General features: G+C 40.9%; 2 protein-coding genes across 7 annotated transcripts; one reads left to right on the top strand and one right to left on the bottom strand.

Moving 5' to 3' along the window:
• Positions 1-64,490: 64,490 nt before the first annotated feature.
• On the top strand, positions 64,491-127,431 carry Pter (phosphotriesterase related). Of its 6 annotated transcripts, XM_057787787.1 has the most exons (6): positions 65,315-65,377; positions 68,299-68,500; positions 100,446-100,903; positions 102,685-102,950; positions 119,948-120,088; positions 126,616-127,430. In XM_057787787.1, the coding sequence occupies exons 3-6, from the start codon at positions 100,472-100,474 to the stop codon at positions 126,824-126,826; spliced, it is 1,050 nt and encodes a 349-aa protein (XP_057643770.1). In that variant the 5' UTR covers positions 65,315-65,377; positions 68,299-68,500; positions 100,446-100,471; the 3' UTR covers positions 126,827-127,430. The 6 variants fall into 6 exon arrangements, with proteins under 6 accessions (XP_057643774.1, XP_057643772.1, XP_057643773.1 ...); XM_057787791.1 differs by lacking the exons at positions 65,315-65,377; positions 68,299-68,500 and adding an exon at positions 64,491-64,558; XM_057787789.1 differs by lacking the exons at positions 65,315-65,377; positions 68,299-68,500 and adding an exon at positions 64,498-64,549 and having other exon boundaries at positions 126,616-127,431.
• Positions 127,432-128,855: 1,424 nt separating this feature from the next.
• C1ql3 (complement C1q like 3) lies at positions 128,856-137,279 on the bottom strand. The gene is made up of 2 exons (XM_057787792.1): positions 135,856-137,279; positions 128,856-130,152 (listed from the first exon to the last, which is right to left on the bottom strand). Exons 1-2 carry the CDS (start codon positions 136,441-136,443, stop codon positions 129,973-129,975), a joined length of 768 nt encoding a protein of 255 aa, XP_057643775.1. The 5' UTR covers positions 136,444-137,279; the 3' UTR covers positions 128,856-129,972.
• Between the last annotated feature and the right edge of the window lie 6,900 nt (positions 137,280-144,179).

Below are 144,179 nucleotides of genomic sequence, written 5' to 3'. Positions count from 1 at the left end.
TGGGATGAGAGGAAATAAGAAAGAAAACTAAAAGTGAGAATGGTTCCTAAGTCTTTTGGGTGGAAAGGTATGTCCCTGCATTTCTATACTTCCACGGAATCCCGAAGGGACTAAAAATACCAAACTGAGCCCCACCTTCTCCTTGTTGAGTGGTTTCCCCAGCAGGAGGTAGTACTGTGTCTACCTGTGCTTGATCTGAGGCATTGGAGCCCTAACAGGCTTGAGTTACATGGATGTTTGAGGCATGAAGATTGAGTAAATTGGCTCAAAGAAATCCTCAGAACTGCTGAAGAAGAGGAGAGACACCTCATCTTCTTTCTTTTTTTAATGTTTTAAGTTTTATTTTTGTTTTATGTCTTTGTCTTCATGTATGCCTGTGCTCCATGTGTGTGTGTACTGCCTTCAGAAGCCAAGAGATCCCATGGAACTGAAGTTACAGGTGGTTGTGAGCCACCATGTGGGTACTGAGACTCGAACCAGAGTCCTCTAGAAGAGCAATCAGTTCTTACCCAGTGAGCCATCTGTCTTCTTTTAAGTTGCTGCCATTTAAACAGCAGCATAGTTGCCTGGCATCATCACAATCTTGTCTCAAGAGAGCATATCAGTTTGAGTCCTAACCCCCCAAAATCCTGTAGTCTAACCCTAGACATTTCATTCGATTATTGCAACAAGGACCCATTATTGTAGTATCCTATCAGTTTAAAGTAAGCAGCTGCAGATATCCTCAACTTCAGGATGTGGCCAGAATGTTGGTATTGTGTTGCAGTTTTGGGGGGAACTGCATTTTGTTTTGTTCCCATTCCTCCGCTTTACGATTTTCCTTAGTGTCACATGTCACAAAAGCATTGGAGTCCTTTGTTGGTCTGTCTTATTAACTTTCAACCAACAAAGAGGTGAATCCATTTATTTTAAAAGGGTAAGACAGAATTAGGTAAAACTTGAAATAGAACCTTCAAGAAGGTTCTTAACAGCTGTTTCACGGGTCTCAACTACACATGATGCCTTCCATGGCCAGTGTAACTGCAGAACCAAATGTAGCAGTAAAGAAGTATACATTTGATCAGCTGTGCTACTTCCCCTGTCTCTTCCTCTTGGTGCAGAAATCTCTGACCCCAAGTCTCTGTCTTATCCTAACTTCTGCACTATATATATATTGTTTGCTAGTCTGTTGACTTCAATGTGACCAAGTACATGTTCAAATCCTCATTCTTCATCACATATTCAGGTGAATTTAAGTAACTATCAACAGCTACTTTCTCCTCTGCTAATTGAGTCATCTAATACCTGAGAGGAGTGGAGCACTCGATAGACAAAAATATTGCATCCTTTAGATCAGTGACACAGGTATAAGTGACCTCAATGGTGCTAGATTATTTAAATTACTTATTTATTTTCACACCCCCCACACACACTTTCTTTGGTCAGGATCACATGTGGTATCAAAGGCGCTCCAAACTCTGCGGCTCAGGGGATCTTCCTGCCTTGGCCTCCTGAGTAGCTGAGACAATATCCATCCAGTACTGCCATCTACTTATCTTATTATTTTAAAATATTATTCTTTGCTTTCAAAAGTGCTTCAGTCTTTAAATTTATTGTCTGACATAGCACAGCAGCTTTGCCAGAGTTACTATTTTCAGAGCACAGGGTTTTTACCCTTATTCCCTTTAGCATATCATCATCTTCATATTTAGAGGTGATTTCATGTAAGAGCACATAGCTGGGTCTCATGTTATATTATTCCTTTTGCTTTAGTACAGTTACCCATACACCTCTCACTATGTTGTTCTCAAATTGACACTAGGATTCCATGATTTACCCCACTTTGCTGTAACCAACTTTCATGTTTTTTTTTTAACCAACATATTCAAAAGTGTGTTGATTTATGACTTTGTTCTGTTACTATAAAAGAAAATTCATGTAACATGCTGTGACATTGGAACACAGGATTTGGGAAACCTGAATCAGTGTCCCTGGTCATAGTCACACATATTTAGCTATAGAATAAATAATTCCTTCACCCCTTTCCTGTGAGAGCTGTGTTTTTTGAGCTGACCTGTCTCATTTCCCCAGTCAGTTCCTCTGACTGTGGCAGACTTAATATCCTGCCTATCTGTGTTCTTATTTGGTCATTTGCCAGTTATAAAATTGACCACTGTCTGTTTGCCTTAGAAAGGTGGAGTCTTCTCTGGAACATGGTGTTTTTAGATTTCTTTGCAGCCCTGGTGCTGCTGACATTTGAAGGTCTGGGCATCTTTACACATTTGTCATGGCAGGAACAATCACTGTGATGAACTTTTTCATCATATCTAGCAGATAAAATGTTGACCAAAATCTTCTTGATTAATGTTTTCTCATTCTCTCTCAATGTCCCTCCTGTAACTGGCAAACAGAGATGTTTTACACCTCTTTCTTTCCAATTCCAAATGCCTAGAGAAACACTAGTCATGAATATTGCATTTTCTATATATTTTGAGAGTACTCAATGACCCAAATCCCTGGCTTTACAATTTTTGCCTAAACATAGATACTAGTACCCGAAGAATTTAGTTAATTCCTCCTCTACAAATAGATAAATTTATAATGCAATGATGTTGGCTGCAAAGAACTAATTTGAATATGAAAAGCCTATGCTGCGTCTATTTTTCTCAAAGAAGCCTGAGTCTCTTCTCTGCCCATGCTCTCCTTCCTAGCAGACAGAGGTTGCCAGATAATGAGACCACATTCATACACTTTAACCACCTTCGACCAGATTATACATTTCAAAACAGTAGCACCATACAATGTGATCTCATCCAGGACACTCACATCAACTGGCAGGACCAGGTTTAAATCCAATGAAAGCTCTTTTGCTGCATCACACTGCCAGTCTCAGTCCAGTCAGGTGCCACATGTGAATTCTTCAGTCTATGACAGACCACATAAATGGCTATGACCTCATAGCTGCCTTAGTTCAAGTATACTATGTGAGCATGTGACTCAAAGAGGAAAACAAATACAAATGATATATTTTATGACTGTAAAATTGAAACTGGCTATAACCAGTTCTTCTTTTGTTCCCCCCAAATCAACTTTTGTTCCTCTAAGGTATTTGGAACTTGGACTATAACTAAAGATGCTCAAGATAGAATCAAAGAGATTATGGTTCACCCTAATCCCAGTGATTATCATCTTTACAAGATGTCTGAGGCTTGCAGATATATGAAGATACAAAGGAACTGCAGCGGAATGAGGCCACTTAAAGATGGGGCCGAGGGCTGTGTAGATGGTTTTAGTGAATAAAGTACTTCCTGTGCAAACTTGAGGAACTGAGTTCAGTCTCCAGCTAAACATAAAATAGACTCTGGGTTTGTTCTTCTATCCCTGGTACCAAAGTGACAGAGGCAAAGGATGCTTGGCACCCCCTGGCCACTCAGTGCAGCCCAATTAGCAAGCTGCTTATCCTGCCAGAACAGCCAGGGAGATGGCTCTCGAAGAACAACACCAAACGGTGTACTCTGATCTTTAGATAAGTGTACACACAAGCACACATGCATGCACACAGACACACACACCATAAAATAATAAAATTTGATTAAAATTAAGCTGAAATAAAATTTGAAATGGGCTAGAGATTAGAATGATATTTCTAAAGCTAAATTACATCAAGAATAGCTGCACCTACCAGACTACCAGAGGCTGGCAGAGGCAAGGGACAGGTTCTCCTAGAAGGCACCAATTCCAATGTGTCCATTTCAAATTCCTGCTTTCCGTACTGTGACAGAAAATATTTCTGCTGTTTTAGAATACCTAGGGTTGGGGAGAGGGTAGAATTTCTATAGCAACCCTGGGAAACTAACACAATAGCTTATCCTTTCTCTTAAAAATAACCAACATGAAGGAAGCAAGGCAATTTTCTGGTTGATTTTTTTTCTTTAGCTCTCTGATATTGACGTTGATAGTGACTTGCAAGGTGGGCAAAGTAGTCCTTGTTTCTTTGCATATTTGTTTATCCCAGATAATTTTAAAGGAGAATCACTTCCAAATACAGAAAGAAAACAAATCAGTAAATAAATTGTAGAGACACCAAAGGGATAACAAAATTCTTTGCCTGGAAATCTGGGACAATAAGAAACATTTAATGATATTAAGTAGAGAACTAGCAAGATTGCCCAGTGGTTAATGCACTGATTGATTTTGTAAAGGACCTGGGTTCAATCCTTAGCATTTACATGGTGGCTTACTATCTTTTGTAATTCCAGTTACTGGGGATCTGATGCTATTATCTGGCCTTGATGGGCACTAAGCATGAATTGTATGCTAACATTTGCCCACATAAAATTCATCTTCAAGATACTAAGTAAAGGAATCTTTTTGACAAGGCTATCAGCAAAATAGTGAATGGCTGAGCTCATGAGGACAATGCTCACTTAGGCAGAAGTAACACAGGTATAAATTACTGCTAATAATAATAATGCCAGTTATTAACTCCACTGATCTTGCATCATCTAAATTATTCTTTTACATTTATTCTTTCTGTTTTATTTGGGGGAGGGGCATGCACCAGAGCCTACCGGTGAATGCCAGAGGACAACTTGAAAAAGTTGGTTCTTGCCTTTTACCAGAGATGAAACTTATACTGTCAGGCTTGGGACAAGCACCTTTATCTGCTGAGCCATCTCATCCCACCACTGCATCATCTCATTTAAAACAAACTCGAGTGGATGATATTATTACGGCAGGTGCAAACACTGAAGGACTGAGTGTTTAAGCATCTTGTCATGTGTCATACAAGCGAGTGGTACACTAAGAATTTGAATCCAAAGTCCAAGAGATCTTGAAACCTATGTTCTAATATTGTATTATGAAATACAAAGAGAAACTTCTGTTTAAGATACAGCTTGCTTTTCTTTTTGTGTATGTATGTGTGTCTGGCATTTGTGCATGTGAATGCAGAGTCCTTGGAAGCCAGAAGAGGATGTTAGATGGCCTGGAGCTGAAGTTATAGGCTGTTGTAAGACACTTGACCAAACCAGCTCTCAGTACACAACACCCCTCCCCCAATATCACTTGTAAAAGAAAACTTAGAAATCCTATTTTGGGGGGAGGCTATTGTAAATTATTTATATGATGTCTTCATGAATCTTTCCTGAATTGACATTTGACTTGATATTTGATTCTTAATTTGTCATTGTCATACAGAAATGAGAAACAGCTTATAGGGTAGATGCTTGATGCTGTCCATTCTTAAGATAATTGGAGATATGGAGACCCAAAGTGAAGATTCTTTGGAAAAATGAAATGAGTAACAAATGGATATAAACAAGCATTTGTTGCCATATCTTTTTACTAGAGAAAACATTTTTTCAAGGAAAAAAAAACTACCTTACTTCAAGACCTGAAAAGGCATGAATTTGATATTTACAAAGTTGCAAATCAGTAACTTGTAACAAATATATATACATTGTAAGAAATGGATGTCCTCCCAATTTTTATGCTTAACCTTGATTCTAAACGTCACACAGTCTCGAGTCACCTGTAGATAATCCTCAGTTGTAGAATTAGCCAGATCGTATTGGTCTGTGAGGGATTGTCTTGATTATTATTAGTGCAGGAGGGCCCCACCCACTGAGGGCAGCACTGTTAACAGGCAGATGGACCCTGGCTATATTAAAGAAAAACCAAGGTGAGTGTGAGCCTGTAAGGAGCCCGAAAGCAGAGTTCCTCCATGGTTTCTGCTTCTTTTCTGCTTGAGCTCCTGGCCTGATTTCCATCACTACGGACTGTAACCCAGAAGTGTAATCTTCTAAAGAATGTTCCCTCCTTAAGTTGGTTTGGCCAGATGTTTCATCACAGTAACTGAAAGGAAACTAGATCATCACATTTTTCATTTGACTCATTTGGCCTGACAGAAAATAGGGAGCCATAGAAAGGCTTGGTAGGGATTTAAAAAACGCTTTCCTTTTTTAGAGAGAGACCCGTCCAGGAGAGATATGTAACTTACACAGTACACTTAGAGATCCTCCCAGCCACCACGGGTCTAGAGTCCCCTGGGGCTATTCTCCAAGTGACCCGCATCAGTGACCTCCAGCACAAATCCCACTCGTTTTGTCAAATTCCTCACCTCAGTTAAAACCAAGCAACATCCAGATCTGAGCTAAAGAAACAGCAGCGTGGTGACCTCAGCATGCAAGCAATGCTGTTGCCAACATTTCTTTGTTCCAAAACGGTACCCTCCTGCATCACTTTCCACCTTTTCCTCTGAGGCAGGGTATCTTCTCGAGCCCATAATTTGCATCTCAGATAGGCTGCCACTCAGCGAACTACCGCAACCAACCCTGCTGTCTGTCTCCGTCCACCTCTACACCAGGGCTCCAGGCACTTCAGGGGTCACATCCAGCTCTCTATGCAGGTCCTGAATGCGAACTTCTATCCTCAAGACCGCAAAGCAAGCGCTGTTAACCTTTGAACCCTCTTCTCCGCCCCCAATTAAGTAATGATTTTGGTGTAAAGTTATGCTGTTCTTGTGTTCAAACAGAGGCTATAGTCTTACGTAAGATGAGTACTCAGCAAGCACTCCACAAAGACCCCTTGTGGTGTTTGTGATGGCGTCCAAAAGCAGCAATTTGAAGAACGTTATCTTGGCTTAGACCGTGTGACAGACCTCCAAAACAATCCTTCTTCCAGGAGATGCAGAATGAGAGCCACATCTGCAGAACAGTAAAATTTCCCAGCACCAAATGATTTGGGCTTTGTTGTACTTTTCACCTTCTTACCTACTCACTATTGTTGTAAAAGACACTTCTCTGTTAGTACATGCTTAATGTGTTTTATGGCCATAATTAGTTCCAGGAATTCAGTATAAAATAGAGAGTAGTCAAAATTATATGTTTAGTTATGAATCGTTATCAATTGCTAATAAAGAAATTTAATTAATATGGGTCTACTTCATTAATACGTATAAGAGAAGGGTTTGGGATTAAGGAAAGAACCATCGGAATTGGGGAGATGGCTCAGTGATTCTAGTGTTTGTCACTCAAGCAAGAAGACAAGATTTCAGATTGCCAGAGTATAAATGCCAGGTTGTCCTGGCAGCCTGCCTGAAATTCCAGCCTCAGAAGGTGGAGACAGTTATCCCTGAAGCACATTGGCTAGCCATTTCGCTGAGCTCTGAATTTCAGTGCAGGATTCTGCTTCAAAGAATAAAGCGGAAAAACAATGGAAGATTCCTATACCAACCTCAGACTTCCACCTGCACCTATGTGCCCAGACAAATGCCAACATGCCTATGCATGCATGTACACTCCACACACGTAAATACATAAGAAGAGAAAGTGTGGAGGAAAGACATTTGGGAAGGATAAGGTCCTTCTTAAGAGAGGACCTCCAATTTTGTCAAATTTCACTTAGAATATAATTATTTCCGTATTTGGCATTAAAAATACTTCAACGCTTCATGAGAGAAAACACATCTTCAGGTGAAACGGGTATTGTTGATGTCCGCATATGGACTGATGTCTAAGGGTTGGGCTTCGGCAGAACTGCTTAACTGAGGAGAATGTTTATATGACCCAAGATTTCACTCTCTTTTCTGAGGAAACTCCCTGGGATGCTCTTAGTTTTGATACTCAAACTGACCTCGGAGCACCTTCATGCCAGACAAAACTGATGGTTGGTCATAAACATGAGTCCTTTCATCCTTTGGGTACTGTGGCTTTTATTCTCAAGCCTGTCTTTTTATTGCTAAAAATGACCTCATGCAAATGTATTTGGAGACAGAAAAGGACATTTCTCTTTGTGGACCTCTACTTGAAAGCCATAAAATGTCCCAGATAGTGTCCAGCATGCTTCCAAATATGCCGCATTGGCTAGAATGCTGTATCATTTCTCTGTCTCAACCAATCACTGGAAACAGAAAGTAAATGGATGTAACCAGTTCCGTCTAATGAAGATTCAGTCACCTGAGCTGTGACACGCACCTTTCCTTAGCCCAGTACAGTAAGAAACCAACAAGGAAAAAAGACAGAGTGCTGCTGGCCTCAAGAATTTCTGTAATGGCTCTCCATCAATGATTCGTTTCTTCTGCCTACCTCCCTATTGCATATGCATGCCTTAGAGAAGGCAAGTCCTTCCTGTCCACATTTTAGGATACCCAGTAGAAAGAAGGAATGACCCTTTGCAGAATTTAAAAAGCATTCCCAGATGATTCTGAGATTTTTAATCCCTTCATGTTCTGATGAGAAAGAACTCGTGGACACATCTGGGCTGTTGTGCCTGCAGACACTGTAGCCATAACACTTGCAGAGTATCCACTCCTAATGAAAATCAGACTGCAGCTTGACAGCCCCAAGAGTTACGAGTGATGGGTTTCCTCACATTGCATCCCTCACATTTGCATAGTCAGGGGTGTGTCTACACACCACCCACCTAGCCCTGGCTAGCACTGAATGGTACCACTTACAGTGGTGCCAAAGACTGTGTGGTGTGGTGCGCAGCAGAGGTCATTTGTGTGATCTGGTGCTTATGGCGTGAGTCGCCTTAGTGTTCATATCATGGAAAGTGATGCCCTGCGAGAAGCACCAGCGGAATCGCCGATTTATCTACGAAACAGCCCTCATGGGAGGAAATGCTCTACTTTGTCCTCATAAGCCAGCAAGACTCATTTGGAATTCATTTTCAATTTTTCCCCAGATTTTCAAAAGCCAAAACATTGAATGAAAGCTTTGGTATTCTTCAGTTCCAGCATTTCAAAGATAGTCTGAAGCAGCATTTGAGCTCTAGGTTAAAAAAAAAATTAAACAAAAGTGTCAAACATTAAAGCAGGTCATTTTTCTGCCCAAACCAGTAGATAGCATTGGGAGGTTCTGGAATGACTGAAGTAACACCTTCAATATTTTCAATTGACGGAAGCACGGTGACCCCATTAGTTGCCTTTCCAGGAGATGTGTGCCGAGGAGCTTAATCTGCACTGACTCCCCCTATCCAGGGCACCCCACATACCATATTGCATCAACAGACCTGAATGCCCTCTACAGATGCAGATATTGGGTGAATATTCTTTGAGTAGGTAGGGACCGAGATGGCTGATGGTTTAAAATAATTAAAAGAGCCCTGTGTGCAAATGTCAAAATAGAAAAAAAATAATAGCGAGGAACGGGTCAAAGTGACAATACAAATGGCCAGATCGCCCTATTATCACTTGCTGTACGTCTCACAAGACAGCTGATTCCCGCTCTGTATGGGTTCCAGCATTCAGTGATTTATTGGGTAATTCAGCATTTGCCAGTATGTCTTGTGCTAATTAAATGCATCGCACTCTGTTCAGAAATGTCACAATTGATTTGTCTTCTGCAAGCACTGACTTTATTTCAATCTCTGGAAAAGATTTTATGAGCCTCAGATAACTTATCCTGGCACATTCATCTCCCAGGATAGCTTCTGCAAGTGAGGGCAGCGAGAGAAGGGCCCCTTCCTGAACGTTCACTGCAGATACCTTTCGGACATCTTCTTTATCCACTGTATGCTGTATATCTGAGGAGCGTGGAGGTTTCGTGAATTTACAAACTGCTCCATTAGCCTGTCAATGCATTTAAACACGACAGAAGTTAACTTGAAATGATATTGGCACAACTTATGGGATAATGTTAGATCAATCCCGAGAACATGCGCTTTGAAAGTATGCAGTTTATTAGGGGTGTTTATTCATTCACAAATTGATCTTGACAGGATTTAACTGTTAACTAAGTTGCATGCAAGAGGAAGTCACCTAATGCCATTGCAGGGGTACGAAGAGGAGGAAGTGAAGCAGAATGGGGGTCTGGGGCGAGTGAGACTCATATCATACGCTTACAGAATAATAATGGTGGGGGCTGACCAAGGATTTGTTGCCATTTAAACCCGACAGATTTCCCACTGCACTTTACCCTCTCTTCCCCGTGCCTCCACATGCCGGATGCTCTTCCAGGAGGAGCCACTGGGAAAGAGGAGGAAGAATTAATAGAGCCTAGTTTATAGGAATTTGGAATTCAAGCACAAATTGCCATGATTTATGAATTGATAATCTATATTACAGAAAGAACTATGCCCATATCTATCACACTGGAAAAGAGAGGTCACTGTGTCGAGGAGTGAAGAAAAAGATGGTTCAAAGCAGTGACTGCAGTCCAGGGGAAAATGCTCAGAAGGTACTTTCCTCGAAATTGGTAATGTGTTAGTGTGTGGTACTCCTTTTATCTCTTTTTTTATGTTACTGTCTGTGCTTGAGTGGGGGGTGTGCACTAAACAGGACTAATACCAATAATGTCTGTCTGATCTTCCAATCAAGCCATACTTTTCTTTCAAATTAAGTATGATGTTAGTCATAAGACCAAACTCTTCACTATTAAGTAGGTGTCTATTGCCTTTTGGTTTCTGTCCGATGTAGGGAAAGTTGATTTCACATGAGACTAATTTGGATTTCCAGAAGGACTTCAAATCATCTATCACCTGGCTACTCAAATAATGCAGCCAGGTTTTAAAAGCTATTCTCTGTTGATTTGGTCTCAAAGTATCTAAAATAAATAACCTTCATAGTAGCTGAAAGATTTTTCAACAACACTGCAGAAGAAAGTCATAACCAAAGGTCTGAGATCTCCTACATGGTAAACTTGAAAATACACTCTTCTTTTGAGTTAATAGACTAAGTTATCAGGATAAAGATCCCTTAAGGACTGTATTCACAAGTGTACAATGTCAAAGGGACAGAACGGAAGCCATAAAGCACTTTCGGAAGTATAAATTCTGACTCTTCATACTACCATTGACACTGTGTTATAGAAAACTCTATAGACAAAGTCCAAGTACTATCAAGAAAGATGGATTAGCCCAGAACTGAGTTATCCAGCTTAAAATAGCCTATTATTTTTTTGTTCTTGCAACCTAAGCATCCGACACACGTTTCCATGACTGAGCTACACCCTACACACAGGCGTATGACAGGTAATGCATTGTGCTACCCAGATCATTTTTTAAGTGACTTTCATTCCCCAGGTGCTGGAAATATTGGCAGCTTGTTCTCTAACACAGCCCAATTGCACTGAAGGCTTACTGGAACCTGGGTACCTATGCAGAGGGCATATGCAAGGTATGTTAAGTCTTCATACCTTGCAACACCAGCTTAGCCTTGGAAATTTCTGTAGGAATCACTGAGGGCTCTCCTTTAAGATAATCACATTTGTATTTCTCTATCTATCCAGTGTGGTTTCCCTCACTTCCTCACATTTATGACCCCTTACGTACCTCCTGTGACCTAATCTTCAATAGGAGCCTGTTCTCTAAGCAGTGTAATCTCTTACCATAAATATAACCATTGTAAAGCATTGCACTCATGCTCAGCACACACAGACCAGTAGATCTAGCACAGGGAAGATGTGGGAACTAGGCAAAGAGTGACATAAAAAACAGAGATGGACAAACCATAAAGGCCAAGCACATCTGTAGGCATTTGAATCTAAAAGCAGTTGTAAACACTTTGGGAACCTACCAGGCCCTATGCTCAAGCCCAACCCACTGTCAGTGGCTGTTCAAACGCCGCTTTCAACTGCCCTTTGAAATTGTTGACCTGTACACACACTCTCTGTTCTGAAACCCTTCTGATTGCCACCATCCTCGGACTCAAGGGCAATAAGCAGGAAATAGCAAACTGCCTCTGTCCCAACCTAAAAGCACAACAAAAACCCAATGCTGAAGCTGGATTTTGAGAGAAGCATTCTCTTAGTATTTAATGAATCTCTCATTTTAAAAATTCCTGTTTTAAGGGAGGCTGCAGTGGTCGTTACCCCTCTCTGGCTGTCATTATGCTGCCCAAGAATGACAAGAAGAAGAAAGATGCTGGGAAGTTGGCCAAAAGTAAAGAACCAGTGAATAAGACTGGTGGCAAGTCCAAAGAGAAGTGGTCCAAAGGCAAAGTTTGGGTCAAGTTCAACAATCTAGTCCTGTTTGATCAAGCTCCATAGGGCAAACTCTATAAGGAAGTTCCCAAATATAAGCTTATTACTCCAGTTGCCAAGATTCCCAGCTCTTTGGCCAGAGCAGCCCTATAGGAGGAGGTACGCAGTAAAGGACTTATTGAGCTGGCTTCAAAGTACAGAGCCCAAGTAATTTTCACCAGAAACAAAAAGGGCAGAGCTGCCCAGCTGCTGGTGAAGATGCGTGAACAGGTTCAATCAGCTGTACGTTTGGAAAAATAACACTTTATTAAATCAAAAAATTTCCTATTTTAAAAATGTAAGAGCTTTTCATTGCTTGGTGAATGTGAGCTTTCTGGAATGTTGCCCCAGACACTGCTACACTTTCATAGATGCTGTTTCTGACTTTTAGGATCATCGTCATCAGCTAAGAAACAGAGCATTTATGAAACCCTGTTTCAAACAACTGAGCATCTGACCAGAATATGTTCTTTTTCCTTTTGTCATTTGTGGACTGTCACTTCACTTATTACAGAGTATTATTGGTGCTCGAAAGATTTTTAATCTGATAAGGCCAGTTGTCTGATTTGGGTTTGTGATTATCATTTTGTTACTATATCATTTTATTACCTATCCCAAGGTATCAAAGATTTACAGCCATGTGTTTTCTATGAATTTAATATTTTAGCTCCTTTATTTGTCTAAACAATATCTCTTAAAAATTCAACTTCTCACATTTAAGCTTACCTAGTACAAAATGTATTTAACAATATTTATTATTATAGGCTCAGAGTCAAATAAAAACTAATATATTTTTGAACTGTTATTGATTTTTTAAACATTGACCCTGGTGACATTTTCTGACTTGAGAAAGACAAACTTTTCTAATTTACTCTACAGCTTCCCCATGCAAGACTAATCAAGATTTGACTTACGTTTCACTTAAAGTAGGAAAAACATTGCTTCCTTTATAGCTCAGTCCTGCCTCATGCTGTCTTAAATTTTCCCATGCACAGGAACACCTTGAGGCGCATCTCTATCCCCCACCTCACTGCTCTCTGAACAAGCAAATGCCATTTGTCTAGTCTTTAAACATAAACAGAAGCAGAAGATGAGCGACTTCTCATTGAAGGGCAGAAGTTTTTAGCACACGCCACGAGCTAAGCGTGTGGTTAAAGTGTTCCCACTTGTTTATTCTGCAGAATACACTGAAGACTAGAACACATTTCTACCTCCTTGGATTTAACAAGAAACAATTATAATCCATTAACTCACCTGTCCAAGGCCATACAGCTGGGCAGTAACTTGGTCAACCCATCTGATTACTTCTGATAGACAGCAAGGCTCATTATCTTTATCTCTCCCCTTCTTTGATTGCTGTGCACAGTGGTACCTCATCAACTGCCATCTCTGAAATCCATTCCTACTCAGCTCTATATATTCAAGGTGTTCTTTTTGTATTTTTTAAGTTTTACGTACAATGTTTAGACCCATTGAAACCTAATATGAACTTGACATTGATATACTTTTTAAAAAGAAGACAATGAGATACTTTCTCTGTTCTAACATTTAAGCTCACTTCATTAGAAGTTACCAAGGAGTTTAAGCAGATAGAAATTATTTTTTCACAGAGAACACATAGCATTAGTTCTTATCTCCTATGAAGATCAGGGGATGACTTGAAAGATTAATAGGATTAACTTTAAAAAGTGATGAAATTTTCATAAGGTAGAGTCTCATAAGATGTAAAACAGACTTAAATGCAGTTTAATGAAATTTTCAGTGTCATTTGAAACTGCTCTACCTGAAAAAATTCTCTGGGAAAGAAATAGGCAAAAATCTATGCAAAAAGAGCAAAAACTGAGTGAATAGTGCCGAGGTCTAGAACTATCATAACTAATTTCTTCTAGATTGATTAACTATTTGATCTTCAAAGTTAATTTCTGGACTTTGACTCAATAATGGTTTAATCTAGAGTCAGTTGTTAACCTTTATTTGACAAGTAAACAATGGCCCACAGAAGTTGTTCATTTAGAGATGACTCACTGGTGACCACTGTCCATTGCATTGTCCTGTACAAAGGAATAACTGTCTCATGATTAACTGCTTCAGGTCCAATTGGCATAGCTACCAAGCAAATGATTAATGAGTCAAGAATTTTATTTCTTGGTTACTTACAGTTTCTGCACCAAAAGAGGATGCTATGGCAACCAGAATGTAAAGAACTGATTGGAGGATGTTGCTGAATTCTGACAAAAACCCCTTTTTAGGAAGTACTAAAGCTATGGGGCAAGAATATGAAAGAGAAATTGAGTCTTGCAAAGAAAAAAGTAGCCATAAAAGGAGAGAACCGAAGAAAGTTTATAAAACCTTACAGATGTAATAGAAAATGAGGAGTTAATTCAGGATGCAGAAGTAATAGTAATTCAAAGGCTCAAAGGATTTTGAAGACACAACTGAAATTAGGTAGTTTCTCAATCACATTTTGAGCACGTGTGATGTGCTAACCAATTGTCATGAACTATCACCATCACCTTCCAGAAGTGTCTAGGAAACGTTAAGCTCACATGCCTGGTGTGTTCTGCCTGATTCTGATATTACAGGTTTTGGTTTCTGCAAATATTCCTTACTTCTACTTTCTCCCTACCACAGTATTCCCTTACACATTGAGTGCACACATTTTGTTAGGAAGACAAAGATCATCTAGAGAACAATAATCAGAAATGGTCTTCAATCTATCACTTAGTTGCTATCCAGAGAATATATCTTGGTAAATAAGCTGAGATGTTCAAATTCAAGATAGCACAGGGAAACCTGCTACAGAACTTAACTGACTTATGATAAAGAAAATTCATTCTCATATCTCGGAAGGCATACAGGAAGACACAGGAAATTAGCACACTGCTAGAGATGGGTGGAAAATGAGCAAAATAAACAGAAAGATTTGGGTTAGACCCTCACTAGTTTCACGCCACCCTTTGTATATGCTAGAGATATGTGGAACCATGGCAAAGTTTATGGGAAGATACTGGCCAATAGCAAGGGGACCTGTATATTTCCAAGGAAATAAGATTGAGTTAATTCTGAAAACCTACATTTGACCGAGAGCAGAGAGGACTTTTAGAGCATTCCAGAGTGTGATGTTTTCCTGGAATTCCTATTTTCTACACATAGAGGTCACAGAAAGGAAGATAACATTTGAATTTAGGAATTAGCATAGTTGGGCTGTGGAAGATTAGCTCAGTGAACACTGAATTCAGCATCCGAACAGAAAGAAGCAGAAAGAGAAACAAATCCAACCATATAACCGTGATATGTGGTTTATTTAACAAAATATTTTAACCTTAGTCTTACTCCCTCCTCTAATGACCTCAGGGTTAGAGACCCTGACCACTTATGCCTTAGGGTTCTCTAGAAACAGCCTTCCTTAATGGCAGAGAAATTAACCAGTTGGACAAACCTGTAGAACCACACAAACTCTCATTAATGGCTTGAGTATTTGCTCAACAGCCAACATTTAAAGACCAAAGTAGGAGCCTACAGAGCTTGAACTGAAGAAAGGCTTCCTGGTTCAGAACAGTGCTGACCAGAAAATGCCAACTAACAAAAGACTAAGGTTCCTAAGTTTCCGAAAGGACCCAAGAATGGCTGGTTTGCCTATGGCAAAATCCCAGCCAGAACTGGGAAAGGAGGAAGCATGGATATGGTTTCCAACTGGGCTGATGTCTAGTAATTGGTCTCTAAGAAGCAACAATTACTTTCCAGGTGTCTGGTAATGAAGACCTAAATGCAGGATGCACTCTAAAAATTTCCCAACTATTTGTTATCTGCAAATCCATTACTTGAAAATAGCCTATAGCTTCTGGCCCTAAAACACAGAAATTCATCTCCTTCCTGATAAATACCTAAAAAGGGAAGAAGATGGGGTGGAAGAAATATGACTAATCATCACTCAGTTCACTTGGGTGACTATTTCCCTAGACCCTTTGAGGCCTCTCCATGAGTATTAACTACACAGGCCAATTAAGCCTAGTTCGGATTGTCCACAGGGATTCTTTTCATACAAAAATGCAATTTTTTCCAAGAGTCTCAGTATTACCTAACAGCCTGCATAGAATCAGTGTGATGGTCTCTGGCTACTTCCCAGGAGACAAATTGATTACCATGGTAATAATCAGAGGCTCTCGTCCTATAGAGGGACAAGGTAAAATCCACAGACCCTTGCAAGAAGCATATTTGATTATCTCAAGAGCTGCCTCCTCAGAGTAGGCTGCTGCTGCCAATTAGGCTGTTCCCACACACGCGGTAGGGTCCGTGCCAAAGTGTGGAGAGAGACATATGGTTGGAAACTGAGCTGGGAAAACATGCCAACTTCTACTGCTGCCCAGCTGCCTCTGCTCCGGTGGCCTGGGTCAACACTGCCTGACACACATGCAGCCCCAGGAAAGGGTCCTGATGTATATTACCAGAAATACGACTGGACAGCAATAAGTCAGCTGCTCCCCTGACAATACAGTCGGAGGAAAAGCCAGGCAAGCAGGTCTTAGAAAAATGCAAGGAAAAGCAGCAAGAGTCTAAATCTCAACCTTCCTCTCATTCTGAGGTTACATTTATGATTTTTTGTGACGATTATCACTGCTAAAGAGCAAACTACATTTAATTAAATGTTTTCTGCTATAGTGACCCCAAATAGATTATTGACTTTTATTTGAAGCATCCCTCTGCAAAGAATAACTAACTAAAATAGAGATAAAGAGGAGACATGTTTAAGGAAACATGCTCCTTTTGTTTAATCGCTATAATAAAACCTAAATACATGCCACATAGGACCAAGGACTCTTTTTGCTACTGTGGTGTGAAGTCAGTGAGCTCTCGATGAATAACACTGGACCGGACACAGTGAAGGCGTGCATTCTCATTACTATCATAAGGAGTAACAAACCCTTCCCTCATGACTCTGCGTACAAAGGCCTTCGGGGCACACACACATTTCCTTTCCTTTGTCACTGAAAACTATCTAGGAGCACTTTTCTATGGATCAGCCAGGGAGCAAAATATTTTCTAATTTCTCATTGAAACTTCCTACTCTTGTAAGGTCAAAGGTTGACATACAGCCCCATAAGGCATGGGAGATGTGCACCAGCAGTCAGATTACTTCTGGGGGGGGAGGGCTCTGTGCAGTGAGCTCTGGGTAGAAAAATGGTTGCTTGCAGGACTTTAATGAGCTTGTTGAAAGCCGCTGCACTGAACCTAAACACAGAACGGCTTCACAATTAGAAGCTGGAATTGTCTGTTCTCTCGCTGCTCTGTCACGGCTTTTTGTATTGGGTGTTAATAGGTCTTTCCAGCTCTTTCTAACTAACACCTTAAATAGACTGCAGTTAAATCATTCAGCAATGCTATGCTGTGTAGGATAGATCGTACTTTATATTTCCAAAACTAAAATCCACCCCTGTCCTCCTTTGTGTTCCACTAACTTGTACTCAGTTAAGTGTAGAGTTGACAGGGTGATTTACAGATCTGTACTTTGCTTAAAACCATTGCTATTTGAAATACACAGTAACCACCTTCTTTGATGTGACAGTTGAATGAATTTAACCTAAAATCTTGATTTGTGAGTCTCAGCTTCCTCAATGCTCAAAGAAATTGAGGGGTGTGTGTGTGTGTGTGTGTGTGTATTTCACAGGTTTCTGGTGGGAATTGCATGTTTGCTGGAGGTTCTCACTCAGAACCTCAAAGGCATTGCTTCCTTCCTCTCATTCACTGAGAATCTTTTTGTCAAACCTTTGTGTTCCGTGTGCATAAATCATATTGTAAATATATATAGTGAATGTCCTATTTACTAGGTTGTTTTTAAAGTATAGAAAAAGGAGTTTTTAGGCCTTTGGACTTATGCTTTATTGAGTCCTGTAAAAGCTGAGGAAGAATGCAACCATTTTCACATCCCTGAGGAGATGTATGTCTTCCACATCAACCGAAAGCATCTGGAAGCCAAGCCAGGATACACGGCCTTTGAAGAAGCTCACGTTGCACGTGATCTCAGCTCTTGCACACTTGCTGTTTGGTCCCAAGTGTTGAGGCTTATGGGAGTCCCTGACCTTTCAGCAAGCCACAGATAGTGCACACCTGTCCTTTAGAATTTTCAAAGACCTGGTTAGAATTTCAGAAATAATGGGATGATGTATGAATCTCTTCCAAGGCTCCAAAACGAATACCTCTTTGTACTTTTTAATAAACAAATCTTAATTTGTATAAACTTTAGTTCTCATAAATACTGCATATATACTTGTTTGGTGGTTAAAAAGAAGAATAATTACTCCATAAATAGTATTATTGTCAGGAAACTAAACTAATAAAATATATGTTTAAATCTGGTTTTAACTATAGAAAATAGTACCATATAATAATGCCTATAGTCTATGCAATGTTTAAATCATCCTAAAATATGCCATACCTTGAGGAAGAAATACAAGAACCAACCTCTAGAAATTTGTGCATTTAAATTTTAATCTTAAATATGGAACCACATTTATGTGTGTTGCAAGTTAGACTATAATGAGTTAGATAGTGAGATAGACTTTTTTTAAAGGAGAGGTTCAAATGGGAGGGGAAATCTCAGGATGGTTTGAGGAGCATGTTACCAAGATGAGTATTATTTAACAGACCATGAGACACCATTAATTTAATACTCTTCTTTCTTACTTATACATTCATTTCCTTGGTTTGGGGAATGAACTAATCCTACTCATTCAATGTTTTGTGCTTTTTAACAGATTTATTTCTGAGCAATATTTTTAAAAAGCTACATCCTCAAATCACCAGTGAGACAAAATAGACTTATAAAGGCAGTTAAGGAATCTAGAAACTACCTTGCTTAGTTTGGAGGGAAAAAAGTTGTCTTTCTTCAAAACCAGTTGTCTGTAGACTAGCTCTGTGTTCCTTAGTAAGACTACGGACATGTGAGGGTTCTAAGAAGGCTTATTAAGTTAAATATAAAGATAAATAATTGAAGTTAACACTTAAGTCACTCCAAAAATATAACTGAGAATCCTGGATGGAAGTGAATTCCAGGGAAGGGTCGTTATCAAGCAGAAATTAAATGGCGATGCAGCCAATCCGATTACCAGATGAAATTTCTCTTTTGAGAGTAGAGAATAGAGCAGACAGATCTGAGATTCTTTCATTACCACAGAAGCCCTTCCATCCTTTCTTTAACTTAGCTAGCTCAGGATTCAGACGGCAAGTTAAAGCAAGAGAATAAGCAGGATGCACCTACAAGTGAGCAGAAAGCTTGAGAGGGGACTATAGACACTCAGCAAATACGTGTGAGAGACATGGGCAAACATGCAGATTCTACTGTAGACACTGGAAGCACAAGGGGTAGGAGACTCCACCCAAATCCTCATCTTCATGCTGTTTATTTCCTAGAAGGGAGTCATTATGATAGGTCCTTGTCTCCTATCAGAATAGAGCATAAAGGAAAAAAATATGGGGAGTAAAAAGAAAGCATAATTGTGCCAAGAAGGACTTTGTGGAATGAATGCAATTCAGCCTAAATGCATCCCAAGACTATTTATCAGTGAAATTTATTCCACATTAAGATTTCACTGGTTTTCTCCAAAGCTCTGCAGTCTGTTCATTCAGAGGGCAGCACCTTTCCGCCCCAGTCCCTCTTTAAGTGCCCCCAAATGACCTTCTAACTCCATCAATGTGATTGCTTTCCAGGGTCACCACTTACCAGATGTTACATCCATCAAGGCAAACAAGTACCTCTTGACATATTGATTATTTCATCTTTCTTGTCTTTTGGCCAGAACCTCCCTTCTAATTAATGTATTGCTCATTCTATCAGTGTGGACACAAGACCATACTGTCTACCCAATTACAAATTTAGCTGCCTGATTCCTGCAGCTGCCGTTTCTAGTGCCTGCTTCAGTGGTCTTGAGCCCTGGTTCTTAGGGGCTCACTTTAAGAAAAATGTGACCCCTTTGCAGAGTTGCTGTTAACTTATCTCCCGAGCTCATACTTATAGTTTTCAAAGCCAGCGTTGGTTTCACACATAAGTATCTTTGGCAGTGAATGGCTCTGCCTCCAGGGGCCTTCAGTATCAAATAACCTCTCACTTTCCCCGTGCTTTTCTGCTTAGTTTCTGCTTAGTTCTGCTCACCTCCAAGAATAGTTGCTGGGCTCTGGAGGTCAACTGTATGGGCATTTGTGTTAATAACCTCAGCAAGTCACCACGCATTGATCTCTGGTTTCCTAGAACATTCAGATTTCTCCCCCTGGAATTAGAAGCACAGCTATCTGACAGGGGACCTCTGTATAGATACGCTCTGATTTGAACCAGCTGAGGATTCTTCATCATGTTATTATAAAGGACTAAAACCTCAGTGGCTCATATAATGCAGTCTTGGTGAGAGTTGCTGCAGTCTTGCCGTCCAGTCAAACTAGAACCTCAGCCATAAATTGATACCAACGTGCATATCCTTGAAGGGGAAAATTTGTGGTTGGGGTTCTCTCTTTCATAAAGGCTTCAATTCAGTAAGTGGTTAGGATTAAATTATGCAATCACTTCATCTATTTGTTCGAAAGCCTGTCATTCCTTTGCCAAATTTGTCAATTTGTCCGTTTCACAGAGGGTCTCTGTACTATGAGGAGTACAGAAAGGAGTGAGATAATGCTGGGTAATGTAATTCAAAATACCATGAAGCCCATAAAATAGAGAGTAAGCAATAAATAATTTATATTGATCAGAATGACTGCATCTTATTACAAGTTCTACAATATGATAGCCTCTCTCAAAGCATGCTGGGGTTAGCAAAGGGATGAGAATTTCAATGCTTTACCAGAGATGTGTTGAATTCCTGGTGAAAGATCTTCCAACTTGATATGAATTTTTACTTCACTCATCCCTAGAATCTGGGGGTGCTTCTCTTACAAAATAGGGGTTGACAAATAGGTAAAAGAAATCGAACGCAATCTGGAAAGGTAGTGAAGCGCAGCAATAAGAAACACTGACGTTTCTGTTCTTGCCTTGCTCCCAACTGTCCCTAAATAAAGACAACAACTGTCCCATTTGTTCCTTTGGCTTTAATCTATTTCTTCACCATTTACTGTCCTGTGTCCGAGACCATGCAAGATCCTGGGTGAAGAACTGTGCAAGAGGCAACAGTGAGGACAAACTGTCATGTGCACCTTCAAATAACTTCTTCTCCAACGTAGCACCTACTCTGGACTAATCCTTGGAAAATTGAAGTCCAGATTTACAGAGAAAAGGTGAGTCTAAGGCCAAGCAAAACACTGTTGACAGATCATCTGTGTTCGAATCCTTCCTTTCTGTCTGTCTAAATCAAACTCAAAAACAGTGAAACGTCTTCCCATAAGCCAGGTCTCTGATTCGAAGAGCATTTTAAAGCAAAATAACCAGAGAGAAGTCTTTTTTTCTCAAATGAAAAATTATACTTTGATTTTGATCTATCTTTGGAAAAAATAGAAATACCTCTCTGAAAATATACCTGCTTGATCTCTTCTCACATGGCCTAACAAATTCAGATTCCCTTTCTTGGGCAGGAAATGGCACTAAGAAAATACTTGATGAAGCTAGGCCTGGTAGTGCACTCGGGAGGCTGAGGCAGGATGGCTATCATGAGCTTTCAGACAGTGGCTGCAGAGAAAAACCCTGTCTCATAAGAGGGGTGAGGCTGGCAAGATGACTCAGTTTTAAGGTGCTTATCACACAGATCTGAGGACTTTGGTTCAGTTCCCCAGCACCTACAAAGAAGCCAGGCACAGCAGCGCATGTCTTTAGTTCCAGTGCTGAGATGGCTGAAACAGGAAAATCACTGGGGCTTGCTGGCCAGTTGGCATAGCTGAAAAGATGAGCTGTAGATTCAAAGACCTGGGCTCAAAACACAAGGTAGCAAGCAGTGGAGGAGGACACCTGACACCAACCTCAAGTGATATGCTCAATTAAAAGCAACCGCCATTTTTGTTTTTTGTGTATAAGGGGCAGTGGCCAGCTTCAACAGTAGGTCACTCGGAAAGCCCTCTCTAGGCATGTGGCTGTGTTCCCTCTCTGGGCGAGTGCCTAGGGCTTGTTCCAAAGACGTTATTAAAGCAATCATCCTCCAGGCCATGACCGCATAACTTGGAACATTTCACTCTCTTCCTTCTGCAAGGGCCTTTAAAGAGGTGATCCAAGCGGAAGACTGAGACACAAATGTGCAGGCTCGAGCTACTAGATTCCAGCGGCTCAGCAGAGCTGCTGCCCTGACCCCTTCTTCCTGTAATAGTGGAGCATTTAGGAAGTATGTTGTGCTGTCTCTGTCAAACGTATCAATCACACCACAGTGACTTACAGCTTAGTCCCTTCTCCCCTGCACAATCTTGTTAGAAGCCATACAATGAAAATGTCTCTAAAATCCCCCCCAAAATCATCAAGCTTTTGTGCCTAGCAAGAAAAAAAAAAAGAGCAAAGAGTGTTTAATCATGTTATTATTTGGTAAGAAAATAAAATGAATAAACATTTTATCTACATTTGTAATAAAACAAATTGTTTGAAAAATGAATTTCAAAAAATCTTTTGGGCGTAATGACTTATAGATCATCACAAAACAATATCCAATCCATCTAGATGAAAAGTCAGACTGTGGCTTCTTGTTTTTGTGAATAAAGCTTTACTGGAAACAGCTTCTCTATCCATTTGACTGTGGCTGCCATTAGGATATATAATGAAGAGTTGAACAGTGGCAACGGAGACGATATGTACTGAAAGCCTGGTTAGCTTACTAACCTGGCCCTTTACTAAATAATACCCGCTCGTCTTTGGTCTAGATACTTAAACTGATGACGTTCTGTTGAAAGTGGTTGGATTAACTGTTCTGAGAGCAGAATTCAGATTTGAATGTCCACTTGTTTCTTTAGCTGTCGCTTGCCTATTCGATTAGGCAGCCTGTCGGTGTTTTAATCCATGGTCACAAAATCATATTGCCTCTCCATTTGTGTGCTTTTAATGTCTTCAGAGCTCAGATAACACAGCAGTACATAAGCTTCTTAAGCAATAACCAAGCTTCCCACTCCCTAATTCTTTTCGTGAATACGAACCAAACTGTCTTGTCAGTACAGAATGGCGGTACCTTTAGAAAATTGCCTACACATTCATGGACTGTCACTTCTACTTCCTGCTTGCCTTGTCTGAATGTATTTATGGGTATTAGAGAGAAAACAGTCACTTGGTTCTCTCTGATAGACATTAATAATTTGTACGAGGAAATAAAAATGAAGGAGAAAGGAAATCAGGAAGCAGACTTTGCTGATAGAAATGACACTTTGATGAGCATGACTTTGCAGTGCGCGAGTCTTTTGTTGGCTAGGTGGTTGTTTTGGTGTTGTGTGATGGTTCAAGGCTGGCTTAGAACATGCAGTTCTCCTGCTTGTAAGCACACCCTCCCATGTCAGCTTCTATTGTTTTCTTTTCTTTTCTTTTTTCTTTTGATTTAGTTAGCTAGGTTAAGTTGGGCTGGTTGTTTTTTGTTTTTTTTTTTTTCTTTTTTAAAAATTGTTTGGCAGTTTCACACTTTTTCTTTTTTGAGACAGGGTCTCACTGTGTAACCCTGGCTAACCTGGAACTCACTATGGAGACCAGGCTGTCCTTGAACTCACAGAGAACTGTCTGCCTCTACCTCTGCCTCTTGAGTGCTAGGATTAAAGGTGGATGCCACCCTGTCCAACTGTTTAAATACATTTACATAATGAATTTACATAATAAAATTAGTCATTTTTTATTCCATTCCCTTTCCTCAACCCCTCCCCCTGGCTCCCTCCTCACCAAGTTCTCTTCTTCCCTCACATGTTTTCCTGGAGGCAGCCCACCCACTGAGTTTGAGTAGAGTTGCTTGCCAGAGCATGGGAAGGAGGTTATTCAGCAGAGAAAGGGCAACTTATACATGTTTACACCTCTGAAGAAAGTTACACCCTTTCCCGGCAAGTGTTAATTCTGGGAACACATGATAGTAACGTCCCACTTGGGGCAGCTGTAACAGCTCCTCCAAGCCTGGGGAAACTGAGAAAGAGGGAGCAGAATGAATGTAAGAGGGTGGTGTGGGAGGTCCTTCTGTCTATGTGTTGCTTTTATTTGGTTAATGAATAAAGAAACTGCTTTGGCCTATAGCAAATCAGAACTTAGCTAGGCAGGAAAAACTAAATGGAATGCTGGAAGAAAGAAGGCAGAGTCAGGGAAAAGGCATGGAGCTGCTGCCAGAGACAGATATCCAGAAACTTTGCTGGCCATGTGGCGGTACACAGATTAATGGAGATAGGTTAGTTTAAGATATAAGAGTTAGCCAGAAATACACTTAAGCTATTGGCCAAACAGTGTTGCAAATAATATGGTTTCTGTGTGATTATTTCGGGGCTGAGCAGCTGGGAACAAACAAGTAGCCTCCAACTACAAGAGGAGGAATGAAAGATGTGTAACACAACTGGACCTAACCCAGCTGCTGCACTCATGAAGTCACCTGCCCGAGATTTGCACAAGACTGGGCCTTGTCACTATTGCAGCATGAATGTGGGGGTGGGGGTAGGAGTGTGATGGGGGGTGGGTGTCCTCATCCCAGAAGAACAGTAACTTGCATTTTTCACACCTGTTTCATAGTATACACAGAGTCAGAACTTTTAACATGTTTGAACAGAGAGCAAATATTTATTGCCCAAGTTACCTTTTAAATGGCTACTATTTGTTCCTTGATAATTTCACACTTGTATATGATGCATTTTGATCATATTCAACCCCCATTACCCTTTCTTATGCCCCCTTCTCCTTCCCAGCAAATTTAGCTCCTACTTTGTCTTTTGCCAAATCTTTTTACTTGAGACCCCTTTCACTTAAAACAAATGTAACATTGAACCTAATATTCTAAGCCTAGTGACATTTAACATGGTTTCTGATTCACAGAAACTGGAATTAGAGTATTATGTCTCTAATTTTTTCTTCTGATTTTACTCTCTAACTTGCTGTGGAAACTTATATGTATAAAATGGTTCCACCAATGTCTTCTCTATTCAACTCACAGCCCGATGTCATGATAAGATAAGGTAATGTTTGTATTTGTCAGGATGCAATCTAGTGAAAGATAATGTTACTATATAATTTCACTCTTGACATCTTTCCAAACTATGGATGATATTAAAAACATGACAGTCATGAACATCTACAGTCACACTCCATGGTTAACTCTGAAATTCTCCTTGCAAATTTCAGAGTTCAGATTTTATTTTGATGTAATAAATGAGTATAATTAACTTTTATTGTGTACATTATTTGTGAGAACGTTTTGCCACCTTAAGTATGGTCATATTTCTCAATGGTATACAAGGATTATCAAGCTGAGAAGAACTGTCATTAAAAAAAAAGCAAGATGATTTCATTTTGTGATTTGAGTTTGCTTTTATTGCTGAGATTAATAAAATGTCGCTGTTCAAAATGAAATTGTTTTCTTTCCAGTATTTTGTATTTTGCCTGGTTAAAGAAACAGCAATAACATGATTAGATGTCAGTAATTAAATATCTCTGCTGAACAGTTTCTTAATAGTATATATTTAGAACACAACAATACTCCAAACATTCAATTACATGGATACAGCTTTAATATTTAACAGCTTGTTTCTTAACTACCAACCTTCTGGTAAGCCGATGTTGACGGTGGATGAAGGAAAGCAAGCAGTTTAGTGTCAAATTAAGGGAAGTAGAATATATTATGATGGTACTTTTTATGTTTTGCTGTTCTCATATTCGCCTTAGCATAATGTTTTTATTTAATCTATCTAACTATCAATTCATCTTTCTTGTTTTTAGCAATAGAAACCTTCAATTTTCTCTAAACAAAACGGTCTACCCAAGGACCAAGACATAAATAAAATAAAAGAAGTCGTTTTGTGTAAGCATCATGAAAAACAAACAAACGTTAAAAGGCAATAGGTGTTAAGTAGGAGAAGCTAGTCCAGTGATAGTCCATGAACTCTTCACTCGAGGTTGGAGACCCTTGCTGCATGTAACGAGTGATCAAGGATGAGGCTTTGGTCTGGTAACATTGTGATGATGACCTGAGACCCCCAACTAGACATCTCTAACCTTTGAAAAACCAACAAGTGAAAAGTGTGTATAGATGAGATGCTCAATGGGGGATGAGACAATGAATGAAGGAGTTCAGAAAATCCTGAAAATCCTGCCACTTTCAGTGATGGGACTGGAATATCAACCCAGAAATAAACGCGTTCTGCCTGCACGATGTGCTGGGACTACGGTGGCTCAGAGCTTGTGAGAGTGGCTGACAAATGACTGGTCTAACGTAAGGCCCATACTGTGACAGGGAGCCCATGCTAGACACTTCTGGAGAGCCAGGAACAAGAAGTTAGAGGGCCCAGTGATCTAGGATAGACTCAAACATGATCGGTAAAATAAATAAATGAATAATAATATTTTTAAGTCAGTGGAATTATTTCTAATGATACTCCTACTATACTAAAAGATTAGCATTTAACCAGACTGTCATCAGAGAGGTTTCCTCCAGCAGCTGACAGAGCCGGTGAAGAGACGTACAGCCAAATATTAGGTGAAGCTCAGGGGAATCCTGCAAAAGAGAAAGAAGAATTGTAGGAACCAGAGCAGTTGACAACACCAGGAGAACACAGCCCACAGAATCAGCTAAGCAGGGCTCATAGGGACCTACATAGACTGAAGTGACAACCACAATGCCTACATGGGTTTGCTCTAGGTCCTCTGATATATGATGTAGTTGTTTAGGGCTTTTTGTGGGATTCTCAACAGTGCGAGTTGGGGGTGTCTCTAACTCTTTTGCCTTCTTTTGGTGCCCTTTTTCCCTACTGAATTGCCTCATCCAGCCTAGTCTCATCGCACCCTGTTTTGTGTTTATCAGTTGACATCCCTGGGAGGCCTGATTTTTTCTGAAAGGAAATGAAGGAGCAGTGAATCTGGAGGATAGAGGAGGTGGGGGTGTGCCAGGACAAGTCGGGGAGGCTGTGGTCAGGATGCATTGTATGAGAGAAGAATGTGTGTGTGTGTGTGTGTGTGTGTGTGTGTGTGTGTGTGTGTAAATAGAAAATAGAAAATTCCGACAATAGTAGCGGTATTAGTTAACTAACACTGACTTTGGAGAAAACCATAGTGTAAGACATCTTGGAAAAGAGAAATGGTGAATTTACTTGTTTATTTAAAAAAAGAATCTGTCTTTTCCTATGGGAAACTAGAATCATCTTTCCTGTCTTTTCTAGTCTCAAACAGGATTACTGGTTTGGAATTGGAGGCCCTGGATGCAGCGATAGAGCAGTGCTACAAAAGACAGTCTGGCCTTTGCCACTGAGCAGAAAGATGGAGCCTAGATCCTGAGTCCACTTTTACTGTACTGTTGTGGGTGGTAGAGTGCATGTGATGTAGAAGGTGCATGGGGGACTTTACAGTCTGAGTGTGTGTGTGTGTGTGTTTGTGTGTGTGTGTGTGTGTGTGTGTGACCAAGGTACCCACACTCCCAACCTCCAGTCACTGCAGCTTCTTTTTCCCAGAAAAATAGAGGGGTTTGGTGTTGCACTTCATAAACAGAAGTTCTGACTACTGATACAGCACACGAGACATGTTTCAAAAAACTAATAAGAGCAATAATAAAGGATGGATGCTCTGTAGGTTTGGTTTGGCTTCATTTTTAATTATACTAAAGAAAACACTGATAAATGGTCAAATCACTGGTCCTAATATTTTCATCAGGTTGCCTTTTCTGGTAATATGGTTCATATTGTTTAGCTGTAGAGAAAGGAGAGAAAAAAGGAGAGGGAAACCATATAATATGGTTCATACTGTATAGCTGTTGAGAGGAGAGAGAAAAAAGAAAATTCAGGAGTTAGAGGATATAGAAAATAAAAGTAAGTTGTTAAAATTAAAAAATACAGTCTCCAAAGAGAAAAAGCTATAACCCAAACCAAAATTTAAATGCTTGAAAACTGACAACACACAAGCAAAGCTCTCTGGTGATTTGTACTGTGGCAGTCTTAATGCCCCCAGAACATTGCATCAAAGAGTGTAGAAAACAAATGTACAATGAAAGCAAATTCACAGTCAAAAACACAATTTTTAGGTAACTATTTTGAATTGCAATTGGAGAAAATGTAATATTTGAATGATCTGATAAGAAAGACATTTGGAAACTGAAAATAGTAAATAAAATGAAAGCAGTCATTTCACATAAGAGTCATGAAAAACAAATGTTAAAAAGCAATGGGTGTTAACTAAGAGCCCAATGATTGATTTGGGAAGTCCTTTTATATATGTGTTGCTTTAATTGGTTAATGAATAAAGCTGTTTCAGCCAATGGCTTGGCACAGGAAAGCCAGGCAGGAAACTCATACAGAGATATAGAGAGAAAGTGGACAGAGTCAAGGAGATGCCATGTAGCTGTGAAAGGAGACAGATGCTGCCGGAACCTTTACCAGTAAGTCACAGCCTCATGGTGATACACAAACTAATAGAAATAGGTTAATTTAAGATGTAATTTTTAGCTAGAAATATGCCTGAGTCATTGGCTAAACAATATTGTAATTAATATAGTTTCTATGTGATTATTTTGAATCTAGGCAGCAGGGGAATGAAACCCAGCCTCCACCTACAAAATGGCACCCAACTTGCGACCATTGGCTGAAACAGCTTTAGTCATTAACCAATAAAAAGAGCACATATACAGAAGGACTTCCCACATCAGCTGATGGTGTCTGAAAATCAAATGTTTGGACCACTTGGAAGGACATGAGATAGCTTGAAAAGTACACAACAAAGCCACGCACACTTCTCTTGATGATGGGAGGAGTAAAGAATTCAGAATCAAATCAGAGGTCCATGCCTCCATTCTACAAAGGTAAGTATGAATGTACAAATACATAAAAAATATCCCTAGCTTATATATGTTTAACTTGCTTTAAAAAGATTTATACTTTGCCAAAAATTTTATTTTGATTTCAATTTTCATGACTGTTTTGTATTCATTGGCCTCTGCCTGGGAAATTCAAGACTTTTTTGCTAGCAAATTAAAGAGCTAGGCAGTTACTAGACTCCAGAGAGTGAGGACCTTCAAATATCTATGAAGGCAGAAACTATTTCTGGATCCCCATGGTAATCATGATGGGGGGTGTCTAAAGACCAATATGTTCACCAGTTACTGATTCACTTCTGTGGTGGAGAGCAATAAATCAGTCTGCTGGGTACAGCACACAATGCTGAGGCCGAGATCAAACCACCAGACTCAAAGAGGCACTGGTCATTCCTTTCCTGGGTGACTCCAAGGCAGATACCAACTGCCCAGTTTTCAGCCTCTTACTGTAAAGTGACCACAGTTTCTAATTCCTGAAAAAAAAAGTCACAGTATTTAAGCCCAGAATGAATTCGGTGCTCAATAAATATCTGAACAAAGTTAAAATGTTGCTGAAGAAGAATTAAGCAAGACTCACATGATAGCTCAGTCAATAAAGTGCTTGCCGTGCAAGTACAAGGACCCAAGTTCGATCTACACAACCCACATTTAAAAAGCCAGGTATAATTTGTGGGAAGTGGAGACAGCCAGATCCCTGGGGTTCACTCACTAGTCAGCCTAATCTATTTGAAGAGTTTCAGGACTAGGATGATTCTGGTCTTGAGGGAAAAATAAAAGTTGAACAGTCCCAGAGGAAAGACCCTCAAGATTGTTCTCTTACCTATGCAGATGCACACTTCACCCGAGAACATGCTTATACACACAGACTCCTGCACAAACACAGGAAAGGAAATCAAACGGAGAGGAGGCTGTATATGAGAAAAAGGATAAGGACTGTCTTGTTTGGATTGTTACAGATCCTGATGAAGTAAGCAAAGAAGAATGTAGAATAGGGGCTTTTCATCAAAACTGAGTGAAAGAGCAAAATAAGCTACCCCATGACTGACAGGGTGGCACTTCTTATGTTCATTACAATAGTGGCATGAGCCAGAAATGAGAGGTTCAGTTGCTTCCATTTCACCTTTGAGCTTTCAAACATCATTCACAGCTTGTGGCTTTGATTTTGATGATGATAATGATGATGATGACAATAGATGGTGATCAGAAGCAGTCAGAGTACATTCAATGAGAAAAGTTGTTCTGAGACCTAAATCTTCTTGTTATTAATTAGTGTTTGATGACTATTTGCAAATAGTTAGTATTCTGGTGATCCTGTAGCTATCCCAAAGCATCCTCCATGGAACACTGAGCTCCTTGCATGGAGGTTAAGAGAGGCCAGAGGGGAAGTGCTTAATCTTTGCAGCAGATGAAGACACTGAGGCCCCAAGTGAGATGCCACTGAAAGACTACATTGTGCAAACTTCAGTTCATCTGGCTTAAAATGAGCAATGGAGCAGAGGACTGTTCCCTTCTGCCTCTCAGCTGCATTCTCCAGCCAAGATCATTATCAATATTCCTTATCACTGAATGGCCTATCAATAACTGAAATGGAAAAAAAAATAGTTTACTTCTGACTTGTCTTTCAAGCTTTGCCCCAGAGCTGGGGATCGTGATAAAGATGAGCAGTAAACATCCTTGCTGTGGCGAGGCTACAAGAAGACAAACGCTGCTTTTTTTCCAATCTGTTAGGAGGGAAAACGAAAGCCTGTTGCAGAAGCAATGTTTCTGTGCAATCCTCTCTGATCATTTCCACCAGGGTCTGCACAGCTCAAAAGGCACGCTACTTAAAAAGAAAGAAGAGGGGGGCAGTGTTGCTGTGGATAACATGTAAAGGGAAAGGCGCAGGAGAATAAGTCAGAGAGATAGCATTAAAACCCCTTTTCACACCCGACACAGAAGAAACCTTATCATCCAAAGCAGAACAAAAATGCCTGATGAATATATGAGCTGCTAATGCTACACCAGAGCTGAGATTCCATCTTGGAGGCAAAAGGAATGATCTCATTGTGATGCTTTGAAAAGAAGCCTCCAGAGAGTGAAGAGCCACTGTCCCCACTCTAAGATGGGCCACCGTGATACCTCACTCTGAGGTGTCTTTGTTAGAAGCTCTCCTAGCATCCTAGATTTTCATGGGATTTGACAGAAACAGAAGGAATGTGTGGTGATTGCAAGGTGATTGTTGTTTTTATAAACCCCCTGCTTGAAGAAAACAAACAAACAAAAAATATAGTGGGAAGATGTTACCTCAGAAAATGGTTAGCTATTTTAAGTGGGTAGTTAGAGCCAAGTCATGATGATCAAACAATGCTGAGGGAAGATGGACTACTGAGAAGTCTGGATCTATCATTTAACTAGCTGTCAACCCATTAGAAATAAACAAACTGAAAACTGTTCAACTTTTGCAGAGTATCTTAAATGCAACTCTTTAAAAATATTTTAGTGGGGGCTGGAGACACGGCTCAGTGAGGCATTTACTACCCAAGCCCACAGTATTTTGGAAAAGGAGAACCAGCTCTACAAAATTGTTCTCTGAACTCCACCCACTAAATGGAGCACTATAGCATACGCACACACACACACACACACACACACACACTTGTTAAAAATATATAAAGATCCTTGATCCCACAAAGAAATATCAGTGCAGTGACATGGACCAACTATCTCTCACTTAGATATCTTAGCATCTCCCTTGCCCAGGGTTGCTTAACCACTAGAAACTTGATGTCACTTCTTACATATGTTACTATAAATATGTCTCTAGAATTGTCAGATGTTGCTAGGGAAAGGAATATGTAAAATCAGTTCATAACTACTGAGGCCCACTTTCCACTGAGCAGCATAATGTTTTCTATACTGATGGTCATACCATCAACTTTCAGAGTATCTCAAGACTCACTTCTCCCTAGTTAGTGGCTCTGATTATTGTGTACCCTTAGATAGCTCTTGTACATATTACTTCTGTTTTCTTAACCATATGGCTGACTATAACATGAGCCATTCTGTATCATGAGGGCCTGCTTGTTGGGGCTTCTGTCTTCCCACCAGATCCCACAGCCGTTTAGTCCCAAAGAATCACACAGAAGTCTCCATAAGATTATAAACTGATTGGCCCATTAGTTTAGGCTTCTTTTTTTTCCTTTTTTAAATATTTATTTATTTATTTACTTATTATGTATACAATATTCTGTCTGTGTGTATGCCTGCAGGCCAGAAGAGGGCACCAGACCTCATTGCAGATGTTTGTGAGCCACCATGTGGTTGCTGGGAATTGAACTCAGGACCTTTGGAAGACCAGGCAATGCTCTTAACCGCTGAGCCATCTTCCCAGCCCCTAATTCAGGCTTCTTATTAGCTCTTTTAGCTTATATTAGCCAATTATTCTTATCTATGTTAGCCACATGGCTCGGTACCTTTCTCAACAGGGTAGATTACATCCTGATTCTTCAGTGGTCTGAGCATGACTGGGAGGAATGGGCTTCCTCCTTCCCAGTATTCTCCTGTTCTCATCACCATCTCATCATCATCTATTTCTTGTCTTACTGACCTGCCTATACTTTTTGCCTGGTCAATCATCGTTTATTTAAAACATGATTGACAGAATACAGACAATTTTCCTGCACTACTTCCCCCTCTTTTTTTTTTAAACAAAGGAAACTATCCATAGTCCGTTTTTGGGAATGTGGACGTAGTATTCCAGGCTACTTCTGGCTGGTTGGGGGCACTGATAATCTTATGGGGACCTAAAGAAAATCTAGAGTTATGATCAAGTCCTGACTGGAGTATCTTGTGAGTCTTGACCATCTCAGGCAGCAGTCTTGAATCTGTTCTAGATATAGAACTCAGACATCCGGGCCATCTGTTTTTACCAGAGATTTCTTAGTTGGGCTTCCTTGATCAAACCTGATTTGTCTTAATTCAGAATGAATCCACAGCCTCTCATTTCCTGTGGAAACAAAAGCAAAATCTCTTCTCCAAAGTAACGTACCTTTTGCCTTCAATTTTGAAGTCAAAGTGTTTTCAAAACATCTATCTTGGATTAATTCAGCAACATTTATAAGCAAATATCTTTTAGCAGCTGTTGCTCCTTCCTCAGCATTCAAACAATTCAAAGAGAGCATAATAACATGTAACATCAAGATTCTCTGTGTATTTTTCATCTTTATGTGGCTTTATTTTAACCTCTATTTGGTTTATTTTTACATTTAACTTTTGAGATAGGTTCTCTATATATCTTTGTCCTGGAATAACTCCATAGACCAGGCTGTCCTTGACCTCCGAGATTTGCCTATCTCTGCCTCCCCTGTGCTGATTTAAGGTGTGTGCTATCACACCTTGAACTCACAGAGATCTGACTGTCTCTGCCTCTCAGGTATTGGGATTAAAGGTGTGTGCCACCACACCTTGAACTCACAGAGGTCTCTCTGCTTCTGCCTCCTAAGCATTGGGATTAAAGGTGTGTACCACCATACCCAACTACTCTCTTTCTTTCTTTTTTATTTTTAAGGACTTTAACCTTTTTTTCAAGCATGTATATATTTTTAACACACTGTAAAGCATTTAGAGGTTTTTTTGTCTTTGAATCTCTCTTTACTGTATATCTCTCTTTTTATGACCACATGAGTCTTTAATTTGCTAAGCAATATAGAGAGGATTAAAGTCGTGGCTTTAATAGCTTGATCCAGCTCTTTCCTTAACTTTCTGAGATTCCAGCCAGAGCCCTGTTCACTGCCACAATTCTATGGTGTTTCAAGGTCCCTGCCAGCAAACAAGCTGCAGAAGTGCACTCAGAAACAACACTCAAATGCTTCGCAGTCAGACTGCCTGCCTGAAAGAGTCAGAGTTTGCCCTGGCAGGATGGCTCAGAAAGCTGGCATTTTAAAATGGCACAGCTTTTTTTCCTGCTTCGTCTGAAAACCAAAAAGCATGCAGTCAACTTTTCATCAACACATTTTTAAAAAGCCTTTAGCTTTTCATCAACACTATTTAAGTGTTTCTTGGCAGGACATCTTAAAAGAGCTTCAAGGTTTTGCAGCTAAAGCTGAGTCAGGAAGCCTCTCTTAAATGAGAGCACTTGTTTGCCTCTAGCAAGCAGAGCAGACCCAAGAAATTGCTGCTATCAAGAAACCATGTGTATTGCTGTTATTTTGTTCTAGAATTACTTCCCGAGCTGTTTCAGGCTTTATGCAGATGTAGTTATCCACGTGGGCATCATTCTGTAACATGAAGTGCTGCTTGTTGGGGTTTCTGTCCTCTCTAGTCCCTCAGTCATTTAGTCCCAGAGAAAATCACACAGAGAGTCTAAATTAGGTTATAAACTGATTGGCCCATTAGCTCAGGCTTCTTGTTAACTCTTGTAACATATATTAACCCATTATCCTTTTCTGTGTTAGCCACATGGCTCGGCACCTTTCTCAGTGTGAGCAGATCACATCTTGCTTCTTTGGTGGTCTGAGCAGGACTGGGAGGAATGGGCTTTCTCCTTCCCAGCATTCTCCTGTTCCCATCACCCTGCCTCTACTTCCTGTCTGCTTGACCTGCCTATACTTCCTGCCTGTTCAATCAGCTTTTATTTAAAACATGATTGACAGAATACAGACAATTGTCCCACACTAGCTGACAACTCCAATACCATCCTCTGGGCTTTGGTGTCCCTCTCCAAGTCACATGTTGAAATCTAACTCCCAGGAAATGGTGTTAGGAAGTGGAGTCCTTGAGGACAATCAGGCTGTTAGTAGGGACCCTACATGAATGAGTTTGGTACCTTAAAGGAAATACCCCCCCCCAAAAAAAAACCCCACCTCTTCTGACAGGTGAGGTAAGAGGGTACTATCCCAAAGGAGAAAATGGGCGATCATCAGACTCCAGGTCTGCTGTTATCTTGATCCTGGTCTCCCTGGTTTCCAGAGTAGTAGGACAGGCGTTTCTATTGTGTACAGCGGTAGTTCATTAGAGATACAACACAAACTAAGACATCCAGCTAGCTGATGACACTGTCTAGAGAGAATGGCCTAGTGGAAAATAGACAGCATTCATTGCAGAGCTGGCTGCCAGGCATTCTGATTTGACCTTTAGAATTCAAAAGACATGGAATTTTTAGTCATTATTTTTCTTTTAGCCTAGGCTTCTTATACAAATACAGTAGTTTTTAAATCTTTCTCTCTCATTCCTGTGTGTATTTGTGTGCACTGGTGTGTGCAGGTACTCACAGAGGACAGAGAAGGTGTTATATCTTCTGAAATGGGAGGTACAGGTGATTGTATACCCAGCCTTGAATGCTGGGAATCAAATTCAGGTCCTCTAGGTCCATATCTCTCACTTCATTCTTCCTCAATATTTTAACTCTACAAAATGTTCTAGATATAATAATCATAACTACCCTATGGCAATATTAATGATTACTTGAGGTCAAGAGATACTAATCTCATGAGGAATTGGAGCATATTGGTTACAGTTCAAAGTTAACATAGAGGTCTGTTTTGAGAATATTTGAAGAACCAAGATGAGAATCAAAATCATCTCTGTTGAGAAGTAAGGAGTTGTCAGGAAAGATAAAGCAGAGCACAAGTGGACTCAGACTACCTGGGCATCTGCAGGTAGCCTAAAGACCTCAGCGAGGGTTGGAGAAATGGCTCTGTGGTTAAGAGAATATATGGCTCTTACGTAGGACCTGAATTTGGATCCCAGGTTGAGTAGTTCATAACTGCTTTCAAGTCCATGTCCAAGAAACCTGCTGCTCTCTTCCAGTATCCATGAGTACTTGTACACACACACAAACACACACACACATATTTCAAAATTCAATTTAAATAGTACAATGGCCTCATCCAGAAAATAAGTCATGGATGTACAAGGATCGAAATAAAAATGGCTGGGATTGAAAGTGAACTCTCATGAGACCCAAATAGATGTAAATTAATCAAGCAACGATAATCCTTCTTTGTTTCATTGTATTTCCCTGGCCAACTCTTTTTACTCCATTGATTTCTTGCTAAATTTTAATTGTGTATCGTCTTGTAAAAGAACTGTCCATTTTCATTAGATTTTATTTGTTCATTGTTTCATGGATTGGCTTGCTATTTCAGAATCAAAACATACTATTGATGAAATTTGACCTTTCCATTGCACTCGTTATTGTAACACATGAAAAGGAAAAGGTGCTTGGAAAATCTCTTCACTGCATGGAGAGCCTGTATCACTAAGGGAGAGGAAGTGTTAAAACCTCAACTAGTTTTAATAATTAGATTTCCCAAAATATGCATCGCGTCACTAATTTAATTTACAGAGTGCAATTCTTTATGTCTACAATAGCACACTTAAAGTAAGAAGGTAAAAGTTGATAAGTACCCTAGATAGTGTGCTCTTTTAACACAGTATAAGTATAAAATCTGTTATTTAACTGGGACTGTGGTAGTAGGTGCCTTTACTGTAACAATGGTCATGAAAAATACGATTGTAGGGCATCAAAACTGTAAAGGGGTAGCTGACAACTGCATTTTTCTCTCTCAGGCCTTCCTAATAGTCCTGTACAAGCACTATTAGGCCAAGCTTCCGTGAGGAGTGTTGGAAAAATTAGAGCAGACAGCCATCTCTTTAAGGTACTTGGTACAATTTAGTTTGACTTAATAGGATCTTTCTCTGGGAGTCGGCCTGGTCACAGAAACAGTTTCACCACACTTCAGGATGCGTTAGTGTGAGAAATGTTGGCTGCCTGGGATCGTGTTGGCTGCCTGGGATCGTGTTGGCTGCTGAGCTGCCCGATTTGCTTTGACACCAGGCAGGGCTCCTACCTGGCAGTATCGTGCTCCTCTACTCGTGAGGGCCCCCTTGCTTTTGTTGGTTTCAGCAAATGGGCATCTGAAGGCGACTTCCTCCTCTGTTGGTGCATCTCTGGTTAGTACTCTGCACAGCTCTGCCTCGCTCCTCTCCTCTGCATCTCTGTGTGTCTCCCACTGCACAGCTCTCCCCTGCTCCTCTCCTCTGCATCTCTGTGTGTCTCCCACGACATCCATTTTTAGGTGTCACGTATTTTAGCATCTAGTGCCACTCTATTTCCAAACACCTTCAAAAGAGACCTTGTCTCTATAAAAATATGGCAAATGGCTCAACTTACTTTTCATCTCAATAGACAAGAAATCCCATGCCTTCTGTTTTCAAAGGCCATCATTGCTTTAAATATTCAGAATTATAAAGACTTCATCCACTGTCTATTCTGTTTTTGAAAAAAAAAGATTAAGGTGCATATATACATTGTAAATTGCTCCATGACAACAAGATATAAGTGGGGGGATATGGCTTTCTTTTGAATTTTCCATGGTAAGTGGTCATGAGCTTCTTTGATTCTTGTATTTTAAATGCATTTCTTTAACACTCAGAAGACACACACCAAAGTTTAGAGTGCACTTCTCAAACCCAAGCAAATGATATCTACTTTAGTGTTGCCTTTTTAACTATTAATGTTAAGTATTGAATTTTAGAGAGGTAAGTTTCTTTTTCTGTGTGTTAGCATGAGACATGATAATCATTTATTTACAAAATCTTAGGCATAGAGAAGTTACATGTGTAATGAGGGAACTTGATCACACAGGCAGAAGCGATATGATCCCCAGGTTGTCACTCATGGAAGAGTTTCGATGAAGAAGAAAGTGACTGTATGCTTGTGTATGAGTAAACATGGTACCATTGTTGATGGTGAAACCCCATAGACGTAGAAAAAGATTTGCAAGTTCTGAAATCCCTAAGATTATTGCTGTTTTGTTGACTTCCTCACATTCCTGAACATTTTGTCTCCCATGGCATCCCCGACTGCCAGGCTTCAGTAAAAGAATTCTTTTTTTTTTTTTTTACATGAACCAGTCAGTCACCTTTTATTGGACACTAACTCTTAGGACATGAAGATCCAGCCAGAGTTGAGTTCTTCATGGATGGGCGCAGGAGAGGCGCTTATGCTCGGGTGTGCAGTCCCCTCATAGTGACCCTTCTTCAGTGGTACTTGCGTCGCCGCTCATGTTTGAGTTCCTTGTAAGAAATGCAGTAGCTGAAAACCACATAGGCTGCCAGCACCATGTTCATCCCTGAGATGCTGCCTTTCCATACATTGATGTACTTGTTGTAATACCGGTTATAACCTCTCTGAAAGGCTCCCACAATGCCACTGGGGGTGAAATTCCACATCAATATCCAGCTTGGCAGTTCTCCAACTTTTATAAAACCTTCAAACTACCCAGCTACTGGCAGGAGACTGCTAGTTTTAACATTGTAGGCAGGAAATCCAGACTCAACTTTATGTTTGTTTTGTTTTGTTTTGTTTTGTTTTGTTTTGTTTTGTTTTGTTTTTGTTTTTGTTTTATTTTCCAGACAGGGTTTCTCTGTGTAGCTTTTGGTTCCTGTCCTGGAACTCGCTCTGTATCCCAGGCTGGCCTTGAACTCACAGAGATCCACCGGCCTCTGTCTTCCTAGTGCTAGGATTAAAGGTGTGAGATACCACCACCCAGCTCAACTTTTATACCATCTGGAGATGTTTTGAGAAAGCTTTTGCAAAGCAGTTTGTGGATAACAATTTGCTTATTTTTTTTTTCGGTGCTAAAGATTAAAGTCAAGACCATACAAACATTAAACAGGTGCTCTGCCTCTGAGCTACATGCCAGCCCTGGAACTTTTGAAATAAAGCCGTGTTATGAAGCCCAGAATGGCAGGCCTTGGGATTTGCTATCTAGCCCACCCTGGCCTCACATCTGCATCCTCCTGTCTCATTCTCTTAAGTGCCAGGATTGCAGTCACTCACCACCATGCCACAACCTAGAAAAATGACATTTTTTACTTGAACAGTTACATTTATGATCAATAAAAGAGGGAATAAGCCCTAGTTTCTAATATTGTAAATAAAAAGAACTCATGTCATTTGAACACAGGAACTAATAATAGTTCTTGAAAGTGGAGAGGTGAAAATCTGGTCCTAACGTCCACAACCCATGTTTATGCAGTTCTGCCTTTCTCCAGGAAAGGTGCCCATGATGCATTTACTTTACCTTGTGCTGTTCATGTTTTTTGTTTTGTACAGGAAGAACTGCTAAAGTCAGAATTTCTCTTCCTGTTTCTCATGCAGTATCTATTAAAGACGGAATGAGGGTCTGGGGAGATGGCTGGGTCAGTAGGGGCTTGCGATGCAAGCACAAAGACCTGAGCTTAGAGTTCCAGAAACCTCGTAAGACTCTGGGCATACAACACGTGCCTGCAACCCAAGTGCTAGGGGGGGTAGGCTAAATGGATCCCTTAAGCTAATTGGCCAGCTAGCCTAGCTGAACTGGTCAGCTTTGGATGCAGTGAGAGACCCTGCCTCAAAACTAAAGGTGATGAGGATTCAACCTATAACCTCAGTATTTGGAAGCAGGAGGATCTGGATGTCAAGGCCAACTTTAGCTACATAAATAGCTTGAGACCAGCCTGGGCTATGTCAGACTTTGTCTCAAAAAACAAACAACAATAAAATAAAGGACCCGATGCTAACATCTCTTCTCCACATACCCGCTTGGACATGTGTACCCACCAACATAAAATATATGCATGCACACATAAACTGAAGGAAAGTGAAAAATTGCTTATAATATGTATAAGGTATAATAAATTACAAGAAGATTGGGAACCTTGTGTCCATGGAAAGTATTTGGGGTACTGCTGATGTTAATTTTTGATATATATGATAACATGACATCACTTGCCTCTGCATGATGGCACACCTATCCTCCACAGAAGAAATCAATGCCCTGAAGTTTGGTCTGTTATTTGATTTTTTTTGTAGTCTGGCATATATGTTGGATGTTTTCAGTCTCTATAAATGGAACCATTATCTGAATTCTTCGGCAACGTGATTTGCTTCACACAATACTTTTCCTGTTTCCTGACTGCATCCACTATGATTTATGTTGTAGTTTTTTTCACTGTTATGTAGTATTTTTACCGTTCTAAACATTTAGTGTGTGTGTGTGTGTGTGTGTGTGTGTGTGTGTGTGTGTGTGTGATGAGTTGTTCTCACCTTGTACTTTTACATAGACTGTAGATTTCAAACTCAGGTCATTGGGCCTCACAGCCAGTGCTTTAAGCACCGAGGCATCTTTCTAGCCTGTATTGTTACATTTCTATTTTCAGGGAAAAAAAAACATTTCAATTGGAAGCAGCCATATATATAAAGAAAAAGCACATGAGTTGGAGGGATCGAGGAGTGAGCAGTTCATCTGAGAGGAGTTAGGGGAGCAGTGGAAGATGAATATGATCCAAAAACATTGTATGCATGTATAAAATTCTCAAAATAGTAAAATTGTGTATTTTGTTTTAAAAGACAAATTGAGAACATGTGAGAGATTGGCTGTGTCTTCATTGTTGTTTTAGAAAGTCCCTAACTTTTTTTGTTTTCACTCTAGCTTCTGACTTGTTTTTATGCTTCCATTAGAAAACACCTGTTGATTATCAGTATTGAAAAAAAAATTAAAGATAGCTTTGCTCACTGGTTTTCCACATGTGTGCTAAAGAATTCCCTGGTCCCTGAAAAGACTCAAAGAAGGTTCCAGATCAAATAAACTTTGGAGCATCTCCAAGCCCCCGTTCTACAGGGCCTCAAAGCAAAGAAGAGCTCACACTCTGCCAGCCACTGGCCCCTTCTTTATTTTTTGGAAGTAACAGAGAAGCAGTGTCTAAACTTCCTTCAAAGCCACTTCAGGTCCCAAGTCTTAGAGAAAACAACAACATGGAAATCTTCACTGCATGATGCGTTTTTGTGTTCGAAGTTAGTTACTTCATTCTATCATTGTTGTGGATTTCCAACGTGTTCTTTCTCCTTTCTCTGAAAGAAACTAGTGGTAAAAGCTAGTTAAAGAAAGAAAAGGTAGTATTGCATAAAAATCTCTAAGACATCCAGACTTGGAAAGCAGACATTCTGGGAGACTGACTTAGAAAGGTTCTGAAGGAGTCAGCATCAGCACTTCCAACAACTACAGGACAGAGGGGAACCAGTCATTCAGCCACATTCTTGGAGGACACATACAAAGAAAATAAAGTGATCTTGTACATTATCATAAGACACTGATGTGCAAGAATGTTCTTATGTTTTTTAAAAAACGAATCCAATACCCAAGTGTTTTTGTACATGCCTGTGATCTGGGGACTTATAAGACTGAGGAAGGAATATTGAGAGCTTGGGAACAGCCTGGTCTACATAGTGAATTCAGTCACCTTGAATTATATAACAAGACTCTGTCTCAATAAAGAAAGAAAGAGGGGGGAAGTGATGGCTACAGTGAGAGAGAGAGTAGGGGAGATAAAGTGTACAAGAACAAGAAAGAAGGTGTTAGAGAGAGAAGAGAGAGAAAGAAAGAGAGAGAGAGAAGGGGAAAGGAAAATAAAAGAATTTTGAAAAAAAAGGATGGGAGATATGGCTCGGTAGTTAAGAGCACTTACGGTTCTTCTAGAGGACCCAGATTTGGTTCCTAGAGTCCATACTTGGTTGCTCACAATCACCTGTGTTCCAGCTCCAGGGAGATCCAACCCCTCTGTCCTCCATAAATATCTACATTTCTGTGCTCATAACCCCCCCCACACACACACACACAGTCACACACACACAGCCACACACAAATGCTCATATTTAGTAATAAAACAAAAAATTAATAAAGAGCAAGAAAATTTTATTCAAAACAAGAAAATGATATGACCAACAAATATACTGAGGTTAGAAAATAGCCAAACATTACAAAATGCTAAATCTGCTTTCAGTGATAACAAACTCAAGTCTTCTGATAAAAGTGTTAAAAGAAAATTATTCAGTACAAAAATACAAACCAATAATTCACATAGCCAGTTCTATTTTTAGAAATGTAGGTGACTACAGGAGAATTTGACATCTTGCTTTGGTTTGCTTTTAACTTACCAGCATCTCAACCTTTTCTTGTATTTGGACAATATTCAGCCAGTGGAAATTGGTGCAAATCCAAGTCTACCTTTTACTACTGTAGTTCAAAATACCAAATACTTAACCTCATAGCCTTCCTTGCAGCTAGGAATTGGTCATATGCATCTGTGAGTACCTACAATCTTGATTAGAATTGGAAGGAGCAACAACATCTAACTTCCAGAAACAATATTGTACGAGTGGAACAACACATACAAAAATGCAAAAACAATGAATTCAGAACACACAGTTTTCCTTACTTTTCATGTGTAGTTGTAGCAAATACCACATGAAGCCATAGGCAAAACCAAGCATCCAAAGAGATGCTCAGCATTGACGAGGAGAGTAATTTCTCTATGGAAGAATACATTGATAGATAATATCTAGCTTGGGTCCATAAACTAATTCTTCTCTTTTATTTATCCAGTTGCTGCTAAAATTCTTTCTGTGCTTAGAAGTACTATCCATTTCTAGGGTTGGCAAGGATGTTTCCCACAGATAATCAAAGCATTAGCTCTTGTTACCTTCTCCTTTCAAAAACACTGAGCAGCAAGAGAGAAGGAGAGGTGTTTTTCTGGGGTCTAAATGTGTTCGTCTCTGAAACAGATGCTTATGGTCATAAGTATGATATACATGATCAGATATCACACTATGCCAGCACTGGGTACCAGATACCCAATATCAAACACGTCCCAATGTATATGCATGTGGATCCCTCTAAAGAGCAGGACCCAGCACTTTGGCCTAGATATAGAGGCATCAAGGATAGAAAGGTAGCTTGTCCTAGAAGCAGTCATGTCAGTGATTCCTGCTCCAAACTTGTGCTGAGATCCTGCCACTGTGTGGTCTTCCTTCTGTTTCCCTATCATCTTCTTTCTCCCATTCTTCCAAATAGACCAACCTACTTGATGCTTATTTATGTGAACTGATGCTTTGCTGCTTAGCTTCGACAAATTCCTTGGCCATCCTTGCACAACACAGGTGCTACAGACATTGCTAATTTGCTAAATCGGAAAGCTTAATGACAGACTTGTGTAGGCTAAAGCTTAGATCAGCTAGGAAGCTCCTTTCTTTCTCTACTTGGTAAATAGCTTTGGATAAATAATTTTTTTCCTGAGAAATTTCAATGTTTCTGTAAAAACCCTCCATCCCATGGCTGTTTCTGTCCCACTTTGCAATCCATCAAAAGTTTATTTCTAGGATCACGAATTATAGGCTCAATGTCCTTTATTTATGTCTAGAAACCAAATATGAGTGAGTACATCCCATGTTCCTCTTTTTGTGTCTGGCTTACCTCACTCAGGATAGTGTTTTCTATTTCTGACATTTGCATGCAAAATCCAAGAAGTCATTGTTTTTTACTGCTGAGTAGTACTCTAATATGTATATATTCCATACTTTTTTCATCCATTCTTCCATTGAAGGGCATCTAGGTTGGGGATGTTCATTCGGGAACTCACCAAGGCCAGCTGGACTGGGTCTAAAAAAGCATGGGATAATACCAGTTCAAAGTTCTGCTGAACAGCCTTGGTAATTTTTAACAATAAGCTTTTGGTCAGGGAGAAGACTCTTTTTATTACCATCCTTACTAATGAATACCTTTGTGTAATGCATCAGCTTTTTTCTCAGTTTTTGTGGTTTTCATGTGAAGTACCCCTTAAAGGTTCATGTGTTTGAACAACTGGCCCCTGGTTCATAAGTGGCACATGGTGGAAAAGACAAGCTAGCTTGCTGTAGCTTCTGTTACAAAAGCCACTAGATCTTTTCAAGGGGTTCCTCGTGGCCTAACCACATCCCATAGACACAAATATTAAATCATAAAAATTCACAAATACCTTTGTGCAAGCTTATATGTGATGGGGGGAGAGCAAATATCACAGAATAAGTGTGAGTCCATGATTGTGCAAGAACACTTGAGTATGGATTTTATTTTTTAAATCAAAATAAATGACTTTAAAGAACACAAACTTGAAGCGATGGGGTTTTCCTTTTGGCTCAATGGAACACTGAATGACACGTGGGTGTGTAGAGGATGGGCAGAGTACAGTTGGGTGAATGAGCTCAAGAGCAGCACTGTTCAGTCAGTTATAAGAAATCTCTCAGTGGGGCTGGACTGACGACTTAGCAGTTAAAATAGCTAAGACTACCAGCTGCTTTTCTGGCCGACCTGGTTAAAATCCCAGGAGCCCCATGGTGGCTCACAACATCTGTAACTATAGTTGCAGGGTCTCACAGACAAACATGTAGGCAAACCATCCATTTACATAAAATAATTTAATTTTTTAATAAATCTTATATTAAGGGGAGAGTATATAATAGGGATTCCCAAGATGGTGCATGAGACAAAGACCAAGATGGAGGTAAAAAGCATGAAAGGCAGGAGGCAGTGAAGGCAAATTTTGTTCACAGAGACCCTTTGCCTGTGAACAGCCTAGCCAGGAAAGAAAAATTTCAATACTTATTATTTCTGTGAGCCATTAAATCCCTCACTTATTCATGGAGAGTTACATAAACTCTCCATGAATATTTTTTTCTCAAGTCCAATGTAAGTGGGCATAATTTCAAGGAATAAAACAGTAGAGGTGTTCAAGAAAACAGTCAGTGCCTGTCACAAACGCTCCCTGACTCTCCAAATGTGCTTGTGTGTATGTGTTTCATGTGCATACATATGCAGCAGATGTGCACCTTCTTGCATGCCCATGTGGAAGTCAGAACAGGGATGTTCAGTATCATCCATTAATGTTGATATGGGATTCCCCTCTGTATGCTGTGATTATCATTAATGAATTAAAAAAAAAAAACTGCTTTGGACCTATAGCAGGGCAGAACTTAGCTAGGCAGAAAAAACTAAACTGAATGCTGAGAGGAAGAAGGTTGGAGTCAGAGAGAAGCCGTGTCACCTGCTGGAGACAGATGCTGGGGACTTTACCTGGTAAGCTGCAGCCACGTTGCGATACACAGATTAATGGAGAGGGTTTAAGTTAATATGTAAGAGTTAGCTAAGCAGGATGGTGGTGGCGCACGCCTTTAATCCCAGCACTCGGGAGGCAGAGGCAGGCAGATCTCTGGGAGTTCGAAGCCAGCCTGGTCTACAAGAGCTAGTTCCAGGACAGGCTCCAAAGCTACAGAGAAACCCTGTCTCAAAAAAAAAAAAAAAAAAAGTTAGATAATAAGAAGCTAGAGCTAGTAGACCAAGCAGTGATTTAATTACTACAGTTTCTGTGTGATTATAACCAACAAGCAGCCTGCCTATTACAAAGTCCGCATTTATGACCTTGAGGCAGGGTCTCTCTGTGGACCGCAAGCTTGCTATTTTGGCTACTATTTTGGCTATGCTTCTAACCAGCTGCTGCAGCTGACTGTCTCCATCTGTCCTCATGCTGGGGTGACAGGTACACATAGCCAGGCCCAATTTTTAAGTGGATGCTTAAGTGCTTGAACTCAGGCCCTCATGTTGCAGAGAATATACTCTTATATGCAGAGCTCTCTCCGCAGGCTCCATATCAAACAGTATTGTTTCCCTTTTCACCAGAAAACAGATTCATTTTTCGGGTTTGTAAAACCATTGCTTGAAAGCACACACTTTTAGATTCTCTGTCTGGAGTTTATTCTTTTAATGGGAGTTGAAGAGTTTTCCTCTGAGGAGCACCCTCAGCGGTCCCCACCATGGAGCATTGATTTGCTCTGCTAAGTAAAGCTTCAGTGAAGACTGACGGCATATGTACAAATACCACTGTCTTTTTAAAATGCAGTGTGTTTCAGTGAACACACGACTTCTTTAACGCAAATCATGATGTATCTTTTTCGAGCAGACACTGAACAACCGCCAGGGGTTCCAGGGGTTCACTGGATGCTAAGAACACTTCCAGCATCCCCTCTCGCTAGAATGGGAGCAGCAGCAGTCCACTCGGGAGGGTAGAGCACCCTAATCTGACAAAGACCCCTGTGACATTGCAGCCTGTATATTTCTGACTGAGGGGCCAATGGGTCCTGTTCTAACCAGATTTGTGTTTTGTTTTCCTTCTGCCCAGCCACAGCCATGTTTTCCTCACATGCCCTAACACTCACATTCAATGAAATATTTTCACAAGGAGTTTCCACTACCTGTCAAAAGGCTCAGTCTGCCCCTTACAGGATGCGCTAAAATATTTGCACCTCATCAAGTGTTAATTAACACGGCAGCTCGCAGCAACTTCTTCTTTTAATTCACTGAAGCTACTGGTGTTTGGGCTAAGGTTAAAAGCATAAGCTGACATAGCTGTCCTTCTTTTGCACTTACTCCATGTTCTCTGGATGCTGACAGAAATATTTTTTTATGCTGATAAGTCAGGCTGTCTTGTTATCAGAAAGAGGAAAGGAGGTAAGTAAAAAAGTCAGGGAAATGAACATTTCCAAGAGTCTACCCTTGCCAAAAGGAAACAACAACCCTATTTCTGAGGGTCTTATTGTAAGATCTTGAAGTTTCCCGGGTGTTCAGAAAGTAGAAAGTAGGGTCTTTATTACTCTAACCAATGATGCGAGAGGAAGAAGATTGCCCTTCCTAATAAGCCCCTGATTCATCTCAACTGTTGTCTTTTCAACCAAAACCCTCTTTGTCTTTCTGTCTACCCCCCACTGTTGAGGAAGGCATCTTTAGATGAGTCTTTCTGAGGACCCTGAATCTGAACAAGAGTCTCTCAGTGTAGGTGTTACCCCCGGATCAGGCATGGACAATGAACAAACACCTAAGGTCATGCTGCAGTTCTACACCGAGTCTCTGCTCAAGCAAGGCAAGAGACTTTTATCCATCCTGCTGGGCACGTAGGGGACTGCCGTAGCAACTCTTTCATGAACACACGGCTGCTTCAACACAAATCACAGTGTATCTTGTTGGAGCAGACATGGAACAGCCGCCAGCATGTCTACTCTGAAGCTCTGAGTTTAGAACACACAAGCAGAGGCCGAGAAAGATGTGTCAAATTTAGCTGCAAAACGAGAGAGAGACATTGCTTTCAGACCCTGGATGTCAAAGCCTTCCTCCCTGCAAAGTAGTAAGAGGAGTCATTTAACACTGTTGTCTTTCTTTATTTAGTTTGGAGAAGGAAAGACAAAGGCAGCATTCCCTTACTTCATCCTTTTATCTATTTCATTCCCATTTCACGCTCTGACAAAGTCACCAATCTTATCATGAAATGTGATTGGCTCCAGCAGGTCTCCAGTACCCATGACTGATGTCAACACATTTCCTTGGGAGAACTCAAGTCCTGTTCGGATGGAGGACCTGATGCCAACTGACTTCCTGCATTCCTCAGAAATAACAGAGGCACTAAAGGCCACGTGACAAAGTTATCTCAGCCTTAGTTTTCATGTATATGGAAAATACTATTAGCTAGTGTGTGTGTGTGTGTGTGTGTGTGTGTGTGTGTGTCTGTGTGTATACAATACAGGGCTAGAGGAGGGTGACCTGTGTCCTGCCCCATGACCCTCTTACTTGCTTCCCTGAGACAGGATCTCTCACTGAACCTGGAGCTAGGCCGGTGTGATGTTTGGAAGTTGTTTTCTTTCTCTTTTTTCTTTGTTGTCAACTTGACACAAGATAGAGATAAGAAGAAGGAAACTCAACTGAGAAAATGCCCAAATCAAATTGGCCACTGGGGCATTGTATTGATAGATGATTAATGTAAAAGGGCCCATACCTCTTTGGATGGTTCCATCCCTAGGCAGCAGGCCCTGGGGTGTAGAAGAAAGTAAACTGAATGAGCCAAGAGGAGCAAACCATTAAGCAGTGTTCTTCCTGTAGCCTCTTTTTCAGTTTCTGCTTCCAGATTCCTGCCTTGAATTCAGCCCCCAATTTCCCTTCAGTGATGGACTCCAGGCTGCAAGACAGAAAAAACCCTTTCCTCCCCAAGCTGATTTCAGTCATGGTTTTTATTACAGCAGTAGAAAACAGACTATGAAAGATAGCAATTAGCACGCCCCTGTTCCCCTGTCTCTGTCCCCTGCACAGGGCTAAGCTTACAGATCATGTCTGGTGGTCACACCTGAGAATTTCAACAACTCAGGTCCTACGCTCGGCTCGCAGGCCAGGTCAGTTACCCACCAGATTGTCTTCTTAGCCCCATTAACAGATTTTAAAAGGAAATTAAATAAGGGGGGAGCAGGGAATGAGAACAGAGTAAGGCAGGTTGCGGACAATAAATTTGGCAGAAGCTTCATGTTTCAATTTAATACTGGGATTTGTAACCTATTTACTGGGCATTTGATATATCATTCTTTCTCATTTCAGAAACAAGATTTCCAATATTCATACATGATTGACTGTTAAAGCATTTACTTATTTATATATCTTATATTAAAAAAACAGAATTTTATGAAAATTTCCAAACCATTCTCACAAATTACTATCTAAATATCACAATAGTAATATAAAAAGCTGTTTAAAGACTCTTAAGAAAACAATGTTAAAATCTCCCAGTTTCTCCAGCATTCTGGTTACCGTGGCAGTCAGACATCTAAGCTCACTCCTGCACACACATCCTGATTATGAAGTGCCTCCTGGCTCACCCAGCTTCTCCAAGGTCAAAACCTTTCCCTGAGACTCCAGGCTCTTTGAGCTAAAAGCCCTGTAGAGTTTGCTTGTTTCTCAGCAGCTGGTGATTTTTTTCTTTTTCATCTCAGAGACGTCCTTTGCCTACTGACATGAGGAGAGGCCCAGACACTAGAGTTTTCTTTTGCCCTCTTCTTAAAATCTTCTCCTGGCTCTGAAAGTGACCAAATCTGGAACAATCAAGGAAAGTGTTAGCATGCCTTCACAACACCCTTGTTATCAAAGCCTCCAGATTTTTCTCTACACTAGTGGAGAGGAAGAAGAATCCTTGGGATTCTGAATGTCTTGGCCCCTTGACCTCGCACTTCTTAAATGTGAGTCAACCTCACTCACTGACAGATCCCCCCCCCATCCTTTGCCTCCCTCCTTCCTCTACACATCTGCCACTCAACACTGTGTTTCAGGAGCCTGACCTCACTGTCTCCAGGTTAACTCAGCTCTTATCTTTCGTCTCGTCCTCCCTACCAGATATTCAACCGCTTGTCTAAACACTAACACATTTTTCCTGAACTCTCTGCTGGGCATTGGGCTGAGCACATTATTAGAGTTGCTGACTAGTTCTCGTGGTTTTAATTCTGGCTTCAGCAAATCCCAGATTTGAACCTCAATTTAATTACAAGATTTTAAGCAAAAACTTTTCACATCTCTGAGAATCTGTAAAATACAGGTCTTAAAAGTATTTATTCTACACCCACAAGGCTATGGCTATTAGAATAGGGAGTGATATACCATCAATAAATGATAATTATTTTTGTTACTATTATTGTCATAATGCAGATTCCACTGCCCTGAAACCATATTGGCCACCATAGTACAGCAATGTTAAAGAGGAGAGGGAAAAATACATTTAGCAGTCAGGTAGTCACCTGATAAAAATTGCATCATTCTTACAAACTTCAGAAGTTTTCAGACAAAAAATTAAATCCATTTAGTTAACAAACATATTTATAAATAATGAGACACAATTCAAGATCATGATATTTAAAATACATATTTTGAAATTTTATGTGTGTAATGTTTGTCTGTGTGAATGTATGTACACCAGAAGCATGTATTGCCCTCGGAGACCAGAGAAGGGAGTCGAGAACCCTAGAGCTTGAGTTGGAAGCTTTCTTATGCATGCTGGGCACAGAACCCAGGTCTTCTACAAGAATGGTGCGTGCTCAATGGCTGACCTATCTCTGCCAGTAGAGATAAGTTAGGGAAAGTGTTCTAATTCACTTGCTTACGGGTTATCTGCAAACAGCTGTTTGGGGGCGAGTATTTTTTTGCTGAAACAAGACAGTATATCACCACCATAACTTTTTGAAGTGCACGTTCAGTGGCAGTAAGAGCATTTACGCTGCTGAGCAGCTATCACCCGCGCCCATCTCTCTGGGTTTCTCATCGTCCAAACTGAAACTCTATGCCCAAAGTATTTCTGCCTCTCTCATTCCTTTTATCCTATCACCTGGCAGCCACCATCCTTCCTTCTGTCCCTATGACTTTAGCTATTCCAAGAAAATCATACATGTAATATCTGTCCTTGTGTGTCTAGCTTACTTCAGCTTGAACAATATTTTCACAGCTCAAGGTTTAATCTAAGTGTAAATAACATTCCACTCTGTGTATATAGCAGTTTGCTATCCACTATATATACATAACATTAGCTATCTGCTGTGTGCAAATAGCAGTTAGCTACCTACTGTATATAAATAATGATTTGTTACCCACTGTGTGCACATAGCAGTTAGCTATCCACTGTGTGCACATAGCAGTTAGTTATCCACTGTGTATACATAACAGCTATCCACTGTGTGTACACAGCAGTTAGCTATCCACTGTGTGTACACAGCAGTTAGCTATCCACTGTGTGTACATAGCAGTTAGCTATCCACTGTTTTCACATAGCGGTTAGCTATCCACTGTGTGCACACAGCGGTTAGCTATCCACTGTGTATACATAACAGATAACCATTGTGTGTACACAGCAGTTTGCTAGCCACCGTGTAACATAACAGTTTGCTATCTACAGTGTGTACATAACACTTTGTTATTCACTGTGTACATAGCAGTTTGTTGTTCACTGTGTGTACTTAGCAGTTTGCTATCTACTGTGTCAACAGGCCCAATCTCATCTGACCTCGGAAGGTAAGCAAGGTCAGGCCTGGTTACTACTTGCATGGGAGGCCAAAATATCTTTTAAGACAAACTGATCACTGATCCCTAAGAAAAATTGTATAATTACCTGTATATTTTGCTCAGTAAAAGTTTCACTCAACTGTAAGTTTATATGTTTTCAATTTAATTTTTAATAGTCAAAATAATTTTAATTTATTTTCATTACTAAGATTATTATTATTTGAAGTGATGGTGATTGAACTCAGGGCCCTGCACACACAGCCTTACTTCATTATTAGAAAGGAAGATTAAAATATGTTGAACCGTTACTTTGGGAGGGGAGTTATAGAATGGATAGGAATTTAACTAAAAAATGACACACTGAGATTTGAGGGTCTGGTTCTTTTATGAAATGATCTCTAGTATGCGTCCTAGAAATGATAGACATAGTGCACCACACTATGATCAGATTAGAACTAAGAACGTCCCAAGACCCCTGGAAATGCTGGCATCCAATTAACAATTAAGCCCGCAGTAACGTCATGTTACTGCAGGCTCTGGTGTTGCTGGTTGTGCTTCGCATTGTTACCAACCTGATGCTTTTCTGGATTACTCTGGGTTTCATCCTCTAGATGGTTTCTATAAACTGCATGTGTGCATAATTAAAACAGCTAACTGGGACTGTGGAAAATCTGCACATTTTTTTGCCTTTTAACCCAAACAGCAAGGGGCTATGAAGGTCTGGGTTTGATTTCATTCTCTCTCTGCCAATTTAGCATGTCTGAGTACAGGTACAGCTGAAATTCAAAGACCCTGTGAGGACGAAAAACAGACTCTGTGGAACTCAGAGTGGGTTTGAACTAAATCCTTATCTGGACGGTTGATTTAGAAACCTTTGGTTTCTTAATAATGTGATTTTCAAGTTCAGCTTTTCGCCATTGGCATTGTTACCCCAAGATTCAAATATATCACCAAACTAACTTTCCCCAGAAAGACTTACCAGTGAGGTAGAGCAGAAGCCTGATGCTAGAATAGCATTTCTGTCTGTTAAATATCACAGCACTTCCTTTTCAGTCATGCTTTCGTTTTGTTATATACAGAGCTAATAGATCAGCAAGAAAGTTATTTTTTGTTTTATAATTTGAGATTTTAAAAAAGATTTAGGGCATCTTCTGTGGCATAGTGCCTTCTACACATGACAGGGAAGTTGTACCCACTAAATATTAACAATATGGCTGCCTAAACAAGATCCAAAACAGATACTACCAACTCACATGTCAAAGTAGATGGGGGGAACTGTAAGCAGAGGCAGTTTTTCTTTTGTCCTGACCACTGGTCTCAAATAATCACACAAAAGCTTATATTAATTACAGAATGTTTGGCCTATAACTCAGGCTTAGTATTAACTAGCTCTTATAGCTTAAGTTAACCCATTCTGTTCATCTGCATTTTGTCACCTGACTTTGTGGCTTTATCTGTTCTCTAGCGCATCTTGTTCCTCTAACATCTGCCTTGCATCTTCTGACTCTGCCTTTTTCTTCTCTGTATTTTTAGTTTGGTTTTCATCAAAGGCACTGATGAGTGAATCTTGGATAGACGAGGTGGGAGGGCTTCTGTCCCAGGATACCTCTTGTTAATGCTAGGCCTTTACAATGTTTGCCGCTGGCATTTTTTTTTTTTATTCTTTTTTACTTAAAATTTCCAACTGCTCCCCGTTTCCCATTTCCCTCCCCCTCCTCCCACATATTGCCCCCTCCCCCCGCTCCCCTCCCCCTATCCCCACTCCACTTCTCCTCCCCCTAGTCCACTCCCCCTCCCTCTCAATACTGAAGAGCAGTCCAAATTCCCTGCTCTACATGAAGACCAAGGTCCTCCCACTTCTATCTAGGTCCAGGAAGGTGAGCATCCAAACAGGCTACGCTCCCACAAAGCCAGTTCATGTATTAGGATCGAAACCTAGTGCCATTGTCCTTGGCTTCTCATCAGCCTTCATTGTCCGCCTTGTTCAGAGAGTCCAGTTTCAACCCATGCTTATTCAGTCCCAGTCCAGCTGGCCTTGGAGAGCTCCCAATAGATCAGTTCCACTGTCACAGTGGGTGGGTGCACCCCTCGTGGTCCTGATTTCCTTGCTCATGTTCTCCCTCCTTCTGCTCCTCATTTGGACCTTAAGAGCTCAGACGGTTGATCCAAATTGGGTCTCTGTCTCTCTCTCGATCCATCGCCAGATGAAAGTTCCTGTGCCATTCTCCTTGGCCTCTCGTCAGCTCTCATTGTCCACCACATTAAGAGAGTCCGGTTTTATCCCATGTTTTCCATTATGATCAAGTAGGCTTCATACCAGAGATGCAGGGCTGGTTTAACATACGCAAGTCTATCAATGTAATCCATCATATAAATAAACTGAAAGAAAAAAACCATATGATCGTTTCATTAGACGCTGAAAAAGCATTTGACAAAATTCAACATCCCTTTATGATAAAAGTCTTGGAGAGATTAGGGATACAAGGGTCATACCTAAATTTAATTAAAGCTATATACAGCAAGCCGACAGCTAATATCAAATTAAATGGAGAGAAACTTAAAGCCATCCCACTAAAATCAGGAACACGCCAAGGCTGTCCACTCTCTCCATACCTCTTCAATATAGTTCTTGAAGCTTTAGCAATAGCAATAAGACAACATAAGGGGATAAAGGGGATTCAAATTGGAAAGGAAGAAGTTAAACTTGCATTATTTGCCGCTGGCATTTTTCTCTGTTATCTGGCATGAAGTGAATGGGCATGTGGAGATCCTCAACGCCTTCAATGTGGTGTGATTATCTCATGGAAATATCCCGTTCCACTGAGCATTTTTTCCTGTGGATTATTATGAAGATTATTTCCTCCTAAGTTATACTGTTTAAATGGTGCAATGATTTTCTACAATAATAGTGTTCGTTTAAATAGGATTTTGATGATTGAGGGTCTTTAATAAATATACTAAGGGATTATGATAGAGGTTAGTTTAGTGGAAAAAACAATATAGGTAAAAGCAAGATATATTGTTGCCTCCACCCCTGATAAAGCAGGGGCCGCAGAAGATAGAAAATAAGAACAAGGAAATGACACAAAGCTAGTTTCTGTGAAGGAGCTGATTAGACTGTGGCTTTGGTTAATGATTAAGAAAAAATAATTGTGTCCCAGACGCTAAATTAGCTCACGTTCATTTATTTAATTATTTATTTATTGGTTATTCGAGACAGGGTTTCTTTGTGTTGCTTTGGAGGCCGTCCTGGAACTAGCTCTTGTAGGCCAGGTTAGCCTCGAACTCACAGAGATCCACCTGCTTCTGCTTCCGAAGTGCTGGGATTAAAGGCGTGCGCCACCACTACTCAGTGCTCAAGTTCTATTCATCTTAATGTTGAAAGGTATGTTCACAGGATTCAGTATGCACTGCAGCTAAAACAAAGCTTTAAATAATGACTTAAGGTTAGGTTAAGATGTCTTTGTTAGTAACTATTGTGTCAGAGTCCCAAGACCCCCAAGAAGACCACCACAGAGCCACACTTCCTAATGCAAAAGCAAGATTTTGTTTATTAACTTCAGGCTAGCACCGGTCCTCTGCCTCACAGTCTGACACAGCAGATGGAGGGAGAAGGACCCCATCTACTTTTGTAAAGGGTTTATAAAGACAAAACCCACAAAACAGTCACAACGTTATAGTTTCAAAGTACAAAATTACTTATCCTTTATCATAATTAGCTAAAGGTTCATAAAGCTTAGCTGTTGTTCTCTGATAGGCTGTTATAGTTTAGGTGGGTTTCTCTCCCCCCAGCGACTGTCCCTGGTCGTGTACTCAGGACATCTGTTGACCCCTTGCAGACATAGGGTCTGCCTGGAGACTTATCTGATTGGTCCATAATTGCTCAATCGGCAGGGGAAGTTAGATGGTCAACACTCTGTGTATAACTATGGGTCGGGGGATGGGCTGTAGTCAGAACTTTGTGTAACCTAGGCTTTCAATTAGCTAATACCACCCCCCCTCCCCCAAAGCGAGGGTCCATGGCCTTCAGCTTACCCTGGGGGTTAGGATGCAGTTTCAAAGTTCCAAAAGGACTCAGCACAGACATGGAATCCTTCCTGGCCTTTCTGGCCTTTCAGTAACTTTGAGGTTTAAAAAAAAAAAAATCTTGGAAAACAATTTGAAGGCATGCTTTTAATAGGTGAGCAAGGACTTGTTGAGGTCAGAGAGCAGGAACAATGGTAGTTTGGCTATTGCTGACCGAGGCCTCTTTCTTGTCAGTGGGTTGGTGATCAAGGGTAATGGTTAATTCCTTGAACCTATTTCTGCCCTAAGCTTCCTGATAAAAAAAAAAAAAAACCTGTTTATGAGTGGGTATGTACCCTGAGGAATTAACATGGAGCTGACACTTTTTCATATATAAATTCTTTTAAGATTTCTTATAAGATTACCTTTTAAGATTGGTAAAAGAGGGGCTGGAGAGATGGTTCAGCAGTTAAGAGCATTGCCTGCTCTTCCAAAGGTCCTGAGTTCAATTCCCAGCAACCACATGGTGGCTCACAACCATCTGTAATGAGGTCTGGTGCCCTCTTCTGGCCTGCAGGCATACACATAGAAAGAATATTGTATACATAATAAATAAATAAATAAATAAATAAATAAATAAATGATTGGTAAAAGATTAAAATGATTGGTCCTTTCTTTGTAACCACAAATGCAGCCTGTCTGTAAAATAACTGGCTGAGAAAAACACCTTGCTTGCTTACACTTTGTTAATCTGTAACAAGTTGCTTGGGTGTGAAAGCATGTGGGTTCTTGTAATATGTAAAATGTTTAATCATGTAAGGGATATGGAAAACAGGTTGATTTTTCACTTGTATTCATTGTAATAATTCACTTAAAAAGTAGATTGGAACTACATTGTAACTTTTTTTTGTTATTTTGTCCTTTGTTTTTCAAGACAGGGTTTCTCTGGAGCCTGTCCTGGCCCTCACTCTGTAGATTAAGCTGGCTTCCAACTCACAGAGATCCACCTGCCTCTCAAGTGCTAGGATTAAAGGTGTGTGCCACCACCACTCAGCCCCCACTGTAATTTTCATACTACTTGAAATATTTTACTGACTTATGTAAGGTGTAAGGGGGAAAATGGAAAGAAACATCAAGAGAGATAAAAGGAAAACACCAGGCAGGAAAAACAAACAGAAAGGGAACAGAGTAGAACAAGAAACAAATAATAGGCGTGAGTCTGGGACTCCGAAAATGTAGACTGGAGCCAGAGACCTCTGCAGGACCAAGCCCAACCCAGGGACCTCCGTGGGAGTGGGCCCTGACCAGGGACACCCACAGAAACAAGTCTGAGCCAGCAACCTAGGCTGGAGCAGGCCACAGACAAAGAATTCCACAGGAGCAGTACAAGGGAGCAACCATCGAGGGAGTAGGCAGGAACCAGAGAACTTTGAGGATCCAGGTGCAGAGGTCTTTTGGACCTCCGAAAGAGTAGGCCTGAGCCAGGACCTCTGTGATCTGGGTGCGAATCTAGGACCTTCAAGGGAGTAGACCAGAGACAGAGACCTTCACGGACCAGGCCCAACCCAGGGACCTCCACAGGAGTGGGCCCAGACCAGGGACATCTACAAAAACAGGTCTGAGCCAACAACCTAAGCTGAAGCAGGCCTGAGACAGCAAAACCTACAGGTACAAGGGAGCAACCACTGAGAGAGTGGGTCAGAACCATAAACCTCTGCAGGTCCAGGAACAAGTCTGGGACCTTTGAGAGAGTAGGTAGGAATCAGAGACCTCTGCTGGTCTGGCAGTGAATCTGGAACCCTCAAGGGAGTAGATCTGAGCCAGGACCTCTGCCATAGCAGGCCCAAGGCAGCAGCCTCAATAGAAAGAGCCCTAAACATGCAATCTCCATGGGAATAGGCCCAAATGACTCCTGGTATTGCAGAGCAAATCCCAGGAGCACCAAGCAACCTCCAGGAACACAAAATGACCAATGGGGTGACTGGAATAGTGGCCCTGACTGCACCACGAGGAGCAACCATCTGAGCCTTGGATCCACTGGCACCTGGTAGATCGATCACCAGAGTCACAAGCAACCTCCAATTATACCAGTCAGAGGAAAAGATGGGTAGACAAGATAAGAACACATGCAACACCACAAATAGCAACACAACACCACTAAAATCTAGTGGCCCTACAACAAGACTTGAACAACCAAATATAGGTCAAGCAGAAGAAAATGACCTAAAAAATAACTGTAGGAGGGTGTTTGAGGCCCTTAAAGAGGAAATGAAAACTTCCCTCAAAGAATTGGAGAAAAAGACAAACAAAAAATTGGAAGACAACAACAAATCCCTTAAAGAAAATTTTTAAAAAAATCAATCAAATGTATGAAAGAAACTATTCAAGACACAAAAACTGAAATAGAGACAATAAAGAAGATACAAGTCAAGGGAGTTATAGAAACAGAAATCATGAGAAAATAATCAGGAACCACAAATACAAGCATAAACACCAGAATACAAGAGATGGAAGAGAAAATTTCAAGTGCTGAAGATACAACAGAGGAAATAGACTCATTGGTCAAAGAAAACATCAAATCTAACAAAAGCTTAACACACAAAATATGACCACAAAAAGACCAAACCTAGGAATAGTAGGTATAGAAGAAGGAGTTCAACTCAAAAGCACAGAAAATATATTTAACAAATATATAGAGAGGAAAACTTTGCCAACCTAAAGAAAGATATGCCTATGAAGATACTAGAAGCTTATAGAACATCAAATAAACTGGATAAAAAACAGTCCCCTCAACACATAATAATCAAAACAATAAACATATGGAATAAATAAAAAAATATTAAGAGCTGCAAAGGAAAAAGGCCAAGTAACATATAAAAGGTGTACCTATCATAATTACACCTGATTTCTCCATGGAGACAAAGAAAGAAAAATATCTCCTGTTATCTTAGTTTTTGTTGGTGGTGATATTATTTTATGTGTTTTTTTCCATTCTTTGGGATTTGCTGCTGTGAGATCTTCTATTGTCTTTGTTTTTGTGGATGTAGCCAACTTCCTTGGGTTGGAGTTTTCCTTCTATTACTTTGTGTAGGGCTGGGTTTGTGGCTAGGTATTGGTTAAATCTGGTTCTGTCATGGAATATCTTGTTTTGTCTGTCTATGATGATTGAAAATTTTGTTGGCTATAGTAGTCTGGGCTGGCATCTATGATCCCTTAATGTCTGCATAACTCTTGACCAGGACCTTTTGGCTTTCATTGTAAAAGAATATATACCTTCTTCTCAGCACGTCATGGAACCTTTTCAAAAACTGACCACATACTAAGTAACAAAACAAACTTCAAAAGATGCAAAAATTAGGAATAACCACATGTATCTTATCAGAACACTATACCTTAAAACTAGAATTCAACAAAATGCTAATTCCAAAAATTAGCGTTCAAACATAAACACATGAAAATTAAACAATGCTCACCTGAAGCATCAATGGGTCAAGGTAGAAGTAAAGGAAGAAATAAAAGACTGTCTAAAATTCAATGAAAATGACCAAATTTATGGGACACAATGAAAGTAGTGTTAAGAGGCAAGTTCACAGCACTAAATGTCTACATAAAGAATCTAAAAAAATCCCACACTAGTGAATTAACAGAATATTTTAAAACTTTAGAACAAAAAGAAGCAAACTTACTCGGGAGAACTAGACAACAAGAAATAATCAAATTGAGCGCTAAAATCAGCAAAATAGAAACAAACAAAGCAATACAAAGAATCAATGAGATATAGAGTTGGTTCTTTGAGAAAATCAACAAAACAGACAAGTCATTATCCAAACTAACCAAAAGCAGAGAGAAAATATCCAAATCAACAAAATCAGAAATGAAAAGGGGGACATAACAACAGACACGGAGGAAATCCAGAGAATTATCAGGTCATATTTCGAAAACCTGTACTTCACAAAATTGGAAAATTTAAAGGAAATGGTAACTTTCTGAATAAATATCACTTACCAAAATTACATTAAGACCAGGTAAGCAAATTAAATAGACCCGTAACTGCTAAAGAAATAGAAACAATCATCAAAAGTCTCCCAACAACAACAACAAAAAAGTCCAGGACCAGATGGTTTCAGCTCAGAATTCTACAAATTTTCAAAGAAGAACTAAGACCAATACTCCTCAAATTGTTCCACACAATAGAAACAGAAGGAACATTGCCAAACTCTTTTTATGAGACTACAATTTCCCTGATACCCAAACCACATAAAGACATTACTAAGAGCTGCAGAGAAGAAGATATATTCTTTCCTATTTGGGTGGAGTGTTCTATAGATGTCTGTTAAGTCCATTTGCTTCATTACCTCCAATAATTCTCTTAATTCTCTATTAGGTTTCTGTCTGATTTGGAAAGCAGTGTGGCGGTTTCTCAGGAAATTCAGGGTCAACCTACCCCTGGACCCAGCAATACCACTCTTGGGAATATACCCAAGAGATGCCCTATCATATAACAAAAGTATATGCTCAACTATGTTCATAGCAGCATTATTTGTAATAGCCAGAACCTGGAAACAACCTAGATGCCCTTCAATGGAAGAATGGATGAAGAAAGTATGGAATATATACATATTAGAATACTACTCAGCAGTAAAAAACAATGACTTCTTGAATTTTGCATGCAAATGGACGGAAATAGAAAACACTATCCTGAGTGAGGTAAGTCAGACCCAAAAAGAGGAACATGGGATGTACTCACTCATAATTGGTTTTTAGCCATAAATAAAGGACATTGAGCCTATAATTCGTGATCCTAGAGAAGCTAAATAAGAAGGTGAACCCAAAGAAAAACATATAGTCATCCTCCTGGAGATTAACCTTCATCAGGCGATGAAAGGAGACAGAGGCAGAGACCCACATTGGAACACCAGGCTGAAATGCCAAGGTCCAAATGAGGAGCAGAAGGAGAGAGAGCACGAGCAAGGAACTCAGGACTGCGAGGGGTGCACCCACACACTGAGACAATGGGGATGTTCTATCGGGAACTCACCAAGGCCAGCTGGACTGGGTCTGAAAAAGCGTGGGATAAAACCGGACTTGCTGAACATAGTGGACAATGAGGGCTGCTGTGAAGTCAAGAACAATGGCACTGGGTTTTGATCCTACTGCACGTACTGGCTTTGTGGGAGCCTAGGCAGTTTGGATGCTCACCTTACTAGGCCTGGAAGGAAGTGGGAGGTCCTTGGACTTCCCACGGGGCAGGGAACCCTGACTGCTCTTTGGGCTGATGAGGGAGGGGGACTTGATTGGGGGAGGTGGAGGGAAATGGGAGGCAGTGGTGGGGAGGAGGCAGAAATCTTTAATAAATAAATAAAAAAAGACATTACTAAGAAATAAGACCAACCTCACTCATGAACATTGATGCAAAAATACTAAATAAAATACTGGCAAATCGAATACAAGAACACATAAGAAAAATTGTCCACCATGATCAAGTTGGCTTCATCCCAGAGATGTAGGGATGTCTCAACATATGAAAATTTGTCAATGTAATCCACCATATAAACACGCCAAAAAATAAAAACCACATGATCATCTCATTAGATGCTGAAAAAACCTTTGACGAAAACACCAACATCCCATTATGATAATGGTCTTGGAGAGAGCAGGAATACAAGGAACATAGCTAAACATAATAAAGGCAATATACAGCAAGCCAACAGACAACATCAAACTAAATGGACAGAAACTCACAGTGATCCCACTGAAATCAGGAGCAAGACAAGATTATCCATTTTCTCTTTATCTATTCAATATAGTTCTTGAGGTCCTAGCTAGAGCAATAAGACAACAAAAGGAGATCAAGGGAATACAAATCAGAAAAGAAGAAGGTAATCTCTCACTATTTGCTGATGATATGATAGTTTACGTAAGTGATTCCAAAAATTCTACCAAGCAATGTCTACAACTCATAAACATTTTCAGTAATGTAACAGGATACAAGATTAGCTCAAAAAATCAGTAGTCCTATTTACATAGATATTAAATGGGTTGAGAAAAATTCAGAGAAACATCACCCTCCACAATAGCCACAAATAGCATGAAATATTTGATCAGAGTAACTCTAACCAAACAAGTGGAAGACCTGTATGACAAGAATTTTAAATCTTTGAAGAAAGAAAGTGAAGAGGACACCAGAAAATGGAAAGATTTCCCATTCTCTTGGGTAGGTAGAATTAACATAGTAAAACTGGCAATCTTACCAAAAGCAATCTACAGATTTAATGCAATGCTCAGCAAAATTCTTCACAGACCTCAAAAGAACAATACTCAACTTCATATGGAAAAACATAAAACCCAGGATAGCCAAAACAATCCTATACAATAAAGGAACTTCTGGAGGCATCATAGTTGCTGACTTCAAGCTCTACTACAGAGCTACAGTACTGAAAACAGCCTGGTTTTGGCATAAAAACAGACCGGAGCACCAATGGAACTGTACTGAAGTCCCAGATATCAACCCACAAACCTACAAACACCTAATTTTTGACAAAGTAACAAAAAATATAAAATGGAGAAAAGAAAGCATAGTCAACCAATGGTTCTGGCATAACTTGATATCAACATGTAGAAGAATGAAAATAGATCTGTCACCAGACGTAGAACTCAAGTCCAAATGGATCAAAGACCTCAACACAAAGCCAGCCACACTGAACCTCATAGAAGAGAAAGTGGGAAGCACACTTGAACCCATTGGCACAGGAGAGCACCTCCTAACTGTAACCCCCGTAGCACAGAGACCAAGAGTAACAATAAATGGGACCTCCTGAAACTGTAAAGCAAAGGACACAGTCAACAAGACAAAATGGCAGCTTACAGAATGGGAAAAGATCTTCACTAACCCCACATCAGACAGAAGTCTGATCTCCAAAATATTCAAAGAACTCAAGACATTGGTCATCAAAAGAACAAATAATCCAATAAAAAAATGGAGTACAGACCTAAACAGAGAACTCTCAACAGAGGAATCTAAAATGGCTGAAAGATAGTTAAGGAAATGCTCAGCATCTTTAACTATCAGAGAAATGCAAATCAAAAAAACTCTGAGATTCCATCTTACACCTGGAAGAATGGCCAAGATCAAAAACACGGATGACAACTTATGCTGGAGAGGTTGTGGGGTAAAGGGAACACTCCTACATTGCTGGAGGGAGTGAAAACTGGTACAGCCCCCATGGATGTCAGAAAACTGGTGATTTCTCAGAAAATTAGGAAACAACCTTATTCAAGACCCAGTAATACCACTTTTGGGTATATATCCAAAGGATGCTCAATCGTACCACAAGGATATGTGCTCAACTATGTTCATAGCTGCATTGTTTGTCATAGCCAGAGCATGGAAACAAATGCCCTCAGCTATGGATGAGGAAAATGTGGTACATTTACACAATGGAGTACCACACAGCAGAAAAAATGGCATTTTGAAATTTGCAGGCAAATGGATGGATCTAGAAAACTTCGTACTGAGTGAGGTAACCCAGACTCAGAAAGACAAATATCATATGTACTCACTCATAAGTGGCTTTTAGACATAAATCAAAGAAAATCAGCCTGCAATTCAGAATCCCAGAGAACTTAGACAACAATTAGGACCCTAAGAGAGACATACATGAATCTAATCAACATGGAAAGTAGAAAAAGACAAGATCTCTGAGTAAACTGGGAGCATGGAGGATATGGGAGAGGGTGGAAGGGGAGGGGAGAGGAAGAGAGGGGAGCAAAATGTAGCACTCAATAAAAACAATTAAAAAATAGAATAATAGAATGAAGAACTAAACTTTGGCCCTCAGTAAAGTCCTCCTGTGTCTGTTTGTCTGTCCAGTAGTTCACCTGCTCTGCATCTCTTCAGTTTCTCTGACCTGCTAAAGGCTTGCCATTCCTCAGCACCCGAGGTGAGTTCCTGACATGTTGAAGGTGTGTATGTGTGTTGTTTCCCCCGTTTTCACCAGCACCAGAGAATTAAGTTTAACTCCCTCAGATAGAAAAGTCAAACTCCATGGCTCTGCAACTTCTCCCTGAGCTGCCAGAGGCTGCAGCAGTGATAGGCACGGGAGAAGTTGTAGGGAAGGACAAGAAAGGGGAAGTAATACAAATACAATACTTACATATGAAACTGCAATAAATAAAAATCAATATTTCACCGCTGTTGGATCCATGTGTATGTCCATGCGTGGGTCTGTGAAAGTGAGTACAGGTGCCTGTGGAAGCCAGAGAAAGGTCTTGGATCCTCGGAAACTGAAGTTACGTGGTGTTGTGAGTTGTCCAACATGAGTGTTAGAAACTGAACTGGGGTCCTCTGCAAGAACGATAGGTGAACCGTCTCTGCAGCCCCTACTTTATGTATTTTTAAAATCTAATGGTATTTGTTATTTAGCTAGCATTAGTATACAAACCACTTCTAATATACAGCAGGTTAACAATATACATCTTGACACAAACATGCTAAGAGTGTGTCCCTATTGTCCATGGTCTCACTTTGCTGGGGGGATGTTTTAAAGTAAGTAAATATTTTACATATTAAGTGGAAATCTCTTTGTTGTTGTTTCCTTCAATGATAAATAAAGTACATGGTCATCTTTCTTTAAAACTCTTTTTATGGAGGGAAAGGCACAGAAGTAGGAGTCTGCCTATGAGCTCCAACATGAATAGTGCTCTATGGTTTATGTGGGCAGCGGAAAATTTAGTAACTTCCATAGAGAAAAAAAAAGCCAGTTTTTAACATGAACCTCTTGCATAATTTCATCTCTGGCAGCATGGACTGATAAAACACATAACATTAAAAAATAATGGGCTTTTAGGCTTCTCTTTAACAACCATGGTCAGGTACATATTTGGCTTCACAATTACAGGGCAGGCAATGAAAGTGGCAGCCAGCACTGAAATCACTCCAGAAGGCTCCCTGGGTCCATCTATTCATTCCAGCGGCTCAGTGTGAGCTCAGCTCATTCCAGCAATGGCCAGCCCTCCCAGTACTCACAGGAGGGCACCCTGCACTTCCTTACCTCCACATTTATTTTTGTCTCTCTTATTTTGAGGCCCTCTGTTTTCTCTCATCCCTCCTTCTAGAATTTCCCCAGCCACATTGTTATCAATGTCCGTCCCTCACTATCCCTTCCTCAAGGGCTTCTCTTACTGGAACGCTGCTTTTAAAAGTGAATGGGAATGGAAGCAAAAGAGACTGTGTAACCTCTTCTTCCGTGCCTTCTGACTTGAGTAAGTTTATTTCCTGCCTTCCAATCAGGGGGTCCCTATGAAGAGGTGATACTGTGATTGATATCAGTTGATATCAACTAAACTAGATTTTACTCTTGGCCTTGAACTTGAAGACAGCAAGCAAGTCCAGGATAAAAATAAATAAATAAATAAATAAATAAATAAATAAATAAATAAATAAATAAATTTTTAAAAAAAAGCAAAAACAAAGAAAAACAACAAAACCAGAGCTCTATGTTAAGCAGGGGGATACAAAATGCAACATGACACCAAATTGGAAATGCTCAGGCTCTCTTAAGTAGTTTTGGAGGACACAAAGATGAACTCAAGAAGTTCATCTTCCAGGCTGTTTTATGAAGAACTGAGACCCGGGCAAAGTTCTGCTGCTTTCTCTCTCCCCTTGGGTGGGTGGGCTCCTAGCCCAGCCTTCCAGAGCAGCTCCTTAGCGGTAAACCTGCCCTCCAGCCGGGGGAGCCCAACCTAGACCTAAATTCCTGCTTGGTAAAGCAGGAACCTAATGGGCGTGTTCTCAGGGCAGGCAAGAGCTCACTGATAGTGGCTTTGGGAGGCAGTGGGGCGTGACTTAGGGTCAATGGGCGGGGAAAAGACTCGCGGAAAGGGAGAAGTAGGAGGGAGGGGGAAAATTAAGGGGGAGGGGAAAGCCGACCTAGCTCAAGTTCCCAGGGGAGCAGGAGAGGCACGGCAGAAGAAAGGAAACTTCGGAACTGGTGCAGGAGCTGTGGGCCGGGTAAAAAAGGTGGGGACCGAGGCCTGGAAGTCGGGTCTCGCCTTGAAAGGAGACACGTGGAGCCCCGGGCAGGAAAGCTGCTCTGTGGCTCCGCCACTTTTCTCTGAAGGTCTCCTGAGAGGTTTCAAAGACTAGGGGGCCTGACTTCAGGCGCCGACCTTGGGGAGATGGCCTGGACTTAGAAGGCGCTAATCTCCCCAAGTTTCAAGTCTACCAAAGTCTTATTTGAAAGCTCGCGACTCTCGGCGGGTCCTGTGCTTTGCTTGCTCTTTTCGAGTTGACTGCTGTGCTCTAGGGACCTGCTGGGGCAGCTGTGCCGGAAAGGGAGGGGGAAATGGAAGCTGGAGGCCCCCGTTCCTTGCTGGGGTTTCTTTAACGAGCTTTGGCATCCGAACCCTCAGCCTGGAGCCTTTACCTTCTTGTACATATATTCCAGCACTTAAGTGCGTCTCCTTAAATCTCTTAGCGACATTTATGCAACCCTGATATTGAGTGGTGGTTATAATGATGCTTTGGGTATAGTGATACCTGCCAGGGAGAACATCTTCAAATCTCTACCGACATAGAAGAAATTGAGAAGTGCTTAATACCTGGCCTTAAGGTTCATTTATTCATTGCTACAGAAAAGGAACCTTTGAAAGAAGAGGTCCGGGACTAGACACTCATTTGGTTCATTCCTTTACAGTTTACATAGAGAGAAAGGATATCCAGCTCCCTTCAAAGAAAAGAAAAAGAAACAAGGAAGAAAGAGAAATCAGAAAAGGAAGAAAACCACAGTGCACACTGAAAAGAAATATTTCTTACAATTTCTGACTGTTGATGGGTCAGGTAACGATTTTCAAAAAGCTAATTTGAATTCCAGATTCACCAAGTGTGTCTTTATGAAATTATGTTTTCATTTGTGGAGGCTGGATGTTGCTTTAGAGTTATCAAAATTACAAAAGCATATATAGTTTTGGAATAAAAGAGCAAATGGATTTTTTATTTCTATTCCAGGATTCTGAATCCTAGGGATGTTCAAGTGCTTGTTTTTTGACATTTAGTGAAAGTTAGCTACTAGGGGTGGTACCTGAATTCTATACATTGATCCATCGCACAGCCTTGCCAGTTAGCTTCTTGAGTATGGATGAGCAAGACTTGGCAAAGAATGTTCGAGCCGTGCTGCTAGAAGGTGTTAGGAGGGGGGTCTGTTTTTCCGAATCCAAAGTCTATGCTCTCCCTTAGACTCTTTCCACCTTGTATATTATAGTCTTGTCCCACCTCCAACAGAGACTTAGGTCATGATCTGGAAGACAGCATAAGAATCAATTCCGGTGGCCTGGTCTGGTGGTATACATCTGCACAAGCTACTCACAAGGCTAAGGCAGGAGGATTTCAAGTCCCAAGCCAGCTTGGGCTACAGAGTAAGGACCTGTGTTAAAAATAGAAAAATTAGCCGGGCAGTGGTGGCTTTAATCCCAGCACTCGGGAGGCAGAGGCAGGCGGATCTCTGTGAGTTCAAGATCAGCCTGGTCTACAGAGCTAGTTCCAGGACAGGCCCAAAGCCACAGAGAAACCCTGTCTCGAAAAACCAAAAAAAAAAAAAAAAAAAGGGACTGGGACTTAAGCTCAGTGACACAGTGCTTGCCTGGCATGCACAAGGCCTTTTGTCCAACCCTCAACAATAAAAAATAAAAATCTCATTTCAAAGAGAGAGAAAGTGGGTTGGAAGAACTTGGGCCTAGAATGAGTCTGTCTCCGGCTCTCTAGTCACTGAGCTTTTAGAAGTTACTTAGGTTTCCTAGGCGCATCGAGGTCATTGATCTCTGAGTCTTGACTCAACCTAACAATCCATGGATTTATGAAAATTAGACACTGCTTTTAGTTAATGATATTTTGGTCACATCTGGCGTTGAAATTACAAGGTGGTCAGGAAGGGTTACTTTATTCAATCAATAAATATGTACTCTGCGCTTGAGTGCTCTCGGGAACTGTAATGAGAGCAAGACAAATAAAGACACCCGATTCTTAAGATTATGTTCTGTTTGGGAGTGAAGGAGCCAGCCAGCAAATTAATCTACAGATACAACTTATAAGTGGGTGAGGGAGCTGGGATAGATACTGGTGGAGAGGGTGCAGGCTGGATTTGGTGATGGAGATGGCTCACCAGTTTAAATCATGATATAGAAAGATAAGAAGGACCTAAAGATATTCCTTTTGCTGGCACTTTGTAGGGCAGCGGAGACATGAAAGAACTTGATGCATTCTTGGGACTTCTGGAAGGTTTCAGTGCCCAGTTCAAGATAAAGTTGGATATCTGGTTGGGAGAGGTTATGTTGGGATGTGTGCCATATGGAAAAGACTGTTACTTTCAGTACAGGAAACAGGATTAACACAAAGGCGGGTGTGATGAATCCCAATCACAAGCTGAGAACAGGGCTGGTGACATCAGTGGCAGTGGAGGCAGAGAAAGGAAGTCACATAATCAGCACATCTTTCCGATGTGTACCATTTGACTTAGTATTCGTACTCTCTTCCCCCCATTGCTAACTCCCATATAGCCCACTGTATTTATAACTTTGTTATTTATTCCCTCATATAAGAATGTCTTTTACTTGAGGACAAATGTGTCAGAGAGACAGGATCTCCGTATGTAGCCACTGATGGTTTGGTACTTTGCTATGTATCCCAAGCTAGCCTCAAGCTTGAGTCTCCTTCCTGGAGAGCTGGAATTTCAGGTATGTGCCACCACAGGGAGCCAAGGCACTGGGTCTTATGCCTGTTGCCTCTGCCGCTGTTTCCCCCAGGGCTGATGCTCTGCTGTATGTGAATTAGGCTCTTCAGGATTTGCTGAAGGGCTGGGCTTTTTGAGTACCTCAGAACTGGATTCCATTGACCTTGCTGTTGAATGTGGGTGTGACAGAAAAGGGGAGAATCAAAGGTGAGTCTCAGTTTGCTAGCTTAAAAACTGAGAAGTCGGGCTAGGAATTACTGAAAAAAAAAAAAAAGCAGGAACAATTGGAGAAAAGATAGAAGAGAAGTTCTATGTGGGTTCTAAGTTCTAATATGTGGGTTTCATCTTTTCTTGTCGCTTTGTCCAAATACCTGACAAGAAGCAATTTAAAGGAGAATGCTTTTAGCGGGTGGGTGGGGGCTCACAGTTTGTGGGTGCAGTCGATCATGACAGCGAAGGCATGGCGGTAGGAGCATGAGGTAACTGGTTATGTTGTGGTCACTGTGAGGAAGTAGGAAGATGAATGCTGGTGTCAGCTGGCTCTCCCCTTTCTTCCTTTTACCCACATAGTCCAGGATCATAGCCCATGAGATGCTGCTGCCCACACTTGGGGCAGGCTTTCCCATCAGTTACTCTCCTGTGGAGACACCACCCCAGAGCAAGATTAAGATGTTCATTTCACTGTGGCTACAATAAGACACCATGGCAAGAATAGCTGGGGTTCTTTTGGTTCAGAGTTTAGGATATTTTCTATCCTGGTGAGGCAGTCGTGGCAGCTGGAGCCTGAGGCAGCCGGTTGCCCCGCAAGTACAGTCAGGAAGCAGACAATGATGTCGGTGCTCAACCAGCGTCCTTCTTATGTAGCCAGCATCCCAGTCAAGGGAGTGGTAACACTTGTAAGGTGAGTCATCCCACCTCAGTTTACCTAATCCAAATAATCCCCTACAGGCATGGCAGACAACTAATTGGATCAAGAAAATTCCTTCTAGGTGTTCCAGAAGCCTTGCCTTCTAACCAAGTCTCCATTCTTGTCAAGATGACAATCACACAAACCATCACATGGTGTGGATCTATGAAGTGACCTAGGAATACACTTTGGTTGCCTTTATTTCGGAGACTGGAGAATTTGTTGGCGCATCCTCACTTGGGCTGCCTTACAGACTCTAGGAGGTCTGAGTACTATGTGTCCGGGAATTTCCATGTCCTGTTCACCAGCTAACCTGAGAGCCGCGTGGAAGGTACTGTACAGGGCTTTTATAATTTTTTTTAATAATATCCATTTCACTGTTGGGGGGATGACAGGCACACTGTATCCCACAGTGCCCCAGTCAGCTTCACGATTTTAAACAAAGATAAAAAGAATAGCAGTTAAGTCGACGATTTTCAACCTGAGGGTCGCAACCCCTTTGGGTCACAGGGGTCATCTAAGACCATCAGAAAACACAGATATTTACATTATGATTCATAACAGTAGCAAAATTATAGTTTTGAAGTAGCAGTGAAAGTGATTTAGGGTTGGGGTCACCACAACATAATAAAGCCTGTTAAAGCATTATCACAGCATTAACAAGGTTGAGAACCACTCTTTCAGATGCTTCATTACAGTCTGCAAGCACAGCCAGGGTCGAAGTAAAAATACATGCAGACTCAATACCCAGAAAGGGTGGCAATCAAGACTCCAATTTTTATTTGGAAAAAAAGGATGTGTGCGTATGTGCGCACATGCGTGCACGCATGCGTGTGTGCGTGTGTGTGTGTGTGTGTGTGCGCGCGCGCGCTTGTGTATTGCATGCTGCCAACTTTTCCAATATGGAGAAATGATCATGGATGAGTTGTGAAAGACATTCCTTCCCAAATGTAGTTATCAGTGAATGCATTTCCAGACTTGATTTGTCACCAAAGGACGTTTGAAATGAATCATGCTTATTTACCATTGACTAATATTTTTTTCATATGGCTTAAAGGGCATTTAAAATACAATTTCCTGACTATCTTACTTGGCTATCAGAGAATCAGATTTGGGCTTTGCTCACTGAATCCTGTAGGCATCATGCTCTCTTTGATGGTGACTTAAACAGAAGGGAAGCAAGGAACATTTTGCTTTGGGCAGAGCCAGGATAAGTTCTGAGGGGCGTCAGCTATAAATCCAGCCTCCCTAGAGGTTAACAATCAACGGTCTCCCCTCCTTGTACTCAAACGAGTAAAATGATGATGATAAATCGCTTGGACATGACTGCCCCGAGCACTGGTATGATGAATTATGTTGTTCAGGGCATGACCAAAGATTCTCGATTGTCAGTCAGTGATACTCAGTATTGACAATATTCATAAATAGCCTTCTGCCAATTTTGATCTCTGCTTTGCATATTAAATTCACTGTCGACAGGCCGTGACTCTTGGCTCTTAGGCAACTCTGTTCTGCTGAGTTCATGTAGATAGTCAGCCTTTTGTTTCTTCTGCTCCCTCCTCATTAAGATGGTGTGAGGTGTGCTCAGTTATACACAGTAAACACTGTCTTACTTTTCAGAAACTGCTATAATAATTATTATTAGTCTTTTTCACTAAATCCACAGTAATAACAGCTTATCTTACACTGGCTTAATTGGGTAATTATTCGGTGTTTGAAAAGCATTTTGAACAGAATATTGGTAAATATTATTGTTAATTTAATGCTCTTTTGTGTAATTAAAAGCCCATGCCTCCACAAAGTCTTCAGTATTATTGAAAAGGCTTCTATCCTGTTATTGGTTACTATTACGCAAACTATACATGTATTGATCTTTAAAATATTCTAAACATTTTCATTAACTCTTAAACCTATCTCTTGTTTTCCCCGTCACACTGCTACATGTCCTCTCCGCTACATGGCTCCCATATCTGAAAAGTTAAAGGCTGTCAGTCTTGGTCTCTAAAATCCTACAAGTCCCCACCCCAATTCAGGGATAGTTCACATACTGTTTCTGCATACTCTGGGTGACATCTGCTGAATTTTTCAATTAGCTCCCTGGTTTACTTGGTCTAAGGCTATGCCCTCAACTGTCACCTGATGTCATCAAAATCTGTCCCATTGTGTTCTGTTGAACTGCACATGCCTGGCCTGTCTTTCCTATGGTTGTCGTTGCATTTATAGAACCCTGAGACTAAGGGGCATTTCTGGGGCTTAGTTTAGATGGCCTCCGTTACTGGGTTGCATTTGTTTGTTTGGCCTACTGTAACAAAATACCACAAACTGGGTGACTTAAAAACCAGAAATGAATTCTCTCACAGCCAAGAGATTTAAAGTTCAAGACGGAAGTGTCAGCTACCCAGGCTGTCTCTTCCTGAGGCTCCTCCCTTTGGCTAGCAGCTGGCCATCTTCTTCCTGTTTCTGTCCTTTACCCCCCCTTTGTGTGTCCTTGCCCTAACCTCCTCTTCTTACAAAACCACCCAGTCCTGTGTGTTAGTGCTACCTTAGAAACCTCATTTTAACAACGTTCCTCTGTAAGACCCTTTCAAGAAGCGTTTCTCTTCTGATGTGCTGTTAGGAATCTAAAAGCATGGGTAGTGGGCACAGGATAATTCCAGTGTACTATGATAATAGTCTCTCAAAATGATCACTTTTCTAGTAATTTTCTTTATCAAATATGAGCTGCTAAGTCATGGATACAAGTCCCCAAAGTCTGCTTTATTCAAGAATTTCTCTTGAACATTAAAGGAACTTTGTGCCTGTGACTTAACGTTGAAATAATTAAATTAAAAATGAAGTGACATCATTCAGTGAATGAGGCAGGATTTATGAAACAACCAAAATATGCATAGTCAACTTTATACCTTACTATCCAAACTGCAACCATTCAAATATCCTAGTGATTTGCAGCATTTTTATCCAAGAATAGTCTCTAAATCAAAAATATACTTTTGTCTGTATAGTAAATTCTAGACCAGGTTGGGCTGAAACTAAACAAATAAATAGAAAAGAAAAAGAGGTAAGAAGAAATGAATGATATATACAGCCTATAATGATGCAAAATTTGATGCTTAAGAGCCTGAAGGAGATGAAGTTTGCTTGCACATGTTCAATTATTTTTATGTACGAAGAATTGTTTTAGTTGTATGATTGTCAGTTTTTGTTTTGAGCTTGATTGAATTTGGGGTCACCTAGTAGGCTTGCATATAAGCTTTTCTCTGAGGGAATTTCCTAAAAAAGTTTAAATGAGGAGGGCTCACCCTGAACGTGGGCAGCACCATCTCATGGGCTGGGGTTCTGGACTGAATAAAAAGAGGAAAAGGAGTAAGTGAACTGAACGCCAGCATTCATCTCTTTCTGCTTCCTGATTGTATACCACGTGACCAGCCATGTCTCACTTCCCCTGGTATGCCGGCTCCACTGCCGTGAACTGTACCCTCAAACCATGGCCCTGAACAGCTTCTTCCTCTTTTATATTGTTTCTGGGTAGGCCGCAGCAATGAAGAATGTAACGAATACAAACTACTAGTTGATCCACTGCACAAGTATTACTGAAACCTTATGCGAGACTTCTATGAGAATGGCTTTCCTTGCTAAATGTGTTTGCTTATTTTCTGTCGTATGATATGTGGCTTTCCTTGCTAAATGTGTTTGCTTATTTTCTGTTGTATGATATGTCTATTATTTCCACAACTCAGCGCTTTTCTACTAGTTTTCTGGACTCTTGGGACACAGTTTCTTGAATTAAGTCTTTTATTTGGGAGCCTGTTAATTTACCAATACACTAACCATTGAACATCCTGCCCAATGCTGTGTCTGAAAACTGTCCTCTGCTGTCGCAGGAGCAGTCTTAGAGGTTGACAGTAGGCAAGAGTGTTCTTCAGAGGTGTAATTTTCTGAAGCCCAGTCTCCTTCTGCCCTTGGCAGTGCCTGTCTAGTTCTCCCATGTGTAGGACGGGAAACCCCACTGGACTTCACTAATCTCACAGCTCTGGGGCCCAGTGTAGGTTTCCATTGATTTCTGTGCTGCCTTGAACTTGACTCAACAGCACTCAACCAAGCGAATTTTTCAAGGGTGGTGCTCTTTCTCCTCTAATGGAAATATCTTGTAGCGACTTAGTTCCTCAGTAGTACAGCATCTTCTACCTCAAACAGTGACATCACTGAGACTTTGCCGTGTTATTGATGTGGTGGCCATGAGGCACAAAGGGAAGGCTCTTATGTTCGGTGTAGCAATGGCCGTCTTAGTAACCCTTTATTTCTTCTCTGCAGGATCTTTCCACTTTTTGTTTATAAATGTTTTGGGGTAGACAGAGGGAAATATTTCAAGGTTACTGTTCCAGATATAGAACACTCTTCTTGAAGGGTCTATGCAGTTCTGTTAGTTTATAATTTTCATTGTTAGATGTGTGCCAAATATACGAGCATCCTCAATTTTGTTGCAGTACAGATCTTTGTGAGTCTATGCTTCCACTCATTCTCTCTGTAGTATGCTCAAAGATATATGGAATTTTGCAGTGTATTATTGAAAAATACCATACAGTGTAGTGAATGGCATTGTAAAGTACGTGTATGTGTATGTATAAGATTGTTTTCATTTTATTACATTTTTGTTTGTAACATCTAACCAAAATAAGTTTGTATTATTTATTGTTTTTAATGAAATAGCTACACAGCAATTTTTGTTTGATTTTTCTGTTTGATTTTGTTTTTAGTGCTAGGGATCAAGTTCAGGGCTATGGCTACAATTGTGCTAAACTCCCACCCTCAGACATTATGGGAGAATTCTTAAATGTTGTTTCTTCCAGAGAATAATGCACAAAACATTGGAGTTTTAGTCTATAAATATTACAAAGCTTACAGAGTGGCTTAGTGTGTCTGACAATAATGCCTGCATCCATATTCTTAAACTATATATCATATATGTGTCTTTAAACAAACATTGTTTAAAATAATGTCCACAATTATAGGATCAATAAACAGGTCTGAGAGTTGAAATTGGATAATAGCTTTCTCTGCCTAGCTAGGAGTCAAGATTATATTTCTGATGAATTAGGGGCAAGGCTGGTAGTTACTTCTCTAACAAGCTTGAAAATGAAACCTATAAGATGTTGTAGACAGTTGGCAATCCGTTCCATTCTCGCAAACAATGTAAGTTTTACCCATCCCAGTGAAACTTGTCTCACTGTCCCATCATCTTCAAGAGTATTTGCTATTCTTATATGCTGTTTTTCAGACAACCCACTATTTAACTTAAGCTTTACCTTAATATATATGAACTTGAAACACAATGGTCTTTATTATATTTTTCCTAGAACAGAATAAAGTAAGTACTTGATTAAAACATTTTAAAATGTCCATGTACCACCTGAGGTTAATTTGAACAAGTAATGAGAAATATGTCAACACTTTTAAAACCTTAACAAAACCAAAGTGGATTATTGGCTTTTGAAAACTGTACATCAGTGTCCACTAAATAATAAAGTGTATATTGGTTGTTTGGTTGACACCAACTCTTCAGAATAGTTTCTGTGTTTCTACTATAGTGATTGGAAATTTCTGTTCATTTATCTGTATACACACATACTCATGTATGTAGGCAGATCCTAGGTCACTCTCACAGTTACTTGACAAATAATAGTGTTGAGCTGCTTCAATGGAACATTTATTTGAGGGCTGTGGAAGCCATCATGAGTACTGTGCTTTATTTTACTCTTTTGAGCAGTAGTAAGGATAACAAATACTTAACATTCTGGAACTTCCGGGTTATAAAGTCATTTGATTTCATTCATCTGTCAGTACTAGTCTATGGTTTACAGTAACTCAAAATTACATACTGTAAAAAAGAGAATTTACTGCCATTCATATTCCTAGTGTCCGTAATCTGCATATTCCTTGTAGAGAAGCTTTACAGTTTCTTCTACATACATACCTATTTTTTCTGTCTGTGTCTGTGCCCACCCCCCCCCCCCCCCGTCTTTCTCTCTCCAGGGTTTCAATGACTGACCTGGAACTCTGTGTAAATCAGGCTGATGTTAAATTCGCAGAGATCTGCCTGCTTGTCTACCTCCTGAGTGCTAAGATTAAAGGTGTGGTTCACCACACCTGGTAATATTCCTATTCCAATTCTCTTAATGTCTAAATATTAAAGTTGCAGAAAAGCTATAGGAGGCACATACAAAATTCCTCTTCAGATACCACCTTAGAACTTGGATCTGGAAGATACAAGGGAATCACCTTGTTAAACTTTTTCATTTTGTTAATGAGAAAACTGAGGTCCATAGACTGAGGTCCAGAGACAAGGACCTCATTTAGCATAGTAACTTTCTTTATAATGATTATGGAGTTGTTAAAGTTCCAGATTTCATTCTTCTTGGGTGAAATCGTGTTGTATTCAGAAGACCATTATTTTCCCAATCTGTGTCCGTTTTCTCATATCTATTGGTAGTGCTAGTTGGCTTTATGTCAGCTTGACACAAGTTAGTTACCGGACAGGAGCCTCAACTGAGATATCTCCATTGGGCTGTAGGCAGGCTTATAGCGCATTCTCTTAGTTGGTGATTGCTGTTGTACTGACCTGCCCATTGTGGGTGGTGCCACCCCCGGTGGTTCTGGTCTTTATAAGAAAGCAACCTGAGCAAGTCAGTAAGCAGCACCCTTCCATGGCCTCTGCATCAGCTCCAGCCTTTAAGTTCCTGCCCTGACTTGAGTTCCTGTCTTGACTTCCTCTGATGATGAACAAGCCAAATAAATTCTTTTCTCTTCATCTGACTTTGAGCAGGATGTTTCATCACAGGGATTGAAACCCTGACTAAGATATTGACTAAGTATATTAAATTGACAGTAACTTTTGCTAACATTCAAGATATTTCATCACTATCATTTAATATATCTTATATACCATAACTTATTAAATTAGGAAATTAATCTAATAAATCAGGAATTATTTCCATTCTAAATGGCAAGATATATTATACATAATAAATGTGATTTCTGTTCTTCCATTGACTATTTATGGATTTAAACATCCTAAATTATTGATTTAAGAAAATTGCATGTATTTATTTGTTATGTGTGTATGTGTATGTTTGTGGGTATGAACATTGCATGGCATGCATGTGGATATCAGAGAATAGCTTCCCATGGTCAGTTCTGCCCCACTATGTGGATTCTAGGGGTCAGAGTCAGGCCCTCAGGTTTTGGGGTAAGCACCTTTACTCATTGAGCCATCTTATGAGTCCCCCCGAATTACTGATTCTTTTAACTTGCTATCATATCTAGTAATAGAGCAAATGCTAAAAACTGATAACCAAGTGTAATAAAAGCACATTTTTATACCAGTACATTATGAAAAATGCATGAGATGAATTTACTGGAAAGAATTAGCCAGGAAATGAGATTAAATTTCACAGGATGCCTATACAAGAACCCAAAGCAGAATAGAGTGGCAAGGGCTGTAAAGACTACCTATGAAGTTAAAAATAGCTTCAAAGGAAGGACAGTTAATTCTGTTTATGTAATCGGTTTATATTGCTCTGCAGCTTGTTGGTAAAAGTAACTTTGAGTACTTAGAGAATATATCTTTATCCTTACTGTGTTCCAATTTAAAAAGTGTTACTGCTTTTTTTTTTGTTGTTTTTGGAAACTGGAGTCTTAGAGTGATTCTGGAGTCTTCTGGGTGCACACAATCGCAGAAAGGGAAATTAGCCACCACCATCCCTCAGAATGCTACAATCACTGTCCCTCAGGTCCCTCAGAAGGCTGCAATGTGCCATGACCAAGAAGACAAGCAGTGCCAGTTGGTAACTATTCTACTGTTAATGTCAGCAGAGACTACATATCTCAAATCTGTTCCCTGTGCTTTCAGACCCACAGTGGCTCTGAAACCCGCACATTCTTTCCAGTCAAGTTAATTTATTCATCCATCCATAAACATTTATAGAATGCCTGCTTTGGGCCAGGCATGGCGCTAAGTGCCGCTGTGACGTCGTTCCCACTTCAACATCGAGCAGGGAAAATTCCTCATGAGTTATGAGAATCTGTTTGCAATTCTCCTGTGGGGTCCCCCGAGAATACTGGGAGATTAGAGGCCCCTCCAATGAACACAATATCCTGCCAGTCCCTGCCATGTGTGCCATTTGTCATTGACACGATGATAGTCATTTTACACTGTGGTTTCAACTCAGGAAACCAAGGAAACTACAGGGGGATAGGCAGCATTTTTCTCTATTGGACTCTCTTCCTCCTGGTGCTTGATCTGAAGCAGCATGAGGAAAGCTGTGCCCTTTCTTCATTGAGCAATCAATCCAGAACAATGCAGCTTTCATTCTCTGTGTGGAAAATACTAAAGGAGCATAAAGATAAAATTAAAAAAATAAAAGTTTATTTGGCTTGTGACACTGGTAACTACAGAGCCCAAACAGCATGGATGCAGAGTCTGGAGAGGGCTATGTTACTGTGTGTGTGTGTGTGTGTGTGTGTGTGTGTGTGTGTGTGTGTGTGTAATATAAAAGCGAAGAGTTAGGGGAAGATTAGCTTGCTTGCTTGATTTATTGATTGATTGACTTAATGTGGAGGTGTGTGCCTGGGAGTGTTTTTATGTGCACTGCATGTATGCAGAAGCCTGTGGAGGTCAAAAGGAGGCATTAGATACTCTTGCAGTAGGAGTTACTGTCAGTTGTGAGCTTCCGTGTCGGTGCTGAGACCCAAACCTGGGCCCCCTCTAAGAATAGTAAGTGCTTTTCACTATTGGGCCATCTCTCCAGCCCCTTTTAAATAATCCACTTTCACAGACACTAACCTACTTCTGGGAGATGCAATTCGTCCCATAAGATCAGCCAGCATTAGTCCCCTCTCAGGATGGTCGTGACTGGTCACCTCCAACAAGGCCCCTACTTGTAAAGGTTTTAAGCCCATTTCCATATTTTTAAATGAGGGACTATGCTCCAACATGAGTCTTCAACCTATGGCACTGCTTCTAGTCTGTGCTTAGGTGCTACTGGGGCCATGTATTCTGCTAGAGTTCTCTTCTTTTCCCAGAATTAGTGAATACAAAGAAACCATCCCGATGCTTATTACACTCATTCCATTTCTGCCAAAATGATCATGTTTACTCTATTCAGCTCCTTTCCTAGTTATTAGATATTCCTTCTAGTTGGGGATGTACCTTAGTGATGGAGCAGTTGCCTAGCATGCAGAAGGCCTTGGGCTTCATCCTCAACGCTAAACAACAATCAGTTCTTCAGTAGTACCCAGCCTCTAGGTATTGCCAATCTCTTCAGAGTACATTAATTTTCATGAAATCATTCAATGCACACCCAGTCAGATAGGAACCATGTCTATTTTCACTTTTACTGCCAGAAAGGCGCTGACCCAGTGTGTCACTATTGTTTGAATCCTCACGAACAAACCCCAACCCTAACATCTTAGGAAAGGATGAATATTGAGTCAAGGTCTGTCTGGTGACCTATTGCAGAAAGCCCTGACCTTTGGAGGAGGTGAACTCCATATTGCTGAGCATCACTCTTCCCTTTTGAAGCTCGTATACCACAACGACTTGGCTCCATCACAATTAATCTTGTGTGGCAATGCAGTGACAATGAGATGATTTCTCTAGAGAATCTATGCTAATACTATTAAAATGCTCTTACAATGTCAGAATGATTGCGGCAGAGCATGAGGGGACTGCGCTTATGTGATTATGATATTATAGTGATGGGCGATTACCATAGGAAACTACTAATTCAACCCTGCAGGGACTTGCATTATGAAGCCATTATAACATGAGATTATAATGACACAATAACTTGGATGCATATTCGTGATGTGAAAACTAAAAGCTAATTGGAATGCAAGTACTATTTCCATTAAATTGTAATTAAACACTGACAGCAATGCTTGTTTAAATTTGAGATGGAGACATGCAATTCAGAAAGGAAAACTGTAGGCTTTAAGAAAGAATGCATGTTGAGTATAAGCTTAAAAATGGTTAGAAGCCCATTTCAACCCTGCCTTTTAGTGCTAACTGCATGGAGTGCCCCCCTCCACCCTGAGAGCATCTCCAAGAAGTGGGATCAAGAATCCAATCTAAAGTACTGGCTCCGGTTCCCATGCTGTCACTACCACCAACTCACGTTCCCAACTCTCTTGTTTCATTTCTTTTGCGAACGTCATACTTTACTTTGCCAAGTAGAAAAGACTGAAGCAAATTATTTCTCACATAAAAATTGCATACGTGCATATATTCATGTGTATAGGAAATCAAAAGAAATCGTGTTTGCTTATACTTTTTTTTCCTATTTTTAAGTTCTGTGGATTGAACCCAGAATCTCAGGCATACTAGGTAGAATACCCCTAACCCCAAAATGATCCATATTTGAAAAAGATAAGAACAAAGGGGGAAAAAAGGAGTTTCTAAGAAATTGCTTTTACAGGAAAATCCCATCCCCAGAGATGACCCCCACCCACCCTGATGCTGGAGATGGAACTAGGGAGTTTTGCATGTTAGACATGCATTTTATTACAGACCTTCCCTCATAGCCCTATTTTCTATACTCACCTTTGCTCAAAATTTGTATTTACAACACTTTTCTAATTATTGATACTCCCTACTCTTTCCCTTTGCAGAATCAATTTCTTATCCAAGACAATCTAGTTGGTAAATTTTTGTTTGTCTTTTTTTTTAAAGGTCAGCTCAGGCTAGACAATCTCGCATGTCACCTAGGAAGTCATATTTTACTGTTAGTAAATGATGCTTGACAGCGCTTCTGCTCTCCTACAGGAGACGTGCAGGTGGATTCTTCGGGGTGTATCAGTGACAACAGAGGCACTTACTTAACACTGCCTCCTGCTTAGGAACTGTGGCTCCTGTGAGGAGGCGCTCACTTCTAAATTCGGTCTCAATCCAATCCATAATTGTTACGTGGCTTAGGTAAACACAAAACAGGATTATGGAAAAGTAGGAACATTTAGGAGCCACAGAGCCTCTTAGATATGCAGCCGTGTTAGCTTGCTCGGGTGTTACAGGGACACGGAGTTGCTCCTCTCTGCTCATTCCTAATTATGACTCCAAGTGGTTATTGCTTCTTGGTTTAAATATAGTCGAGATGGGTTTTTGTTATTAAGCATCTGGTTTGCATTTAGCTATGCTGTATGCTTTAGGGTTATTTTTATTATTGCTTCTTGCAACAACCAAATTAAGTAGGTGAATCTAAATTACTAAAGTCCTTGTTTTTGTAATTAGGAAAAGGGATACACTTCCATATTAAAGAAGACCATGGGAATTCATTGTGATATTCATATGGCTTAATAAAGCAATCATGAGGTTGAGAAGTTAAGAGACTCAGTTCTGGTTTAGAATCCTGGACCTTTGAAATAGAGAGGATTCAGTTTTCACATCTGTAAAACAAAGACATGGAATTGAAGGACCCTCATGGTTCCTTTCAGCTTAAAAGCTCTTGGGCATATAGTATTTAACATTAACTGAAACTTCAACATCTTCATTGTAAACACAACTTTTTAAATATTTAATAAAAATATCCAATATTGTAGTTGCTTTAAAATCATTGATCTAAATTCAAAACCATACTTTGCTTGGATGGCATTTCAGCATCTGACATGTTTTGGCAGTAGATTTGTGATTTGACTTAAAATGACTTTTTATTCAAGAAACTGAGTAAAATTCTTAAAGTTACAGACATAAATCAAATCTCAAAAAAGAGATTAAAATTATAGTCCTTGGGTATTATGGCAATTTTGATAAACTGTATTTTAATCTGTAATTAAAGGAACTTTCTGCTTAATAATTGTTTAAAAATGAAGCTAAATAATTATGTCCAGTAATATTAATAAATGAATACATGATTTACAGGAACTTAGGAGGCAGTAATAGAAATGCACAAGATAGAATAATTTGCCCAATAAACCTTTCTCTTAAAGGTGTGTATGCGCGTGTGCACATGCAGGGAGACCAGAAAGGGGTGTTGGATCCCCTGAGCTGGAGTGAGGTACAGGTGGTTGTGAGTCTCCAGGCTCAGATGCTGGGTTTTTTAGGATCAGGATGCATTCTGCTGGGCCATCTGTAATCCCTGGAAAACCCTAACTCTGGTTTCTCCTCCCTCAGCTTCTCCAAGATCCTTCCCACCTCCCCACCTACCCAGCTCCATTTCCTTTCTTTCTCGCTTTCTTGATAAAACAAACACTTGTAGTACATCAAATGCTCGTCTTTCTTCCAAATTCGTTCCTGTATCAGGTGCCGTGTTCTCTTAGGATAAGCAGATTCTGCCACCTAATTTCTTTCCTGTACAATTGGTAGCATCCTTCTGGAAGCAGATCTTCTCTAAGCTTGTGGTTCCACAAATTCCCAGCCAGGTTTTGGGTTTTGTGTTCTCATTGTTGTGGTAACTTAGTACACACAGTCAGTCTTTAGGATGCTGCATCCATTTCATGTCAAAATGGTGCCATAAAGTTTCATTGCTTGTATCTCTGGTTTTTTTTAAAAGACCCTGGTGGTGAAAAAAAATATTGTCACAAAACAATAACGTTTTTTTTTTTCTTTTTGACTGAGGGCTTTATTTCCCTGGAAGCCACAATTTTCTCCTGGGACATTAGGGGGAGCTGGATTGAGTGAATGCTCTCAGTCTGATGAAACAGTAGCGGTTCTTAAGTTTCTTTATGAGAAATTAGTTGATTTATACAAGATTGTATATGACAGTGTGCATAAGTTTGTTCTTCATAGACTGAATTAGAGTCTATACCAGTATAGCAAGGGAAGAAGTAAAAGGAAGGACTTGTTCCATTTTCTAGTCTGCAATAATCCATTTTCCTGTTATTATAGCAAAACAACTGAAACTGGGTGATTTGTAAAAGAAATAAGTCTACATAGCTTGTAGTTTTAGAGGTTCAGGAGCATGACAACATACCCAATTAGTTTGGGCATGAATGCCCGTGATGGTCACATCATTTGGGTGACATGACATCATTCTAACAGGGAAAGATCTGTAGTCAGAGAGAAAGCCGGAGAGACTAGGAAGGGGCCAGACTTACTTGGTGACATAACCATCATATACAGATTAACCTGGATCCCAAGAGAACTCCTCACTTGGCCCCAAGGGCAGAATCCACAATAAGCCAATTCTTTTCACTAGATTCCATCTCTTAAGCTCTACACTCCTTACATTTCCATAGTAAGGACCAGGCTCCCAATCCTAGGGGTGTACATTTAAGCCACAACCAAACAATGCCGTAGGTTTTTCGATATCTAGTCTTATAATCAGCAACGTATCAACAACATAATCAATCCTACTCCTAACATAGCCCCTAACGACTAGAGAGAACCCATTCATCTCTCTGGAGCCGAAGTTAACAAGAGATAGAGGGAAGATAAGAACTACTCTAGACAGGGGAGTCACACAAGCTGCTTGTGCTGGTTAGTCCTGGTTGACAACTTGACTGGATTAAGTATTGCATAGGTGATTGGTGGAACACACTGCTGGAGATGTCTGTGAGGGACTTCCTGGAGACAGTACGTCTTACGTGCCTTGGCACAGTGAGCGGATTAATTCCTTGTAGGATTCATAATGTAATGGTGCTAAAGGGTGGTGGGAAAATGTAGGAAGTGAAACTGAGTGAGAAGTAACTTGAAGTTACAGTTTGCCCTGCCTCCTCCAGCGCCCCCCAGCACCATCAGTGCAGTATGGTGAAGAGTCACTCTCTGCCATGTACTTCTGCCGCCTTGATGATCTACCCAAGCATACAGGACCAAGAAACCATGAAGGAAGTTTTCTGAAATCAGGAGTCAAAATGAATCTCCACTCCTGTATATTCTTTTCCGTCTGGTATTTTGTTATAGGGAAAAGGGGTATTTAAGACCCTTCCCATAAGCAGTTACATGTCATGTACCACAACATGTTGGGATTCATGTCTTCTATTTCCTTTCCAAGAGCAAAATGATGTATATTTTCTTTGGCACACATTTTAGGTCTTTTTCTTTTTTTAATAAATGTTGGTCGACTCTGAAAAGACAAACCTCAGAGGTCATGGGTGTGATACTATTTTTGAAGGTCTCCCAGGGGATGCTTCCAGAGGCCACAGCAGTGTGTTCTGCCTTCAGTGAAAATGAACTGTAGTTCCTCACCCTTGTCTGAACAGGAGCTCCGTCCCCTCATTGCTGAAATGGGAGCAATAATCAGTGGATTTCATCTCAGAGCACATCCTGCGGTCTAGTCTTCCACTGCTGGGTCCTTTTCGATGACTCACCTCCGTCCCTTGCCTGCTTGTCCTGGACATTAAGAGACTTAATTAAAGTGTGCAGAGTGTCTTAAGGTCTTCAGGGAAAGACCTGAAATTATTATTATTATAAATAACTATTTTGATGCTCAGTGATCTCTTGAAGGTAATGAAACTAGCTCTATAGAAAACTGGAGCTATAACCCAGGGTTTTATGAAAATACATTCATTTGGACAGTGCTATATAAATGACTGGGTTTTAAGAATTCAGAGTTGGATTGCTGGGGTCTTTTTGGTCTTTCTAAGTGATTTAACTTTTGTCATCACTAAGTGATATGTTTCAGAGATCAGCTAAGTATTCAAGTAATGCTGGTTTGAGTCAGCTTGCAAGACTTAGCAGTTTGTTCTCATATGGTAATCTTTTTAACACTTTTCCCTACTACAGGAAAAAGAAGAGAGTGCTTGTCCAAGTTGGAATCTACCCTGAAATGTCTCTTGAGGTACAAAGACAGATCCTTTCGTTTCTTTTCCTAACTCTTCACTCTTGAGTTCCTCTCTCCAGGGTTTGGTCCATGCCCTGCACTGCCCGTTCAGTTATCACTCTAATGCAGGGCTCATTTTGGGCCATGCCTATGTGTCATTGTGCTTCATAATGATCTAGTCATGCAGTCCATGCATGAGGCCTTCCAGGATGCTTGCAAGTCCTAATATGCCTTTTCTTGCCCATGTCAGGTTCCTTCTCCTACTCCAGGAATCCTTCTTGGTATTTTTCATGTTGGCGATTGCTGCCCAGGCATGCCCAACAGGATGTCTGCCTTGCACCTCTTTCCTGGTGTCGCCATTATCCATGATCTCATGAATATCTTGTCAATATGGAAAACCAACTGACCTCTCATTGGTGTTCACCATGTGCTAACACTGTGTCATGGGTGCTGTGGCTTCCTAGTTTGTCACCTTTTCATCTTCATTTTCCTTAATATCGTCCACTGAACATGGCAGATCCTTGGCAAACATCAACTACATTGAGTTGAAATGTATTCAGGTAAAAATTGTGTGGCCCTGAAAATCTTGGCTTCCTCATGTTGTCTTCCTGTATCTTCTGAACTTAGATGTCAAGGTGTCTGATATAAATTATAGCACAGTTTCCTGTCTTAAGACTAGTAATGATGGGTTCCAGGGCTACATGGCAGCACAATACTAAGGAGAGCATATGCCTAAAATGCATTCCATAGCAATGGAACTGAAGGATGGAAAACACAAGACTAAATATTAGTTCTCTGGTTATTGAGTGCCTGTTAGCTGTCAATCACAGTAATAGCTCAGCATTGGCATCTACATCTCTGAGAGCAGAAATCAACTCTTGTAGTTAATAGTAAAACTAGTTTCTCCCCTTCTTCAAGCGTGCTATGTTGGTTGTCCCACAACTGTCCAGTTAAAAAGTAGCCAGGCTACCAGATCGAGAGGACAAGGGCTAGAAGAAGGCTGACACCATCTCTAATGTGCCCTGCTCTGTCTCTTGGACCTTTTTCTGTATAACTACCCTGCTGTTGTTTTGTTTTGTTTGTCTTTGTATTTTTTTTTTCCTTTTTACACTAAATAGGCTCAGCCTAACTGTCTAAAACCATGTAGCTGTCACTGGTTGCTTATTAAACTCTAAATTAGCTAAGCAGAGTAGCAAATCTCAAGCCTTTTTAATCTCAACTTCAAATTAAAGGATGTGGGAAGAATTTATAGGAAGTATCTTTTAATACACAGTTGTGCAATTGAAGCTGTGCTTCAAGGAAGACTTTAAAAATTAAACTGCCTTTAAAAAGATACTACCGTGGATGGTCTAGACTCAATATGTTGAAAAACATGAATTGAGGGGCATTTGAGAGATGGCTCAGTCAGTAAAGTGCTTGCCGTGCAAACACGAGGTCCCAAGTTCACACCCAAGCACCCACATAAAAAAGTCAGGCAGTAGCATAGACATGTAGTCACAGTATTGGAGATGTGGGGACAGACAGATCCCCAAGGCATACTTGCCAGCCATTCTTGCCTAATCAGTGAGCCTCAGCTTCAGTGAGAGACCCAGTCTCAAAGACGAAGGTAAAACATAATGGAGGAAGACCAGCAGCATCAGCCACTGCCGCCAAATGCACGTGTGCGCATACCCACCCCCGTGTGCGCATACCCACCCCCGTGTGCGCATACCCACCCCCGTGTGCGCATACCCACCCCCGTGTGCGCATACCCACCCCCGTGTGCGCATACCCACTCCCGTGTGCGCATACCCACCCCCGTGTACGCATACCCACCCCCGTGTACGCATACCCACCCCCGTCCACATCCACACAAGAAACATAAGCCTGAGTCACTGCTTCATTTTTCTCTCGGTAAAATCATCACGGTGGCCAGGCCTCGCCGCTGTGACTTTACTTGGTGTTCGTGCTTTTCTGGTTTACAGTTGGCTTTCACCAACTTAGTTGGGAGTCGGGATGAAGTCACTTGCTGTTATTTTTAAGTGTACAAAAGTCATGTATCCCCATATAGTATTGTGTGGGGCACAGAAGAAGAAGCTAGAAAGTTGTGTTCACTGTCTTCCAAGCCTGGAGTGTGGAGATACAGGCAAATTGAAGAAACAAACCTGGTTTTCAAATCTGTCACCCAGAAACTGGTGGAAAACATTTTCCTTGCTTTTAAATATTTTTTGACATTATGATTCAGGAAAATAATGTAATTCTCAACAAAGAGAATCTATTACCTGAGATTTATCTATTGTTCGAGTTATATTAAATACTCATTAAAAAGTGTGATGTTTTATTAACAGCTTTTAACATCTGAGGACTATATATTTATGTTGGAGTTTTTATTTATTTATTTGGTGCTTTTGTTTTGTTTTGTCTTCTTTATTTTGAGATAGGGTATATTTGGTGCAGGTATAGCTCAGGCTGGCCTAGAGCTGATGATGTTGCCAAGCTGGTTTCAAACTCCAGACCTTGTCTCACCTAACTGTTAGGATTAAAAACCATCACAGTCAGCTTACAACACCTTTTTTCTGATCCTAAGTCTATATCTATTCATATTTTTTTTATTTGGGCTTTAATAAAATTTTTTTCCTTATGTTTCCTTAATGTAAGCCATTTCTAGACTACAGCTTGGTTATAGCAAAATCATCTTGATACCAATTGCTCCTGTGTGCAGGCACTGAAGAGAGATGAGGACAGATAAGATATAGATATGAATGCAGAGGTCAACATACAATAGAAAAATAAAACAGAAGTACATTGTTGAGATGTTATCCTAGTACCTAAAACCAGCACACTACCCAGATTGCTTGAACAATGTGAAGAAATATCAGAGAAGCTTTTGATTAGAAACAACGCCCAACCCCTGTTGTAAAGGTCAGGCAGGCTAACCAGGAAGGATGACAGATATGAATGAGCTGAGTTTACAAATTGATTTGAAAGAGGGAGACAAACACTTAAAACATCGAACCAGGTGAGAATTTGTGAAGTCCAAAGGCAAGCAGGTAGCTTAGGGAGTTTAGGGTTGGTGACCAGAGCATAGATATGGGCTGCAGGTGGGGAAACTATCAAACTCTAGATTAGGATTTATTTGGGGGCCTGGAGAGATGGATCAGTGGTTAAGAGCACTTGCTGTTCTTTCATGGGACCAGAGTTTAACTCCCAGCACCCATATTAAGCAACACAGCTGTCTCTAACTTTAGTTTAGGGGATCTGATGTCCTTTTCTGACTTCTGTAAACAACTGCACACACACACACACATACACACAAACACGCACACACACACAGTAAAGAAAGTCTATTTTAAGAGACTTGTTTTTAAAGTTAGCAGGACTCAGGCAGAGAATGGTATGTGTTTGCATTCCAGAAAGCTTGACGAGATGGGCCGCAAAGATGGGAAAGCCATCAAAGGCTCTCACCTTAGTCCATGCCTAATGTGACGTGATGCTGGCTCCCACTGGGATAGATTTCCTACAGCAAGATTAGGAGGAAAGGATGAATTAAAACCAGTTACCTATGCATTCATAGGCGTGGTATCAGAGAGGATGTAGACATGTAAACTGTATGGGGGCTAACTCTGAATACCGTGTAAGTACCAAGGGCTGCATTTGACACAGAATGATCATTTGGTAAGGCTGCTACGGTGTTCATCATAGGCTAACCTCTGGTTAACTATGAGCAAACTTTCTGTGAACTACTCTTCAGAATTAATACCGCCATTCTTCAAAATGGGCCCTAATTCATCTGGCCAGCCCTGGAGCAAATTTCTTCAATTTCTTTGGCCTCACTTTCCTCTTGTCACAGCAACCCGGAAGCATTAGCAATAGTTAACTAAAGAGAAGTAATGGGCTTGTAAGGGCGCTTGACTCTTGGAAGGAACTCTGTAAACATGGCAGAGAAAATGGAGAGGAGTCACTGCTGTTGTCTCTTGGCATCTGCGTGAGGATAGAAGCCTCTCTTGCATTTCATCAAATCTCCCGTTCTCTGTCTGCTTAGTACATAGTGGGTGATAAATATATCTTTATCAACTCTCCAACAACTGTTCCTTTATCATTCTTTTTGTTTTTCTGCTCATCTATCAAGGGTGCCTCATCCTTAGGCAAGGTGCTCTCTGTGGTCCTTGTCTTGACTTGAGATTTTTCTTGCTTGGTTTCTCTTTTTCATTTACACTTGATCTTTTCTAATAATTTTGTTCGAAAATATCTCCTTAACAGCCCCCCCATTTCTACTGTTAGGTCCACACAGGAGTGTATTCAAGTAGAATCATGGCTCCTGATTGAGTTGATTGTGATATAAGAAAAAAATAATATGGAAATTAAAAAATAGCTTCAGAAAAGTGATGGTGGTCTATATTAGAGTCAGAAATTGATTAAAATGTGTGATAAACAAGTTAAAACTATTTTTTATCATCTGTCCTTTAGAAGAAAAAGAAAGAATTCTCACAGCCTTGGATATTTTCCAAATTTGTGATTAGGCTCCAGAATTTGCACCCTGAGTCTCAGACTTTCATGTCAAGCTGATTCCAAGGTCAGTCTACTGACCTTGGAATACTCAGTGAAACCACTTGAGTTTAATCAGACTGACCCACAGCCACTGGAAAGGTCTGGATTCGGTGTGAAATATTGCATAAGAGACAATACAGAACATCAGGCAAGAATGGCTCTTGGGATCATTTATCACTGTCGGCCTTTGGTTTATGTTGGCGGTTAAACTGTTTGATTTTTACATGTGATTTTAGTATAGGTGTTGATCTTTTCCCGTTTTATTTTCTTTTACTGATTATAAATATAAAAAATAAACATAAAAAGCTAGGGAAAATTTTGTTGTTTTGAGAAAAATATGAACTATCTTTGTTTATTCTACGAGCCTACAGTCAACACAGTATTTCAGTATGTCTAGTTTTAAGTTCTCATGCAGATGCATACACTGGGCATGCATTTATCATACTTAGTACCATTTGTTTTGCCCTTTCATATTACAGTACGATCATCTTTCTAAGTGAGTAAGTATTCTTTGAAAATGTGGACTGAGGAGATGTCTCAGTGATGACATTGCTAACTGTACAAGCATGAGGCTCAGAGTTCAGATCCCAAGTCCTATGTAAATGCTGGGTAGACATGGTAGACCACTTTTTAATTCTGGTCTCAGAAAAAAAAAGAGATGGAGCAAGTTAGTGAGACTAGCTATGTCTGTGACCTCTGGATTTGACTGGGAGACCTTGTTTTAGAAAATAAGGTAGAAGAGTAATAGAGAATGACTATTGACTTTGAGCCTACACATGTACATGCACATACATTACACGAGTGTGCACTCACACACTTGTGCCTACACATGTACATGTACATGCACATACATTACACGAGTGTGCACTCACACACTTGTGCCTACACATGTACATGCACATACATTACACGAATGTGCACTCACATACTTGTGCCTACACATATGCATACCCATGCACATACCACACCAAACACACATACACACACACACACACAGAAAATACTGTTTGAAAATTTTTTCACTGATTATACAAAATTCCATAGTATATATCACCATTCTCTTCTAAGGTATTTTTGTTGCTTTTAAAAAATACATTTATTTAATGTGTATGTGTGCCTGACTATGTGTCTAATGTTCACTCAGTGCCTAGAGAGGAAAGAAGAGGCTTAGAAGTTACAAGCAGTTGTGAGTCTCCCTAGGCTGGAGCTGGGAACAGAGCAGGGTCTTCTGCAAGAATCCCCAGTGCACTTAACCACTACTTCATTTCCTCTGCTCTCAAGACCTTGGTGCTGTTCTAGATAATGACAGAATGAAATCATTGTATGACAATGTTTTGCATGTGCCTAGACATCTCCTTAAAACAGATTCCTAACATCAGAGTAACACATTTCGGACCGTGATTTAGCTAATATTGCCTAAGTGCTTTTCTTTGAATCTGAGGAGCTTTCACTTCTGAGGCATTCAGAAAGAGGGACTGTGGCATTCCTGCCTTCATTGTGGTGGTGTTTATCATCATAAACTACTCAATGAAATGGCAGATTTGTTGTGACTGTCACCCAAGGGGACGTTTCTGAAGGAACCCTGCAGCGTCAGCACTTCTGCCAACTCGTAAGGACTAAGTTACCATTTCCAATATACTGCTTTTTTCTGATGAGTGGAGCGAGATTCTACCCATGGAAACTACTGGCAGTCATTTGGTGCTGCTGATGATGATAAAAGTTAGGATCTTATAATGACAGACTTTTAAACAACTTTGTACATTACACAGTACGTTTTATTTCTTTGTGTGTGCATACATGTATCACAGCGCACAAGTGGAGTTCAGAGGACAATGTTTAGAAATCTGATATCTCCTACCTCACGAGCCCCAGAGATCAGCTGGGGGACATGAAGTTTGGCAGCAAGTGGCTTTCTTTGCTGAGCCTCCTCAGTGATCTGTATCTTTATTCTTTAGAAATGTTCACAGCAAACTGAAATGGCCTAGCCTTTCCTCCTGTCATGTTTGGAGTCTTAACTGGTGGCGACAATCCCAAATAAATGTCCTTATCTATCAATGGAACATTGGGACAGCTATTTGAAATAAAGAGGGGGGATTTACATAGTGTCGTACCCCTCCTTGAAAGTTGTTTGTAATATAGCATGTCTCTTAAAAACTACAACAATGTTTTTATATGTTCATACTATTCAAAATTGTCCAGTCAGTGCAACCCCTTTCAAAATAGACATGGACCTTAAAAAAGGTGTCTCTAAAAAAAGACCAATTACCAAAACAGTCCTGAACAAAAAGAGCAAAGCAGGAGGCATTACACTGCTTGGTTTCATACAGTACAAAACCACAGTAATTACAGTGGCATGTACTCGCATACAGCAGACAAACAGACCACTGTGAGAGCCTGCCTGGAAGCCCACGCGTCCACAGCCAGCTGCTCTTCCTCAAGGCTGCTGAGAGTGTGTACTGGGGAAAAGAAAGTCTTCTGTAAATGGTGCTGTGAGAACCAGATGCCCCTGTAGAGGAGTCAGAGTGGATCCCTCTCTCCCCTCATTCAAAGAGCACCCGGAAATGTAAGGCCTGAAATTAGGAAATACAGGGAAATTCTTCAGGATACTGAAATAGGAGGACATTTTTTTTTATTACATTCCAAAAGCACAGAACAAACGCAAACATTTACAAGTGGGTTGACATCATTTTCATAGCAAAGGAAACTTATCAGCATAAGAAAGAGAAAGTTTATTTAAAAGGAGAACGTATTTGAAAGCTGTGTGTCTGATAGGGGTTGATACCCAGAATGTATAAGGAACTGAACATGGGAAAGATTTGATTGAAAGTGTGTGCTAGAACTCAACTGGAATTTCTCAAAACGTGATGTGCAAGTTGCTAATAGATACATGAAAAAATGTCTCCTAATTACTAATCCTCGGGGAAATACAAGTGAATTATAATAAAGTACTACCTCTCTCCAATGAGAATACCTATTATCAAAAAGACCGAACAAGAGCTGGCAAGGATGGGGAGGAAAGGGGGCTCTTGTTTACTGTTGGTGAAATAGAAATTAGTCAACCATGATGGAAAACACACGAGTAAACCCAAGACTAGAATGAACATTCATCTTACCATTGGGCACATATTCAATGAAAGTTAAGTCAAGATGTCAGAGCCATCTCAGTACCCCATCTTTCTGGCAGCACTATTTGTAATAAGTGAGATACAGAAACAACCTAAGTGATCAATGGATGAAGGAAAGTCCTAAGTACCCAGATGTATGTGGACATTCAGTGAAACTCACACACGCAAGCCCAGAAGAATCAGAGGACTAGCCAGGCATTGAAAGGAGCCAATCCCTGTCCTTTGTGTCAACAGAGGTGGAGCCATTATGTTAAAGCCAAGAGCAAGGACAAACGCCACTAGATCTCACTTGTATATAGGATATAAAGGAATAGATCTCGTGGAAGTTGAGATTAGAAGGGTGGTCACCATAGACTGGGGAGACTAGAGGGAAGGAAACACACTGATATTGAAGTCTAGGCTACAGTGAGATGAGGTCCAGAAGCTGTGGGTGCCATTGCATAACAGTGTGATTGAGACAGCAGAATCTAATGTGTGTTTCAAGAGCTTGAAAAAAAGGATCTTGACATTTTCACCATAAAGAAATTAGAAAGTGTTACTGATTTAGATACTAAGCTGATTTAGATAGTATGCAATGGACAGATCTCTCAAACTCTTAGATGGCACTGCATTGATGTCTGTATTTTATGGTTTTTAATTTTAAAAATATTTTATGTATTTGAGTGTTTTGCCTGCATGGATGTATGTGTGGCACATGTGTACCTGGTGCCCAAGAAGGTCAGATGATGGCACCAAATCTCCTGGAAGTAGAGTTACAGATGGTCATGAGCCACCATACAGGTGCTAAGAACTAAAGCCCAGGCTCTCTGCAAGAATAAAGTATTCTTAATTGCTGAAATATGTTTGCAGTCCCCCATTTCTATTTTTAATGTAATTTGCAATATTTAAAATTGATATAACACAAGCAAAACTGTACAAAGCTAACCTTTTCTATCAATGGGATGGCATAAGAATTGAATAACAAAAATACTTATCAGAAAAGATATCCCACCCCTTTTCCACATCCAGCATTCAACTAATCTTCTTTATTAGTAGGAAAAATTTATAAATATGACTTAATTTGAATAACATTTTTATTCTTCTGATTTGAAATATTTTCCAACTCTTTCGTTGATATGTCTTGGTTTTTGCAACAAGCTTTTGCTGTGCAACCCAGGTTGCCCTCAGTCTCGTCAGAGCTGGAATTCTTGATATGTAGCTTGATTAAACCTTTTTAAAATTTACTTATTCAGCATTGCCCTCCACATATGTTATCTCTTGCAGAATGGCATGCTCCCTGTCTCCATCCGTGTGGTGTACAGGAACAAAGTATCACAGACTTTCTGTATTATACGACAGAAATGCAGTCTCACATGCGACCTCATAGTACTAGAAGCCTAAAGTATAAAACAGTCCTTGCGGATTTTTATCTTCTTTGTGGATCATAAAAGGCCTATCATCTTGTTCTGTCTCTACATGGTAACGGGGGCAATGAAGCTCGGAAATCAACTGGTCTCGTTACAGAGGACTCTGCTTCCATGATCACAATTTCCTACCGCCACCACTAGTGATGAGGATTCCATTTTACAATTGGGCCTGGGGAAAGATGCAAGGTTCGGTCCACAGTGATACTTTAAACCAGAGGCTTCAAACAATAGCCGCTTTATTATCTCCCACAACTCTCTAGGTGTACCGTGCCCTACTGAGTCATGTGGAGCTGAGCTTGCAGTCCTTTGGGATCTCTGTGGAACAAAAACATTGAAGGTGGCCATGCAGCTTCCTGGTACCTCCACAGGGCTGAGTTCACAGGGACTGCATGGCTGGGAGCCTCCTCTTGCCACATGCTCTCAGGACCGCTCCTTCACATGCAAGCATAGTCGCCTTATGCTGGAGCTCGGGTCCCCAAAGCCCAAAGGGAGTGGCTGCTTCGGAAGATTTTATCTCAGATTGCCATCCCATTGGTCCATCACTTGGCTATATTGTTTTGGTTGCAGTGGGTGGCAGGTGAGCTCTGGTTCAGGGGGCCTGGGGACCACACAGGAGTGGTGACGTCGGGAGGCATGCTCACTGTAGGCCATCTGTGAAGACTAACACACTGTATTACGTCCATTCATTTTAATCGGCGTTTCTAGTCACAGTTCCCGGTGGCTAACGAGGACCTCCCGCGGCTTTAATCGCTTTGGTGGGCATTTCCAAAAACCTAATGAGCTCCGATGTCAATCGCAGTAGTCAATCTACTTTTAACAATCCCGGGTCTCAAGTGCAGGAATTCATTTATAAGCAAATTAGAGCCTCGTTTTGATTCATAAACTTCAACCCCCTATTGTTAGTTTTTTAAAAAGAACAAGTTCAGGTCCATTTGGCTGTGGGTACTAAGCAAATATTTGGGAAATAATTCAAAGTTCGTAATAATTCCAAACATTTAGACGGTGCTTTATAATTTGGATAGTGCTTTGGGGTATTCTCTTCCTTGTCTTTACCTTTTGATCTTTGTGGTAGTTCAGGGGAATGGTGGAGTTTTCAAGTGAGGAAAATAGCTCATCAGAAGCTGTTAAGTTTTCTTCAGAGAAGAAACGTGTGAGCCGAACCCCATTCTCCTGGTGTTCTCTTAAATGTTGAAGGGCCTGAACCTGAACCTGAAAACCATCTTCCTACACTGTGTGTGTGTTGGGGGGGGGGGGTGTATAAATACATATATTTTAAGGTAGTACCCTTAATGAATAAACTTTGAAACTTGGACTGCATTGGTAATTCATCTTTCCAACCCCTCATTTCACAGTTAGGAAATCAGATTCAGATTGGTTACGCCACTTACCTAAAGTGATACCATTATTTAGTGGAACAGCCGAGAACAGCAGACTCTGAAACCTGCTGTTCTTCCAGCTTCATTTGCGCCCTTCAAGGACAGATTTCTCAGTAAAATTCTGGGAAGATGCTGGGCATGATGGATAATTTCTATAATCCTAGCACTCAGGATACTGAGACAGGAAGATACCCATGAGTTCAGGAGCAGTCTAGGCTTCATAATGAGTTTTAGGCAAGTCTGGGGTACTAAAATTCTGTCTTGGAAAACAAAAGAAAGAAGAACAAAAAAAAAAAGAAGAAGAAGAAGGAAGGAAGGAAGAAGAGAGAGAGATTAACACATTTCAGATACTAATTTGTGGTTTCCAGGAATTAAATATAAACACTTTAGTTCTCTATTGACTGAATACAGGTCAAAACTGGCTTTAATATTTGTTCAGATTATTTCAACTTCTGGGTAACAACCTCTTGCTGCAAAAGGCACCTCTATATATAAAAATCTGAGGGCTAAATTTAATGCAGAGATTTTTTTCTTTCCTTCTTGTGTGTGTGTGTGTATGTGTGCGTGCGCACGTGCACAGGTACGCACACACACTTGAGAAGCACAGCAAGGGCATTATGGCCTTCTGTGTGCAGCTCCCAGTATGAAATATGCTCTGTGATGTAAATAAAGTATAACTGGCCTGTCTGGTGACTGGTGCATGGTTTGCTTTCAGGACTCCAGTTAATATTGAAATCAAAGCATTTCCCCGGTATCCTCCCAGCATCCATGGTGGGGCCTGCTTCTGAAGGAAGGCCGTAAGTTGAGACTGCTAGGCAGTATGGACCGTTCCATCTCCCCAGACTCTAGGATGTCACTGGTGCACATTACATTTTGTTTTGAATTAAGTAAAGACACGACTTTTTCCCCGCTTCCTCCTCTCCTCTTCTATTGCCCTCCCCGCCCCACTTCTCCCCTTTTCATGTTGTCTTCTTCATAATAAGGGCATGGCTTTAGTTGTTTCACTAAGCAGCGAGCTAACAAAAACAAGGCAGTTACCACAGTCTGTGATAGGAAGAGTTGGCCCAGTGGCCTACTTTGATGAACCTAGGGTCATTTAGGCCCCAAGCCACATCCTCAGCCATGCACCCTGATATGCTTCCAGCTTTCATAATATTTCTACATTGTCTGTCAACTCTTTAAGTCTAAAGGTTGCCAAAAGATGAGCTCGTGAGTGAAGTCGTTTTTGCCCGGTTATTACATATACGCTGTCCTTTCGTCCCGGAACCATTTTGTTTCATGTAGGCTGAAGAATGTACTGATTTCCATTTACATCCTTGTATATCTGATAGCATCTCTTTCCCTTCCCCGCCCCCCACCTCCCATACTGAACGTGATACCCAGGCCCCATTCTTCTGCATGTTAAGCAAGGGCTCTACCATTGAGTTACCTCTCTAGCCCTTTTTGATTGTTAGTTTGAGACAGAGTCTCACTAAACAAGCTGGCCTCGAACTCACGCTGCAGTCCAGACAGGCCTTGAACTTAGGATCCTCTTGCCTCAGCCTCCTGAGTAACTGAGATAGCAGGCTCGTGTCGCCATGCCCTGCTCTATCTCTCCTTATTTGAGCATCACTACATGGGCTAGAGAAAAGGCAAGGGTTATGTGCAAGATGGAGTCCTGGGGTCGCCATTATACAACAGCCAGATCCGCACTGTTTGGGAGAGGCTGTGTCACAGATCTGAACCTTTAAATGGTGGAAGTATTCAAACAAGCTTTAAAAAATATTATATAGCTGTTAAAATATTTTTATCACAAATCAAATGTCAGCTTTAAGTGCAGTGTTTATAGAGTACTGCTGTACTGTGATGTAACACATAAAAAATAGAAGTGTTGATATATTTGGGCCATTTATTTGCAGGGTATTTTTTTAGTCCTAGCAAGTCCGGTTAGAAAGTCCCATCTGCTCTTCTGCTTTTTTGCCATCTTAACTGGTGTCACTTCAGACCAAGCCACCGTCTGATTTTTTTTTTCTTTCGGCATTATAGCAATACGTACAGGTCTCTTCAGGGACATGGCCTTGGTTCCATCTCTTCTACCTCATCAGTAAGGGTTTATTCATGGAGAAAAATGAGGAAAATGCAGCAAAGGGGTTTATAAAAGACACTAGACCTTTCACTGTTGTGAGGGAGCTCAGGACAGGAAGTTTTAAATCATCTCAGTAAAAAAGTCAGTTTGCCAGTTTGACCATTATATCTCAATTGAAGTACTAGTGGCTTCAGTGAGCTCTAGGGCTGGCACACCAGTGTAGAAACAGAGCAAGGTATGATGCCTACAGCATGCAGAGGATGTATATTTAAGAGTTCCCTCTTGTCTGTACGAAGTTTCCAGACTTCTGGATGTCCTTTCTCCTCTGAAATGTGAGATTACCAGTGCTCATGACTTTTCACACCAATGTGGCAAACTAAGGCATAAATCACCCAAAAGGGCAAAGGAGAGCATTAGTTGTGACTCATTGTTTCAGAGAGCTCAATCCACATAGCCCCTGGAATCTTGATTTGGCTCCAAGGTAGTGCTGACCATCATGGCTGAGGGAAAAGTGTGCCAGAGGAGGCTGTTCGTCTTATTGTGGCCGGGAAGCACACAGGTCCAGTTATGGGAAGGGGACAGGATAAGCTATGGCCTTGAAGAACACATAGACAGTAACCTGCTTCTTCCATGTCGGCCCCACCTCTACCAACTCCCCAAATGCCGTCATTTGTGAATCCTTCAGGGCTTAATCTGTTCACTGGGTCAGAACCCTTATGATCTAATTGGTTCTGAAACTTCCTCACAGACACACCCAGGTGTGTGACTTGCCAATATCCTCGGTGCATTGAAGTCCTATTAGAGTCATTGACCATTACTGTAACTGAAAATGATATTCAACTTAGGTAAACAGAATATGCTTAATCATAGTGGCCAGATCAAAATAACGGTCAAAATTCCAGTGAAACTGAATGGAAACCAAAGTTATGTCCAGACTTCTTCCTCCCCATCAGATCTTTGGTCATGAAGTAAATTTTTATATATCTTATAAAAGGTAGTGCATACATATATTTCTAAGTAATTAAATTCCATGTACTGTCTCTGGTTTCAGCTGTGGTATGACAGTTTTGTTCCATTCTCTTACTCTCTTCTTGTTTTTATTTTTTTTGCTCAATGTTCTCTTTTTATTCAAAGCCCAGCGAGACTAGATGGGTTGACAGACATGGTGGCTCACACCTGTATTTCCAGGACGTAGGCATCTGAGGCAGGAAGACCACCATGAGTTCAGGCTTGTGTAAGCTACAGGGTGAGACCTGGTCTCAGAAAACAAAAACAAAGTTTTAGAATGGTTAGAAGGGTTCTGTATTAGTTACTTGTCGTGTTGCTCAGACCAAGGACATGTTGAAAGCGATCTGAGGAAGGAAGGACTTATTGGGGTTAGAGTGATTCCATTCATCAAGGCAGAAGCACCTGGGCTGTGTCGGGCCAGACTGCATCCCCAGCAAAGGAGATAAAGATGAATGGTGGTGTCCAGCTAGCTGTCCTCTGTCCCATGAGGTAGCTCAGGTAGTGTCCAGCTAGCTTTCCTCTGTCCCATGTGCTAGCCCAGCCCATGACATGTGACTGCTCACATCTGGGCTTGGGCTTCTCACCTCAGCTAACCTAATCTAGGTAATGCTTTAGCTGCATGCCTGGACCTCGACCCTTCCATGATTCCAGATCCTGTCAAGGTGGAGAGCAGTATGAACTCTCATAGGCCATTGGTTCATTTTTGTAGACTATCCTTTCACACATATTAAGATCTCACAGGTGATGTGGAACAAAGCTTTTGTCAAATGCGTTTATAGATGCAGCTGTCCGTTTGCAGTGCAGGTGTGTGTGATACTGAACTTCTGTGGGAAGCTCTGGAAAATGCTGGAAGCCTCCTTTGGTGTGGACAGTCATTCCCCTCTGCACAGATGGGCACTGCCACTACCAGCTTTATCTGCCATTCCAGCTTCTACGAGTGCTGAGTGCTCATCCTTATGGTGAAAGACCCTGAGAGCCCTCTGCCTGTGTGCTGGGAGTGACTTCCAGACAGAACACAGGCGAAAAGGGGCTCCTTAGCCACGCTGGAACCACGAATTCCTAGTCTGTGCCTTGCTCCATTCAAAGCCTCATTTCTGCTTAAAGCACTGCTGCCTCCTTTTTGTTCCTTAATCTTTTCTTATCCTCGGCGAGTGCGTTCCATTGTATGTGATCACAGAAGAAGCAGCCAGCTCTGTTTGAGAGCATTAGAGGAGTTTCCCAGAGGGGATGACATTTCTTAAGTCATTTTTTTTTTTTAACAAAGACTCACAGCTTGTAAACTTGAAGCATACCAAGTTGCTCTTTTGAAGACGCATCAATTAAGCATGGAATTTGGTCCTTTTCTAGTAGACATGGTAGTGTTTTATCAGTTTAGCCTTATTTCTGCCCCTTCTGTGGCACTCCCAAACTATCTGTAATGCTGCCAGCCAGAAGGAAGGACCCAGAAAATGAACCCATATGGAGGACTGAATGTATTATTAATGGTGCTGTGATCTCATCAACCAGAGGAGTAACTACGTACTGTTTATTTTTAGTAGCAAAGAATAAGGCTTTGAACAGTAAGTTCCAGTCTATAGTCAAACCACCTTCCATGCACCTCTCTCCGGAACAGTGAGATCACCAATGAAAAACACGGCCTGTGTGGAGACCGGCCATCGAATGGTGAATCTCTGAGCAGATACCATGTGTTCCTCGTGGCCTCCATGTGTGCAATCTAATGTCGGAAGCATGGCTTGTACACGAACACCGTCAGACAAAACTCATCAGTCACATTGGTCACAACCCTCAAGTTCCCTGTGAAAAGTATACATTGATCACTTATGACTGTCAGCAAATTTTCCCAAATGTTTAAGTTCATCTGCCATGTTGCAAGGTCACTGAAATGCCTAGATAAAAACTGACCCATTATTTGTAAACCTTTTCCTTTGACCTCTGACTTTGTTTTCAAAGTCTGCACTGTACCCATTATATTTTTAAAGTTTTCTTCTTTTATTAAAAATACATTTTTTTCATATCATAAAATATCTTCTGATTATGGTTTCCCTCCCCCAACTGCTCCCACCCAGCTCTGCCCCCACATCCAGATCCATACCCTTTCTTCTGCAGAAAGACATTATCTAGTCAAAGTGCAAAATAACTCGACTCTTTGCTGACCACAGACTGTGTGGCCCTTGTACTGGTGTTTCGTGTGGAGTATCCTATCGCATCTCCTGTCGCATCTGACTTGATTCCTGTGCAATGTGGAGTCTCTGATATACTTATGAGAAGCAAGACTCCCAGATAATCATAGAATGGATCTAGAAGATGCTTCAGTGGATAAAGTCCTTTTCTTATAGACATGAAGACCCGAGTTCAATCTCCAGAGCCCACATAAAGTATCCGGGTGTGTTAGTAGGCCTTAGTGATCCCATAGTCAGGCTTTGTCATAGGAGGATAGCTGGAGCTTACTATCTAGGAAGAGGCTCTGTCTCTATAAACAGGCTCAAACTTGTGTACTACCTCCACACATACAGAGAAGGTTTCCAAAGATATGGCGGGCGGGGGGGGTGCGGGGGGGCTAATTTAAGAATGTCTGTTGTAGGAACACTTTGAAAGCTTTAAAAGCTACTCTGTTCTCAGTTCCCAGCCTGTTTCTTCCAGTCCAGTGAGCATGGCTGGCCCATCCTCAGATTGGAGCTCCTGCCCTCAGCTGTGGGGTCACTGTTCACCAAGTTCAGTGCCATCTTCCTCTTCATCCGGTCCCTTCCGTTAGGGATCTACACAGAACACAGAAGTGCTGGAATTGGAGTTCTTGCTGTCACTGAGAGCAGCTTGGGCCAATACTTAATCTGTGTCCGAAAGGAAAGTATATCAGGGACAAAGTTGTCTTTGCTCTTTTAGAGATGGCAGCTGATTTCTGTTTCCATTGTGTTCTAGCTTCATGCCTGTTGCTGTGACAAATACCTCGGCACACAGCAGCTTAGGGGGGCAATGGCTTCCTTTAGCTCTGGTTCCAGGTGACAGGCCATCACTGCAGAGAAGTCACAGGAGTGGGCGCTGAGACCGTTGTCACATTACACCTGGTCAAGCGCAGAGAGAAATGAACACATACACATTTGTTGCTTGCCCGCCTCAATTTCTCCTCTCTGTTATGGATCAGGATTCCCCTGCCTGGGGAATGAATGTTGCCACTCATGATGGTCTGGCTCTTCCTATGTCAATGGACGTAATTAAGAAAATTCCCTACAGACAAACACACAGACTAAGCCAGTGTAGACAGTTCCTCCCTGAGACTCTCTTTCCAAGTGATTCTAGGTTGGGTCAAGCTGACATTTAGCTTCTAACCATCACAGATAACCTTGAAGTCACTTTCGTTATAACAATGACGTTTTGCTTTTAAGTATGTTGAAGGGTTACTTTCTATGTGCAGTAGACAATAAACTCTTGAAAGTGAAATGGTTTGTTTCTTCTTAATTTTGATATTTAAAAAAGGCAGTTATGTATTTCTTCCTCCTCCACTTATTTTGGGGTCATCCCCAATGAAGTCATGCGGGTTAGGGATTTGATGTCATGCTTCTGGCGCAGGGCAGGTCGTCAACAGTAGTCCATCCAGTACAGTAACAAATGGGTAGCACCATGAGTAGAAGCCCCTGTATATTTCTTCTGGGTTAAAAGTGATGACATAATATTAATATTAATATATGGCTCACTTTAATGGAGGTTATCAATTATGAAGGAGAATGGTTTTTGTTGATGTATCCAAGAAGCATAACTATAACTGGAACCAAAAATAGTAAAATATAAATATGAACTGGATATCAAGAAATTTCTCCAGTAAATAAAGTTGGAATTGCTCTATCAGAGGAGACCTGGTGGAAGCACTGGGGATGTCTAATCCAGGCACTCCCCCTGGGGGCAGATGATAAATGAGGTCTTATCTCTACTGTCATTGATTCTCCAGACTGTCACATTCACAACCCTGCCCTCACAGATTGCATGTTTGTGTTAAATGTTCTAATTCAGTTTTCCTATTTCCTTTTTAGAGCAAATCTTTGTGACACTGTCAGGAATGTCTTCCTTAAGTGGGAAAGTGCAAACCGTGTTGGGCCTGGTAGAACCAAGCAAACTGGGCCGCACCTTGACCCATGGGCATTTAACAATGACCTTCGACAATTTTTACTGCCCGCCTCCTCCGTGCCATGAAGCTACCTCCAAGGAGCCTATCATGCTGAAAAATTTATTTTGGATTCAGAATAATCCTTATTCTCATCAAGAGAACCTCCAGCTGAATCAGGAGACAGACGCCATCAAGGAAGAACTGCTGTATTTCAAGGCTAAGGGAGGAGGAGCCTTGGTGGAAAATACAACCACTGGGCTCTGCAGGGATGTGCAGACACTGAAGTGGCTAGCCGAGCAAACTGGAGTCCACATCATAGCAGGCGCTGGGTTCTACGTTGATGCAACTCACTCTGCAGCAACCAGGGCCATGTCAGTGGAGCAGGTAAACAGTACTACTTGGGATGTTTGTGTGTAAATTCAGGACAGTCTGAATCCTGGAAATGCCATTGGCTCAGAAGGAACTGGATATGTGACTACAGTTAGCTCAGAAAGACAGCTCCCGACTATGACCCAAATTAGTGAGATTCTGTGTCTTTCAAGTGTTGAGGAAGGGGCTCTCGACACACTGGTCATTGGCAGCTTTGATGAGTTAATGCTTGGTGTGTACAAATTCTATCAGTGGTTCCCCTCAGTCTGCTTGTAAACCTCGTTTTTCCAACATGAGCTTCAGTCATGCAGCTTTGGCGTTTTCCTCAGGTTTTATAATAACCAGCAATGAAAATTCACAGTAGGGTGAGACTTGGCAGGCATAGACTTGGTACGTTTGCAAATACGGCTTCTTCTCTTATTACAAGCCGGGGGGGGGGGGGAGAAGGTCTGTTCTCTTGTTTATAATATTAAGTAAGAATGGGCAGAATAGAAAAAAGCTAAGCTTGCACGGCTCTGTTGTACATGTGTGTATTCTCTTGTTAAACACGTGTCAGTTTACATGTGTTTACATACAGTATATATCCCTGTATATTTTCCATAGCCTGTACAGAATGTCAGGTAGACTCTTGGTGAAACATCTATTGATATTTAAAATGGTTTAATTCAAATTTTCATGTGCATTATGTTCCAATAAGCTTTTAAATGTCTACATTTATGTTAGTTGAAGACTAAGCTAATGACAATGATTATATACTTGTCAAGCCATGCTAAAATGCTACTGGACATAGGAACCAAGTAATGTACATATTGTGGGAATAAAGGAGAGTATTAAAGAACTTAATAGAGTTGACAGATTCAATGGCATCCATAACTGCTGTATCCAGATTAAAATAAGGACCCCTCTTCTCAGTCTGAACAGTCTTTCTCCTCTTGTCCCTACAGAGTATTTAAGCTATGAGTTTCTCAATAGTCTCAGTAAGATACTTAGAATAACTAGTTGAATTTGCAAATTAGTAAAAAATGTGTGATTTGTTACCCAATCTTAACTAAAAGAATGTTGGTGTGTGTGTGTGTATGTGTGTGTGTGTGTTTGTGTGTATGTGTGAGAGAGAGAGAGAGACACAGAGAGAGACAGAGAGAGAAACAGAGAGACAGAGACAGAGAGAGGAGAAAAAAGAAGGAAGGAAGGAAGGAAGGAAGGAAGGAAGGAAGGAAGGAAGGAAGGAAGGAAGAAAAAGAGAAAAGAAAAAAAGGAAGGAAGGAAGGAAGGAAGGAAGGAAGGAAGGAAGAAAGAAAGAAAGAAAGAAAGAAAGAAAGAAAGAAAGAAAGAAAGAAAGAAAGAAAGAAAGAAAGAAAGAAAGAGAGGTTAATATATGTGCGAATACATGTCAGGGAACATATGTGTGGAAGTTTGAGGACAACCTCAGATGTCATCCTTATGAAAACTGTACTTCTCCTTTGAGATTGGGTTTCTCATTGACCTGGAGCTAATTGGTGATATTAGGCTAGACCAGCTGGCCAGTGAGCCTTTGGGATCTATCCATCTCTGTCTCACCAGTGCTGGGGTCACAAGAATGCACCACCTCACCCAGCCTTCATATGTGAGTGGGGGTGGAACACAGATCTTCATGATTGTGAGACACACTCTTTACTGACTGAGCCATCCTCTCTGCTCCCTGACTCTGAATACAGTTTTGAAAGAATACATTTCTAAATAAATACCTCTGTATAGTATGAGTTTGTTTGGATGTATTTCACAGTCTATAAAATAGGCTCATTCTCATTCTTCCTTAGCTTACAGATGTCCTTGTCAATGAAATTCTCCACGGAGCTGATGGAACCAGTATCAAGTGTGGAGTTATTGGGGAAATTGGCTGCTCCTGGCCTTTGACGGACAGCGAGAGAAAGGTACTTCAGGCTACAGCTCATGCCCAGGCTCAGCTGGGCTGTCCAGTCATCATCCACCCAGGAAGGAACCCAGGCTCACCTTTTCAGATCATTCATATATTGCAAGAAGCAGGTGCAGACATCTCTAAAACAGTTATGTCCCACCTTGACAGGTAAGTGGGGTACTTCACAAATCACTGTAAACCACTGTACAACTGAGGGGTTATTAGAGAAATCACTGGTGATGCGATAAATGAAATACTAATAAGGAGATGCAGTGGCTACCTGGAAGCTTTTTTTTTCCAGTTCTGAGTATTGAGCATAGGGCCTCACACATACAACTGTGACACAGGCTAGCACTGAATCATACCCACAGTCCCTGGAAGGCGGTGTTTAAGAAATCTTGTAATGAGCATACACTAAAACGTGCAGCAGTGTGCATATCCCTCTTGCGTGCCACCTTCTGTCTGAGACGTTTTGTAGAGGGACTTCCTTGGTCTTTCATAGCTTGTCAGAACAGGTCACTACTGACTGCGCCATTTCTTTCTCTTATGATACGATATTGTGCACGTGCCAATTCGACGTGTTCAGTATTTGCCAAGATCTGGGGTGATAAATGCCTCTATAAATACAAATAAAGAGAAAACAAATGGTTTTGCCCTAAAAGGAAAACCTAAAATATTTCTGCCACCTGTCTTTTTCTTTGCAACACCTGAATTTTGGAAACTGAAATTATTAAGATAATGTCAAATATGGTGTTTCTAATTTTGGCATACTAGAATTTATGGCTGCTGTAACAATTATAACACAGCAACCAACCCAACATGGTGGGCTTTGGTTCATGGTTCTGAAGAAGGGGTCTGAAACCAGTGTCACAAAGACTGTGGTGCTCAGAGGCTGCAGGAAGAACCCTCACTTGCTTATTCCATTGTCTGGCAGACCTTGCTGTTCCTCAGCTTGTGGCTGGAAACCTAGTTTCTGCTTCTGCCTTTCCAAGGCCTTGGGTTTATGTCTGTTTTCTCTTCAATCTCTAAGGACATTTGATATTGAATTTAGGACCCACTTGTAATAATAGCATGAACTCAAGTTAAGATCCTTAATTATAATCTACAAATCCTTTTTTTTTTTCTGAAATAAGGTCACGTTCAGAGATTCCTAGGGTTAAAACACAGACATGTTTTCAGAATGTGCTACTCAACCTACTACATGTCTTATGAGAGGCTTGATTTTATAAACAGATGCTTGGCCACTGTTAATACACAAACATGTAACCAATGCTAATCCTAACCCTTTAGATTAGCCATATTGAAATTAGCATTAGATTGACAAGATTTATAATATAATTCTTCCTCTTTTTAAATTATTATATTTCTTCTTTGAAAAATGTCATACATGTCTACAGCCAATCTTGATCACACCCATCCATCACTCCCCCTCCAACACCCACTCCCAAGGACATTATTTTTAATTCCTCCAGTAAATGTCTGTGTTATAATGTTTAGCTTTTGTTTGTCTAAAAAAATGCCTTATTCTGTTTTCGTGTGTGTGTTTGTGTGTTATGGATAATATGATAGAATCAATCATTTCCAACACTCTATTTGCAAGTTACTTTCCTAAGCCCTCAGAGACCATCCATTTTCAACCATCGTCCACTTTTATTGACAACCAGCTGAAACAAGGTGTTCTTCCTTTAAAATACTTTGTATTTAATTTGTTTTTTCCTTGCTTATTTGCTGAAATCTTTTACAGCCGTTGTTTTTATTATTCTGCATTTTTTCTATGACCTGACTCATTGTGGGTTTTGCTTGTTTGTTTGATTTGACTTTGGGTTTTTTTGTTTTTGTTTTTGAGACCAGGTTTCTCTGTGTAGCTCTAGCTGCCCTAGAATTGTCCAGGCTGTCCTCATGCTCAGAAATTCACCTGCCTCTGCCTCCCAAGTGCAAGGGTTTAGAGTGTGCACCACCACTGCCCTGCTTCACTGTGTCTTTTCTTATTGTGTACTTAAAAGTCACTGATATTCCTAGTATAAAGATGTATCTTCCATTACTTCTGAGAAACTCCACACATTGTCTATCCAAATATTGCTTATTGTTCATAGCGTAAGTTCCAACCCAGTTCCAGCAGGGCATTCACACCTGTCCTTCTTATCCCTGACTCTCTCTCATTGTTCCTCCACTTCTCTCTCTGAGCCGTAATTTCTTCAGTTTTATCTATTCACTGTGGTCTTCCCAGGAGAATTCATCACCCTTTGTATATTTTCCTTATAATATTAACAAAGTTTCTTATTAAATTCCACTTCATTACCTTTCAAATCTGTGTGGTTAAATTTAAGAACTTTTATTTCCTTCAACACATTTTCAGTTTCTTCTTGTTGCAAAATAATGATGAGCTTCAAGCCAGGTATGGTGGTGTGTGCCTTCAGTCTTAGCAGAGGTGGGTGTATCTCTGTGTTCATGGCCTGCCTGGTCTACATAAAAAGTTGCAGGCCAGCCAAGGCTATGCAGTGAGATACTGTCTCAGAAAAAATTAATTCTGCAATATCTCTTTCATAATTGATAAACACAGTTTATTGTCTTTTTTATTGGTGTAGTTTGCTATTGACCCACTGTAGAAGGGTCCTGGATATGAAGTGCTTTTGTGTGTCCTAAAGTAAAATGTTTTACTGTGAGCATATCCCACACTCCTGGAAAATTAATATGACAGCTAAATTATCTTTCTTCTTCTTTAAGTGCTTTATTTATTTACTTATTTTTGAGGCAGAGTCTTAATGTGTAGCTAGGTTGACCTAAATCCAGACCCTCCCACCTTGATCTTACATCATTAGGCTGCAGGTATGTATCTCCATTCTTTGTTCTTCCTTTTTGGTTTTGCTGAGGTTTTTTTCTTGCTTTTGTTGTTGTTTGTTTGTTTGTTTTGATTGTTTTTGGCAGGGAGTTAGGTGTCATTGTCAACTTAATTCAACTTTAAATTAAATTTAAAGATGTTTCCTTTTATTTATTACGATAAAATACATGGAACATAAAATGTATCATCTTAAATATTTGAAGCATTCTGTTCAGTGGTGTTCAGGACACTTTCTCCCCCATTCTGCTTTCCCTCCCTATGAATCTGAACTCCAAATACTTCCAATGGATGGAAACACACACAGCTTTTTATGATTGTGTGCATTTCTGACAGGAGAACCTGTCACACATCACACAGCCACGATGACTTCTCACCCTTCCAACCATTGTGGCTATAGATCCTCAGGAACTCTCTCCCATCTTTCCCACTCGTCTGCTGAGATGAAGACAAGAACGAATTCCTGAGAACTCTGTGCACAAGGTTTCTCCCAACTCCCTAGTCCTGGCAGGGAGGGATCTTATTGCTGATGGTGGGGCAGCTTTCCCTGCAGCTCCAGACTGATCTTGCTGCCAGTTCAGTCCCGAACCGTGGCTCCCCTAGTTTCCCAAGTCTGCCATACAGAGCTTACACTGCTCAACCTTACTGCCCATTTTCTCACCTCCTTGTTGCTTCTGCCCCTGAAAAGTTCCTAGCTCTGCTGCAGCCCCAACCAGGCATTTAAAAACATGAGGCTGCTTTTTTTTCTGTTAAGTTTTTTTCAGTGTTTTACATGGACTCTGTTGGAAAGGTTTCTGTGAACGTTTAGTCTGCCACACTGCTTGAAACTAGATCAAGATTCTCCTTAAAGCAGGATCTTACCATCCTTCTTCATTCACAGTTAGACATTAAGTTAGAAAAATTATGCTTGGCACATATAGAAAATAAGTTTTCATTGTAAATTGCAAAATAAACCTGAACTAGCACAATATTTCCTGGTTCATAAAAATCAAGCAATATAAAGAACTACTAGTATTTATTTCCTAGTAGTTGGACTATGTTTTTTACTAGCATATAACATATATATAATATTATATATTATCTATAATATATATAATGATAAAGATGTATGAACTGATTCCATTGGCTACAAGTTCATTACTTCCCTCTTGGATGGCTCATGACTGAACGGAATTGTTGACCTGACACCACACAAGCCCCAGCAACCGGCACATTCTGAGGCAGTTGCTAGAGCAGTCACCTACTCTGCACCCATGGTATGGATCATCTGAGATTCTAGTGCAAGACAAAGAAATACATGGGAATATTTCTATGGGGAAGCAACCAGGGAAAATGGCTTTTGAAAACAAACCAAATAAAGTAACAGAAAAAAAGTCAGGAGGCAGATGTAGGAAGTGGTGGCTATTTGAAGTGACTGCTCACAGCAGACCAGTGGCCAAGCTGGAGTTTGCTAGGTCAGCGTCCACAGGCTGCCTGAGCTCTGCTGGGCAGTACGTACAATCTGATCTATGCTGGAGGAGCAGGGAATTCAGTTCTTTTTAATGGGGACAGCTCACAAAAGAACCGGACACAATGTGGAAGACATAAAAAAGGGGAGCATTTCCTAAAACACAGCCTTTAAAGCTTCCCAAAGCAAACATAACGCCATTTCATTCTCCCATTGTGTTTCTGGGCATAGTACAGAGAAGGTTCTAAAGCTGTGCTCTGTTAAGTTTGGGAAGGGGTAGCTTGGGGTGGCCGCTTTGTCTTTTACCTCACTTAGGAACACAGAGCTTTGGGACTGAGCAGGGTGATCTTCAGCCTTGACTACATACAAAATTACTTTAGGTTTTCCCTTCAAATGTAGATTTCATTTGGAAGAGCACAAACATAAAATATTTTAGTGTGCTCGCCAAACTATGGAAGCAGTGAAATATTCTTGAAGCGTTATGAAATCTGCATGAGGATTTACCCAAGACAGGCAGCCAGAGAAGCGTGCGCGCGCACACACACACACAGACACACACACGCACACACACCACTGCAACAATAAGAACTCTTCTCATGGTTATCCAAAGGGGGAAATTGAAATGCTGAAAAGAAAGAGTTAATAGATGACCATCTCCTTGAAGACCTCCAAACCACACTGTTACCATGTGACCATTGGTTACCAGCTTAAGGTCATTAAACAGGCAACAACTTGATAAAATAAATCGGCCATATTCCAAGCTCTTTCCTAACCATCTGTTTCCCTAAGGCACACGAGTCTGTGGAAGAGCAGTTTGACTGCTATGAATTTAACCCTTAGGGACATCAAAGGAGGCTGTCCTTGACAGTGGCTACCCAAAGTCAACATCTATTAGATAATAGCAGTATCCCTGTGTTCTTGTTTGGGATTTTAATGGGGGAATTCTTTGCACCATTAAACATTTAATAATAATTTGACCACCTGCAGAAACTCTAGCCACACTTCCAGGTAGAGCCTATCAGCAGCACCACCGTGGGGCACTTCTAATATGGGCTGTGTGTGCTTTCAAGAATGCCTCCCACAGTTCTTTTTTCAAGCCTGTTCAAACAGGATTGGCTGTCAATGCCCTATTAGAGTAGTTGTAACCATGAATATACAACAGAATTATTTCTTTACCAGAGAGCGCTCAATGGGGAAAAAAATAAAAAAACATCGTCCAAATAACAAATACTTGGGAACTATTTGCCAATTCAAATGTTGAGCTTCCTGGAGGGCAATAGACAGGTGCTATGCCTAAATCTTTTCTCATCTTGGATATCTATTTAACAAGCCGGAGAGTTTTGATGGACGTCCAGGGTCTGATTAAGGGCTGGATAATTAAGTGTAGGAAAATAGCACATCACTCTCCTGGAAAACTGCTCCCTGGGGGAGGGAAAGGAATTTGACCCAAGGGTATCTAAAAGACCAGAAGGAAAAACTCAGGAGTGCTCCAAAAACATTTTGTTCTCTTTGCCTTTGATCACACATGCCAAATTGGCCGAACTCTTGGAAGGATACAAATCTGACACCTTTTTCCCATGCTGCTAATTAAATGAAAGGAGTGGAATATCACTTCATTCATCCAACAAATATTTGAGTGACTAATTACCATATGTATGTATCAAACATTGGGCTGCAATTCTGTCAAAGTGATTATTGAATTACAATTATGGTGACTTTTCACCTTAAGATTTTCTTTGAAAAGTCACAAAAAGAAATAATTCTGCAGGATCCTTGGAGCTGTACACTTTTAATTCCTGCAAATTCTAATGAATTCATTTGAAATCATTCAGAACCAGTTCCAAACAAATAGGAACTGAACAAAACATCTTTGTATTGCTAAATAGTACAGTAGCATTCTTGAAGAAGAATGACTGGAGCGCTGTACACCTACGGCGGTGTGCAGTGTCCTGAGGCCTGTAAATACAGCTCCATTTCTTAACAGTTTATAGTTAGGAGGAGGCATGGACATGCATTGCAGACATGACATACAAAATGCATCCAGACGAATGAGGGTGCATTGCGTAGCATGTGCAGACCATGCATTTAATATACAGGAAAAACAATGTCAGTCTGTTTGGCTGAGATCCAACCAGAGTGAGAAATTAAAGAAATTGGTTCAGGCAACAAAGGAGGAGCAAGTGAGAACTTTTAATAGAAAATATTTATGAATAACGCTTTCTTTCCTACAATGACTAATACTCACTGGCATGGCCTCTTTTCATTAGGACAGACAATTCACTGTGTAGTGTGTGTGTACATCACATACATGATAACCTAGGTACTTTTTTAACATGGCATCTTTGTTGCTTTTTTGTACATGTGGACTCTGGTAATGTATTTCATATAAAATATACATTTTAATAGAGTCCTTACTGATGCAAACCTTGAATATATTTTGAGTTAAAGTTATGTGATGACATTGGCTACAGTGATTCTTTCATTCATCAGCACAGATGGAAAGTAGAGAGAGGAGATGAAGTTGGGCTCCCTGGTTTCATGTTTCGTTTGCTTGCTGTGACGTTCAAAAGTTTTTTTAAGTCTCCAAATTTGTTTGTTCAAAGGGGTTAAAGAAAAACATTTGTGTATGTGTGCATGCCGTGTGCACATGGAGGCCTAAGGAAGACATCAGGTACTCCTTGAGACAGGGTCTTTCATTCAGCATGACACGGGCCAGTAAATCTTAGCAAGTCTCTTGGCTCTAGTTCCCACAGCACTAGAGATAGAGATGTGTTGCCACACCTTGCTTTTACATTGGTTCTGGGGATTTGAACTCGGGCCCTCTTGCTCACACAGCAAGTACTCTTTCTCACTGAACCAGCTCCCCAGCAAAGAGACATGTTTTTAGTCCTTATAGTGCCATGTAACTGTCCTTCTATTATTGCTGACCCTGGGTTTCCCTGCAAGATGGAGCCTAATTAGAAGACAGACACAGAGATGGAAAGAAGAAAGAAATCCAGCCAAGCCTCACACAAACTGAAAGACAACTTAACTTCTATGTACCAATCCTGTCCAATAAAATGAAATTATGCTATAATGGTATTTGATATTTTCATATACCCCAAATTGCTGTTTGTGGAACTGCTGGTATCACGGCAAAAGGCTGCCCTGGTCATATGTTCTTCTCGGCCCATTCTACCCACCCAAACCTTGCACTATTAATTTTTTTCCTGAAGCAATTTGTCATAACTCTGACACCATTCACATGAAAGGTGACATTTTAACAAATAGGATTGTCGTGTCTGTGAGATTTATCTTCGCTGTCCTCAACACTGTCATCCCCTGAACTGTGGACTGGCGAACATGAAAAGTGCAGCCTCTTTTGTGCTGTGTGGCAGCTGGAGAGTTCATGGCAAAAAGCCCTTCCTGGGGTGTATAAACTGTGAAGTGCCTTCCTGCAGTGTATAAACTGTGAAGTGCCTTTTCAAATAAAGGTTTAATTACACTTTGCAATTTGGAGCCACCTTCTGGTTTTAGTCTAATTTAAACAAGTGTTTTTCTTCCTTGTGCCCTCTGTTCCTTTTACTGAAACCTTAAGTCATAATATTTAAAGTGGGACTCAGATCTACCTATGATGTCATCAAACAGGGACTTGCCCAGCCAGAACTGAGAAGTGTGGAAAATGTTTATCAAAATGTAGAAAATGGCAGTTGAAATTATGTTCTTCTTAGCTTTTATTCCCAGTTAATCACTAACATTGAAATACTGGCCCATAAAAAGATGTCAAAAAGAATCTTACAAAATATGTACATTGATATTTAAACACCTCAAATACAATCATGAGAAATATATTATTCTAATAACGTGCCATTCTAAATGATAAGCTTGAAGGAAACTCAAATTCTTGGTAAACATTTAATTGAAATATAAAATTGTCTTAAGATCTGTTGGCAATATTTACTCCTCATATTTTTGACATTTACTTTTAATTAATTAAAATTCATTAACTATTATCTTCCATCCCCATGGTTACAAAAGTAGAATACAGACCACATGTGAGGCCCTCGGTTCAATACCCAGAACCTTGTCCGAAATTAGCGTTTTTTTCAATCTTTTTATTGAGTTAAGGCTGCCGTGAGCAGTGTAAAGCATACATAAGGAGAGTATTTGGTAATTATTTCCATTTCTTGAGACAGGGCTCATGCTGTAACACACCTGAGCTACCCTGAAATCAACAGTGTATCCCAGAGTAGCCTTGACACCCTGAACCTCTTGCCGTAGCCTTCAGGGTTCTGGAATTATAGACATGAGCCACCAGGCCTGACTTCAGTATTAGTTTAGTAGATTATTATCATTGGATTATAATGAGTTATATATTTTGTAAAATGTCATCCAAGTTGTTCAACATATATTTTGGGTTATTAAATGAAGAATTCTAGTTGAGTTTAGTAATTTAAAGTAGTTATTGAAATTTTTGTTGTATAATTAGACATTCCACGTACTCTATTTGTGCTAATATTTCTTGACTTTGAAGTGAAAAATTCAAGGGATCAGGGGAATAAATAAGTTACTTTTTTGGTATTTAGTTTTATAGTGGGCATTTATCAAAATTCAGTTTTTACTAAGGCAGCTGCATGTATGAATGCTTATCTTTGCACATATGCACCAACTTTTAAAATTTCACGTGATCAAGAATATACGACTTCATGGGAAACGCAGTCCGTACTTCCTCCTGTGCTGGTTCAGTGAGCGAGCGAAGCAGAGCTCTCTCTCTGCAGTTCCCAGCCTCTAGCCTCGGTAGTCCATAGATATAAATGCCCAATGACTTATGAACAACAGAAAGGGAGAATACTGGACCAGGTACTGGAAGACCAGACTTGCCTATGCTTCCTTTGCAGGATCCATGCTTTGGTTTCCAACTTCAGTAATGACATTTCGTGTGCTGTAATTATATATTCAGTGCATGGTGTGCTTCAGAACCTGCTCCTCCCATGTTCCCCCGAGTTCATCCCCCATCCCTGTCACTGTACTGACGGGCCCCCATGGTTCACCCCAGCTGCTTGCTGCTCTCCTTATTCTCGCCGGTGGCGGTGCTATTCGCACCAAGGCTTTCTCTCTTTGAAGTCCAGCCATGCTACCATGTACCCGCCTCACAGAGATCTGCAAACACAGCTTTTCCTATCCACTCTACTCTTATTGCCTGAATCCAGTCCTTCACTTGTCACCTGAATGAACTACTATGAGTCTCCCAAAAAGGACTCGATTCCTTGGCCTTCCTGCAGAATCTGGTCTCTAGAATCAACTAGATGCATCTTCCCAAATACATCCCTGACTACATTCCTCCCTCTGACCTCAAACCCTTCAGTTAGTACCCTCTGCTTAGACACAAAATCTGAATACTTAGGTTCAAATACTTTGGTGCCCACTTCACGCTCTACCCGATCTCCCATAATTCTCGAGAAACTGTTTCAGGTGTCCTGTGCCTCCAGGCTCTTATACAAATGTGACAGTCTACTATAATATTTTATTCTATTCCTTGTGTCTGTTTGGAAGAGTATTCCATCAGTATGCAACTCACCAAAGTTTTTCCTGAACCAGTCAAGATGCCTTTTGCCTTTTTCTATTTGCTAGCCTCATTCTTAGAAGTACTGTTATCATGATACTTGGTAATTCTGTTTAGGTGTCTCTTTTCCTTAGTAGATACTAATTTTTCTGAAGGACAGGACTATGTGCTATTTGTCTTTTGTTTTCCAGCTCATGGGTTATACTAATAGAAGGCCAGCAATATTTTACTAATTAGAGAGGTGAGTGGATGCTTTATTGGACATGTGGATAGATGGATGGATGGGTGGGTGGGTGGGTGGGTGGGTGCTGGATGGATGGATGGATGGATGGATGGATGGATGGGTGGGTGGGTGGGTGCTGGATGGATGGATGGATGGATGGATGGATGGATGGGTGGGTGGGTGGGTGGATGGATGGATGGATGGATGGATGGATAGATATATGAACGGGTGAGTGAGTAGATGAATGGATGGATGTTTTCTCTCATATACTTCATCTTTGATAAGCTATTGCCTTACATCCAAGAGCAATAAGCTCCTTTCTTAACTCTCAATAGGTGTTCCTCCGGATTGAGTACCTCTTATGCAACACCTGAATCCCACCTAGCTTTGTGTAAATGAGATACTTCAAGACTCAAGCGAATCCCTTAATTCACTGTTCTTTCATGATATCTTCTACTTATTTGCACTACAAAAACTCTGGAACATTTAATTGTAATTATTGCTTTAAAAACATCTGTCTTCTTCCACAGACTTTGCTACTATGGAGGACTAAAGGTTTTTATTCATATTTGCATTCCCAACATAAAGGATAACAAAATACAGGTGACAGTAAATGTCTGCTAAGTTAATTCACAGGGCATAACTAGACCATGAAATGACAGTGTGCTTGGGAGTTCTGTGACCCGGGAGCCTCCAGACAAAGAGCAGGTGCTGCTGCCTTCTTTGTGGCACCCACGAACCACAACCTTTCCTCTGACTCTTAGCTCTTCTACACAAAGGCCCCAAACCTTGTCCAAACTGTCATTTTATGCAAGCATCCCTACCCCCATTCAGGGTACGTTTTGACATTAAACTAAATCCCTCATGACATGACAAAAACTAGAATACAGAGGTAACAGGAAGAATAACAAAATCAGTGTTCACATGCATGTTCATGCCAGCCTTGAAACACTAGGTAAACTGTAAGTCTGTTCTGAAAATGAAGACTGATCACTCCAGATGCCTCCTCCTAGGAGGATGACAACACATTCTTTATTTAATATATATTTTCATTAAGTTAATGTGTGTTCCTTCTATAGATATATTATTTTGTAACTTATAGTATCAATCTACTAGCTGAAGAGCAAAAGTTTAAAGTATGCAGCATATGAAATTATATCATAGGACTGACAAGAACAAATACTTAGGTCTGATTTTTATGCTGGGATTCCTGAAATACTTCATAAATGGCAAAGAAGTCATTTCTTTCATCAAAAGATCCTGACTACTGAATTTAAGAACTCTTTTAACAATTTTTATTTTACACATACAGAAATATATGTGTGTGCATATGCAGGTATATATGTTTATAGACATGTGCATATCATGATCTATGTGAGTAGGTTAGAGGATACTTTGTGGGAGCCACTCATTTCTACAATGTGGGTCCTTGGTATGGAACTCAGGTTGTCAGACTTGGTGACAAGTGCCTCTACCCAGGAAGCAACCTAGGAACACCAGAAGCTCTTTTATATGTCATAAATAAAACCTTTATCTTAAAATCTATGGATTCTTAAAGTAGATAAGAATAGAGTTCTTCATGGATATAAAATATGGAAGGCAGAGGACTCTGAGGTTAGCACCTCCACTTCTATAAGGTGTCCTCTGAAGTCACTGATGGCTGGAAGATTTGAAATCTCACCTGACAGACTTCAAGTGTAGCCCATTTTTTTCCATATTGACATCTGAGAACAACCCTTCTCTGAGTGAAAGCAAAATCATCCGTGTAAACAAAGCCGCAACAGTCTGACTCCAGTGTCTAGAAATCATCCAGATGAGTTTCAGTTTCACATAGGTAAGTGACCCTGTGAAAGTTTAAGGAGCTGTGGGTGGGTGAGTCTTTTAGATGTCAATGTCAGGAAGCCTGTTTCTCCACAGAGTAAGAGTCAATGACATTGAACAGAGCTTCTCTGGTGAGCAGGTATTCTCAGCATGGATGAGGCTGGTAGAAGTGGGTGCCTCCTGAGCACAGACCAGTCTGTGTTTCATGACAACGCCACTGGGAGCTGGGTGTTTATCTCTTCTGAGATTTACCTTTTCCATCTGTAAAATGGACATATGTGTATTTTAGTATATCATATTTAGTATATATGTATTACTAAATACCAAGTGTTCTCCCAAAGGGCTCATGTGTTGAAGTCTCGATCACCAGCTGTTGAAGCCATTGGAAAGTAATAGAGTCTTCAGGGGAACAACTTCATCCATAGTCTATTGATGAGTTTACAGCTGAATGGACTGGCCGAAAGTGGTACCTGGTTAGAAGAAATAGTTTGGTGGGTTTATCTTGTTCCTAGACCCATTATCACTCTCATTCTGCTTCATTCTATTATGATAGTCAGACTAGAACAACAATGTGGAATGAATGAACTTATAAAGAATTTGTTCCAGCCAGTTGTAGTGACGAAAATCTTTAATCCCAGCACTGAGGAGGGAGAGGCAGGCAAATCTCTGTGCATTCAAGGTCAGACTGGTCTGTCTAGTGAGTTCCAGAACAGCCAGAACTATGTAGTGAGACACTGTCTCAAAAATAAAATAAATGAGAGGAAGAGGAGGAGGAGGAGGAAGAGGAGAGAGGGGGGAAGAGAGGAATGAGGGAGGGAGATGGAGGGAGAGGTATAGGAAGTAAAGAAGGAAGGAAGGAAGGAAGGGAGGGAGGGAGGGAGGGAGGGAGGGAGGGAGGGAGGAAGGAAGGAAGGAAGGAAGGAAGGAAGGAAGGAAGGAAGGAAGGAAGGAAGGAAGGAAGGAAGAGAGCTTGGGTCATAGTTGTGGAGGTGGTGGAGTCTGAGACCTGGAAGATATATTACCTTGAAACCCTTCTGTTAGAAATTCTGAATGCTATAGTGAGATCATCTAGCAAGACAAATATCTTCAACTCATGGCGAAGCTGAGAAAGAAAGGAAGAAGGGACTGACATCCAAACACACTCCTCTCAAAGGCTTCATCCAGTTCCTGGAAGACCTTCTGCTGTGTTCTACTTCTCTAGGGTTTTACTTGTTAATAGTGCCACAAGCTGGGGGCTCAGGCTCTAATGCATAAGGCTTTGATGAGCATGCCTTCAAACCAAACCGTAGCATAGTTGATATGAATGGAGGTAAAGAAGGCTGTGGGGGCAGCTGATATAGTCAACAAGTCATCTCATCTGACCTGGCGAAAGAAGATGTCCGTGTGCCCCTTAGCGTTTAGGAGGAGCATAGGGCAATGTGAGGCCCATGTGAAGAATGAAAGCAATCGTCATGACTAAGGCTGTTCCTTCTCCTCCCTCGATCACATTATTCATTTTGTCTAAAATAACTGGAAAGTCTTAATATTACCTATTATACTTATCATATTAATTATACACCTACTTAGGAATTAAAACACTCTACAAGCTAATCTTATCTTTTCCTTCTGGAGTTTTCCCTTCCTTACCCACATACTCCCACTTGGTCCCCATTTTTTCACACATAGTTTCAGGATAGTGCGGGAGGAGAATCAGGTGCCGAGCTTTAAAATGACATATACTATGCCTGTATCAAGTCCATATAATTTTTCCATTGAGCGAAGAGAGGGTAACGGGACAAGTTGTGTGGTGTGATGATGATTAAAATAATGGCTTCCAACTTCTAAATGAGTTTAGCACATTACATTGATATCACTTCTCTAGTTCATCAATGAAGTCAAGAACCGATGGAATTGTGGGAAACATCTAATGAGATAATAAAACAGCACAACGGCCGAAGTACACGTGTGGGTTTGCATGTGCATGCATGTGGAGGCCAGAAGTCAGTCCTAGGTGCTGGTCCTCAGGGGCTGCTCGCCTTGCTTTTTGAAACTGGTCTCTCACTAGGACTTGGGACTTGCCAGTTAGACGAGGCTGCCTGGATGGCCAGCTCCAGGTATCTGCCTCCATCCACTTCCTCAGCACTGAGATTACCAGCTTCTGCCACAGTGCATGGTTTTTGATGTGATGTCAGGCATCAGACCCAGGTTCTCATGTTTGCGCAACAGACACTTCACCAGCTTGAGCTGCCCTCACCCAGCCCCTAGTTTTTCTTGCAGTTGAAACTAAGACTAAATATTTTCCTGTGGCTTTGATCCCTACTGTGTTTTCTGTTGTTGCCTAACGTGTATGCCTTAATACATTATTTAAAATGGAGAAAACTTACTTTGGGGGCATTGGGCCAAAAGAAGAAAAAGAATCTAATCTGATCAGTCAGTGTCTCCAGCCTCCCTGGCTTCCTTGTCTAGTTGCTTGCCTGTACTGGGTAATCAGACCAACATTGGAGCACTGGACTGAAGTCTCACGATCCAAAGGAGGAGCAGAAGGAGAGTGAGCACGAGCAAGGAACTCAGGACGGCGAGGGGTGCACCCACACACTGAGGCAAAGGGGATGTTCTATCGGGAACTCACCAAGGCCAGCTGGCCGGGGACTGAAAAAGCATGGGACAAAACCGGTCTCGCTGAACATAATGGACAATGAGGACTACTGAGAACTGAAGAACAATGGCAATGGGTTCTTGATCCTATTGCACGTAATGGCTTTGTGGGAGCCCAGGTAGTTTGGATGCTCACCTTAATAGACCTGGATGGAGGTGGGTGGTCCTTGGACCTCCCACAGGGCAGAGAAACCTGCTTGCTCTTTGGGCTGAGGAGGAAGGAAGACTTGATTGGGGGAGGGGGGGGAATGGGAGGTGGTGGCGGGGAAGAGGCAGAAATCTTTAATAATTAAATTAATTTATTAATAAAAAAATCAGCAAGAAAAAAAAAATTCAAAATTGACTCAAAAGAGAAAATACTAATCTTAATCTCTTCTCCCTCCTGTTATTTTAATTGTGTATATTTTGTTTCTAAACATGGTTCTTTGGGAAAAACAGAATATGTTTACTACAGAAAAACACATCCTTTTAGCTCCGTAAGTTTGGAAGCAGAAATCTGTCTCCTTGGTGAGAAGGTAGAGAAGGAGTGGTTTTAATAGACCTTAGCACAGTGGTGATTCGGGTTTTAAAGTATGAAAGAAAGCCTCCTTAGCCTCCCCCTAAAACAGTACCCTGAGCTCTAAGTTGGGTTAAACTGGTGAAAGAGAAAGGAGCCAGCCGTACCATGATCGCTCAGAATGGCCCAGAAGCATGGGAAGCAGGCACCCCTTACCTTCACAGCACATGGGAGCCTAATTAGTCCTCCACTATTTAGGGGAAAAGCTTTGAAAATACTTCTGAATGCTTAGTAGCAGAATCACAGACATGTAATCATGCGCTAATCCTTGGCTCCTGAAGTTGCCACAGTGGTACAGCATCAGTGCGTGTAAGAACCTCCAAGGTAAGAATGAGCTGTCATTTCTATTTCTTCTCCAGGCTAATTTCAGGCCCCAAGCAATCACTTCCTTTCTAGTCCTTCATGCCATGTCTAACAGAGTTCCTCTCCCTGGATTATTTTCCACACTGTATTCTAGCAGGGTCTATTTATTCTTTCCTGCTTCTCCATGTGACTGAATGTCTACAGAGTTATTCAGGGGTAATATAATTTATTCCTTTTTAGTGGTTATAGTCTAAATTTCTTTAGATATCTTTTGCTCTGTCCTCTGTTGCCCTGTTTGTATTATCTTAATTTTTCCTATCCATTCATTTACATGGCTGTATCCTAAAACAAAAAGACGTTTTTAATATGCCTATTAATCTGACAAGATATTGATAAATATTAAATTTTATTTTAAGAATACATACATATATGTATATTAGTGGTATATTGCATGTTCATATGAGTATGTAAGTGTAAGCTCATACATGGACATGTGCCTCTGATGCCAGAGGTTGGTGTTAAGTGTCATACATGTTCACGAGTATGGGCACATATGTGTATAAGCTCATGTATGGACATGCGCCTCTGGATGCCAGAGGTTGATGTTGAGTGTCATCTTCAGTCACTCTTCACCTTATTTTTTGAGTCATGTGTTTTGTTTTGTTTTTGTTTTGTTTTTCCATTGGAACTGGGCCTCATCAATTCAGGCAGGCTGGCCACTGAGATCCTGGAGTCTACTAATCAACTACCCCTCATCCCCACCCCCGTTCCACTGCATCTGCACTCAGGCTTTTCTGTTGCTGGGGATCTGAACCCAGGTTCCCATGCTTCTGCTTTAAGCACTTCACAGATGGAGTCATCTCCCCAGCCCCAAATGTATTACTTTTATGGATATTTCCCCTTTCAAAACTGTTGCAATGAAACTCACTTCACGTAGGCTTTGGAGTTAATTTCGGAGTCATTTCTCAAGAAAATCACCCTACTGCCGCCATGCAGCGAGCGCTTCCTGTTTCAGCCAGGCTGGCATTAAGAACCTAACTGGTCAGGTGAGACCAGGTACCAAATACATTTAATAGCTTTCATAGCTCATGGCAGTCCTACAGGATGAAAATACAGACTAGTAAAGATTTTTAGAAGGATATGGAATGTAGGGATATAGCCCCACCCATTGGGGGCGTGTTCGCCTCAGGCTAATGTTTACGGATAAATCTGCCGGGCGTGATCCCAGCAGCCCCTTTTTTGCTCTGCTTTTCCTGTTCTCCGTGGGAACCTGCGGTCCTGTAAGTCTATTTCCTTATTAAAGCTGTATATATTTTTATAATCTGTCTGCATTCATTTACGCCGCCACAATGGAACATATCCTAAAAACCATTCTGAAGGAGAGTTATAAAATTCTGCTTGACTAATAGCAGAAAAATCAATGTAAGGACTAATTCATAAAGACTGTAGAAACGTAACTTCATTTTCTAGGTATGTTTAATTGAACTTGAACATAATAAAGGTCATGTTTTTTATGACATTTATTTTATGTATGTATGTGGGCATGATCATCCATGAGGTACAGAGTTCAGAGGGCTCCTTGTGAGAATCAGTTCTTTCGTTACACCATGAGCATCCTAGGAATTGAACTTGGGTCATCAGTCTTGGCAGCTAGTGCTTACGATATCTACTCTGTCATCTTTTCAGTCCCTAAAGTATAATTTATATGGATATATATATATATATATATATATCCACAGAATACATGTAGAGAATATGTTTTTAATAACAGCAATAGCAATATGTCTGTTTTACTGTCTCTAGGTCTATATTTAATAAGAAGGAGCTACTGGAGTTTGCTGAACTTGGCTGCTACTTGGAATATGATCTCTTTGGTACGGAGCTCCTTAATTACCAATTGAGCCCAGATATTGATATGCCTGATGATAACAAAAGAATTAAAAGGTAAATATGCTGGAGTCTCTCATCACATTCTCTTCTTCCAGTCCTTTGGGCTTGTCATATCTGGGTGAGTATTAGCAAAGATGTGGAAAATAGTAAGCAGGCTGAAGCAGCATTGGCAGAGAAAAATAGATCTGAGCTGTTCCAGGGAGAAAATCTCTATGTATTATTTTAAGAGGAAAATGAGTCATAGTAAGTAGGCTAAAGCTATCAGTGCAGATGGGCAGCTGACAAGGGACAGGCAATGCCCTACCTTTGCCATGACAAGGAGAGAATGAAAGCCATTTCCCCTCTTACCCGTAGTGGAACCAATTCTTCCTTCCTCAGGTTGAGCTCCCTCAAGCCAAGATTTTCTTCAACTCTCAGTTTAAATGCTTTATTTGATGTGTCCACTAAGGTGGGGATTACAACTTAAATGGTAAAATGCCACATGTCAACACCATACATCACACCATCCCAACTTTGTCTAATGTATGATAAAGTAAACCATGACAGCATTCATTCTTTGATGGAGTTGAAGATGGCTACGTTGTTTGGTCTTGGTCACAGAGTGGCATGAAGATTGAAGATTAAATGAGCCAAGATAGGGAGTCAGAGAGGAGAAATAAGTCTGAGATTGACAAAAAAGACTTTACTTTAGGAGCATCTTAGTATTGTTATCCCTAAAATAATAACTAATATCAGAGTGTGAAGCTCAGAGCTGGGATCTGGACTGAGATATAAAAGTAGGCATAATCAATTGTTCAAATCTTGGGAACATGTAAGATCATGGAGAGAAGAAAGAGGACAGTGACCTGTGGGCACAGGTACTGAATAGATAGAATCAGTAACAGCATCTTAGGGACAGGTAGGAAGACATGTTTTCAAGCTGATACCATCAGGGGAAATGTAATGGATCTCAGAGAGAAAACAGGCTTAAGCCAAAAGCTTGGACACCTACAATAGGCAGCATATATCAAGAAGGATCAAAGCTGAAGGATAACAACTGGATTGCAAATTAGGAGACTCTGATGGTCAGGAAGTGTGGTCTCAGTAGAAGGCTTGAGAAATGAGTAGGTGCTAAGGAAGCAGATAGGGAACATGAAGCTATTCTTTGCAAAACTGCAGTAGTAGAGAGAAACAGGAAGCTGGACCAATGCTGGAAGACAACAGGTGCCCATGGAAACATTTTCCAAAGCTGAACAGTTTATGAAGCTAAGATCAGAAGTTGGGAGGGACAGAGACAGAAAGAATATGTCCAAGAAAGAATGATAATTCTAAGAGATTAATACACACTTTACATATAATACAGCACACAGAGTTTTTCTATGAACATCTGGTAGTGCTTATGGAAATATTCAGTGAATGTTCACACAAAAATGTCTGGGAAGATAAGAAATGTAGAGTCAGGTGCTTAAGGAGGCAAATAGGTGGAATTTGGGGAGTGAGATGAATATTATTTGAGAGAGTATTTCTCCTCTGACTTGGAAAAACAGGACACAAACAATAATGTTGATGAGATAAGTATCTTAGCAAGAATATCCAGAACTGAAGCCAAATACTTTTTGGTATATGAGGGTCTTCTTTCTATGTGTTGCTTTCATTGGTCAAATAAAGAAACTGCCTTGGCTTTTTGAAAGGGCAGAATTTAGATAGGTGGAATAGATCAAACAAAATGCTGGGAGAAAGAAAGCAGAGTCAGGCAAATGCCATGGCTCTCCTCTCCAAAACGGATGCTGGTTAGACTCATGCCAGTAAGCCACAGTCAAGTGGCAATAAACATTAATGAAGATGGGTTAATCTAATATGTGAGAGTTAGCCAATAAGGGGCTGGAGATAATGGGCCAAGCAGAGTTTAAATAAATACAATTTGTGTTGTTGTTTCGGGGTATAAGCTAGCCGGGCGGCAAGCCGCCTGACGCTCCTTTTACTACAACCTTTGTGCTCTCCAGTCTTGGTGGGAGGCAGGCATGATTTTCTCCTGAGAAAGAGGGGGGAGATTAAAGGCAAGGTCCTCTGGGGCACAGGGAAGAGTAAGAATGGGTGCTGGGTTGCATGCATGTTCTGAGACCCATTCGACCCTGGAAATCATGGCGCATGACTGTGTGTTGGCACAAGTGCTCATGGTTTGCTGATTGCTTTCCCAAAGGAGGTTTTTAATATTAATAATAGTGTTAGTGGAGCACTGTGGGTAGAAGCATTAAATGTGCTCACATAAAGAAATCTAGGACGGGATCTTTTTTTTTTTCTGAAGGCTGCAGTTGGTAGCAAAGGAAGGGTTGAAAAATGAGGGGCAGGGAGTCAAAGCTGTAGGTAAGACATGAAGAAATGTGTACATATTTAGAAATAACATAACAGAAAAGTTAAGCTATTGACTTTAAAGAAGTGGGTGAGTACATGCCGTAGGGCAGGTGAGTGGAGACAGTACAAAGAGGCTGAGTGGCCAGCATGGGAAGCTGAAGATTAAAATTTCAGAGAGAGAGAGGTCCTGCAATAACAAGGACCAAAGTTTGGGTTTTGAGTAGAAACCTGCTGGAATGGGAATGAACAAAACTAGAAGTGAGAAATAATGCCCATAAACTGAGACATATCAGCAGTTGAACATGTACACAGTGGGGCTGAAGAGAGTATCTCAAGGCCATGTTCATTCCAAACAAGCTGAAGATTGTTCCCTCAGGAGAGCGACCTTTATGTCTACATAAAGTGGTCCTAGACTACTGTATATTGGCATTTGTCTACAGTGATCCCAGTAACCGTAAAATATGCTTCCATTTTAATATCATTAGGTAGAGACAGCTAGCTGATGTGCTTTACATACTTGTGTACAGTGAAGACTATTCCATGTGAGTCAAGTACTTTCTGCAACCGCATCAGCGAAACTGTTGTTTCCATTTTTATACTCAATTAGTTCTTTGGCAAACAAATTCATGGCCTCTTTTTGTTCCTTTTTTGTATGCCTGTGTCTCATGCATGCGTCTTTGAGGCACAGGATGCCCGTAAACATATATGCATGAGTATGTGGCAGTCAGAGGTTAATGGCAAGTGTCTTCCTCATGGCTCTCTGCCCTATGAACTGAAACAGGTCTCTTGCTGATCCCAAAGTCTGCTGATTCAGCTAGTCTAGCTAGCCAGCATGCTCCAGAAATCTCCTGACTCCACAAGCCACGGCTGTCATTACAAGTAGGCTACCATATCGCATATTTTCTTATGTGATCTTCATTCTTATGCAGCATTATCTCAAGACAAGACAAACTTGGGGCTAGCAAGATGACTCAGCAATTAACATTACTTCTGTCTCGTGGGGCTAGAGTTTGGTTTCCAGCACCCATTTCAGGGACTTACAACCACCTGTAACTATAGTTGCAGGGAATCTGATGCCCTTTTTAGCCTCCACAGGCACCTGCATGCATATGGTATGCTTCACACACACACACACATACACACACAAATTCTTTTTCAAATAGATCTTCAATAACTCATGATGAATGTCAACATATTTTAAATTCAGTTTGGAATGAGAGGTTTCCACTCTTCACTTTGGAATGAGAGATTTCCACTCTGGATCTGACTTTTCTTTCTAAAGCTCTTCAGCCAATGGGGTGTGTCTTTGCATCACTGTGCCTTCTGCGAGGTTCCCAGGCCTTCTGGAACAAGAAGGGAGGGGTGATAAGGGGGATATGATAATGACTCACCTCCCAAGTAATCCTTCTTAACTATATTGGACTATTAATTCAAGAACAAAAAATTTAATTTTGGTTATCTCTTATTGTGCCAGTGTAAGCATTCTTTATGTATTAAACACTCAATAATGTGTATATGTGTGCATGTAAAAATATCTGTATATGCTATATGTATGCTTGTGTATTTCTTGCTTATTTGTTCTTAAATTAATACTGTGCATCTGTTCAGTCTACCCAGCTAGTGATGGTAACTGAGTGACCTTTGGGGTTGTGTGCATCCCTAACCCCCACTGTCCCCATGGGCTGAGCACTTGCTTTGCATCACTCAGGGACAGTCTTTTCCCAGCCGGGGAATCTGGAGCTCCCCAAGTACAGGAATGTCGGCACGCGCTTCTGCCTACCTCTGGTTCTCAGAACCAGAAATTCTGTGTCTAACACCTGTTTTCAATCTTATGCTCCATTTCTCAAATCTTATTATATCTCTGCCTTTTCACACTTTGTAGTCTCTCTCTAATATTTGTTTGCAAAACATGGACTCATTTGTATTGCTATAATTGCTTTGATTTTTTTTTTGTCTTCTCATCTGTAGTGGTTCCTCCCTTCTGGCAGCTTCTTTGTAATGCCTGTTCTTCTGCACGGTGCCGAACCATCAGAGTTGAGCTCTCAGGGTAGGCATGTCCAGGCGCATTCCGCTCCTGATCGGCATGATTGTGTTTCTGGAACCAGAACGTGATTGTGCCCATGAGATAACACAGCTCTGGAGCATTGACTACATTGTGCTTTCTACGCGTTTCCTCCGCCCCGCCCTCGAAAATGAATTTATTCATAGTTTAACCAAAATAGAGAGAGAAGGTCTCCAAGTTTCTCTTCTCCTTTTCTGGGGTGGTGTTACACTTTTGTATGGCTCTCATTTTTAATTACATGCATTTAATCTATCTATTATTCTCTCTTATAACTTTCTAGTTTAAGAGCCTTGTGTTTTAAGGTGGGATATAGGTATGTTATAGAAATTTTTTGTTGTATGTTGTCATAGTAATGACACATCAAAATTCTCAGAGAAGCAACGACTCTACCGCTGAAGCACAGCCTCAGCTTGAGGAGGAATGACGAAGTCTGAAATAGGTCAGGCAAGCAACCCTGACGTGGCCTGAGGCCGGGGAATCCTGAAGTCTCACTCCAACTCCCCCAACTTCAGTCTGTGGGTGGGATTCTATTACAGACCTGTGTGTCTCTACCCCATCCTTATAGGCAGTGCTGGGGACTGAGCCCAGAGCCTGTGATGCATTAGGCCCAAGCTCGCTACACTTGCAACAGGAGATATAGTTCTCAGATAATAAGGAAATATGTACAACCCTGAGAACTGCTCAGAAAAATCAATCAGGCAACAAGTGCACCCGAAAAGATCCCCTTACTGCGGCGTTCCATTCTGATCAGTGTCATCCTGGGCTCCACATTGCACGTGTATTCTATCAAACTTCTCCCTTTGTATGATAAATGGTCATACAAATGATCTTAGCGAATCCCCCTGAACTACAGTTTCTTTCCAAAAGTACCTGCAGATTGGGACTTCAGGACCAATTTTAGCAAGCCAAATAGCGTTAGTGGCCTAAATGAGATTACGGTGCTGCTGTAAGACAGACATGGCATCCATGTGTGCCTGCTGAATGCTGGTTTCTTCCCTGAGTATCCAGACCGGCTCTTACCTATGGTGCTTACATTCCTTTGACCTTCAGATAGGTCTAGTATTCAATTGTGACTTATTCTAAAGGTTCTCCGAGGGCAGGCTTTTGTGCCATGAATTTTTGTGTGTAGTGCCCCTTGAGTACCAGAGTAGTTATTAAACAGGACTCATGCCTGAGAAAACCAAGAAATGATCCTATCTATCTATCAAAACAAGAGTTTTCAGCCAAGCCCCAGAGGAAGAGCGTGATCCATCCACCTACATCCATTTGATAGGCGATCCTCACAAGACTGTACAGAATCCCAGAGAAAAGCCATCGTTCACAAGTTGCACCTCTGACATCAAAGGCCCACGGCGGTCAGGGACAGATACTGCCCATAGTGCAGACACGTACAGATGGTGGCTGTCAGGAGGTGGCTCATCTTGCAGATTATAGCTCTTAACTAGGCAAAGAGGATTACTTTTTTTATATTATTATTTATTTTTTACAGTCAGGGAGCTGCCTTTTAGTCAACCGACTATGGATTTAAAGGAGCAGCTTGTTGACAAGGAAGATAGACTAAAAAACTTTAGGTCAGTTTCCACTAACGCTCAGAGGCTACCACTAAGTCAGAGTTCCTGTGTTCAGAGGACCAGATGGCTCGAATACAGAGGATTTCGCCAGCCCGTCTTCATTGACTGCATAACCACATGGCACGGGCCTTGCACTTGACAATCAGCTGATCTTACTCGCAGGATTTTATTCACATGAAGAATCTTTTTGTTTCTCTATTTTAATTGCAAACGCCCACTGGCTTTAAAAGGGGAGAAAGAGAATGGTATTTCAGACTTGAGACTAAGACAAGCATTTGAGGGAGGAGAGCTGAATATAAAATTATTCAATGAACTGCTATTGTGGCCATTCATTCAAACGGCCTGACCACTGTAAGCTCTCTTCAGTGCAGCATTGCCAGACACTGTCAGAAATCTCATTGGGTAGAAATGGCTGTGTGCTCAGAATAAGGATCTCATTCATGTTGGCGTGAAGTAACACCTGCATCTTCGCCACGCAGTGTTCATTTAGAAATCTCCTGGTCCATATGCGCCAGCGAAAGGCAGAATCTTTACGAGCACAGTGTGTTCCGGAGTGAAAGGTTAGCGTCTAAAATGTGAGCCTGGTGGCCTGTCACGAGTTAACGTGTTTTTCCTAGGGTCCGCTTCCTGGTGGATGAGGGCTATGGAGATCGGATTCTCATGGCACATGACATACACACGAAGCACCGACTGATGAAGTACGGAGGTCATGGCTACTCACATATTCTCACCAACATTGTTCCTAAGATGCTCCTTAGAGGAGTAGCTGAGAGGGCCGTCGATAAGATCCTCATAGAAAACCCTAGGCGATGGCTAACTTTTAAATAGGATGGCTGTTTCTGAACAGAGACCTCCGGGATAAGATTTGCAGAGGATATTCGGTGATTTCAAATCTACTCTGAGATGTTAATCCAAGCTCCACGGGACCAGTGACTGATCACTTCCCTCCTATGAGAAACTGGATACGTATCACAGGGAAAGCTCTGGTGGGGGCTCCTGGGCTCAAGCGAGTCCTAGTGCTTTACCTTAATAAAACAAATACAAAAGAATATGTTCCCAAACATCTGTATCTCCCGAGAGTCATTTTGGATGTCTTTTCCCCTGACTCTCATCTACACCACTTGAGGAAAATTAAAGTGTTTCTAGTTAAGTTGCTTCCTTCTGGAGCAATCTAATGTTTCTTGTAATATTGATGATCCTACTAATTATCCTGCTGTTATTTAATTAATGCTTAATGAATAATATGGCATTTTAAAATCACTTTTGCAACAAGGGAAGTTAAATTCTGAGGCTCTTTTTCCCAAAGGAGATGGCAATAAAATTACCAGTTTACAACAATAAAAATATTTTTGAAAAGTTAACTGTGTTTTCCACCCATCTACCTAGGTAAACGCATAATAAATCAGTTTTGCTGACTCTGGCTGTCCAGTCTCCATTTTTGCTGTTAGTTGTGTTGTTTTGCAAAGTCTGTCTGAGGATACATAACCACAACGAGTTATAAAAATGAAATCATAAAAATAAAAATATATTACATAATATAGTTTAATGAATCATTACAGTAATAATAACAAAGGCCACGATTTAATTAATTCATAAGGTATAATGCAAAGAAAAAGAGAAATGCTTGCCTTAGATATAGTCCCTTTATTTCATTTACCTTTTATTTCTTTTTCCTCAGGCCTAAACAGAGAAAATAATGCTTATTTATCTAAGAAAAGGTCAGGTCTATTGGAAATGACAGTCTGTTTCTAAATACTCCTCTTTAGAAGAGATCCAGCCATGAAGTTCTTTGCAAAGAAAGCCTTTCAAAATGTTAGTTAAAATGCTTAATTGATGTACACTGTTGTGTGTAAGTTATCCCTTGAATCCTCGCTATGTGATTTGATACCTAAAACAAATCTAATCCCTTGCCGCCAATCCATCTTTGATAAATACATGCTGTTAAACAGAAATTAAAACTGTGGCAAGTCATTTGTGAGTTACCATACATATTAGAAGGGCCAAATCGAATTAGTCACTACTCTCGATGAGTGATCTAAGTGGTTTGTTTTAATCATATAAATCATGACAGTTACTCAGACCAAGGCATTTAAACACAGCAAACACCGCCTTTAGATGGGAACACCATGCATAACTCTTGGAAAGTTGAGATTTGCTAAACTAAAGCTATTTCAGTTGATCATAGTTGGCCAAGTGCTCTGTGTATTAGAACAAAAAGTGCTGAAGTGAAATGAGTAAGGGGAGCAGCCCAATTCCTTTAAAGGGAAAAATGCAAATGTCCTTCACCAGGAAAGCAAGCAGATTTTCAAATCTCTGGTTTTGAAATTTACTTGTCAAAGAGTGTTTAAAGGCAATGAAAAGGGAAACAGATTTTCCATGTTATGAGGGAAAGTTGTGGCTAGGAGGAAGGATTCTCATGCATTTTGATCTTTTCCTTAGATTAAAAGCTAGCGCTTGGCAGTGTGTTTTAACTAGAGAGAATGGGTTTGCTCTACACCGTCATTTTCAGTCCTCCAGAAAGAAAGGAACTGACCACTCACATGTGTGTGTTTCATAAACATCGTGAAGGAGCTCTGCTTGCTTCCTGAAGTCCCAGAGAAGGCCATTAAAATATCGATTGCACATGGAATCCAGTAATCATGGGATCAACTAACTCACACATGTGTCATGGGGGGGCATTTGAATCTACTGAGATTTCATTTTCTGGATAACTCTTAAAGAGAACTCACTTTTATTATTTTGCTACTCTATATATTTGTATCATCTAAAATATAATTCGATCTAAAATAAGTCAAATAATTTGTGCATGGTTCTGTGTGTATACATATATACTTTTTAAATTAGCTTTTTGAGCTGTACAGTCCACTGTAGCTAGTGGACTGAAGCAATGTATATATAATATTTCATCTAACATATATGTATATAAATAAGTGTGTGACAGATATTTATATAAAATATATACACTTTGTTGTCATGTTGGTTCTTTGTGAAACTGTTAATTTTGAAATAACCTCAGGCCACAGATTTTTCGGTAACTGTTTGAGGCCTTACGTACTGTCCCCTTGATGACGCGTGCAGCAGCTCAAATCAAACCTTTATGCCTTAGGTTACGAACAATCCTTTGTTCCAGAGAAGGCAAAAGCCTCTATCTGACTTCATACCAAAGAATAAATTTCTGTGACTGTTCAAGTGAGTCTAAATGTATTCTATTGACAAAATGGACACGTGGAATTTTCTAAGTACCATACATAACTACACATTTTCACACTTAGAGGGTAATCCTATGATACAATTTCAATCTCTATTTTCTTAAGACTATCATCAGAAAAGAGAAAAAAGAAAATTCACATGAAAAGAAAAACTGTGAAAATGATCACAGGCTTGGGAATTCCCACAAATCCAGAAAATTCCAGGTTAAGGCTTGAAGTTGAATCATTCCCAGGTCTAACTCTAAAGTTAACGAGAGTACAAGGCAAACAATATCTTTGGGGACAAGCAGCATTACTTCAATTAGACCTTCTCCTGCAGGGTAAAATGACTCCTCCCCACACTACAAATAGACTCCAGGTATCTTAATAAGCAGGTAAACTCACAAGAACCAAAGCTGACACATGGATAAAAGCAGCGAGATCACAGTACACCAAAGTATTATAGATATCGAAGAAATAATTCAGTGTCTTAGATTTTTCTATAAAAATTTGTGGTCTATATAGGACTTCATTCACACGGACACTAACAATAAGGAATATTTGCTTTGGCGGTAGTGGATCACACATCTGCTTATCTTGCCTTAAATACTTTTTTACATAATGTGTGTGAGTGATACAGATGTGAGTCAGGTAGCATTTGATCTCCCCACATTTATACAACCGAGATGCCCTGCAGTCGGCATCCCCCGGGATCCTTGATTCACTGACATTAGCCATACGAATCCAGCGTCCAAACTCAGAACAGCAAGCTCAGTTTCTGCATTATCAGTCAGCATAAATAATAAATCCAGAAAATGTGCTGTATTTGTTGTTGTTTCCTCCATGGGCTTTCCCACCATCTAATTTGATATAGACTTCATCTCCTGGTTCCAGGTGAAGGACCACACTGTTACTGGCATAGTCGTAATTCTGATCAGCATCTTGGGCAATTGCACTAGCACGCACCTATGTGAAACAGACAAGAATTAGAGTTTGTAAAAGAGAATCCTCAAGTTGTCCCTTTTGCATAACAGCCTACTTGCTACCATAGTGTAGAATGTAGAATAGTGATGCTGCCTTTGGTCCCACAGCTTTAGAAAGAATTTCTGTAACAACTATGTTATGTATCAACTCTGTTACTAGAGAAGAGAAAATGTTGCTTTAATAAAGGACATTGCAGCAATCTTTCCTATCTTTGTAAATAAAGCATACCAATCCAATTTTCTCTTCAATTACTGTTTTTTCTAATTCCTTGAATCTCCACTTTCAGTCATTTTTTGAAATGGAAATGGCAGTATTGTTTTGCATTTTAATTTAAGCCAAGTAACAAGATTCCAACCAGCTGTGTACTTCAATGGCTCATCACAATTATTAGAAAACTGATATTTCAAGTGGCAAAAGACCTAGGGAAATACCACTCTGTTGCTATATAGATGGGGCAGGGGAGATTTTTTGTTTAGAGCTTTGGAAATCTGATACAAGCAAAACCTCCTTTAACCATGCTTCTTAAGAAGCAGCTTGCTCATTTAAACGTCTTTGTTCATATATCCCACATTTCCAAACTTCCTTTTATTTTTTATGTTTTTTGACATTTAATTACATATTCCTTTAAATCAACAATATAATCTCATGAGATCCAAAAGTTTTAGAAAGAATTAAATTTGTGACCCACGATTGCTCAGTCCTCTAGGATTTCTGTATGTATTGTTGCCTAGCTTTTCCTAACTGTGTGACTGTAAATGCGTCTGGCTCTGAGAATGGGAGCTGACTATAATCTGCTTATGTTCTGCCTTTAGTCTCATTAGAGAATTGATCAACATTTGCAAACAGTCAAATTGCCCATCCTATTGTGTCAAACAGACATTCTGTCACACTCAGTCCTTCGGCTTCCTGTACACATATTTTGATTCCACCATGGGGGAAAAAATCTTTCAAAAGGCAGGCTTGTGTGTGATTTATTTCAGTAACACGTCTTCTACTCTGTGGCTTGTTTCAGTTCTGCTATAATGGTATTTCCCTGAATAACATAGCAAGTGATTTAGTGGTTTTTGTAAACCTGCACTATGTAATAATGTATGACTTGGGGTATAATATGCTAGGTTTTATCACTTGGCAAAATGAGAGAAATGAGACATAAGTCAAGAATTTCCATACATGTCTTTCAAAATCTAACTGATGGGTTTTCAAATTAAATTTTCATGGGACGATATGTTCTCACATCAATGCTGAAATGCCATAAGAGGAGAAGGCTCTTGGACACCACTGAACTTGGAAAGTAATTTGAGCAGTACTCTAATTTTTTTCTTTCTGAGTATCATATAGCAAAAGGAGAGAAGGGCTTAAAGGATTTAGAATTACTTATCACTGTGCTAACTGGCATTAATATAATGAAACCAATATGTTGTGTGATTATACTAAAAAGCCTTGATTCGAATGTGTGCACCACTAGTGAGGTGATCCATTTTAACCATTACATAATAATGCATTTGGAGTTCATAATATTTTATAGGAATTAATCTTCAGTTTGTAGAAGCTGAAGGCTTTAGTTCATTTATTTCATCTAGTTATTAAATCCCAGTGAACAAAAACTATACAATGAGAATATCATCATTATGGCTTGACTTTTAGAACATGACTGTGAAAAATTAAAATACAAACTATAAATTATCTGTATTAGCAATATGTTAATTAATCATCAAACTATTATACTTTTCAGCTATTATAATGAGAATATGGTTTGTTCAGCATTTTGAATATTTAGTATATGTTCTATGAATGTTATCATTGTTTTCTACATGAAACTTTTAGGAACCAGGACTCATTGAATTCTTTAATTTAGAGGCTGTAATCTTTTAAAAACATACAATACAGTTTTTATCATATAGAATATAGCCACAAAACCAAGTAGTGTTACCATTTTTAATTCAGTAGGTAAAACCACAGAATCCTATTAATGCATTAGTGTGATTCCACAGACAAGAAGGTTATCCTTAGCACATTTTATTTCCTTTGTTTGAAAAGGCCAGTATTGTGGCTTTATAATAAAGAGCAATTCCCTAAGAATTTAACCTATGCAGCGCTAAAGGACTTTTTCAATTAAATACCCACCATCTGCCAGTGTCCATGATGTCAGGAAGCCTGCCCACCCGTCACACTCTCAGAGTATAATGGGACTTGAAATTTCAAGCTCTGATATGTATCCCACTGACTTCATCAATTCTTCCTTGAAGCCATCAGACTATTGAGGGAGGTAATGTGTTCACCCTGAAGGCTATTTTCAGATTCTGAAATGTGCACCTATTTCAGCATTTTACCAGGGAGTATCCTTTTCTCAGTCCGGTATATCTACTTCTTCCTAAATTCTCTTTAATATCTTTTTCTTAGTATGTTAACTGTATCATTTCTACTTTTTCTTTAGTATGTGTTTCTCTGCTTCTCAAGAGAGAACAAATTTGGTGTGCCACATCATCACTCTTTCTGACAAATGAGTATAGAACCACACAATATTCACTCTTTCCGATGTAATTCACGTCCAATGTTACCATAACTAATAAATTCTTGTGAGTGAAAGGCTTATCTCTAATTATTTTATATGAGTAATCTTCTGCCAATTTAGTTTTTATTATGGTGGCTTACGATAATGACACGATAGTAACTATACTCAGAAACTATTTTTTCCAGGTCTTTAACTACAAGTATGCAAGCATTAAGAATTCTTCCTGTATCTATATAAAGCTATTTAAGCTCCATTTTTTTTTTTTACCTTTAATAGGCAATGTGATGGCCTCTGAACAATTGATACCATTAAGTGTAAGCTAATGGTTTCATGGGGAATATGAAACCTATGGTCCTTTATAGGGAGTGATAGGCTTGTGAGAATCTAATAGGCTGTATAGTTTTAGCATTGTCTTATTCTGGAGGGATTATCATTATACAAAATATTTACAGTAACATTTGCTAATTTAATTAATTGCAACTGATGTTCTGGTGATTTCATTTTCATTGCACTCCCGTGGAACCATAAACTAAAGGTTAAGTGGTACATCAGGTTAATGTACTGACCTTTGATGTTTCCATCTGTGACCCTACATTCAGCACAAAGCATAAATAAGACGGCCCTCGTATGGCTATGATCCAGACACTGCCCCCTCCTACAGTGAAAAACCGCATTCTTCCCGGGGTGCTGCCTCTCTGTGCTTCTCACAACCCACTCAATCCACAGAACACCTCTCTGACATGGAGCTCTAAGTTTCTGTTTTTATCAAAACAAATTAGGTCAGCTCAGAGGGGGGAACTGTCGTTGTAAGAAAAAAAAACCATACAGACTATTATTGAAAATCAAGAATAAAATATTTATTTAAAATTAATAAAAAGGAGATTTTACAAGATTTCCCACTTGGTCCTGGCTGCAGCCCAGACTTTACAAAGCAGTTTTATTCTAAAGACAAAACTCCTTAGCTGTAATATTGCAATAACGGCCCACACTGACCTAAGAATGATGCTGTTTGCCACTAGTCATATGCTTTTCTGAAGTACCTGGTACCCACTTTTGGAAGTAGCAGCAACTGGACAAGCAGCCAGTGAAGGGCATTAGAGGTGCTCAACCTCCTTGCTTCCCCATCCCAAGAGAATCTGTATGCTCAGGGGGGCCACAGAGGGCAGCTCATGCCCCAGTGGTTTAGAGAACAAAACATGCGCATGTTTTCACTTGAGAATCCGTATACAGACTGCTATCCTTTGCTTCATGGATGTATGCCAGACTCTACCCTCCAAGCACCAGGGCCTCAACTAACTCCACTGTGCTTCTTCCTAGGACTTCCTGCCTTTGCAATCTCCAGATATTTTAAAAATTACCATTTCTATATTTGTTGACAAAACAGGGATTTTAGTACATTTCAATGGGTGACTCTAAAAACATCTCCCCAATCTAGTAGTGTTTTATGGACCCAACTTTTAAGTCAGACAGAGTCAATTTATAAATTAAAAAAGGGGGGCCCTATGGTTACCTGCTGGAGGGTGAGGAGGGTTAGCATTCGCAAGCTGTTTGGCCAGCCAGATACAACACTTCTATTTTGGTATAGTGATCTTTGTAACCACATACCTGCAACTACCGAGCTCACTGTTCCAGGAACAATTTTTATTTATCTTAGTGTTATTTTCATGCATAATAACGGTAACGAACAACCCTGTCAGTGCCTCCTGGTGGCCATGTTTCTTTTTTGTTGTTGTTCCTAGTATCTTGGGGGTTCTTTAAGGGGTTTACAGGAAAGAGGAAGCAAGGGACCTTTAAAAAGTGTATCGTACATTTAGGAATTCATCTTTTACTTTTGAAAATTTCTGGCACTAAATTGGGTCTTGAGAGGGGATAAAATGAACAAACAAACAAAACAAAGCGGTCCTCAAGGTGCTCAGGAAAAGACTGGAATTTAGCTAAAATCCGGGTTTCCGGGGGACTGAAGACCTGCAGCACACCAGTTCTTGTTAAGTTAAAATTACTGCCTGAAATGAGGCATCTTGAGGGCTATGGCGGGTCTTTCTTCATCTCAGTCGGGAAGCAAAGTTTAGGGCTCAGGAACTACGTTCACACAGCAGGCTTACAAGTGCCAAGGCCTCACCCTGGTGTCAGCGACTTGGACTGCAGAAAACCCGATTACACTTTTAGATGGAAATGTATTTTCCTCCTGTGGCTAAAAGATCAAGAATGCTTCGGTTTTGCACTGACTTGCCATTGACTCTAGCAAAGGCAGAGTATCCTTGGTCAGCACTGCAGACCAGTCGCCTCTGTGGCACCACCCACTAGCTCTGAAGAGCAGCTCCGGGTTGGGGCTTATCTGATGCTATTTGACAGCCAAGGCAAGGCGGCTGCGACCAAGAAGGTTAGGGTTAGAAAGCGTCTACCAGAGTATCCCGGGGGCTCCAGGGTAGTGAAAACGTTGCGCCCCACCACCTTCCCAACCACCTCCCTGTGTATTTTCCTACTCCAAACAGTGGAGTGGGGTTTTCGTGTCTGGGTGCGAGCTGCTGTACTTCTACCGCGTAAATCCAACTTTTCCTTTTCTCAGCAGTCGTTCCTTTGGAAACTAACTGGAGTGTAAAGTGACTCTGAGTTTCACTACCTAAGACCTCCGGAGGACCAAACCTTTGTGCGCGCGCTGCAAAGTGCTGTCTGAGCCCCGGAGTGCTGTCTCAGACTCACTCTAAGGGGTCTTTCCTTTCTCCCTGGGGTCCAGGTCTATCTCCCCTGGCTCTGGAGCCCAGACACGCCCATTTCGGGTTCCGAAAGCCTTCTATATTCTCAGGGAAAGCTGTAAACGACTCTAAGCCGCTAAGGATTTCACCGGCCAGGAATTTTGCCCAGCTCCAGGACTCCCCTTTTACACAAGCTGTCCCAGAGACAAGTTCCCAGTTTCTCACCCTTCGAGGGTCTTGCTCACAATTTCGCGCACTGAGCACGGATCTGACACCCTAGAACCACCCTCCTCGGGTTCCTTCGCGTACGACCCCCACCTCTCCACCTTGTCACAGAGTCCCCCTCGCCCTCGCTCCCGGGAACCGGGTTGCCGCGCCCTTCCTCAGCGGCCTCCCACCCCCATTTCCGGGGTCTCCTCCCTCTTGCTCGCACCTTTCCGCACTCGCTCCCCGCCCTCCCCACTGCCTGCTCGCGCTCACCTGGTTGTTTTTGCAGAGATCAGCCCACATGCTGGTGCCGTCCCCTCCGCGCATCAGGACGTGGTAGGTGAAGAAGTAGATACCCGGGATAGAGCAGGTGAATTTGCCCGTAGTGGGATCATAGTGGTTTCCGAGGTTGGTGACCACGTCGTCGAACTTGAGCACCTCGTAGCCTTCGTGTTGCCTTTTGAGGCCAGCGTAGAAGGCGATCTTGGGCACCGTGCTGTAGGTGGCCGCGCTGATAGCCCCAGCTGCGTTCAGACCGGGCGCTCCAGGCGGGCCCGGCAGGCCTTGGCGGCCAGGTTCGCCCTTCTCGCCCGGGGGACCCACAGGGCCCGGTGGTCCGGGCTCTCCGGGGGGCCCACGGGGGCCTGCCTTCCCCGGCCTACCGGCCTCGCCTTTGGGACCCTGGATGAAGGTGGGGAGGGACTGCATGAGGCCGCGGTCCGGAGTGGCGGCGGTGCTGGGAGCCTTGGTGCCCCCGTAGGGGTCGCAGACCATGCGGCAGGTGCCCAGCATCTCGTAGTGCGCCGACGTGCCGGCCGAGCTCACCAGCACCGGGATGAGGATGACCAGCAGAAGCACCATCACCACCCCCAGCGCCCCGGCGGCGATTAGGCGCCTCCTGCTGCCCACGAGCCGGCTCAGCGCGGGCCGATCCTCTTGCCTGCTTTTGGACAAAATTTTGAAGGTTGGGCGGGGACCTCCTCAGAGCCGAAAACAATCCCCCTTCGAACCCCAACTCCCCTGGGCGGGCGCGCGCCGGTCGCTCTTCTCCGGCTCTTGCTCCCCCCGCTGAGGCTGCGGCTGGGGAGGGAGCTGGGGCGCCAAGTGACTTGATCTGAAGTCCCGAGCCGGGGGTGAGGGCTGGGGGAGGGGTGCTCAGGGCGCCCTCTCGCCTCCAGCCAGCCCCTTCGCACCTGTAGCTGCGGCGGGTGCCGGCACGGCCACCCTACCCGGAGGGCAGAGCCAGCCGCTGCCTCCTGAGCTCGCCCCGGGCGTCTCACACTTTTATGGTGCTGTTGCCGGTGATCGACTTTTCCTTTTTTGCAGACTGCGCCAGTTCTCACCAACTTTCCGTCTGAAGTTGCCTTTTTTTTTTCCTGGACCTTGTTTCTTTTCTTTCTCTGGCTGGGTTTGTCCCTTGCCTCTTTTCTTTCTTTCTTTTTTTCTTCCTCTTTTGCAGCCACCACAACTCTAATAGAAGCGCAACCCCAAAGCCCCTAGTGGACTGAGGGAGCTCAGGTCGGGCGCCCCCCGAGATGTGCGGAGCGGTGCGGGTGTGCTCGATCAGCGGCTCAGAGAAGCTCAGGGTTGGAGATAGGAGCTAGCCAGCAGCAGCGAGAGCCGAACGAGAGAGGCTGAACGCAGAATTCTGCCTGGGTACCACCTGCCAGGAGAAGAGGAGGCTGACAAACGCGCGCCGGAGCAATTTATAGGAACCCAAGGCACAGAGGAAGGGGAGCCGCTTTGGCATCTCTCTGCAGCATCTGCTCTGCTCATCCCACTCACACAGAGTTTGGCATTACTCTGACAATGTGGGATTTTTTTTTTTTCGGCCTCTCTCTTTTTTCCCCCCTCTCTGCAAGGGATGAACAGTGAAATCCTGAATACCCCCTCATCTAACTCAGGCGATGTCAGCGCCCTAGCTGGACATACTAAGGGAGTGAGACAGCTGTGCAACAGCTCTCGGGACTCAAGGGTCACACCTAAATCTATTTCCCAAGAGCCAGCAGCCCTTGTTGGAGATGGAAGTGAAGGTTGAAAGGCTGGAGGTTTGGTGACAATATTTCTCTCCTGGCTCATCCACAATCAGTGGTTCAGGTGTTTTTCAAATGCCACTTTTAACATAAGGAGGGCCCTTGCCAATTTTTCCAGACAGTAGATGTGCGGTTTTTTTTTTTTTTTAAGCTTAGCATTTGCTTCCACAGCCTCCTAAATGAAATAAGATGTTACCCCGAGAACAGTAAAGTATGTATTTAAAAACCAAGGGACATTTCTTGATTTAAATGAACATGTCCACCGCCCAAAAGGAGGAGGGCTGCTTGTTCCTATGCGTGGCACACAATGGTGCCAAACAATGAGCGTTTTGACTTACGGGCTTCCAATCGCAGCTGCCCTTCATACCATCATTGAACTTGAAGTTGCATTTGCCTAAAGATGTAATATGCAGGAGTAATAATCACTTTCCATATGCCTTCAAAGGTCTTACAATAAAGCAAATGGCGTTGACAAAAGCGCCAGGTTTCAGAGGACACAGAGAGAGTTCTGTAGGTGCAATAGGCATTCCCCGGATGTGAATTGGGGGAGGGGAAGTAGAAAATTATGACAAAGAAAAGCCACCACGCCTAACAGTGAAAGCGCTGGATGAAGAAACCATCTAAATTTAGAATATCAATAGAAGACCCCCAGAGTGGGTATTAGGAGGGTTATACAACCAACAAATACATTTGACACATAAGAATGGTTTTAAATAAATAAGTAGAATTGATTCCTAAATCATACTTCTGCATTCAGGAGCAATAGATGTCAATCAAACATGGGTGACATTTGCTTGTCAATATGGAATGATGGCTGGGAAGACAGTTACTTATTACAACAGGGTGAGAATCTGAAATGAGAAACAGGCACAAATAACAATATAACAAGTAATAAATCCTGGGTGTCTATCAGCAAATGGTGGTCTCGCACGTAGATCCCCCAGCACAGCATCTCCTTCAAGATTCTGCAGGCTCTCCTCATGCTCCCCTTCCCAACAGTTAATTCCCTTCTTCTCTGATTCAAAACAAAGTGAGGTCAAGGGAGCAGACAGATAGAAACGGATTCATTGATTCCTTGGAGAGGAATGTCAGCAGCTCCTTGAGGGTTTCTTGGGAGAGTCAACACTAAAGAACTGGGCTTTCTTTCCGATGGTAGGGCTGCCTCATGCTCTCTCACCACCAACTAGGCTGCCAATAGGGCTCTACCTGCTGGTAATGAGAAATGGTCTTTCAACTCTCATTTCAGGATAATGGGTTTTATAAATGTGCATCAATACCTTTGGCATATATATTCTGTAAGTTTTCGTCCATGTGAGCTTCCTGATTTCTATATTTTTTTAAGTAGCAAACAAAGAAACCAATCACTCCAGGCCGTAATACCAACACCGACCTCCCTAACACCTTTTTGGTTGCTTCTTCTCAAAGCTCTTTCTCTGGGATGAGAAACTGGTAAGCTATGATGCATGTCCACAGTGTAAAGAAATATACTAATGAAGCAAACTCTTCTTTCATGTTCCAAAACATCCCCAATTCATAGTTTCTTAATTACCAAAGGAGTTTGATAGAGAGGATGTTTGAAATAAAAAGGAGTTTTTAAAAGATAGAGATAAAGAAATGCTCATCAAAAGCCTGGGATGAGACACAAAGGGCTTTCCCATTAAAGATGCTCATTTCATAAGAGAATTCACCAAGGAGAATGTGACATACTAGAGTCAAGATCAGCCCTGAGAAATGAGTCTTCATCTTCTCCTGCAGATGGGAAGACCCAGACCTGTGCAGAGTCAGGGCCTTTGGGTAAGCTCACTAGGATGATCTCTAGCCCAGCCTGAGCAGGGTGGTAACAAGGGGCATTCCTTTACCGACGTCTTTTTAAGACAATGCAGAGTTTGATATTGCAGGCAAGTGCTCTGACATCCTAGAACTCAGCTGAGGGTTCCGGAGATGTCCAGTGCTGCTCGTTCAGAATGTAGGCACGGTCTCCTAAGTCCCAAGGCTGACAGACTCTATCAAAGGAACGTTTCTGAGTGCACACATGAGCACGTGACTTTTCTTTGTGAAGTAAGGTGAAGTCATTGTCCTCCTTCTTCTCTTCTAGAAATGCCCCCACCATGTATTTTGGAAGAAAACAGCTTTTATTTCTTCACGATTTTCAGGGATGACTCGGTAGTAAATGAACGTATGGCTGCTTACTGTCATTTTCTACTGCTCCAGTTCACAGCAGCTTCTCTGGAGAGTTACTCCTGCTTCATCTCTCATTCTGACAGTTTGAAAAAAAAAATCTGATGTAGCTTATTACTCATCATATATATATATATGCAATAATAGGAAATGTGTCAATTAAAAATATTTAGTTTTCTCCAATGCTCATCAGGAAAGCAAGTTCTCTCTCATACTTGATATTAGTCTTCAAAATGGCTGTGGCGTCTCATTTTCACAACATCCCTCACTGTTTCCAAAGAGAGGGAAAAACACGAGTGGTGTTCTCACTGCTGCAACCGAGCCATTGGGATGCTTCAGCAGACATAGTGCAGTCCGGAAACCCATCATCATAGTGGGGTGGTGATCTGCGATGTTCATCTTTCCGCATCATTTGTGCTGCTTTCGAGGAGCTGGGCAAATCCTAAGTGCAAGACTCCCACATAGACCCACACAGCCATCCGTTAATCTTTACTGAGCACCTACTGGCAGCAGAGCCCTGGCCTGGGCTCTTACAGGCGAACAAATATTTAGTCATAAGAATGACTTCCAAATCAGCAGCACTTAAACATAAATAGCACTTCTTATAATAAGGAAAATAAGAAATTAATAGATTCAAGCTGGAAAAGCAGGCATGAGAAATCATTGTTTGAATTTGGGACTAGATCAGCCGTTTACTTTGGGTGTCTGAGTCTCCAAATTGTGTTTCACAACATATGCTCTTTCGACTGAAAAATATTAAGTTTCTAGGTTTAAAGGGTTTGTTTGGAAATATGTGAGGAAACAGTATATCCTTATGGTTTGGGAAGTAGGCAGCTCTTAGTTTGTTCCCTAGAAGTCTTCTGTAGCTGTAACGGGCGCTCAGTGGCTCTGAGCTTCAACTCCCTAATATTTAAATCACAGAGTTGTGTAGTGATTTTCATTTATATTTTAATAAATAAAGCTTGCCTGAAGATCAGAGAGTTAAACAGCTCCACTGGTCAGTCTTACAGACCAGGCAGTGGTAACACACACATTTAGTCCCAGTAGACAAACTAGTTGCCATAGAAACCGGGCGGTGCATACTTTTCAATCCCAGTGGTGCACGCCTTTAATCCTAGCCCTAGAGAGGATTATAAAATGGGAGGAGATAATTTACAGACACAGTTTCATTCTGAGATTTCTGGAGGCAGGATCACCATTTCAGACTGAAGTTGAGTTAAGAACCAGTGGCTGGCTGCTTTGCTTTTCGAATCTTCAAGATGAACCCCAATATTGCTCTTTGAGTTTATATCAATCATGCTTCAGAGTTGCAGAGATTGAAGAATTAATACAAATATTCACAATGGTACCCAGTTTGTGAGAGCTTAACAAGTATCGGTTTGCATACTATGTATTGCAGGGTTGTTGAGCAGTGCACACATCTTTGAATTGGGTGATAGAACACACAGGGTGGGGTAGAATTCAAAGGCAGCTTAAGAGAAGTGGAATATAATAAACAATTAGTGTTCAGACTTAGATATAGAAAGAACACGAAAACTGTCCAGGAGGGTTGTCTCATGCCATCTTCTATCATCTAAGACAGTGACTCTTAACGTGTGGGTCATGACCCCTTGGCGATCTAACAGCCCTTTCACAGGGGTCGCAGATCAGATATCCTGCATATCAGATATTTACATTACAATTCATTACAGTAGCAAAATTAAAGTTATGAAGTGGTAATGAAAATAATTTTATGGTTAGGGATCACCACAGCTGTATTAAAGGGTCATAGCATTAGGAAGGTTGAGAATTACTGATCTAAGAAAAAGCTAAACAAATTAAAATTAGGATGATTTCTCCACGATAAGAAAAAGAGTTTCACATCAAGGTCATTTAGATTCATTACAGATTTCAGACAGAGGATTGAAGAGGATGTACTTTTTTCCCACAGGAAGGCCCTCCCTGAAGTTGACACAGCCATGGTCATACTTTAAAATAATTGAGGTAGTTATTTGAAAACTACTGTTTATGACCACACTCAAATAAGGAAACGTAAGAGCTAGGGCTGCGTGTGCATTAGCCAGAAAATCAGTCACTTTGAAGGGCTTCTAAATCAGCACTATATCATCAGGTTGAGAATTTGTAATGCATGGGAGAATGGGGTGGAAGGTCGTCAGGCAGATCAGTTATGAGCAAGCTAGTGAATAGCTGGCTGGAGATAGTAAGCAGTTCATTATGGAAGACTAGGCTGTAACACATGTATTTAAACAGATATAACTGCATCAATAAAGGATACAATCTCCATGATGGATATGATGCCTTGTGCTTGTCATGAACATTGTGCTTGGTCACTATTGCTCTGATGATGTAGAATAAGGAGCAAGTTACAGGATTGAGGTATGAATCAGTCTTCTGTGATTTCTGATTTTTTCATTGTTAACATGGCTAGATTTAAAATCACAGAGAATGTGGTAAGGTACATCTCTGGGTGTGTCTGTGTTAGCAGAAAGAATAGCTGAGCGGAGAGATCAATCCCGAACATAGGTGGCACCATCCCGTGCATTATGAGCCCAGAGGTAATAAAGGTGGCAAAAGGACAAAGCCGGCATAGCACCTCCATTTCCCTGTCCTCTGCCCCCTGGCGCAATGGGATGTGAACAGCTTCTGTCACACAATCCCTCTGTGTTCACAGACAGAGGCACTCTGCCATGCCTTCCCTGCTATGCTGGGCTGAAACCAAGATGCGAAATAAATCACTCTTCCTCTTTTGTTATTCTCAGGTATTTTGAATTGAGCAATTCAAAAGCAACTAAGACGTCCTCTTAAGCCATGGTCACATGAACACAGTCATCCAAAGACAAGGGGTAGATTCAAGAAAGTAAAATTAGCCGACTGTCCAGCAGGAAAAACAAATAGCATCCACAGACTGGTCTAGCGATGAAAATTGTAGTGGTCTTATTGTTTTGTTTAATAATCCAGGGGTGCTGTACGTTTTGAAAAGAGAGGCCATAGAAGGTTTCCAACAGAGCTCCATCATGACAAGAGCAGCTGACATTCTAGAATCTGGTCCTAAGACTGGTCAGCCCAGAGAAGTGTGAACTCCAAAGGCAAATGTGTTCAGATTCTGGCCTACATGAGTGAACAAGGCATGTTCCTTTGCAAACAACATGACCTGTGAACAGAGGACATGCTTGGTAGTACACATGTGCCAAGTAGACATAACGGGTTTTCCTAATACAGGGAGAGTTCTCAGCTATATACGAGTGGTCTACTTTTAAACCTCAGTCTTAAACCATGCCTTGTCAAGGTATTTTAGAATTTTAAGAAGATGTGGAGGAAAGTGGGTACAGAAGTGACTCACTGTAATCAGCTCTGCTTTCAAGACAAATAGTCACAACTTCAATGGGATATTTACCATTGGAAGTAGTTACACAGTTCATAATTCAATTAATTAATGAATAACTATTTTAGGCTCTCAATTATGGAAAAAAGTCCATATGAATCATACTTAAATCACAACTTTGTATTTTTCTTTGCTTTTTTTTCTTTTAACTCAAGAACAAAATGGAAATAAACTTCCATTGATCAGAATCCACAGAAGAGAATGGGTTTCACTCGGACCCTTCTAATAAGATGTCTGCAGCTTAGGTTTCCAGGATGAGCCTTGCCTGGTATGCAAATGGTCCCAGGTGTTTCTGTCCGGTTTTGCATATGTATCTGTGTGGTACATGTGCATCTGTTTGTACATGCTTGCATGTCTGTGAACACACGCACGAACATGTTCATATGCACCTGTGTGAGCATGTGTTGGATGCCAGAAGTTGACATGGTGTCTTCTTTTATATATTGAGTCAGTTTCTGACTGAGCTCAGAGCTTGCTATTTTGGCTAGCCTTTCTAGCCAGCTTATTTAGAGATCTCCTTGTTTCTGCTTCCTTTTTGCTGGGATTACAGGTGAGCCACCATGCCCTTTCAGTTTTTGTGTGTGTTTAGGGGATCTGAATTAAGGTTCTCAATGCTTGCATACTAAGCACTTAACCCAATGAACCATCTCCCAAGCCCTATTTTTGCTCTCTCTAGCTTGCTATTGCTATGTTTGAACCATTCCTGTGAAACAACAACTTCCCAAGGGAAGAAGCAGAAGTTTGTGTCATCAATAGATGCTTGTGTGAAAAACTATTAAAATCATCTCCTAAATTAGGGGTTGCCTAAACATGTCTGTTACACAGTAGCTTCTATTATTTATATGTAATAAATAATAGAAATACACAAATAAATATGTATTTATTTATGGCTCCCATTATATACTATTTAATCACACAGATCAATATGCAAACATTTATATATATATATATGTGATTTTTATAGTTAATCTTATTTGTTTTTATAGATGGACAGAGGTCCATAT

Source organism: Chionomys nivalis, chromosome 13, assembly GCF_950005125.1.
Source record: "Chionomys nivalis chromosome 13, mChiNiv1.1, whole genome shotgun sequence".
Taxonomy (NCBI): Eukaryota; Metazoa; Chordata; class Mammalia; order Rodentia; family Cricetidae; genus Chionomys; species Chionomys nivalis.
The sequence above is the reverse complement of the archived record's forward strand: the minus strand, read 5'-3'. Positions and strand labels throughout refer to the sequence as shown.

What these genes read in the sequence shown, in the direction of transcription:
- C1ql3 (XM_057787792.1), bottom strand. Translation starts at nt 136,443, where the DNA reads ATGGTGCTTCTGCTGGTCATCCTCATCCCGGTGCTGGTGAGCTCGGCC. An exon ending in ATCTCTGCAAAAACAACCAG is followed by an intron (nt 130,153 to 135,855) that starts GTGAGCGCGAGC and finishes TGTTTCACATAG; the next exon opens with GTGCGTGCTAGTGCAATTGC.
- Pter (XM_057787789.1), top strand. Translation starts at nt 100,472, where the DNA reads ATGTCTTCCTTAAGTGGGAAAGTGCAAACCGTGTTGGGCCTGGTAGAA. An exon ending in GGGCCATGTCAGTGGAGCAG is followed by an intron (nt 100,904 to 102,684) that starts GTAAACAGTACT and finishes ATTCTTCCTTAG; the next exon opens with CTTACAGATGTCCTTGTCAA. An exon ending in GTTATGTCCCACCTTGACAG is followed by an intron (nt 102,951 to 119,947) that starts GTAAGTGGGGTA and finishes TACTGTCTCTAG; the next exon opens with GTCTATATTTAATAAGAAGG.